Source organism: Rattus norvegicus, chromosome 2, assembly GCF_021556685.1.
Source record: "Rattus norvegicus strain SHRSP/BbbUtx chromosome 2, alternate assembly SHRSP_T2T, whole genome shotgun sequence".
Classification (NCBI taxonomy): Eukaryota; Metazoa; Chordata; class Mammalia; order Rodentia; family Muridae; genus Rattus; species Rattus norvegicus.
This window is the reverse complement of record NC_141535.1, coordinates 176,478,479-176,614,197: the sequence shown is the minus strand read 5'-3', so window position 1 is coordinate 176,614,197 and position 135,719 is coordinate 176,478,479. Positions and strand designations below refer to the sequence as shown.

Here is a 135,719-nt window from a genome sequence, read left to right as displayed (position 1 = left end):
GTGCCTGGATGTAATAGCAATCCATGTTTCTTGACGACAGAGTTCTTCTGCAGAAGCAGTCTCCTGGTTCCTAGAGGGGTACATGTGCAGGCTGCTGTTTCACTGACCACGAGGATCTACCTTCTTCCCTGTGTCATCCTGTCCCTCCTTGCCCTCAGTGAGCTCCCTCCATCAAGCCCTCCCTCCATCACTTGAGGTAGCGCCCTTCCTCGGCTTCCCTGTACCCGCGGACACCTGCTCTGCAGCCTCTCGGTCACGAAGTCCTTCCCGGATTTTCTCTTCCCGCTAAACAGCAACACCAGACGCGGGGAAGCTCCGAGCGGGGCCATGGGGCCACCAAGCTTCACCAGGCCTACAGCTGACACTTCGGACCCCTGAACTCCAGCCAGGCACGAAGTGGACTCGCCCCAGTAGGAGCAGAAGGGAGGAAGGATCCCGCCCCTTCTCCACACTATACAGCCCAGGTCGAAACCAGCGCGCAGAGAAAGGGCGCAGAAACCGGAAGGGAAAGAGCCTTGCAGCCTGGTATCTAAGAAGTCTCCCCCGCGGCACGCACTTAGAACAGTCTACGCCCGCCCAGGTGTGACGTCATGGCCCCGCCTTCTCGGCTGACACCCTGAACCGAGAGGGACACCGGGTGGAAAGACTAGCCTCTCTTTCTCTTCTACACAACCGTACAAACATAAAGAAAAATAGTAATGTTTAAGGCATTTTCAAATCTGCCTTTTAATTTGTGCGTCATAACACCAGTTTATGTTCTAAAGCAAGTATGTGTTTGCTCGCACTAAAAATAGCTCTTTCCAAAGAAGTAGCCAGACAATGACATGATAGGGTGTGTTTCCTGATGTCATAGCGAGGGAGGGGCTTATTGAACAGTATGCTATTTCACTGCGGAAAGGTTTTGTAACTGCTGAAGCCGCCAGCCAGAACTAAGTGATCTCTAGCCGTATCCTCCTCTCTAAAGCTTTTCAGAATCTAGGGAACATCGGTGACATTAGTAGCTTAGGTTAAGGAGCTTTGACGCCACTCTAATCAAGATTACCCAATTTCCTCCGGAGACTAACATCCAGCCAGAAGTTGAGAGACAGAATTAGGAGTGTTCTGACACACACGTGCTGTTATCTGTAGATAGAAATTACTGTCCTGCCTTTTTCTAAGCTTATCAAAATAAACCCTGCTACCTATGACATTTCCATTGTATGACCTCTGCAAAGTCTTGTGAAAACCAAAGTGAAAACCATGAAGAAACCTCTTAGGAAAATCATTTCCCTGCATATTCCAAAGAGGCTTGGAAGGGTTAGGGATTTAGCTCAGTGGTAGAGCGCTTGCCTAGCAAGCGCAAGGCCCTTGGTTTGGTCCCCAGCTCCGAAAAGAAAAAGAAAAAGAAAAAAAAAAGAAAAAAAGATTCTGTCCCAAAGAGGCTTGGAGCGGAAGAGATGGCTCGGCGGTTAAGGGCATTGGCTGCTCTTGCAAGAGCACCCGCCTGGCTGTCCATAGCCAACTGTAACTCCAGTTCCAGGAACCCTAAAGCCTCTGGGAATTGCATGCACAAGGTACACAGTCATACGGGCAAAACACATAAAATAAATCATTTTAAAATAAAGAGGAACAGGAGTGATCAGATCCAGAAGGAACAGACTCCGAGAATCACCAGAACTGCACTCATGGGCTGAGGCTGCCCCTCACTTGGTAGAGTACTTGCCTAAGCCTGAGGGAAGCCCTAGGTTTGATGGCCAGCACTAAATAAACTGGGCTTAGTGGCAAGTGCCAGCACTGGAGGTGGAAGCACATAAGTTCCAGGCCAGCCTGGGCCATAAAATAAAATAAAACAGAGAAGGAAGTGAGAGGCTGAGTAAACAGAGGGAAACATGACTGTACAACAAAATGCTTTATAAACTTTAAAGTGTCCACTCACAGCCGGCTGCTTACTTGGTTTAAGCACTGTGGTTTCACAGTCTGTAAGTCAGCACATTGTCCAGCCCATCTGCAATAAACATTTCTCTGGGTCCCACTGAAAGCTGGCCCTCACCAGGCCAGTAAAACCTATATAGGGTAAAATCACTCTGGCCTCCTACTCACTAATCCTCACTCAAAAGAAATCAGAACTTCCACCCAGAATTCTGAACTTGCCTGAATTGAATAGTTTACCCCTCCCTCGGCCACACCCTGGAATCAAGCTTTCTTGGAATTCTAGTCCCAATCACAAAGCTTCCTAATTTATTCGCCTAAGCCAGGCAGTGGTGGCGCACACTCTGGATTCCGGCACTTGGGAGCCAGAGGCAGGCAGATCTCTGAGTTCGAAGTCACATGGTGATTCACAGCCATCTGTTACTCCAGTTCCCGGAAATCTGACAGCCTCTTCTGGTCTCCACAGGCACTGCATGCATATGGTGCACAAACATATATGCAGGCAACATACACACACACACACACACACACACACACACACACACACACACAAAATGAAGTAAGAAGCTGAGAGACTTGTGTCAAGTTCTAGACCACTAAGTGATGAGACCAGCTCTTTCTGGTTCCAAAACCAGATGTTTTCCAGTCCAGGCATGGACATCTCCAGTCCTGGACATGCCTGTCCAGCCTTCAGGGGCAGGCCCAGCCCATTCCCTCTGCTTCTTCCCCCAAAACTGCATCCCATGCCTTCCTCGGATGCTTGAAACATATCAAGTACTATCAAAGGCAGGGCCAGGCACAATGTGGGTAGAGTCCCAAATGACTGGTCAAGAAATGAAGGAATGTTGGGGATTTAGCTCAGTGGTAGAGCACTTGCCTAGCAAGCGCCAGGCCCTGGGTTCGGTCCCCAGCTCCGAAAAAAAGAAAAAAAAAAAAAAAAGAAAGAAATGAATGAATGAATGAATGAATGGGTGCTCCACAGGGGAGACTAGGAGGACAGGACTGTCCCCCTAAGGTTAGAGGGGACCTCTATGGATGGATATACCCAAGACTAGGTCTGTGCAATCCCAAACCCAATTGCTCAAGGTCCTGGGGCAGCTCCTTGAGGCACCTCCTTCCCTGCCTCCCTCCCATTCCCATCCTGAGCAAGTCCCCACCCACCTTCAGCCTGACCTGCTGCTGCCACCCTGTGGTCACAACCACTCTTCTCTGCAAAGAGCTATCTGTAAGGAACAAGAACCAGGAGGAGCCTGACCTGTGATGCATACTCCTCTGGACTTCAATTCAGAGCCCAAACTCAAAGGCCATTGTGTATGTGTGCGTGTGTGCGCGTGTGCATGTGTGCATGCGTGTGTGTGTGTGTGTGTGTGTGTGTGTGTGTGAGAGAGAGAGAGAGAGAGAGAGAGAGAGTATGGTGTGCGTGTGCGTGTGTGTGTGTGGTGATGAGTGGGAGGTAGAGATTTGGAGAGGAGAAAGGAAGCACACTGCCCTGGGCTCTTGGCCTAACTCTCTCCTAGCAAACTTTGGGAGCCTGCACAAGTTGCTATTCTCTGGGCCTTTCTCTACCTCTGAAATGATGCTCAGAAGACTGTTCCAGAGCTGACCACCTACCCACAAGCCAGAGCCACTGAGATGGAAGCTGGTAGACAGGGAAAATGGCTTCCCTAACCAAGAGCCCAAGGAGCAGAGGTTGAAGCTTCTTTTGTTTCTTCTCCAAATGGCAAGTGACACAAATAGATCCAGGGAGTCAGAGAGAGCATAGTAGGACTGAATGAAGCTCAGGGGAATTTCTGGCCCTGAGCCAAGTAAGTCAAGGCTCTGGGTTCTTGCCCAGGCCCTTGCAAAATAACTACACAGTGTAAATTCAGATCTGACTGACTGCTCGACTCTGTGAGAGATGGAGAGGCCACGGTCCCCTGTGGTCTACACACTGCCTGGGTCATTGCTCACCTCTCTCTCTCTCTCTCTCTCTCTCTCTCTCTCTCTCTCTCTCTCTCTCTCTCTGTGTGTGTGTGTGTGTGTGTGTGTGTGTGTGTGTGTGCATGTACATGCACATGTGTATATGTGTTTCTTCCCCTGTTAAAATAGTCCTGAGTTCAATTCCCAGCCACCAACATTCTGTAACTCCAACATCTGACACTCTCACACAAACATCCATGCCGGGAAAACACCAGTACACATAAAATAAAAATAATTAAAAGAAAAGGAAAAAAAGGAAAGAGAGAGGGGAAGAATAAGGGAAGGAGAGAGGAAGAAAGGAGCCTAGTGTGCCACACATGCTTGGAATCCTGGCTCTTGGAGGCTGAGGCAGTCGGATCAGGTCAGCTTTATCTATACAGTGAGTTCAAAGCTAGGCTGATTCTAGGAGAGCCTGACTCAAAAACAGCAGGGCATGGTGGTGCATCCCTTTAATCCCAGCACTCACTTGAGGCAGAGGCAAGCAGGTCTCAAGCAGATTTTTGTGAGTCCAAGGCCAGCCTGATCTACATAGTGAGTTCCAGGACAGCCAAGATTACATAGTGAGACCTACATAGTCTCACCGTCCACCCATCCTAACCACACACACCCCCCCAAAAAAAGAAAAGAAAGAACTGATGCAAAAGAAAATGTTCTGAGCATGTGCAAGGGTTTTCCTTGTTATTCCCTAAACAATACAGTGTAACAAACACTTAGTGTTTAGATCGATCGATCACATTGGGTAGCACCATCAGTAATCAGGAGATGTTCCAGCTGCACAGGAGGTTCTGTGTGGGGCATATGCCAGCGCCATGCCCTTTTATATAGGGGACTAGAGCATCAACCATGGGTAAGCATCCACGAATGACCATACTCCACCACTTGAAGAGCCCTGTCATGGATCTCACAGTGGCTCACTAAAACGGGGCACTGCCACTTCTAACTTGCATGAGAGTCTGGCTGAGTCCTAAGGGAGTCTGGACATCTTACCCAGGGCCTGTAGGTGATCAAGTTGGAAACCTGACACACTAGGTTTTCCAACCCCAAACTTACTCAGCCAAAGTTCTAGTTAGGTCTCCTGGGCCGGACACTGATAGAAAAGGAAGCCATCCCAGGGTGCGGGGCCAGCAGACTCAGAAGTCTAAGTGGGATTCTGTGGCTCAGGCTGATCCGAGATGAAGCAGCAAAGCTGGGAGAGACCTGGTGTGTCTGGATTCAGGACATCACTGCACTGAAATGGAGAAGCACCAAGGCCCTTGGTGTAAGCATGTGAAGGGACCAGACACATCTGTGACCTAGAACAGGGATGAATATAAAGAGCTTCTGCACCTGGGTGCCTTTGAGAGGTTACCATGGCAACACCTAGCTAGTCCTGAGGTCTGTCCTTGGGCCCAGCAGAGGAGACTGGGAGCATGGAGGGGGTCGGGGGATGACAGGCATAGGCTGGTGGTAAAAGGCTGGGTTGAGGCCATGTGGAGCCATGTGGAAAAGTTGTGGCCCCTGGGAAAGCAGTTTTGGGGGCTGGCTAAATGAAAAAATGTTTTCCACTTAAAAGTAGAAGGCCCTGAAGAGGGTGTGGTGGTACAGGAATGTAGTTCCAGCCCCACAGGCCCCAGAGGAGGAGGATTCAAAGTCTGAGGCCAGCCAAGGATATACAGTAATATCCTGTCTCTAGATAAAAATGGCAAGAGGTGGGCTGGAGAGATGGCTCAGTGGTTAAGAGCACTGACTGCTCTTCCAGAGGTCCTGAGTTCAAATCCCAGCAACCACATGGTGGCTCACAACCATCTGTAATGGGATCTGATGCCCTCTGCTGGTGTGTCTGAAGACAGCTTCAGTGTACTTATAAATAATAAATAAATAAATCTAGAAACCTTAAAAAAAAAAATGGCAAGAGGTGCCACTGGGAAATAAAGCCTTTGCCTATCACACAAGGAGTCCCGGGTCTGATGCTAAAAAGAAGGGGAGGGGTAAGGAGGGGAGAAAGAGAAACAAGACAGGAGATGGGAGAGAGAAGTATAGGTGAGAGAAGAGAAGGGGTGGGGAGAGGTGGGGGAGGAGGAGGAGACATCGGAGAGGAGAGGCCCGACTACCCTCAACTCCAGTGACACTCTCACAAAGCTCCCAAGGACACTCTAAGAGCAGCAGCCCCCAGAGAGAGGATAGAAAGCCAAACCAAACACCAAGAACTTCAACTAGAAAAGCCCCAGCACAGACCCTAAGGAGCCAACGGGGACCAGCGGCAGCACCCAGTACCTCCGCTCTCAGGATCACTCTGCCCTGCAGTGCTGTCAAGGTTCTCAGGCACCGTGGGAAGGGAGCAGAGACATTGCCTCCAGCCCTTCTAAACACTTTGTCCCACACACTGGACCCATAGTCAGAGGAGCGCCTGTGGTCACTCTTCAGTGTTACTGTCGGTCATGAGGGTGACAGAGAGAGGGGCTTCAGAGCCATGATGGGGGTGAGGCCCTCCCCATGGGTCCCAATGTACCTGATTCCCTGGCCTTCCCCAGCAAGCCCCTTGGGTTAATGGCTCACCCATCTTTCCTAGCTTGGCAGTTGCAGACCCTGCAGTTCAGCCTATAAAGTCTTGAATGTGTAAGAAGGGGAAGGGGCGGGCTGGAGAGATGGCTCAGTGGTTAAGAGCACTGACTGCTCTTCCAGAGGTCCTGAGTTCAAATCCCAGCAACCACATGGTGGCTCACAGCTATCTGTGATCAGATGACCTATTCTGGTGTGTCTGAAGACAGCTACAGTGTAAAATAAATAAATAAATAAATAAATAAATAAATAAATAAATAAATATTTTAAAGGGGCTGGGGATTTAGCTCAGTGGTAGAGCGCTTACCTAGGAAGCGCAAGGCCCTGGGTTCGGTCCCCAGCTCCGAAAAAAAGAACAAAAAAAAAAAAAAAATAAGGGGAAGGGGCTAGAAGGACCCTGAGACTCCAAAACTTATTATCCACCAGAAATGAGCCCTTGACATGGAAACCAGAGGTCAGAGAGTCACATACCAACACCCTCTAGGAAACAAGGCAGGCCTGTGTTCTCCCCGTCTCCGGGCCCAGCACCCTGACAGACTGCCATCCTGCCTGCCTCTGGCTTTGAGCTCTCTCCCAACCACCAAGGTCACCACAGCTGTGTAAGCAGGACAATCTTTGAAGACCTTCTATGGAACAGCAAAAACAGGGTTAAACCTGCCTTACTTCTGAGGGTCACCGGTCCAGAGAGACATGAAATACAATTGTCTTTTTTTTTAATTGTCTTTTTTTAAAAGATTTATTTATTGATTTTATGTACATGAGTACACTGTAGCTGTCTTCAGACACACCACAAGAAGGCATCAGATCCCATTACAGATGGTTGTGAGCCACCATGTGGTCTCTGGGAATTGAACTGAGGACCTCTGGAAGAGCAGTCAGTGCTCTCAACCGCTGGGCCATTTCTCCAGACCACAACTGTCTTTCTAAAACAGAAGGCTTCTTCCTGAAGCCCCCAGCCTACAGCACTAACCTGTGTAAGGTAATGTTCCTTAAGTCTAACCAGAGCTCCTCCGGCTGCAGAGTCTGTGCATATTAAAGGATCTACAGTCCTAGGGCCTCACTGGCTCTGTCTGATACACAATAGACTTTTTTTTAAAAAAATGTAATGGGTGTTTTTGGTTTTTTTGTTTGTTTAGGGTTTTTTTTTTTGTTTTTTTTTTCTTTTTTTTTTTTTTTTTTTGGTTTTTTGGATGTATGTGTACTGTGCTCGCCTAATGCCCAGAAGGCCAGAAGAGGGCATTGGAACCTGGAGACTGAAGTTGCAGACAGTCCACGAGGGTGCAGGAAGTCAAGCCTGGGTCCTCTGAAGAGCAGCCTGTGCTCAGTGGCTGAACCATCCACCCATCCCACACAATAGATGTTTAAACATTTGTGGACATTTGTGGAATGAGCCACCCTTGTTCCATTTCCACCTGGCTTGTCTAGCACCGGAATTAAACAAGCCATTGCACCTAAAAGCCTCTGAACAGTGACACGGAAGTATTGCTAAATAATTCAGAAGTCGATCCCAGCACCTTTCTAGCGCCTACAGTCCCTAATCCCCTCCTTAATTGACCTGGCCTGAGTAGTCACTGACCCCACCCCCACACCCTGGGAGATTTCCAGGTCTAGAAGCCCAGTCAGTGTGCTACCAATGGTGTAGAGATTAGAATGGAGGGGGGGTTCCTAAATAACCAGGGGGGTTCTGGGAATTCTTAAGAGCTGGTCAGTGGGTAGGGGTCATCGGTGTGGGGTAGTGACCAGTCACAGGAGGGAGGCAAAGTCTAGGAAAAGGTGGGGCCAGAGCGCCACCTAGTGGCTCCCTCGCCTCTGTAGACCCAGGCACCAGGCTGCGCCTGTTCTCTGCCCTCCCCATCACGCTCCAAAAAAGGGACCAACTCTTGTGTGGCAGAAACAGGATGTTTGCTTCCTTGCTTTATTGACTCCATTCTCAGCCCTTCAGCCCTCTTTCAGAAGATAAGAATACCACACTGTGTATTGTGAGACAATTGGTGGCTGGACTCAAGGCTAGATTCCTTGGGAAAGAACATGGGGAACAGACGGGAAGGCTGAGGGCAGAAAGGCAAAAGGGTTGAGTGCAGTGTCTAGATTGTGCCCAAACACTGGAGTGGTGGCTGCAAGGTGTCCCCTTGCACTTAGAGACCACCTCAAGTGACAGAGCCCTATCATGGTGTACAGTTCAGGTGGGGAGGTGAAAGCCACAAGAGGCATGGTGTGGGCTCCTCAGGCTTAGCGACAGCTGTCTCCAAAGCTAACAAAAACCCCCAAGGCAAGTCCGGAGCTAAGTCTCCAACCAGTAGCTCCAGTGCAGGGTGGTGGTAAGCTGTGCTGTGGACCCAGGATAGCCACAAGAAAGGACAGCTCTCTGGCTTCAGAATAAGAGTCCTCCCCAGCAGGCTCCTACAGGATGCTTAGTACCCAGGGCCTTTATCATTTGCATACATTTGTTTAAACAGTTCAGTAGTGTCAACTACGGCCTTTTTTAAGCAAAAGTGGTACCAGTGCAGGGCCGAGTGCTTTGCTCTCTTCTGTGAAGGACGTCCAAGGGCACTAACGAGCCAGGAGGAACCCACTGGACAGTGTGAGCATGGGTCACATAATTCCAGGGATCTTTAGCTGGGTGCATGCCAAGGCCGGTGGTTGCAGCAGGAGCAGGGCTCAGCCTTGGTGGTAGTGGTGGGGATGGCGGCTGTGCTCTTCCCTGGGCCCCACAGCTCTGTGGTTCCAAGGCTGCTTCTCCTTCTTCTTTGACCTATGGGGAGACAGGGCAGACAAGGAATGGTCTTTAGGAAACAATACCAGGTACTGAGATAGGACACTAAGGAGAAGGAGCCCTGTTCCTCAGGTGGAAGCCAACTCAGGCGGCGGCCACCAAACCTGGGAGACACCTGGGCTTCAGGATGAATCCTTTGGGGCAGACAAGAAGGGGCCCTCTATGTACAGGCAAGGTGGGGAAAAGGGGGTCCTAGCTCAAAAGGATATCCCTGAGGACCACCGTAGCCCCTCATGGGAAGATAGGAAGTGTACCCAGAAGCCTTCTCTAAGGCCTGGGGATCAGAAATGAAGAGAGAGACTCAAGCTGCAGACCTCTGCAATCAGGGCCCAATGCCTTCAAACCCCTCAGCTACTCCCTCCCCCGCCGACCCCCAATTCCCACCTCCTCTTCAGTGCCTTGTCTCCAAAGAAGTGGCTGAAGATGAAGTCCTCAAAGTCATCCACTTCATCATCGTCACCCGTTTGTTTCAGTGCCACCTCCTCCAGGCTGTCCTCCAGGGCATCCACAAAATCCCTGAAGCGAAGGCGGTCATGCCTGAAGATGCCATCTTCTCCAAAGTAAGCAGGTGAGAGGGGCAGCTCTTTGGTTAGCTGTCCGGCCCAGGGCAGCCGAGCCAAGTATTCCCTCAGCACAGAGGCCAGCTCCTGCTGCCGCACAGGGGCCAGCTCCACACCAAAGAGGGCCAGGCCCTCCTGCCGGGCACAGTCGGCCACGCCTGAACAGCCCTGAGGGGGCCGGTACTTGCGCCTTAGCAGCTCCTCCCAGGACACAGAGTCAGGGCTGTTGTCTTTCCCCCAAGAATGCTTCTGCCTTTCCCCAGAGTGGGAGTTCCCACTTTTCCTAGGGTGTACCTTGGGGTCCTGTCGCTTGCTGTCCTTTCTGCTCCCCGATTCTTCCGCCCTCGGCCTGTTCTCCTTCCAGTGCCCCGTGAATTCCCTGCCCTCATCCCTCCAGCTCTTCTTCCTGTCCTGGCCAGATTCCTCCTTCTTCAGCTTCCAGTGCTCAGCCTTCTGATCCCTCTGCCCCCCACGCCACTTCTCCCTCCCACTCCACTCCCTGGGATGCTGGAAGCGAGGCTTCTTCTGGTGCCAGGCCTCGGAGTCATTGGAAGATCTGCCAGTGTTAATACCCTGACTCTCTAGGCCCTGCAGTGTCTGAGCCAGCATGTGACCAAGTTCAGCCAGGCCAGCGTGAGCTGGGGCTCCTTGGCCGGCATCCTGCAAGCCCCTCTGCAGGTTGCGGTGCACAGAGCCCAACAGCTGCCACTGTTTCTGCAGCTCCTGCCTTAGGGCCTTGGCCTCGGCCTCAAGCTGCTTATGCTGCTCCAATAAGCTGGTGTCTGGTTCCTGCCCCTTGTGGCCTTGTTCTGTAGTGGCCTTGCCACCCTGTGGACTTCCACCCCAGTTGAGACACACCCCATCCACACCCCGGACACAGTTAGCCTCAAGCCCTTGGAGTCGGGCCCTTAGCTGCTGCAGTTCTGACTCTAGGGCCTGGTGGGAGGTCTTGCCCTGCTGCAGGGCTTCCCGGAGCCGGGCATTCTCCTCTTCCAGCCCTTTGGGCTGGTGCAACAGGCTCTGAAGCTCTTCTTTCTGAGCCTAGAACGTAGTTAGGAACAGAAGAAAACAGAAGAAGTCCTTATCAGGACGGGCACAATGCCTTCTACCCCGATTCTATTCTATTAGAGTGGGCAAGGCCTAGAGATGGAGTTCTGTTGGGAGTGAGCCTGCTTGGTCTGTGCAAGGCCCTGGGTTTGAGCCCCAGTGCTGCCTTGGAGAGCCAGAAGGGTTCCTCCTCCTCCTCTCCACCCCTCATCTGAGGAACTGTCCTGAGATGGTCAAATTCTACCCAGAATGTATGTCCTTACACAGCAAACACTTACTCTTTAGACCCAGCATAGCCACTATCTAGCCCTCCTCGTCCCTCTCCCACCCGCCATACCCAGAGCAGACACTGTGCATTGATCCTAGCACTTAGTAAGAGTCGTGGTTTGTTCTTCAAATGGGAAGATCATACTCGTCGCTCAGAGGTGACCTGACATGTAAAACAGGTATACCAGTCCCAAAATAGCCCTTAGCATGAGGAAAGTCAGCCAGAACAAGAAGATGCCCTTACTACAGTGGCAAACAGGGAGGCTCCAGGATCAGATGAATAGGGAAAACTCCTTCTGGGGGAACCCACTAGGACATACATAGGGTAAAGGTGGCCAGATGAAGCCCTCCCTCTTGCTAGGGCCCACCTGCAGCTGAGCCTGCAACAGCCGGATATCCTGGTTCTCCTTGGCCAGCTTGTCCAGCAGAAGCCCCATGCTCTGCAGGCTGGGGACACTGTCAGGTGGTACTGAGGCCTGCAGCTGCTCTACCTCATCCTGATGACAGAAGAGCAGCTACTCCATGCTCCCTTCCAGGTAGAGCAGCCCAGCTCCTCCCCACCGGTGCTCCCTCGCCCACTATGGAAACCTATACGAACCTGCCTGTTCCCCACGGTCTGTACCAGCTCAGTCTCTGGAAAGACCTGCAATTCGGCTTCCTCCACGGGCTCTGTAGGTAAGTGAGCATCTGAATCTAAGCCCCCGATTCCACAGAGCCCATCACCCCTCTCCCAGTCATCTTCCTTTCCCAGAGCACACCCCACGGCTCCTAGTCCTGCGGACAAGTTCAACAGCTGAAGAGATAACAGGCAACTCTGGGCACCTTACCTGAGAGCCACTCCCCATACAACGCACATTACCGCCCAACCCAGAAAGAAAGCCAAGGCAGAGTCTCCTGCTCACCAGTCTCGGGCTCCAGCAGTGCGCCTGGAGATGAAGACAGTCTGGTAAGGCCTCAGGGAAGCAGCGAGAGGTAAGGGCAGACACGGCAGCAAGGCCCAACCAGTAGTACTCACCAGAGAACAGGAGGATCCCCAGGCCCAGAAGAACCAGGGCCCCCAGGAAACACATGTTGAGAGAGATGCCCAGCTCTCCTATACCCTCGCCCTTGGCCTGGTCCTCTCCATCCACAGCTGCCGTGGGCTGGGGTGGGCTAGGCTCTCGGCCCCTCCGTCTCCGAAGACCCTCCACATCTACATCAGTGTCATCATCACTGCTAGAGCAGCCATGCTCTTTCCAAACTGGAGGAAGGGAAGGGACAGGGCAGTGAGACAAGAAGAGATGAGCATAGGGAAACGGGGGAGGAGGGGGAAGAGGAAGGCACAGGGAGGCCCAGTCCTGGCCACCGAGAAGGCACAGAAGACTGCCCATCTAGGCCTGGGTACTAACTGACTGGCCCTGTCCAGTCATTGACAAACATCTACAAACACAAGAGCCATGTCTATCCTGAAACCCTCCCTCTCCCAGTGTGCCTCACATCAAGTTTCTACACAGGATGCCACCTTCCTGCATCCCCTTTAACCTCCTTGGCTACTGGGCCATTTTGGCTTTTCCAGTCCTAAGGCTAATAACTCCCCTCATAACTTCTTACCCACTCCACTGACCTCCCCTCTGTGGCCTTCCCAGTGTCCTAGGCTTGCCTCTCTGACTATATGTCCTCTAGCCATATTCTTCTGGGTACCGCCGCCCCCAGGAGGAAGGACATCACTGCCTTTCTGGTTAGCCTCAGTCTTCCCTCTCTATCCCACGTCAGATGGACGGCTCTCCACTTGATGGCCTCACAGTCAGTAGACTCTCTTTACAGGCCTCGCAGGTCTTCCGTCTGACTCCTGCAGCTGCCCCGTTAATGGCACCTGGCTCCGATCTCTTCCTCCCCATGGCCATTCGACAGAGATGGAGGGTGTGGGGAGGTGTGTCTCCTGTCACCTCTGCCACTGCCTTGAACAGACCATGGACTAGTCCCAGGCTTCTGTCGATGCCACGTTCTGGGATGTTTTCTCCTGACCTACTTGATGCTCAAGAATCTTCTCAAATGGCACCTCCAACTGTCCCTGCCTCTCCCTCACTCTTACCATCACCTGACCGAGCTGTCTCCCTCCCACTCCTTCAGGAACTGCTGAACTGCATGCCCTTTCTGCATCCCTTGTGGTTTGACTGGATCTTTGGCTCAGGCCACTCAGCTTCTTACAGAGTCCCTGAGCCTCTCACCATCCCTCATCGTGGGTCAGAGCCAGCTCAAGGAAATAAAGGGTATGTCCTAGGGCAGGTTCTCAACCTGTGGGCTGCAACCCTTTGGGAGTCAAATGACCCTTTCACAGAGGCCACCTAAGACCACTGGAAAACATAGATATTTACATTATGATTCTATTACACATATGCAGTAGAAATGAAAATAACTTTATGGTTGGAGGTCACCATGACATGAGGAACTGTATTAAAGTGTCACAACATTAGGAAGGTTGAGAACCACTGCTCTAGAAGCAAGAAAAGAGGACGCATTGAAGAAAAGAAAGAATCAGGCAGCATGGGCCCTCATTCGAGCTCCCTAACTTCTTTTGTCTGCAGTTACAGACAGTTTTGAGCTGACATGTGGGTGCTGGAATTGAACTCAGGTCCTCTGGAAGGGCAGCTAGTGCTCTCAACTGCTGAGCCACCCCTCCACCCCTCCAGAACAGAAGGCAAGATGGCCCCTGACCTGCTCTGGGACTTGAGGGCAGGTTCTGTGGGTGGATATTTCTCTCCAGGTCCTGTGTGTCTGGTCCAAGGCTTGTCACCATAGGAGTCTCCTGCAAATCTTCCTGGACCGCTGTGTCTCCTGGGCGCTTCGTCCCATGACCGTCATCACCACCCAGAGCACCCTGATGTGGATGGAACTATGAGCTGTGCCCTCTCCACCCTCCTCCCCACCCCAGGGAAGCTCCTCACCTTGGCCTCAGACTCTTCTGGCAGCGCAGCACCTTCGCCCTGGGAACTTTCCGTCTGGAAAAGCATCTCTGCAGTGCAAGATAAAGCCCAGAAAAACCCGCTGCCCTGAACTGAACTACAGGGCAGCCCTCTAGCACCCTCAGGCCCCAACCACTTCAGTGTGGCAGCTCATAAGGCAACACTAGCAAACAGTGATCACCCTTCCCCCAAGTAAGAAGACAAGAGGAGAGGCTACGCCCAGCCCTCCAGGAGCCCCATTACCTTCTCCATTCAAGGTCCCAGCTGATTCTTTGCCATCTGCCTTGGAGGAGTCCTGAAGGGCCTGGGGGGCTTCTTCTGATTCTGGGTCCACCCTGGACTCGGGGCCCAGAGTCTCTACAGGGAGAGTCTGGCCAGAGGGAGACGAGCACTAAGATACGTTATCAGGACAAAATCAGGGGTGGAAATTCCCTGACAGGATCTGAGGGGCTAACAGCACTCATACTACAGCCCACATCTCAGAAACTGCAGCCTGCTCTACACCGGTGCTGTCCAAAGTGTTTATTCTACTCCTCAACTCCCCACCCTTCCCCCACTGCCCCAGAGGCCAGGCTTCTATAAAATCATAGCCTCAAGCAAGGATCTGGGACCAGGGCATTCACTCAGCAGTCCCTGAGGGAGGCCAACAGCCCCCTATCATCAGTGTTGTGCTCCCCATAAACCAGCAACCCAAACCCAGACCCAGACCCAGACCCAGACCCAGGTCATGGTAGTTACGCTCTCAGCTGTTCTCTCTTCTGCCCACCCACACATCCATCTTGAGTTCTCTGGCCTTTCCCATTGGCCTATGTGACCCCAACGGCCATTTCCCAGCAGCTACTGGCAGAGGCCCAACAACTGCCCCCAGCCACAGCCAGCCTGGCCCTTGGTGTTGGCTCACAGCCTGGTCCCGTGGGTATGTGGCAAGTGCTTTACCACTAAGCCATCTCCCCAACTTAAAAATATATATATTATTAGTGTGTGTGTGTGTGTGTGTGAGAGAGAGAGAGAGAGAGAGAGAGAGAGAGAGAGAGAGAGAGAGAGAGAGACTCTCTACATAGTCCTGGCTATCCTAGAACTCACTATGTAGATGAGGTTGGCCTCAGGCTCACAGAGCTCCATCCGCCTCCTCTGTCTCCTGACAGCTGGGATTAGAGGTGTGCACTCCATACCTGGCTTAGACTGACTTTTGACCTCAGTATGCTGTTTGGCAATTTACAAATCACGTTTATTTTTCTCAGGTTACCCCTGCAAGGCAAGGATCACAAGGCTGGTTTATAGTAAAGGATGAGCAGGTGAAATATTGGCCCAGGTCCCCTGCTGTCAGCAAAGGCACCATGACAGGAGACCAGGCCCCACTGAGCACAGGGCCTATCTTACTCCCCACCATTGGGCACTGGTCCTTGTAGTCTACTCTAGGGTCACTGCTGAGGTCAATTCCTCACCTCCTTCCCCTGTTGGTCGGTCTCCTAAAGGGCACCTCAAACCCAGCAAGTCTAAATGGAGTTCTGTGGCTTCTTTAGCTACCGATTTTTATTTGTTCCTTTATGATACAAGGTCTCATGTATCCCAAAACTTGCTATGTAGCCAAGGATAACCCTGACCTGATCCTCCAGCCTCCATCTCCCAATTAGCATGATCGCAGCTTTTGCTCCACTCTGTCCAGCTCCTCCTAGTAGTTTTATTTTTTTCTTTTTTTTTCGGAGCTGGGGACCGAACCCAGGGCCTTGCGCTCCCTAGGCAAGCGCTCTACCGCTGAGCTAAATCCCCAGCCCCTTCCTCCTAGTAGTTCTAAGGAAGCCTGAGATCCTTCGACCCTTCCTGTCATCCCTCTCTAGCCAATCCCCGTACCAGCAGCCCTCCTGTCTCCTGCCCTAACCTGGGAGCTGTAGGAGCTCTGAAAGCACTGTCCCTGTCCTCACCCAGCCACACAGAGGCTTGGTCCCCTGCCAATGACACTGAATGTTAGGCTACTCTCCAACTCAGCAGCCCTGCACTGTCTACTCATCAGATGACACATGTGCTGGCTAATTTTGTGTCAACCTGACACAGGCTCAAGTCATCTGAGAGGCAAGAACCCCAGCTGGGAAAATGTCTTCATAAGATCAGGCTGGGGTTGGGGATTTAGCTCAGTGGTAGAGCGCTTGCCTAGGAAGCGCAAGGCCCTGGGTTTGGTCCCCAGCTCCGGAAAAAAAAGAACCAAAAAAAAAAAAAAAAATCAGGCTGTAGCCAGTCTATAGAGCATTTTCTTTCTTTTTTTTTTCCCCCTTTTTTCCTTTCTTTTTTTTTCAGTATTTTTTATTGCATTTTTAATTTACATTTTAAATGTTATCCCATTTCTCTGTTTCCCCTCCATAAACCTGCTATCCCCCCACCCCCCCACCCTGCTTCTATGAGGGTGCTCCCTCACCTACCTACCCGCTCCCTCCCACCTCCCTGCCCTGACATTCCCCTACACTGGGGCATCAGTCTTGACAGGGTCAGGGCCTCTCCTCCCACTGATGCCTGGCAAGGCCATCCTCTGCTACAGATGTGGATGGAGCCATAGGTCCATCCCTGTGTTCTCTTGGGACGGTGGGTTAGTCCCTGGGAGCTCTGGGGTGGAGGTCTGGTTGGTTGATAGTGTGTTCTTCTTATGGGGTTGCAAACCCCATCAGCTACTTCAGTCCTTTCTCTAACTCCTCCAATAGGGACCCTGTTCTCAGTTCAATGGTTGGCTGCGAGCATCCACCTCAGTTATTTGTCAGGCTCTGGCAGAGCCTCTCAGGAGACAGCTATATCAGGCTCCTGTCAGCAAGCACTACTTGGCATCTACCATACTGTCTGGGTTTGGTGGCTGTATATGGGATGCATCCCCATGTGGGGCAGTCCCTGGATGGCCTTTCAGTTTCTGCTCCACACTTTGTCTCCATATTTCCTCCTGTGAGTATTTCTGTTCCCCCTTCTAAGGACTGAAGCATCCACACTTCTGTCTTCCTTCTTGAGCTTCACGTGGTTTGTGAATTATATCTTGGATATTCCAATACAGAGCATTTTCTTAATTAATGATTGATGGGGGAGGACCCATCCCATTGTGGGTGGTGCCGTCCCTGGGCTAGTGGCTCTGGGTTCTAGGAGAAAGCAGGCTGAGAAGCCATGGAGAGCAAAGCAGTGAGCAGCATCCCTCCAGGGGTACATCAGCTCTGGCCTCCAAGGTCCTGCCCTGTCTGAGTTTCTGATCTGACTTCCTTCCCTCAGTGATGGATTGTTACCTGGGGTATAGGCTGAAATAAACCCTTTCATCCCAAGTTGCTTTGGTCATGGTGTTTCATCACCCTCGAAGAGGCCCTTCCAAAATGGTGTATAGCAGGTCTTCCCCTGATCCTAAGGCTCTTCAGTCTCAACACGGCTCCCCTTTGTCACCTCACGACCCTACTCTTGCTGGGGTTACACCAGAAGTCCCTCTCTGCTTCTCTCAGCCTACCTATCTGGTCCCTTCTTCCCAGATTAGCCCAAGCCCCACACCAGAGCTCTGTGCCAGATCTCCTCCCTCCTCTGGAGCCTCAGGAGAGCCAACAGGGACTCTGCCATGACCATCCGGACTAAGAAAACAGGACAGATCCAGAAAGCAGTGTGGGCAGCCAGGACAACCCAAGACTGATCAAAGGACAAAGGAAACTTTAGTTCTGTGTCCCTGTTCATGAACAGACTTGGCAATGCTTGTCTAGGACTAGAGCCAGTGTCTTGAAGGCGTCAAGGTTGCAGTTTCTGGTGATTTGACTCTTTCCCCTAGACTGTGGTTATCAATCCCAAGGCAGCGGTGTCTGAGGTACCCTGTGTTCTTTGCCAACACCGTCTGATTTAGCTTGCTGCTGACCTTGGCCATCTCCCTGTAAATTGTATGTACGACGCTGTACTTCTGAACAAGCTCATTTCGCGGCAGTCATCCACTGTGTGAGACCTCTTGGTCCCAGATACTGTGTCCATCTTCTTCAGTCCCTAATCCCTGGTGCTCTCACGCAACACCTTGCTCTTCTGGACACTCATTCCTGCAGGTTCCAGTCAAAGCAGTCCACCCCTGTAGGAATCCCCTCTCCCATGGAGTTCCCAGGCCCACTCTTCCTACCTCAGAGCCAGCAAGCACCCAGCTATTATCTGAGTCCGGGCAGGAGGCCATAGTTGTGGAGGTCCAGTGCAGCTAGAGTGGCCGCCTGCAGAGAAAAAAGCTCTCTTAAGAATGGAGTTCCTGGGCATGGAGGCCTACACTTTTCATCCCAGTGGCTCTTTGAGTGTGATGCCAGAGTAAGTTCCGGATAGTCAGGGTAATGCAGATGAATTTTGTTTCAAAGACGCAACCAAAAAAGAAGAAAGAGGAAGGAAGAAGGAAGAAAAAGAAGAAAGAAGAGGAGGAGGAAAAGGAGGAGGGGAGGATAAAGAGGAGGAAGAGGGAGAGGAGGAGGAAGGGGGAGGAGGAGGAAGAGGGGAAGGAGGAAAAAGAGGGAGGAGGGGGAGGAAGAGGAGCAAGAGGGGGGAGGAGGAAGAGGGGGATGAGGAAGAAGAGGAAGAGGGAGGAGGAGGAGGGGAGGGGGAGGAAGAGGAGCAAGAGGGGGGAGGAGGAAGAGGAGGAAGAGGGGGGAGGAGGAAGAGGAGGAAGAGGGAAAGGAGGAGGAGGGGAGGGGGAGAGGGAGGGGGAGGGGAGCTTCCTTCAGGAGAGGCAGACAGCGGCAGCAGGATTCCAGGCATCAAAAGATGTGCAATCTCCTCAGAAACCCAGGCTGGTCCCAGTCCTTCTGCCCTGCACCCCACAGCTTTCCTGGCCGTGTTCACCTTAACAAAAGTCACAGAGAAGCTACCTCATTCAAGGATCCATAGGGCCTTGGGAAACTGCACTGGCCTTAAAAATTCAAAGAAGACAAGGGTTGAAAAGTCCAGCCCCTGGTGTTCTGGCCAGGAAGGAGGAATCTCACAGGCTGACTGAATAAAGAGAGACCTGGGTCCTCCATAGTCCCCAGTGTCCTCCCACAGAGCCCAAAGAGAAGCCTACCAACCTCCTTAAGGCCTAAGTGTCCCAGTACCCATCCACCATCAGTCCTCCATGCACTTGGTTCAGTGCAGCACTTTCTCAATCTGTGAGTCGACACCCCACAGGGCTTACATGTCAGATGTCCTGCATATCAGACATTTACATTAGGATTCATGACAGTAGCAGTGTCACAGTTATGAAGTAGCAATGAAATAATTTTATAGTTGGTGGTCACCACAAGGGACTGTATTAAAGGGTCACAGTGTTAGGAAGGTTGGGAACCACTGGTTTTGGGGTTCTCAGCACTAGCTGTGCAGGGCTCGGCTAGGATCGCCACTGAAGTGAGCAGGATCAGGTCAGGCAGGAAGCCTTCTAACACTGCAGGGCCCAGTGGTCCACCTGGGTCTCTCTCAACCTTAAAGTCTAGAGAGTTTGATCTCAGGGATCTTAAAAGTAATTGGGGAGAAGGGGAGGGGTGGCAATTACCATCAATAAATCACATTAAAGTCTGCAAAATGGGAGGGGGCAAAACTGGGTCTCTGATCTTGTCCCTTGCTAATCATCTTGGAGGGCAGCTGGGGTTAAGGTATCGCCCCCCACTTCCAAAGACCAGCGTGAAGCAAGGCTGTGCTAGGGAAGTGCAACTGGGATCAAGCAAGAGGATGGAGTGACAGACAGCTGACCCACAGAGTCCTGGACTGTGATTCAGACACAGGTATGTGACTGCTTCCCCAGTGGCATAATGTAGAATTTGACTGTACCAGTCAAAGGCTCCCCATCTACTCCAGCTGGGTTTAAGTCCTGTTTGATTACCTTAAAAAATCCTGTGGCTCTTGTTGGTCAAGATTCAAGCCCAAGATAGGTAAAGGACATCTAGTGGCATCTTCCTCAATGCTCATGTCTCCTAGACACCGGCACCCATCCCACACAGGGACAGAACAATTGCAATGACTTCCCTATACCAAGTCCCAAAAAAAAAAAACGAGCTCCCCACACTCCTTCTTCTAGTGACACCCACACAGCCATCTTCCTTCAGCTTTCTGCTCTCACCCCTCCACTGTCCTGCTATCCCCAGTTGCTATGTGTGACTGTTAACAGGTGGCAGCAGGAAGGAAGTGGCCACAGCCGCTTGAGCAGAAGTCCCTGTTTATCCCTGGCTGTTTACAGCCTGCTCAGGTCCTCCAGAACTAAGCCCCATGGCAACCAGGGTGATGTCAGACCCACTGTCTCCATGGAAACCAGCAATGGTATGGTATTTGGGTCAACAAGACAAACCTAAAACCTAAGAAGACTTCCTAGAAGCACTGCTCTAGGGGTCCCAAACCTTGATACCAAAAAGCATCCCCGCTCTCCTAGGCCGCCACATCGATACCTTATTAGGAAGCTGGTCTAAGAAATCTAGCGGCTACTTAGCTGCCACCCTTCCCAGCTGTGATTTTAGGGCGCTTAGTCTTTGACCTCTATGAAGAAAACACACTCCCTCCTCTCCCCTCTTCACGCAGACAGGAATCCACAAAAACTTCTGCTGTTTTAAAAACACGGCTAAAAAGAGAGTGTTCCCAGTCTGCACAAAACTGGGAAGTCTGGTTTGATATGCCCTTGATTCTCTCTAACATCCTTCTCTGACCTTTAAAGGGAAGGACCTGGGACCACAAAAACTTGCCTGAGTTCCTGCTTCGGAATCATCTGTCTCCCTCCTTCCCCGCCCTTCGGTCCTGTGTTGGGCAGTATGTGGACGCCTGGGGTTTATACAACTTTGCCCTCCTTTGTTATCTGGGGATAAAAGTGGGAGTCTGTCGGCCCCTTCCCAGTAAGGGATTTACCTGAACCAGCTCTCGCTTCAATCTTCTGCTTTAACTTGTTGCAACCTCCCCTGCTTTCCAGCCCAGGAAGACAGGAGGGGAGTCACGTGGCTAGTGTTTGACCAGTGAAAAGTCGACTTCCCCGCGGGGGTGTGTGAGGGGGAACTTTTGACCAATAAAAAGCGGGACTCGAGCGCCTAGGGAGGGGAGAGGAGATCTACGCAGTACTTCTCTCTTGGTTTATCTTTTGGTGGGCAATTGTGGTCCCCAGCAAAAAAAATTTGGGGGGGAGCTCCCCTCTTTTCTCAATGTCTAGTGTCTAGTAGGAAGACCTAAAACCGAAGGTACTGTCTGATAAGGCAGCAAGGACCAGGGGCCATGTTGGTCCCAGGATAGACAGAGACAGCTGTAGGATGGGGGATGGGGTCCGATGTAAGTTGTGGGTTTAGAAATAGCCCTCCTGCCACTCCTATCCGCCCCAACCGAGTCTGAGCATGCCACTACTTTGGAAATGGAGGATGGCCAAGAGTGGTGGTGCACGCTTTTAATCCCAGCCCTTAGGAGGCAGAGGCAGGTGTGCAGGTGGGTCTCTTGTGTTTAAAATCAGTCAGATCTGAATTCCAGGCCAGCGAGGGCTACATAGTAAGATCCTGCTACAGCCGTTAAGAGCACTGACTGTTCTTCCAAAGGTCCTGAGTTCAATTCCCAGCAACCACGCAGTGACTCGCAACCATCTGTAACGGGATCCAATGCCCTCTTCTGGTGTGTCTGAAGCCAGTGACAGGATACTTAACATACATAAAATAAATCTTAAAAAAAAAAAAAGATTCTGCTACACACCCTATAGGATGGCTCAGGCCAGAGGAATGTCTCAGCTGGGTAAAACCTCCACATGTGTACATGCCTGCACCTCAACATGTCATACAAACACAAGGTAATACACTTTTAAGCAATCAATGGAAGGAGGTGCTATAATCCCAGCCCTTTGGAGAATGAAGAAGAGGATGTTAAAGTCCAGCCTGGGCTACAAAAGTAACACTGCACAAATTCCAAATCAAAAACCAAACTATAACAAAAGCAAGAAACTCAGACAAAAACAACAGGAGACTGAGGCAGAAAAGCATCCAGAAATTAAATGCAGGGCTGGATGTGACTTAGTGGTGAGCACTGTGGAGAACGAAGCACTTAAAAGCTTTCGAATTTTTATATATATGGTGTTTTGCTTGCATGGCTGCAGATTCAAATTACAGATGGCTGTGAGCTTTCATGTGGGTGCTGGGACTTGAACCTGAGTCCTCTGGAAGACTAGCAACTGCTCTTAACTGGTGAGCCATCCAGAGGACAAACTGCTAAGTCAGTTCTATCCTCCCACTCCGTGGGTTTGGGAGATCGAACTCAAATTCTCAGGTCAGCCCAAAGTATCTTCACCTTCCTGGGCACCCCAAATAAAATTTTGAAATAAAAATCTAGGCGCAGAGGAACTGAAAAGTTTAAATCCAGAGCTCAGGCAGATGCCAGAGGCCTTGGTTCCAACTCCTTCTGGCTTCCAGACTAGCCCAAAAATTGCTCCAAAAGCAGAGGTCCCCATATTGAGGACCTACAAAGTGGAACAGGGAAACCAGGGGCCTCCTCCGCTCAGCAGCTTAGAGCGGGGACAGCCTCACCCTCTATGCATCCTCCTAGCAGTGGCTTATCCCAACGTTCTTTGAACATTAACAAAGGAGTCCTTGTTTGGATTTTCATGTCATTTTATTAATCCAACCGTACAAAAAGATCCTGTAACAGCATCCCTGCCAACCCACTCTCTTCCAAAGAGCAGCAGAGAAGAACAAGGGGATGGGCCCTCCCCGGGAGCATTTTACAAACCATGGAGACAACACAAAAGTAGTGGCAGGTAACAGGTGCGAACAAAACCACAGCACAACACAGAGCTAAGCAGAGAGGCTTAGGAGCTGAGGGGCGCAGAGTAAGAAGCAGGTCCACCCTTGCCGCCTTCAGCTTCAAAGGCTGCCAACTCTGAGTGTCTTCTCTCTCCCCATGCAGGAAGCATGAGGACTGAGATGGGACGTCCCAGAGGGTAGCCTTTATCATCAAGATGGGCACCTCTGACTCTCTCAGGAGGGCCACACCCAAGCCTGCCTTCCCCACCCAGTTGAGGAATGGACATTGGGGTTAGCTGGAGAGAAGAGCAGCTGAGAGGGTCTCCTGATCAGGCCACAATCCCATTGCTGGCAGAGAGTGGTACAAAAATAAAAATACACCAAGCCTAGTTGCTGGATCACCAGGCCCAAGATGACATCGCAGGATAAAAAAGGGTGAGAGAAAACTTCGGGTTCTTTCAGCTCATAGTGTCATGGCTTTGAGGGTCCTACTGCCCAGCCTGTCCCCAAAGCCATAGCAGGGCCTCCCTTGGGTCCTTTCATCAGGGACGGAATGAGGTACAAGGTACATTTCCCCAAGAGAGACAGAGAAAATGAGTACCAGGAGCTGAAGAAAAGCACTGTCACACTGTGCACCAGACAAGCGGGGACAAAAGGGCTTAGACCTCCAGTCCAGATTTCCAGGGGAGCCCAAACTTCAAATACTCTGGTCACTCAGACCACATATCCCAATTTTTGGCAAAACATATGGTCACTGAGAGAAAACCACAAGAGAAGCTGAGAGAGGACCAGTGACTTTGGTATGAGGAAGGTGTCTTCTCAGCATCTTACCTACAGTCTTGAAGCCCCAGACAGACAATTGCTCTAGTCAGGAACGCTCCTGTTTCAAGGTATTTGGTGCTCCACAAGGAATGGAGTAAGTCAGGTCCAGGGGAAGCAAAGGGACAGAGAGAAGAGAGAAATCCCCACTTTTGTTTCCAGGACTGAAGAAAGGGGCTCTATCTCAGGGAGCGAAGAAACCTTGAACGCATGACTCCAAGAACTACAGCAGCAGCCATGGGGCTATGCAGGGATTGTAGGCACGGGTGTTGGGGTCATCTGCGCACAGGACATCCTTGCCCTCTGAAACTTCCTCCAGCCCCTTTTCTCTTGCAGCCTCGAGTTGGACTCTAGGAATGGCTCTGCTCAGCAAGACTTGTTTCCTGTGTCTTGGGAGGTACTCAGTGCACAAGTTCCCAGAAACAAACAAACAAGCAAGCAACCCAGGCTCTTCTGCCTGCCTGCCTGCCTGCCTCAGTTCCTTTTCTGCTCCCAGGAGCCATGCTTCTGCTCCATGGGGATGGGGAGCCAGTGGAAGACAGGAGCGAGAGTCACCCTGCAAGAGCATGGTGGAGATGTACACTTCCCCAAGCCATCGCACAGTCACCCATCGTTGGCAGCCACCAACTGGCCCATGCCCTCACGGATGTAGACGGATTGGATCTCCTTGGTCTTGAGGCAGAGATCACAGGCCCAGACGGCAGAGGCCTCGGTGGTCAGCAGGCCGTAGGCACTCTCGGTCATGCCGGTGCACTCACGGTGAAACCACTTCTGGCAGGAGGCCTCACACAAAATGGCATCCTGGTCATCATTCACCTCGCTCCGACAGGCACCGCAAGGGTACACCAGGCCCGGGGGAGGCTGGGGCCCTGAGCCTCCACCTGCCTTGCCTGGAGGTGCCAGACTGTTGGCATCTGGAGTGCCCCCACCTCGACCGCTGCTGCTAGGGGGGAAACTGGGCTGATTCCCATTAACAGCAGCAGCTGGGGAGCCTGAGTGGGGCTCCTGGGGAAAAGCAGTGGGGGCGGGTGGATTCAAGGGCTTTCCACCATCTTCACCACCAGGGCCAGGAAAACCAGGGTCTGGACCAGGGAAGGGACTTGTGTTGGGAGGCAGGCTGGGGAGTCCCTGACCAGGTCTCTGAAGAGAAGGACCAAAGGGTGCTCCTGGTTGGGTAAAGCGTTGGGGGAGAGGAGGAGGACCGAGCTCGCCTCTAGGGGGCTGCCCCATGGTGGGTGAGATCATGGGACCAAATCCCCCCACCGGGCCTGGTATCATTTGCCCACCAGGTGGACTAAAGTTTTGGCCCAGAGACTGGTTGAAGGGCTGACTGGGAAAGTTCATATTGCCTGGGGGCGGATAGCCAGGGCCCTGAGGAGGCATATTAAAAGCTGGACCCATAGGGTTGGGAGGAAAAGGAGGTGGCTGCCTACGAAGCGGCTGGGGACCCCCTCCTCCTCCAGTGCCATAGCCTGGGGGGACCTGGCCTGCCATGCCCCCCTGTACACGAAAGCCTCCAAAGGGTACAGGACTGCCAAGGAACGGAGGGCCCGCACCCCCCATCTTAGGGGCTCCGAAGTCATCCTCAAAAGGGTTAGAAGCGACCAGATGATCCACCATGGGGGTCGGGGGTGGAGCGAACTCCGTCAGATGTGAGTATGCAGGACCCTAGTGAAAACAGGAAGAAGATGAGAGACAGATGCAAACAAGGAGAGCACCTCAGACACAGCACACTCTCTGGAAGCTGACACAGCTCGGATCCAAAACTCTGACTGACATTAGACATGCTAGAGGGGGCAAGGCAGAGCCTGCGGTGCAACGACACTGTTTTTAAAAAACCAAAACACCGGGGTTGGGGATTTGGCTCAGTGGTAGAGCGCTTGCCTAGGAAGCGCAAGGCCCTGGATTCGGTCCCCAGCTCCAAAAAAAAGAACCAAAAAAAAAAAAAAAAAAAAAAAAAAAAACCAAAACAAAACACCAAAAGGCAGCTCCCTTCAGGAGTTGTATTCACATACACATATGGCTAAATACAACAATAATAATTTAAAAAACACCAAAAATCTCAAAAAATACAAAACCCAGGTCTGACCCCAAAGTAATTTTCTAAAATTTTTAATTTTGAGACAGTGTCTTATATAACCCAAGCTGACCCTGAACTTCTCACTCTCACCATCCTCCTACCTCTTTCTCTGGGGTGCATATATCTGATTTATGTGGTGCTGGGGTTTGAACTCAAGGCTTTGTTGCATGCTAGCTAGGCTAGCACTCACAATATTTAACTTTTTTCTTTTTATTCTTTTTTTTTTTTTTAAACAGTTTCTCTGTATAGCCCCCTGGCTGGCCTGAAACTCACAGAAATCTGCCTGCCTCTGCCTCCCAAGTCCTGAGATTAAAGATGTGCACCACCATGCACAGGGAAGTATTTAACTTTTTAAAAGCCTTGTATTTTCTAAACTTTTATAAGAGAACAACTGTCAAAGCACTGTAGCATTGTGACACTTAGAAAAGACTCAGTAAGCTGGGCCTGTGATACATGCCAGTCATGCCAGCAGAGATAAAAGCAAGGCTGGGCACCTTGTCTCAAAAAAAAGTAGAGTGCGGGCGGGAGAAATGGCTCGCAGGTTTTGGGCCCTTGCGGCTCTTGCAGAAGCTCTGGGTTCTATTCCCAGCACCCACGTGGTAGCTCCTAGGTGCCCTTCTCCTCCAGTTCTGGGGAATCTGACCCCTTCTTCTAGCCTCCTAGGGCACATGCACTCATCCAGGGGGTCCCCAGCACTGCAGAAACTGGTATGGTGTTGCACGTCTGAAATCCCATCACTTTGGAAAGCTGAAGCAGGAAGATCATGGAAACCCAAAGTCATTTGGCTACACAGCAAATATGAAGCCAGTCTGGGACACATGAGACCTTGTCTCCAAAAGGAAGGGAAAAAGGCTGGGCTAAACGTCATCAAGACAGAACTAGGACCCAAAAGGGAAAAGAGAGAAGAGTATTTCCACTTTTTCTTGATCCTGCACCTGATGGAAAGCACAGAAGAGCAACGGGGACACACTAGACAAAGCAGGAGGGGCTTCTAGGAAACACTCCCACCACAGACCCCCACTTACCTGAGTATTGGACTTTCTTCGCTTCTTTTCAGGGCTCTTCATTTGCAGACCTGGAAGAGCAGCAATGGGCAGACGGAGGCAAGTTTTCCTGAGGTTTCTACAGTCTCTTTCCTCCCAGCCACTCTCCAGACTCTAACTTCCACGCACACTTGCTTACTTATTTAAGAAACAGGGGTGAAATATGAAAAATGGCTAGTATGACTACACTCTCAGCTACATCTTCCTTCAAATCAAAGATGACCCAATCTCTTCAAAACTACCAAGTTTTCTCAATTCAGTGTCCTCCAAAACCTAAAGTGTTGTGTGACACCTGTCCCCAACCACTGACCCTTCTCCCCTGAGGCTACCTCCAAGCTTCTAGGCAACTTCCCCCATCCCCCAACCATTCCATCTGAGGTTCCAGGGTCCTAGGCCTCCATAGCCCCTGCCCTTCTCTGCGCTCTCACCGGCCTTGCCCTGCTTCCTCCCGGTGCTGGGCGGCGCGGGGGGTGGTGCGGGGCCGCTGCCTCCCTCCAGCTTGTCCGGTGGGGGCGGCGCCGAGGCGGCCATGGATTGGGGGACCCGAGTCAGCGTCGGCGGGGGATGGAGGCGTCCTCAGGCCGCACCATCGCCCAGACGGGAGTCAGGGGCAGCGCAGCCCCCCCGAGCAGCAGCAAGCCCTAGTCACGCCGAGGGGGAAAGCACAGAGCTGGAGCACCAACTGCGCGCCTGCTCCAGACTCACCGCCCGCCCGCAGCCACAGCAACCGGAACCGGAACTCCAATGGGTTACCACCACCAAGCACCGTGAGGAGGGAAAGCTGGGAAGGGACCAGACGCCGCACCCAGGAAGGCTGGGCCTCGTCACGCCACTCCTCCGAAGTGCCGCTTATCGCCACCCTAGCTGGCTGTAGTTGTGTGAGACGTACCACTCAACAGGGGCAGCGTAAGCTCCGGGTGGGCCTCGGGGCGGCCCGGACACGCCCCTTCCCGCTGTGAGCCAGTAGCCTTGCAGACACGTCCCCACCGCACAGCCTCACAGCTCCCCACTGTCCCCACTGGTGTTGAGCGCTGGCTTTGAGCCCACTCAACCTAGCCCCGACGGGGTCTGCCGCCATCTCCCACTGACAGCCCCCATCAATCAGACTTTTCAGAGGTGTTGAGAGGCCGAGGTAGAAGAAATACGGACTTTAATGAAGACTATTTCCCTTTGGTATAAGACATCCAAACCAAAAATAGGCGACAGCCAAGACTGAAATCCAGTCGACCACTCCTTGTCCAGAAAGCCTTCAGAGTAAGCTTGCAAGGTTTCTGTGCTGGCCTGGCCGCATCTGCCCTCAAGCAGAAGGGAGGATCTAAAGCTATCACATAATTCCACAACACTGTTCAGCCAAATTTCTGCTCAGGTGTCTTGAGGAAGAAGGAGGCGGGGGCGGGGGGTAGGGGGAGGTACGGGACCCTGTCCTAGTTAGGCCAGGGAGTAAAATTCCAACAAGATGTTTTTAAAAAAAAGTTTGGAAACGTCAACGAGGTGATGTATAAATGTAATTGATTATCATAATTCTGTGCTCAAAAGTCAGCAACGAAAAACAAAACTAGGAAAATAAATCTACAGCCCTAAAATGTATACTTTTTTTTTTCTATAAAAAAAGAGAGAGAGAGAGAGAGAGAGCAGTTCCAGACCTGCAAATGGTATTGGGGATTGTCTACTGCTTCAGTCTCCAGGCCTCCATAAAACCCACTTGGACTGCACACATACTGGAGGCCCAAGTGAGCCACACACACCTGTCCCAAAAGAGGGAGACTGATGGGGTTACAGTAACGGCTACACTTTGGCTGTAGACTATAACACACATGCAAACATGGGAGGGGTGGGCTTAAGAAATGTATACAGACCCCTTGGAAGGAAGGCATTGAGGTCAGGAGGCACTGAGCAAGATGAGTCCAATCCTGCCCCTCCCCAAGGCTCTGGGGGTAATTGTTCTTTTTGGTTTTTTGGAAACAGGTCCTCTCTCCATAGCCCTGGCTGTACTGGAACTCACTGTTGTAGGCCAGGGTAGCTTCACAAATCCTCCTGCCTCTGCCTCCTGAGTGCAGTGATTAAAGGCATGTGTCACCACATCCTGGCCTGGGGCAACCTTTAAAGGGCTGTACATCCAAAAGCAGAGGAGATGGTGGCCACTCCTGCCCTATTCTCCCCAGACACAGGAAGGGATGCTGAGCAGAACAGGGTTCCAGAAGTCAAGGTGTCAGTAACCCCTGTCCACATCTGAAGAGCCTGAGAACTCTGCATAAAGTATCTGCAGACCTATGATAGTCGAAGGCACAAAGTTTTAAGGAGATGCATAGGGAGTAGGATATGTTAAAAGGGGTCTGGGGTACCCTGAAGACCAGGAGTAAACCAGAGGTATGATTATTTCCCTTCCCCCAAAGGGCAATTACTCCACTGGGTCTAACACCACAGGGTATTTTCCATTATAAAACCCACCCTTTTGGGGGAAGGGCATCAGGTTGGCACAGGCAAGGCCCAGACAAGGGACCACTCTGCACATTAATACTTTGGTGAGGTTTGGGCAGAAGAAGGATGCTTTCCCAGGCTCCTAAAAATCCTCTCTCAAGTGGGCACTAAAGCCGTGTCCTTGCCGCTCAGTTCCCACCAAGCAGCGGCCCCACGAGTACACGGTAGAAGGGAGTGGAGAGCGTCCTCCAGGAGAGGCTAAGAAGGATCACACTTTTCGATCCACAGGTTGCTGTAGACACAGCTCACTGCCTGCAGAGATGATGGGTAAGTGATTGTCCATGTGGTAGCTGATCAGGTGACTGACACTCTCAAAGCGGTGATCCTTTGTCCGAACCTGGGAAGGGGCAAATAAGACGGTCAGTTCAGGAGAAGAGCTCAGTAAGACTTTAGCCTCCAAGACTGAGGAAGATGGGCCAGGTCAGCCATGATTATCTAGGTTTCTTTACAGAGAAGACAGTCACACAGGTGGGAAGGGTCGGTGAAGGAGACCAGAAGTCACAGAAGCCGACGGTGAAAATCCTGACTTGAAGGAAGCTGGAGTCTCAAAAGTGAATACACAATGCTGAAACAATGTGGAAAGAATGCTGAGAAAAGAAAAGCTGGGCAGTGGTGGCACAGCCTTTAATCGCAGCACTCAGGAGGCAGAGCTAGGGGAGCTCTTGAATTCGAGGTCAGCCTGGTCTACAGAGTGAGTTCCAGGGTTACATAGAGCACCCTGTCTTGAACCCACCACTACTCCCCGCCTAAGAAAAAGAAGAAGAGGAGGAGGAGGAGGAAGAGGGTGAGGAGGAGGAGGAGGAGGAGAAAGAAGAAGAAGAAGAAAAAGAAGAAGAAGAAGAAGAAGAAGAAGAAGAAGAAGAAGAAGAAGAAGAAGAAGAAGAAGAAGAAGAAGAAGAAGAAGAAACAACCAAGGTTGTATGAAGTAGTACAACAGGTTAGATTTGTTAAAAAGAACACTGAGTGTGAGGCTAAGGGGCTCCATCCAGAGATTCCGGACTCCTCTTACGAGAGGAAATTTGGAGTCTCTACCCCCTAACCATCTGACACGGGGCATCACTACCTTTCCAGTGTCATTTCCTCACTTAGTAAAGAGGGTTCAGATCAAGTAAACACTCTGTAGGTCAGGTAGGTTTCACTGGGATTTTTTTTTTTTCCCGGAGCTGAGGACCGAACCCAGGGCCTTGAGCTTGCTAGGCAAGCGCTCTACCACTGAGCTAAATCCCCAACCCCTTCACTGGGATTTGAGGTCTGGTCAGAACTGAAAAAAATACAGCTCAGACTCAAGGACAGCAGGGAAGGAACTTTGAGCCACTGCAGGCTGATGCAAGTAGCTAGCAGAGCAAAGGAGGCCCCCAGAAAGTCTCTATCGAAGAAAGCCTAGAAAGCAATAAGGAGAGGGCAAGGTACCTTTCCTTACCACCCCCTCCCACACCTGTCACACTTACCACACCTTCAGGGTCCACCAGAAGCAAGTGCTTGGGCTGCCCACTCTGCAGACCAGTGAGCACGTACTGGCCAGGTGTGGTTGTACTCTCTCGCACCAAGAAGTCACCGTTGAGCTGCAGCAGCGCCTCAGCCTCCCGCCGGCTGAGTTTCCCATGAAACCAGGACTCCCCTTGGAGCTGCTCAGCCATGGACATGGACTGGGGAGCTGGCGGCACCCGGAGTGCATCTTCGAAGGGCTCTAGGGGTGTAGAGATGGCTAGAAGAGCGAGCTTGCCCAGTATACACCCAAGACCCAGGCTCAGTGGGGAAGCCAGACAGGAGACAACAGGCAGAAAAGAAGAAACAACAGAAGGTGGGGCTACAAGAGACTCACTCACTCATGTCAAAGAGGTCTCGGGGTGCACTGCCATTAACAGAAGGATTTGGGGGTCCAGCCCCACCACCAGCTTGCCGGGCCTTGTCTAGATTCTGGATGTTGACATAGGAAGGATCATCGAAGAGTTCTCTGCCTGTTAAGGATAAAAAAAGACAGCATCAATCCCAGCCCTGCCTTCTGTACTCCTCTCTGTTCTATCAGCAGTGTTCACACCTGGGCACGGTGGTGGAGGCAGCATCTGTTTACGGACTTCATGGTCTCCTGTAACATGCTGCCCTATTGGCTGTAAAAAAAAGAAAACTGGGTGAGAGCAAGGCCCTAGCCAGCCATTCCCACCCTGGCCTTAAGTATCTCCACCCTGGCCCCTTACCAGTGTAGCTCCCAAGTGGCTGGGCATCTGGGTACTGGGCAGAGTGGGTCGAGCAGCCCCTTCCCGAAGCCTCATATCTACCACTCCACCAAGAGGGGGTTCCTTCCCTGGGAAGTCATTGTAGTACTGATGGTCAGGGGGCTCTTCTTCCTCCTCATCCCAAGCTGAGCCATCAAAGCCAGCCATCCTGAAAAAAGAAGGAGCGAGAGAAGAGGTAGGTGTAAATACGGAGCTAGGAGACCCAGGGAGGGAGGAAACCAGTGACCACATACCAGCATATACTGTGGTCAGCTCTAAGGCTTGGTGCTGTAAGACTGGTATTCCTTCCACAATTTAAGAAATTGCAATAAAGATTGGGGTTGGAGAGATACATACAAGGTCTCTCAACTGAAAGGAGATAGATTTGAGATTTAATTTGGTTTTGAATTGAAAACTCTCACTTTTGACAGCTATGCTACCTCCAAAGAGGGATGGGAGCTCCATCAAACAGAGAGGGATGGGAGCTCCATCAAACAGAGAGGGATGGGAGTCCATCAAACAGAGAGGGATGGGAGCATTATCAAACAAAGGGAACATCCAGAATGATTTCACATACAAAGCCCCTGGTGGCCACATTGTTTATCTCTTGTGACTTTAAGAAAGCAGCCTGGGGATCTCAGGTCAGAGGTGCTGGGGCTGGGGCATAGCTCAGTTGATAAAGTCTGAGGGTCAGAATTCAGATCCCCAGGTTCCATGTGCAAGCCAGACCACTTTTCCAATGGTGGCCACCTATAACCCCAACACTCTTGAGGCAGACAGGATCCAGACCAATCTGGTTGCTGCTAGCTAGATCTAGCGAGCTCCAGATCAGAAAGAGATCCTGCCTCAATAAAGTGTGAAACACCAGAGGAAGACACCTGACATCAACTTCAGACCTCTACACATACACATACAACATATGCCCCACACAGACATGCACACTCGCACACACGCACACACACACACACGTACATACAAAAAAAAGAAAAAGATAGTCTCTTAAACCAGATTCTTTTTTCTTCCTTTCTCTTTCATTCTTTCTTCCTCCCTACCCCCTTTCTTTTTTCCTTACCTTCTTTTTAGTTTTTTTTTTCTTTTTTTTTTGTTTTTGTTTGTTTTTTGAGACAGTGTTTCTCTGTGTAGCTCTGGCTGTCCTGAAACTCCCTGTGTAGACCAGGCTGGCTTCAAACTCAGAGATCCACTGTCTCTGCTTCCTGAGTGCTAGGATTAAAGGCCTGATTACGATCCAGACTCATTTGAGTGTCAGAGGCAGGAAAACACAGAACAATGAACGGGGGAGTACGGTGCTCTGGGGTTAAGAACACTGCTGACGTTGCAGAGGACCCAGGTTTGGCTCCCAGCACTCACATGGCAGCTCACAAACACCTGTAATTCCACTTCTAAGGGATCCAATGCCCTTTTTTGGCTTCCATAGGCAATGCATACACTTGTATATGCAATAAATTACACATATGCATAAAATAAAAATAAATCTTTAAGAAAAGTGAAAGTGTACAAGAACACAGGGCTAGGCCAAAAATGAGGAACTTAAAAATTAAATGTTGGGGGGCTGGGGATTTAGCTCAGTGGTAGAGCGCTTGCCTAGGAAGCACAAGGCCCTGGGTTCAGTCCCCAGCTCCAAAAAAAAAGAACCAAAAAAATAAATAAATAAATAAAAATTAAATGTTTATCCAGTAAAAAAAAAGCAGTCTGCTGAGAGGTGCTGGACTAGAACTCCACCTCAGGCAAACAAAAGATAGAAAGTGTCCCTGCAGCAGGCCTTCAAGTCTTTCCCGATGAGCCACTGGAGAGCTAACACAGCAGGAACAGGGTCATATAGGTCACATCTTTTCTGAACCCCTTGTAGCTCAAGCAGGAGAAGAAATCCACTTCTCAACCCCAGTCTGAGGCTCAAGAGCTGCCTCATCCTCTTCCACAGCTCACCTGTCATGGGGGGTGACCAGCTTGGGTGGATTCCTGAGATACTGTTTGAAGCGCAACTCAAAGGCCTGCCCGATGGTGCTGATGACGTCCTGAGCAAGTCCTTCAGGACACTCCAGGATATGGCAGGCTGGGCACAGTGGAGACGCCAGTGAACTGAGGCAGGGTGCTAGCAGAACATGAGGGCAGGAGCCCCACCCCAGCCCTTCCCAGCAGGATAGCCCTATCGAGTGTAACTGATCACTTGCTTCTCAGAGAATTGGTCCCACCCAGTGCTGTCCCCCACGCCTCACCTCTCTGATTCACAGGGTCTTTGGCAACATAGGCAACGTACTCAGCTGTGTCCTGGGGAGGGCAGATCCAGGAGGCCAGTTAGCTAGAGTTTACCTCCTGACCCACTAACTCTGTCCTTTTTACATATTTCACAATCCTTGTGCACCACTTCTTTAGCCAGTATTTTCTCCCTCCCTCTTTTGGTTTTTCAAGAAGGATTACTCTGCATGGCCCTGGCTATCCTGCCTCTTGAGTGCTGGGATTCTTGTGTGGCCACCACTCCCAGCCTCTAGCCAGCATCATTTCAGCCCCTAGTTTCTTCTTCCCCACCCGTCTTTTCTCTGTTCCCCAACTCACCGGATCCCCACCAGATGCGAATGAGATAGATTGCATGTGATGGTTGGCAATGATCTGATGAGGGCAGGGTGGAGAAGGAAGGAATGGTAAAGGTCAGGCAGCCTCAGGGCTCCACGTGAACCCACCCCAGCATAGAACCTTGGAGCCCCGGGATCATTCTCTTGGCCTTTTACCCTGCATTCTCCTAATTTCTTTCTTCTTTTGGTGGGGTGAGGCACAAGGTCTCACTATGTAGCCCTGACTAGAACTCAGATTCCTCTGCCTTGGCCTCCTGGGTGCTAGGATAAAAGGTATCACTATACTCAACCTTCCTAACTTCTTCCTCTTCTACTCTCCAGTTCTTCCTGAAGACTGCAAGTTTTTGGCCTCCAATCCCCACTTGATGCTCCCATAACTAACTATCCCTGGTTCCTTCGAGCAGCCTACCCACCTGTTTGCAGTCTGCTGCCATGAGGTTAAGGCTGCTGGTAGACACAGTGAGAGTGATCGGCATTCCAGCAAACTTCAGGTTACTCCTTCCCAGGATAGAGCTGAGTGGGCGGCTGCAGGGCTAGGAAGGGCCCAGAGTCTCAGAATCTGAGTTTTCCCAGCATAAGGAAATACTCACCTTCTCCCGACACGCCCTGCACATGCCTTCCCCTGCCTCCAATCACCCAGCCCCAACACCAACCACACATACCTTTCTCCTCCTCGTTGCCCCTTTGGCACCAGGCACAGCTTCACACACCAAACTGATAGCCTCCCTGGAGAAACAGGAGTACTCAGACCCACCATGGGCCTCCCCCTGGCTAGGGCTGCCACAGAGCTGGGGGAAGGGAAGACCAGGCCAGATTCCCAGAGCACTCCAGGCTCTTTGTCGTGGTGGATTGAATTAAGGGCCTTTAATATTTGATGACACTGAGGGGCCGCTTCCTGGCTGATTGGGTTAGGGCCTCAATGGCTGCAGCTCCACCTCTTCCCAGCTCCCGAATGTTCCATCCCCTTCCCTAAAGCATCAGCAACCTCCTACCCCTGCTGCCTTTTCTAGTCCATCTTCCCACAGTCTCCAAGGCTGGATAGTTAGGTGAGGTGGTGCTCCACACCAGAGCTGGCTCCTTCCAGTCAGAACTACTTCTGTAACTTTCAGTTCTCTGACCACCCACGAGAAATCGCCATCAGCACCACCACCAAATGCCCAACTTCCTCCTCTCCCTGGCTGAGATTTCTGTAACTTCAATCCCCACTAACCTGGTGACCTGAGTCCGGGTATTGAAGTCAAGGGCTCGCATTGACTGTAAGACCTCCACGCAACCCATGTACTGTAGGGGAAGGAGGGAAGAATGGATCAGCTGTCCCCATCCCCCACCCCACACTTGCCAGCCCTTTGCAGAAGGTTCTAGGGCTTTGCCTTATCCCTAAGGAAAGTAAAGGTGAAGTAGCTTTCCTACTGCCTGGGGCTACCACCCCATAGGTGTACTGTGAAGGGGAAAGGGGAAAGAGGAAAGAAAGACCACAAAGAGGAACTTCATGCACCACAGAGACATTATGAGAGGAGTAGCAGGTATTGGGTAGGATGGAGTGACATCTCTGGAAAAAGGAGGAGTCTAAAGGGAAGAATCAAGAAGTCATTTTCATTCAACTTTTACCAAAAGCCTCTGATGTGCTTGAGCATTGTGTAAACTGGGGAGTGGGGACCAAAGGAGGAAAGGCAGAAGATTCGCAGGCTAAATTAAGGGCAGAGAACTGGAGAAGGAATGCACCAGGTTTAAGAACTAAGAGAATGGCACAGATGTTCCAGGGGGAAGAGCAGGAAGTCCCGACAAATCTGGAGGAACTGGAAGGGGTATGGGGAGAGTAGAAAAGGGGATATGCACTCACCCGAACCAAGTAGGAAACCCCAGGTCCCATGACTTTGTCGTTGGGATGCAGCCAGCCTCGTGTGGGCTTATTGACAAAGCTCCCGTGTCTGGTCCACTCCTCGCCCCCCAGCTGGCCCCCTTCTACCCGAGTCCTGCGCCCGCCGCCTCCACTCAGCTTGTTCATGTCCTGGAGGAGGGGCAAGAGGCCTGAGTCCCGAAGGGCTGCTCCTGCACTCCCTTCCCCATCTTCTGCAGCTTTTCCTGGCTCCCCTTTAGGTCCCAGGCGCCCCCCAGCAGGATTGGCCAGCTTCAAGTTGCTCATCCGGGGAAAGAAGGAACACAGGGTAGTCGGGCTATCGTCCCCGGGCAGAGGAGGCAGAATGGGTCCCAGGGATGAGGCTGATGGGGAAGGCAGCTCCTCCGGTGGAGTAGACCCTGAAGCCCCCTCCTCCAGCGATGACAGAGACTCATTCCGAAGTGGGTTGTACTTCGGCTTGGGGGGTAGAAGATCCATGGCTGGGGTGAGAAGGGGGGCTGCTGCCCGGCCCGGCCCCCCTGCCAATTCAGGCAAGGGGGCCAGGCAGGGGGCATCCCCAGACCCTTAGCCTAGTCTGACCTCGGCAGCCGGGTGATAACAGAGGACCTGGGGAGGCGAAGGACAAGTGACCTCTGCTCTCCCAACTCAGACCTAGACAGTTTCAAACCACATCCTGGCCCAGCCCAGCTAGGAAACCTCGTCTGGCTGAGGAGTACAGGCTGGACCCAGAGCTGACTGGCTCCTCCCCAGGGGCGGGGAACTAAGGAGAGAAACCAATCCCCAGGACAGTGCTGACTCACAGGCTCAGAGGGGTTGAGACACCTCCCCACATAATTTGTGTTAGCCAGGCCACTCTCCCCAGCCCAATACAAACAACTAGTGATCTGTCTGGGAAGGAGGAGGTGCCGGGCAAGAAAGAAAGGAAGAATAAGCAAAAGAGAAAAAAGAAAGGAAGGAGTTAAGGAAAACTCTGGACCAATCCAAACAGACCTGGGCAAGCCAAAGAGAGCAGGAAGACCGGGAAGACTGGGAGGGATAGGAAGGAAACAGAAGCTGCTGGGCGGGGAGTGGGGGGAGGGAAGTTGTCCCTCAGAGTTTAGCATTTCCTTTCCAGACCCGGCTGAAGACGTGAATCCCTCACCCCCTAGCCCAGACCACCCCCACCCCCACCATACAGTGAGTGAGGTGGTAGCTCCAGGGAACCTGGGCCATTAGCATCCACCCCAACAGCTGAGGACCAGAGTTGAGAACCAGGAAGGGAAGTAGTCCCAGTGGATGTACTGCGAGGCCCAGAGGAAAGACAAAGCTGAAATAGGAATAAAGGCTAATTCGGGTGGTGCATCTGGGAGCTACCAGACAAGAGCTAGAGCAAGGCTGTTTCTACAAGTCACCAAGGACCAACAGACTTGGGGGTGAGGGTGCTCTTCCAGAGGCCTAGTGAGGAAAGCCCCCAGAGGATATAGAGATCTGGCCACCCCTTAGACCTACAGATATACTTTTACGCCTTATAGGCTACACACCCCACCAGACAGTGTACTTCACACTAGTAGAGGAGTTGGCCTTGGAGGTAGGAGAAAGAAACACACAGAACTGGTGCCTACAAGCCACAAAGGGATAATAGGGCCATAAACAAATCTGTGTTAATAAAGACAGGAAGGAGAAAGGGATATCAGAAGCTGGAATCTGGCCATAAGTGCATAATAATACCAAACCCCTATTTCTTTGCCCACAGTTTCCTGCCACAGCTCTGCTGAAGGCCATTCAGGAAGTTAAAGAAAGTGACCAATCAAAATAGCTCCGGATTAAACTATAGCTTTATTCACTTTTTAAAAAGTAACCAAACACAAGAAGTAAAAGGTACTTTTTTGTTTGTCTGGTTTTTCAAGACAGGGTTCGTTTGTGTAACTACATTGACTGCCCTAGAACTTGCTTTGTAGCTCAGGCTGGCCTCAAACTTACAGAGAATCACCTGCCTCTGTCTCCTAAGTAGTAGCACTTAAAGCAGGTTAAATATCATGCTTCATTCGTTCACCTGTCCTTAGTCCCCATCCCAGAAAAGCTGTTACTGAACACCACGCCTCTTCCTTAAAAGAAATTCTGTCATTCCGTTTGCTAAGACCTCAGCTCTTAGGCACAAGAGGAAAAAAAAATCTGCCATAGCCTTACACTCCCAATCACACAAACACACATCATGCTGTTATCTTGGGAGATGGCTTTCTGTGGTAGCTTTCATATCCAAAGGTCAGGGATGATCAACAGATGCGCACATGTGGAAGAAAGAGTAAGCACAAGCCTTTAAATTTACTTAGAGATTGCCTACTGAACCAAAGGCTAGGTAGTGGGGGCAGGGGAAGAGCCGGGTCAAACACCTCAGCACAGCAGGGAGGAAGCTGGAGTGGCAGGAAATTGCAGGAAATGGCGAAAGCCTCAGGAATGTTTCCAGCAGGGAAGGTTAGGCAAGTGGGGCCAGGATGAATGCCAAACTCGAGTATCTGGTTAGGGGGAGGGGTCTTGTAAAGGACACTAACCCCTACTCCTGTCTCCAAAACAGTTTTTCTTTTGACAGCAGAAAAACTTCCACTGCTTTTAGGCTCACACAAACCATGCTAAGTCCAATCCAAGGAAGGCGCCACCTATGGCTGTCTTTAGGATGGGGTCTGCCCAAGAAAGGAGCAGAATCAAGAGTCTCTAGAAAAGCCACTCCTTCATCCACGCTCCAGCCGTAAACGAAACTCAGCCCCTTCAACTTAATTCACTCTCGTACGTTATAGGAGGGAGAAACGACGCTGCCTATATGCTCACTCCTTACAACCACAATTTTCAACCTCCCACCTTATAGAGCACCAGAGCTCAGGAAAATTAAGCCCAAGGCTTAAAACAAGGAGAGAGATATAGAAAGCGGATGAAACGTCCGGAATTTAAGACCTGGGTTTTGCGGTACTGACCCAAGCCCACCAGGAAGGAGAGTTCTGAGGGGACCAGGTCCCTAACAAGGAGTACGGCACATTTCCCAGGGTCAGACGTGGACAGTGGAAGAGGCGGGTACCAAAGGGGCGGGGTTCCAGAGAGGCGTCACTTTTACAAAGTCAATTCGTTCTTTCTAAAGCAAGGTTTTCCCCCTTTTGGAAGCCAGGCTTTTAATAGACTAGGTTTAGCCGAGAATTCTGAAGAAGCAGTTTCAGAGAACCAGAAAGACTAATCTTGTGGTGCTGGGAAGCATGTCTGGGGTTAGATTCCCAGGGAAGTAAGACCACAGGGTGTGGTCACGATAATAAGAGACAAGTCGGGGTTCAGGGAGCCCCTTGAAGTTGGAAGGTGGGACTTCCGGAGAGGGGTCTCGGGGGCGGGACTTAGACAACAAGACCGGAAGTAGGGTCCTGGGAGAGGGGTTCCGGGGTGGAAGAGGAGTGGGTTGCCCCAGAGAGAAGTCTAGACTTACCAGGGTCTCATGGAGTCTCCGCACCGCACCGCGGGCCGATCTGGTTCCGGACCACGCAACTGTCTGCTTAAGTCACCGCCCCAACTTTCACCCCGGCCTGGGCCTCCCCAGACAAACTTTATTACACTCACTTCCGGCCTCACTAACCCCTGACCCCCTACCTCGCCGTCCCTCCTTTACCCGTCTACTTTCCAAAGCTGGCCAATGACTGCGCGAGCAGGCTCAAGGGGCGCAGTGAGAACCAATAAGAATCCTAGTTTGACCCAGCTCATTCTTCAGAAACCTGAGCACTGCACTCCATTTACGACTTGAAGAGACGCCAGTGCAAGCCAATCGAGGACTTCAAAATGGAGCTGTCCCGCCTTCGGCCGAAGAGACCAATAGGAAGTGCGGGCGGTGTGTTTGAAAGCGAGGCCAAAGAGGGTGGGAGCGCGTGCTGCTGGGAGTTGTCTGGAGGCCAGCAGCACAGGGCTGAGCGCCTTCGGGCAGAGCAGTCATGTCTCACAAACAAATCTACTATTCGGACAAATACGACGACGAGGAATTCGAGTACCGGTTAGTGCTGGCGCGGGGACTACATCCAGGTCGTGCGCCTTGACCAAAGAGAGCACACGAGGAGTTAGATACCTAGGCCGGAGGGGGCGGCGGGGGATGGGGGGGGGGGGCGAAAAACAGTGTAGAACCGGCGCGTGCGCAAGAGATTAGCGAGGAGTGGGGTGGGGGTGGGGGTGGGATTGGGTGCAGCAGCGAAGCGCATGCGCAAAAGGTGGCCGGAGGTTGTAAAACAATGAAAGGGAATTTGGAGTTGGCTGGCTGTTAAGTAGAAGCACGTTGTAGTTCTGATCAGGGAATTCACATCACTCGCACAACCTTGTTGTGGCAGGTTAATTTCCCTAATAGCAAACTGCTCGCGTTGCTGAAATCTCAAAGTCTTCTAAGAGACAGAAGGTAGCCAGTGCAGAGCTGAAAGTTTCGTGCTCTTGATGAAAGGACGGTTCTAAGAGAGCCTCAGTGTTGGTTATTAGCTTACGAAAAAGAAGAGTGGTTGTCAGCCTTGTTTTAGATAAGAGTTTACAGGACTTGAAGTGGCATGAAGACTGTGGACGTAGGGTAGATACCTTTCAAATAACCTGAGCATTCGTGGCGTGCATAGAGGTTTCAAGTGTTCCCTTAAGGTGCAGGGTAAGCTGGTATGATAGCTCACACCTTTAATATTTTCTGGAAATGTGAAGTAATGCCAAGGACAAATTTCAAAATCCGTGGAGTAAACGAACTCTAGAAAGAACCTGACTGGTGAGTATAGGGGTGTAAATCTAGGGGAATTGTGCTAGAGGAGACTCCTGAGATGAGACCCTGAGAGAACTCGTGTGTGTGTGGTCGTTGGAGAGTCTAAATGCTGGCTATTGGCCAAGAACTGTAAGAAATTCTTGCACCAAATGTGCAAGCATTTGTGAAAATACCATGTCCATGAATTTGAATTGAAGGCGAGGGAAGACAAGCTTCTACAAAGGTTCCTTACTCTGGTGTGTATCGCTTGTAATACTTAACTTCCTAATTTGTATTATCTCTCCTGAGAGAACATAAAAACTACCATTTCAGTGTCTCTAGACATGTTCTACTTCAGACACCCCGGAGAAGTGGGGTGTGTACTGACAGATACAACCATCCTTTATTGGCAAGAAACACCCCCCACACACACAGGGTTGTACTGACAGTCACCTGGGTCAGACACTAAGCCTGTTAGGCTGCTTTGTTATAGGGTGGGATAAACAACCACATGCTTTTTGGACCCAGTTAACTTTTGTACTGTTTTCCTTGTGTGTAACAATGTTACACTTAAGAGTATTTGCCTGGAGGAGAAATGAGCGCTTCATCCCCGAGAAAGCTGAACTCTAGCCTTGCCTCGGGCATTTTGTTTTTAAAGGAGGGGTTTGTTTGGGTTTCCTTTTTGCGGGGGGGGGGGGGGGGGGGGTCTTGTTTTGTTTCTGTACATCAAAGTCACAATTGTGTGCTTGGGACATGTTAGAATGGAAGTTCTTTTCTGACATTTGGATGACATTATGGGGAAGGCTCTTGTTATTACTACAGATGGAGCATTTAGTACATCTTCATTGAGCGTGATAAAGTAAGTCTATTTGAGGGAGTCTGAGTCAAGTCAGGTAATTTTTCGCCATAAACTTTTGGTTGGGGAAGCTTGGGATTTCCCAAGGATAGTAGCACATCCTTAGAGGTGTGAACATTTGCATGGTTCTCTTCATACTTGTTCTGTATCCCCACTCCATTATAGACCTTTCCTCTCCACACAGTCCTCCAGTAGAGTGGGTAGAATGGGGAATCAGCTAGAGGACAGTAAGACCTGTGAAATCAAAGGCTATACAAATACCATCAGTGTCTTATACCCAGTCATCCATTCCAGTTGTTCATTTGTGTTTTTAATAACTTTTATGAAAAATGTACAAAATCCTTGGGTGTTTTTATTTTGGTTTTGGTTTTATTGTTTTTGTTTGTTTGTTGTTTGATTTTATTTATTTATTTATTTTTTGGTTCTTTTTTTTCCGAGCTGGGGACCGAACCCAGGGCCTTGCGCTTCCTAGGCAAGCGCTCTACCACTGAGCTAAATCCCCAACCCCTTGATTTTATATTTTTGAGACAGGGTTTATCTGTGTACCTGTGGCTGTCCTGAAACTTGCCCTGTCAACGAGCCTGGCCTCTGAGATCCACCTGCCTCTGCTTCCCGAGTGCTGGGGTTAAAGGAGTGCACCACCACACTGGGCTTATTTTCACAGATTCTCTGTAGCCCAGGGTAGCCTCAAACTCCTGGTAATCCTCCTGCCATATCCCTGAGTGCCAGGATCGTGGCACATTTGCACTCTTCCTTTCTCTGCCTCTCTGTGTATGTAGGTCAGTGTCTGACAGACTGCCAACTCTGATACAACGCTGACATCCCCATGTTTCTGTTACAGGCATGTCATGTTGCCCAAGGACATAGCCAAGCTGGTCCCTAAAACCCATTTGATGTCTGAATCTGAATGGAGAAATCTCGGTGTTCAGCAGAGTCAGGGATGGGTTCACTATATGATCCATGAACCAGGTCAGTGAAATGTAAGGCGGCATCTCTGGCTGAAGGAAGAAGATTACAGAGCAGAGCAATAGAGGGAGGAGGGTGTCATTCACTGCTGGGTCTTTCCCACACTCAGTATGCAAAGGGACCACAGTAACAAAAATGAGTAAGACATGTAGGAAGATGGGGGATGAGCCTTCTTAGAAAGAAACAAAAGCAATTGCAGCCTTTCATTGAGCCAAAGGGGACACTTTAAGGCCACTTACACCCCAGTTATGGCCCCTGGATAAGCAAAAATAAGCAAAAGTGATCCTATTTCTTGGTAAGACAGTTCCAAATAAGCAAAAGTGATCCTATTTCTTGGTAAGACAGCAGACACCCAGCTGCCAGGTCTGATCAAAGGATACACGAGGCTATGTAAACCAGAGGAGAGACCTAATACTTCTGTACGTGCAGGAAGGCCAGGCTTGTGGGGCTGCATTCACCTGCATGCGGTGGTGAAGCGTGAGTGGCACTGCACTGCACAGTAGCATGCACTGCTGACTGCTCAGAATGCTGGGAGTTTCTTTCTTAGATTTCACTGCTTTTTTTCAGAACCTCACATCTTACTGTTCCGGCGGCCACTGCCCAAGAAGCCAAAGAAATGAAGCCAGCAACCAACTGACTTTGGGCCTCGAGCTTTACACAGCTGTCCTTACTCCCCACCATCTTTCTGATAGCGTGACCGTGTTGCTTTCTTACTTCTCACTTTGATATGTAAAGGATACACTGTTTGAATGTGCTGGTACCTGCTTTGCTTCTGGAGTTGAGCCACCAATGCCACAGCCCTGTCAGATGAGTGTGACCTCAAAGCCCCAGTGTGCTCGGTATCCAGCAGGCCATTTTGCCATCCGTCAGAAGCATGTGAAATCAGATCATGGCTATTACAGGGATGGTGTGAATTTGCTATTGTGGTTTTTACTATTGGGTATTGTATTTATGATGACTTGTGGATTTATGTTTCAATGTATTGGAAACTTTCCATTTTAACTGACAAATCTCTTCCATGTTACAAGCCTTGATTAAAGGAAGTTTTTTTTAAATAACCTTAAGGCTGTGGTTATAAAACCGTCCTATCCCTGTGCTATTGTGTGCCCCTCACCCCTTCATTCCCTCTGAGTCATCTCCCTCCTGCAACCAAGGTGATTGACTGGAATCATTCTGATTCTTACACCCTTCAGGTGGATAATGGAAACCTGACTCTTCACAGTAATGAGGTTTAGTTGAATATTGCAATAACAAATTTATACTGTTTTAATTGGACTTGATGTAAAAACATTCACTGAAATGTATTTCACTGACTACTAGCCTATGATAATTATTTTATTGGAACTGTCTTACCTCATCAAAGCAGATGAACTGTTGTACAGAGTCTGGTCAGTGTTGTCATTTACACAGCCCCAGTGTTTGAAGCGTATCCAAAGACATGAGAGTGGGATTAAGTACCACACAAGACTCTAGCCTCTGAATAGTGGCTGGAGCTGGATTTCAAATGGAGTTGATATTAGAACTGTCATGGACAGTTTCAAGTACTGAGACCACCAAAGTCATTCCTGGAGTAATCCTTTGGCGTGGGCTAAAGACAAGGCTGAGCAGTTAAGAACACTAGTGCTCCTTGAGAGGACCTGAATTCAATTCCCAGCAACCATGTAGGAGTGCTCACAACCACTTGTAACTCCAGTTCCAGGAGATTGAACACCCTCCTCTGGTCTCTACAGAGACCAAACACACCTGGCATATCTATAAGCTTAAAAGGGGGCGGGGAGGGGGGAGTGGATAGAGAGAGGGGTCAGTGGTTAAGAGCACTGACTACTCTTCCAGAGGTCCTGAGTTCAATTCCCAGTAACCACATGGTGGGTCATGATCATCTGTAATGGTATTTGTTGTTCTCTTCTGGTATGTCAGTGACGGTATACTTATATAAATAAAATAATTTTAAAAAATGATTTTAGAAAAAAATCGTGGCATGTAGACTGAGTGTAAGAATGTCTAGCCGGTAGTTATTTACTAAGCTTTGAGAAAAAAGATGTCAACTAGCTGTTTAAAGAAGTGGCTGGAGGGGCTGGGGATTTAGCTCAGTGGTAGAGCGCTTACCTAGGAAGCACAAAGCCCTGGGTTCGGTCCCCAGCTCAAAAAAAAAAAAAAAAAAAACCTCACTTTGGGGTTGGGGATTTAGCTCAGTGGTAGAGCGCTTACCTAGGAAGCGCAAGGCCCTGGGTTCGGTCCCCAGCTCCGGAAAAAAAGAACCAAAAAAAAAAAAAGAAGTGGCTGGAAAGATGGCTCACCGGTTAAGAGCACTGATTGCTCTTCCAGAGGTCCTGAGTTCAAATCCCAGCAACCACATGGTGGCTCACAACCATCTGTAATGAGATCTGATGCCCTCTTCTGGTGTGTCTGAAGACAGCTCCAGTCTACTCATATAAATAAAAATAAATCTTTAAAAAAAAAAAAAAAGACCAGTGTTTGAGGGGAGACGAGATGGCTCAGTGACTTGAGAGCACTGGTTGCTCTTGCAAAAGACCCACCTTCGGTCCTGTGCTCACAGCCATGCACAACTCCAACGTTGTATTTATGGTACAATGCCTACATGGAGGCAAAGCATTTATACACATTCAAATATAAGAACTTTTAAAAGATGGCTTAGCAAGAGGGCGTTCCTGCCACCACTTCGACCCACTGGTGCAAGGAGAACTCTTAGACTGTTCTCTGACCTCCACAGGTGTGCTGTAGCACATGGACACATGCACAAACACACTCAATGTTTGAATTCTTTTCTCTCCAAGTAAATTATTTTTCATTTCCTTACATAAGAGAGATTGTCATCATTGTTCTTTTATTCCTAGGTAAACTGTCACTATTTTAAAACTTTTTTAAAGATATATTTGGTTTTGAGACAGGCTCTCACTCTGTAGACCAAACTGGCCTTGCCTTTGCCTCCCAAGCACTGAGATTGAAGCTTTATACAACTATACCTAGCTTCAGGTTCATATTGTATGTGTCAGTATTTTGTCCTCACATGTATGTGTTCACCATGTGGTCCCTGGGCATCGGATCTGGGCCTCAGCTGGCCTGGAACCTGGTCCTCTAACAAGCAACAAGTGCTCTTAACTGCGGAAACATCTCTCCAGCCCAACTCACAAACCTCAAGGCATCCACATCTCCTGGAAATGCTCAAAGTGCAGACTCTGGGCACAGTGTTCATGAAATCCTGAGAAATGGCCTAAGCAATGTGTTAAAAGTTCAGTGGTTCTAGCAAGCACTTAAAAACTTGGAACACGGGCTGGAGAGATGGCTCAGCGGTTAAGAGCACCCGACTACTCTTCCAGAGGTCCTGAGTTCAATTCCCAGCAACCACATGGTGGCTCACAACCATCTGTAAAGAGATTTGATGCCCTCTTCTGGTGTATCTGAAGACAGCTACAGTGTACTCATATATAATAAATGAACATTTGTTTAGGAAGAAGTCAGCATTTTTTTTTTAGTAATTTGTTTAAAGATTTATTTACTTAATGTATATGAGCACACTGTCACTGTCTTCAGACCCATCAGAACGGGTACCAGATTCCATCACAGACAGTTGTGAGCCACCATGTGGTTGCTGGGATTTGAACTCAGGACATCTGGAAAAGCAGCCAGTGCTCTTAACCCCTGAGCCATCTCTCCAGCCCAGCATTTTTAATACAATAAAAAATACCATGTATTAGGCAGTCATTAGGCAAGTGGATGTTTGGTGTGTTTTTAGTGGTATTTTTTGTTTATTATATTCTTTTTAGAATTATTGTTGTTTGCTTATTTTGTGACAGGGTCTTACTATATGGTTTTGGCTAGCCTTGAACTCATTCTGTAGACCAGGTTGGCCTCAAACTTAGATCCACCTTCCTCTGCCACCTGAGTGCTAAGATTAAAGGTGTGTACCACCACTCCCAGTTTAAGAATTTCAAACAAGGGCTGGAGAGTTGGCTCAGTGGTTAAGAGCACTAGCTGCTCTTCCAGAGGTCCTGAGTTCAAATCCCAGCAACCACATGGTGGTTCACAACCATCTGTAATAGAATCTGATGCCTTCTTCTGGTGCGTATGAAGACAGCTACAGTGTAGTTATACATAATGAATAAATACATCTTTTTAAAAAGATTTTTTCAGGGGTTGGGGATTTAGCTCAGCGGTAGAGCGCTTGCCTAGGAAGCACAAGGCCCTGGGTTCGGTCCCCAGCTCCGAAAAAAAAAAAGATTTTTTTTCAAACAAGTCTATAATTCTGGTTGCACTCTTCCTCCACCCACCCATCCCCCTTTTAGCTGCTTATTTTTTTTCTTTTATTAAACTAAGGAAATCCCACAGGACTTACTACTTAAAGCTGATCTTTCATTCACTGTAGCATTTTTAAGGTTGTGTGGCACCCCTTGACCTTTCTGAACTTATATCCAACAATATATAATTCTTTCTCAGTCCTGAGATATGAACTCAGATCCTCCCAATGTTAGACCAGTGCTCACCACTAAGCCACGTTGCTAACATTGTTCCTCACGTGTAACAGAGCATATTTATCTGAAAAGATTTTGTGGAATAAAATATGGCCATTTGTGGTTTAGCACACCTTCAAGTCACAACAGAAAATCCCGGGGGAAATGTAGATCTCAGACCCATCCAAATCTACTGCATCACAGTTTACATAACCATAATATCCAGGGATAGTGAGGTGGTTCAGCAGGTAAAAGAGTAAGGTTTGGCCACCCAAATTGGACCACCTGGGTTAGATCCCAGCACCCACATAAAGGTGAAAGAGAAGGGACACCAGAAAGTTGTCCTCTGGCTTCCATATGCCTGCTGTGGCATTGCTGCCCTCCCATCATACAATAATGGTAAAAACGTTTTTGGTTTTTAAAAATCGCAGATGATTAAGCTATTTTCCCCCAGCAAAGCAAAGGGTGGAGGGGCACCGAAATAGGAATTCGATAGGATGTTATGGGTACCCAAAGTGAATACAAGTTACTTCTACTTACTCCTTCTCTGCAGGGGCCCATCACTGAAAAGTGATGTTCTTCTGGAGGGGGTCGGGGCAGGAAAGGGTTTTTAATTTTTAGTGTCAGAGGCTTAAGTAGTTTTTACGTTTATATTAGAAAGAAACGAAGATATCACACTCTGCAACTCACACTCCATTGTGAGATGGATAAACACCGTCTTCATCTTTCTGCTACAAAACAGAACCCCAGGTTGGCGCACTATCTTGGGCTGCCCATCCCAGGGACTCTGAAAGGAAGATCTCCCTCAAATATAAGAGGCAAAACCGGGGGTTGGGGATTTAGCTCAGTGGTAGAGCGCTTGCCTAGGAAGCGCAAGGCCCTGGGTTCGATCCCCAGCTCCGAAAAAAAAGAACAAAAAAAAAAAAAAAAAAAAAAGGCAAAACCGGGCGGGAGTGGCATACGCCTTTTAAGTCCCAGAACTTTGGAGGCAGAGTCTGGAGGAGTTAATAGGCCTGGTCCACAGAGCGAATTCCAGTTAAGCCAAGCTACACAGAGAAACCATATCTCGAAAGAGGAGAGAGACAGAAAAAGAAATGTGGATGCGACAAACTGTAGTAACACGCGCCATGAATCCCACCACTTCCCAACCAATTCGAGACCAGTCTGATCTGTATAAACAAGTTATTTCCAGGGCTATATACTGGGGCTCTGTCTTAACTGTTTTTTAATAGTTGAATGAAACAGAATCAGATCACAAAGCCGCACCCGACAGTCCTTAAAGCACTTCCCAACATTCTCCTTTCCCGTACCAAACTCTTTAAGTCCCGCCTTCCATGGGCTAAGGGCAGGCCCCTATTTTTATTTCCGGGCAGTGATGACTACGTGGTGTTGCCAATAACAACTTAGCATTTCCTTAGCGCCTAGGATGAAGCGCATGAGCGATTGCCAAATAGACCAATAGAACTATTGTTAAGAGTAAGCGACAGCCAGAGTAACCAATCAACATGAAGCATTGTTAGGTGGGACTTTGAGTTACGGAAGCTGTCCTAGGACATGCGGGAAGGAAAGAGCGAATGACCCTGTGAAGGGGGCAAAATAGAGGTGGAATGATACAAGATCAGCGATCTGAAGCCTGGTGAGAAAAACAGATTTCGGGATAGAAAGGGTGCAAAAGTAGGTTAAGTCCTGGTGAGTGGTGGAGGGAGGAAAGAAATGCATTTAAAGGGACCCTAAGGCCCAGAATAAGGTAGACATTTAAAGGGGCAGGTGATCCGAAGAGAAGAGAGACATTTAAAGGTGCAGATACCCAAGACAGAGCAAATTTCAGACCTGCTCAGCAAACGGAAATAGCTAAAGTGGTAGGTCTTGGGAGAACATGGCACTTTTAAATAAATAGGAATCGAGACGCTTTTAGGAACCTGGGCCTTAAGAATACGTTAAAGAGACCAGAGTAAAGGTGACTAAAGAAAATTGAGCCTTCCTCCAAGAAGGAAAAAGTTACACTCCTGCCATCTTCATTGTCCTTTCCGGCTCTTCCAGGCTCCCTCAACCCCGGACTGAGTACTCAGGGTATGGCCTCCAGTATCCTGTAGACCTGTAGACCTGGCGGCCTCTCAGTACTTACGACCCCAATTTGGGGTTCTGAGTGGCTACTTGAAAGCCTTGCAAAAAAGCAGAGAGAGCAGGACCATGGCATCTAGGGCCTCTGAACTGCCCCCAGGACGCAGCGTGACAGCGGGCATCATCATTGTTGGAGATGAGATCCTTAAGGTGTGTCTGGAATGGAAGAGGGAAAGAGTGTGGCATTCTACTGCTGTGGGCTCTCTTTCCGGTGAAAGGAGGGAAACCAGAATGGGAATCCCCTTTCTTGTCAAAGTAGGGCCCTGGAGTGAGTTCTAACATATTGGAGGAAAATGACCCTATTGGAAGAAAATTAGTTTTTTTGTTGAAAGATGGATAGTAACTTTCCTACAACTTGCCACGGAGAAGCAAAGGGGAGCAAAGTAGCCACATAATTACAGGAGGCAGGGCAAGGAGAGGAAGCACAGGTGTATGTGATGTGTATCCCACGTGTTTTTAAGTTATTCAAGGAGCTCAGCAGACTGGATAGGTGAGCTAGAAGGAAGGTACTGGAAGAAAGGACTCTATTCTGAATGGCCCCAGTGTGGGGAGGTGGCAAGCATAGGTTTCTAACAGTAATAGTTACCCTGATCTTTTTTATTGTCTACCAGAGGCTGGTCTGCACTCACTACATCACATGAAGCCTTACAAACCGCAACAATTCCGTGCAGTTAGGTTTTTTATTACAGATCTCTATAGATTATGAAACAGCCTCAAAGAAATTAAGAAACTTATCCAAGGTCACAAGACTACAAGGTCCTAGGAGCAAGGTGGCACATGCCTTTACAGCACTTGGGAGGCAGAAGCAAGTGAATCTTCATGAGTTTGAGGCCAGCCTGGTCTGCAGAGCCAGTTCCAGAATAGCTAAAGCTACACAAAGAAACCTTATCTCAGAATAAATAAAAATGAAAATAGTGGGGGCTGGAGAGATGGCTCAGTGGTTAAGAGCACTGACTGCTCTTCCAGAGGTCCTGAGTTCAAATCCCAGCAACCACACAGTGGCTCACAACCATCTGTAATGGATCTGATGCCCTCTTCTGGTGTGTCTGAAGACAGCAACAGTGTGCTTATATATAATAAGTAAATCTTTTTTAAAAAGAAGGAAAGAAAGAAAGAAAAAATAAATAGTGGTAGAGATAGAATTCTAGCCCAATTCTTTCTTTCTTTTTTTTTTTTTTTTTTTTTTTTGGAGCTGGGGACCAAACCAATTCTTTCTTACTCCAGAGCACAAACTTTTTTTCAGAGATTGGGTATCCCAGGCTGGCTTAGACCTCTCTCTCTCTCTCTCTCTTTTTTTTTTTTTTTTTTTTTTTAATGTTAACCAGGCTGGCCTTGACCTCACAGAGATTCACCTGCTGTTGTCTCTGCCTCTGGAGTGCTGGGATTAAAGACATAGGCCACCATATGCCTAGGCCACCATATGCCGGGCTTAAAGATGTTAATTTTATGTTTATATGTCTGTGGGGGAGGGGGAGTACTCACAGAGGCAGAAGTTATAGATTCCCTGGAGTGGGGCTTAAGACTCTTATGAGCTGCCCAACCATTCTGAGAGCCAAGCTTGGGTTCTCTGGAAAAGCACTCTTAGTTACTAAGCCATCTCTTCAGCTCCAGAAGATGAACAAACTTTTCATTTATTTTATTTTGAGATAGGGTGCAACACAAACTCTTTAACTACTCATCCCTCTGTAGAGAGAGAAGTAGAAGCTAAGGTTAGGAAAGAAGACAGGGCACACAATATAGCCAGCCAGCTTTAATGATTGCAAAAAAATTTGAACTTTATTCTGTATGCAATTGGAGACAACATGTTTCTGAGCACAGAAGTGATTCGGCGAACACAGTGACGCATTAAAAAGGTCACTTAGAAGGCAGGGAGCAGAGTTTGATGGATCGAGATTGAGGTCTGGGGGTGGGACGCTGGGGGCTGGAGGTGGGGGTGGGGAGTTGGCCAGGAGGCTGTCAGCATCACCCAGGAAGTGAGAGTGTGGAGTAGAGAAGATGGGGAGGGCTTTTAGAAGTGGAGATGACAAAAATGAAAGGCCTGACCATGACTGTGTCCGGGATGCCACTGAGCAAAATAACCAGGGATGTGGTGAGGCTGTCTAACAGGATCCTGAAACTGGGGACCAAAACTGAAACTGTTGGGGTTGGTGACCAAGTCCAAATATCCACACAGAATTAATGACTGAGTGTACATCAAGTCAAGATCAAAGTGTGCAGAACTGACTATGAAATCTTTAAATCCAAGTAAGGCCAAGACGAATGGACAGCCCCAAGGAGAATGCCCTCTTCTCTACATTCAAATGGGTTTTCTCATTCTCACTCCGGTTCCAGAAACAATCCCCCCTTCACTTGACAGACGTAGCTACCTCCCCATCTGCCCTCATTCTCCAGCACTGACAGTCTCATCCTTCCTCCAATTCCTAGGGACACACGCAAGATACCAACACTTACTTTCTTTGCCGGACGCTGCGCTCCCTGGGGGTCCAGGTGTGCCGAGTCTCTGTTGTACCTGATGAAGTAGCCACCATTGCATCCGAGGTCACCTCATTCTCCAGGCGCTTCACTCACGTCCTCACCGCGGGGGGCATTGGTCCCACTCATGACGATGTGACCTTTGAGGCAGTGGCACTGGCTTTTGGGGAGGAGCTCAAACCACACCCTGAGCTCCAAGCAGCCATCAAAACCCTAGGAGGGGAGGGTTGGGAGAAGCTGTCGATGGTGCCCTCCTCTGCCCGCCTTCATTACGGTACAGATCCCGGAACTGGCCACCCCTTCAGATTCCCGCTGGTCTCTGTCCGAAATGTCTACCTCTTCCCAGGAATTCCGGAGCTGCTGCGACGAGTGTTGGAGGGACTGAAAGGGCTGTTCCAAAACACAGCCGTGCAATTCCACCTGAAGGAGTTGTATGTGGCTGCATCAGAGGGCTCTATCGCCCCCATCCTGTCTGAGGCGCAGGCCCACTTTGGGCGTAGGCTTAACCTGGGTTCCTATCCTGACTGGAGCAGCAACTACTACCAGGTGAAGCTGATTCTAGACTCCGAGGAAAAGGAGCCCTTGGAGGAATGCCTGGCCTATCTGACTGCACGTCTGCCCCAAGGATCACTCATCCCCTACCTACCCGATGCTGTTGAGAAGGCCAGTGAGGCTGTTTACAAACTCGCTGAGTCAGGTAGGAGCCTCCTTGGGAAAGGAGTCTGAGTTCTCTAGGTTTAACAATGCTTTCAGAGGGCTTCCCACAGATGCAGGAAAAGGTCGAAGAGAGTTGCTGTTGATCTATTTGTTCTCCCAGTAACTATTGATACCTCCTTTCACCAGCGCTTTGCTGGGTGTCGGGGTTGGTATAGCTTGTCAGAACTGCTGTGCTCTACCACACGGGTTAGCTGGTAAACCAGTGCTTGTAGCTGAGATGTGATTCTGCAGTGGATTCCAGAATTCCACCAGCTTTGATCTGGGGGAGGAGAAGGGTTCTCTGGACAAATAAGCACCGAGGGATGAGGATTTGGTGGCACATGGAGGGAGGCAAGCGCAAACAATATGAAAAGAGGCTGGCAGGAAGCAGGTGGGGCTGCAGAGGGTGAAAGGAAGCCATAATACCCCATACTCCCAGCCCTCAGTCCCTACCCGAGAGGAAAGACTTAAGCCATGGTCATGGGAGGTAGGGTTGAAGAGCAGGCAGGGAGACAGACGATGCCAGACAGCATGGAAGAGTTTGGTCCCAGGACATGGGGACAATAGTGACTCTTTAAGCAAAGGTCACATAACTTCTCTGACAGCCGTGTATACCTAGCTGACATTCTCTTCCCTGCCTGCATGGCAGGGTCTTGTCTGGGGAAAAAGGTAGCAGGTGCCCTACAGACCATTGAGACTGCCCTGGCTCAATACCACCTCTCCCAGATCTGTGTGGGCTTCAATGGGGGCAAGGACTGCACCGCCCTCCTGCACCTCTTCCATGCAGCTGTGCAGAGGTAAGCCTACCCCTGGGAGGCAGGGCCTCAGAAAGACCTACTTGAAACCTCTCCAGCTCCCGATCCCAGAAAGCAGAGCGACAGGGTGTACAGGTGGCGCTCAGGAGGAAGGTAGCTAGGTGATCAGTCAGTGCCGGTCCCCCATATTTATTGAACATCTGGCATATGTCTGACCCCAGGTCTAAGTGTGGAGTCAACCACAGGGAAGTCACCGGCAGTCATAGAACCTGGCTTGGTCGCAGTCCCAGAAGTCAGGGAGTGAGCTTGCTTCACGTGGGTTCTGGGATTGGAACCCAGATTTTCTGCAAGAGCAACAAGTGCTTTTAACTGCTGAACTAACTCTTCAGCCCATGAGGGTTCTTTTTTAAAGCCCTATCTTTAAAAAATAATAATAATAATAATTCTCAGCTGGCTGTGGTGGTGCGTGCCTTCAACCCCAGCAGAAGCAGCAGAGGCTACTGCTATGACTTGAGGCTAGCCTGGGCAACCTAAAAGCCTGTGGAACCCAGTTTTCTCCTCGGGACAGGAGATGTTTTTTAATCTTATTAACAACAGAACTGACCCTTAGGTTTAAAATGAGAATAAATTAGGCAAATTGGCACACGCCTGTCATCCCAGCTCTCGGGTGGTGCAGCAGTAAACACTATAAGTTTGAGGCTGGCTCCTACATAAGGAATTACAGGCCAGCCTGGGCTACACAGCAAGACCCTGTCTCCAAACAAAAGGAAAAGAAACCTGAGCGGGTGTCTCAGGAAGTGGGTGTGAGTTGGCTGGATGGAAAGAAGGGAAAGGGAGAGGTATGGGTATTGGTCCCACGTCCCAAGAGAATATTGAGCTCTCTGGAGAACAATATTCTTCTCCATACTGGCAAGTCTATGGATCCTTACTCTCCCCAGAAAATTTCCTGATGTTCCAAAACCTCTCCAGATCCTGTACATTCGCAGCATCTCGCCCTTCCCTGAGTTGGAACAGTTTCTGCAGGACACCATCAAGAGGTATGGGGACCTAGAGGACTGGGCTCCCAGAGGGGCTCGGTAGAATCCCCTCTGGTCCTCATCCTGTCTGCTTCCTCCCCGAGGTATAACCTACAGATGTTAGAAGCTGAGGGTAACATGAAGCAGGCCCTGGGTGAGCTCCAGGGAAAGCACCCCCAGCTGGAGGCTGTCCTGATGGGCACTCGACGGACTGACCCCTACTCCTGTAGCCTCCACCATTTCAGCCCCACCGACCCTGGCTGGCCTTCATTCATGCGCATCAACCCGCTGCTGGTAAGGAGACAGGACTGACTGCTTCCGGTCCCTGGACCTTCCCAGTGCCTGACCAGTCTCCCAGGGCAGGCAGGTGCTGTCCATTCATCCTCAGTTTGACCAGTTAAACTGAGCACTAATTCAGTGGCAGGCAGTGTGCTTTTCACTGTGGGCAAAACAGTGACCTGGGCCTGTGCTATCCAGTATGACAGCAGTCATTTGTCCATACTTGCAATTGAACTGAAATACAGATTTTGGGGCTGAGGATGAGTTCCTTTGGTGTAGTGCTTGCCTGGCACACCTGAACATCATGTGCTTATGCCTATAATGTCAGTCTTTGGGAGAATCAGGAGTTTAAGGCCAGGGCCTGCTGCCAGGCCTGATGACCTCACTTTATCTCCAGGACCAAGGTGGCAGGAGAAGGGAACTGACTCCCACAACTTGCCCTTTGACCTCACACAGACCTTGCCTCCCCCCAAAACACAAATAAATGAATACAATTTATTTTTTAAGGGTCAAAGAAGGCCTTGGTAACATAGTGAGCCAGTCTAGCCACGTGACCCTATTTCAAAAATAGAAGAAAGAAGAAAATACAAATGATTAAAACCACTGAGAGGGGGGTTGGGGATTTAGCTCAGTGGTAGAGCGCTTGCCTAGCAAACGAAAGGCCCCGGTTCAGTCCCCAGCTCCGGAAAAAAAAGAAAAAGAAGAAGAAAAAAAAAAAAAAAAAACCACTGAGAGGCTGAGGTAGGATTGTATGAGACAGCCCAGCCCTATCTCAGGAAAACAAATGCCCTGATTTATTTACTTTCAGAAGATGAAATTTATGGCATGTGATTCATAATGTCATTTTTTTTTTTTTTTTTTTTTTTGGAACTGGGGACCGAACCCAGGGCCTTGTGCTTGCTAGGCAAGCGCTCTACCACTGAGCTAAATCCCCAACCCCGTCATTTTTTTTTTTAATTAGATAAAATGCAAAGATCAGTTCCAAGGGCTGGGATGGGCTTGGTTGAATCCTTGCCTAGCATGGACAAAGCTGTAGCTTCAATTCTCAGCACCACATAACACAGGGAAGTAGCCGAGCTGGGGCCGAGCCTCCCTAGATGCACAAAGCCTTGGGTTCAGTGTCTCCCACCATGCCTGCCCGAGCCTGCCCAGCACCACTCTAAGTACAGATCACTGGGGACTTGGGAGGACAGAAGTTCAAGGTCATTCCCAGCTCTACAGGAGTGCAAGGCCAGCCTAAGATGTGTAAGACATGCCTAGTACACACCTTAACTCTCAGCAGGTGTGAAGATTAAGGCAGGAGGATGGCCATCTTGAGAACTGTATGAGGTACACAGTAAGACCTCACTACAAAGATTTATTTTATGTTTGTGAATACACTGTAGCTGTCTTCAGACACACCAGAAGAGGGCATCAGATCCCTTTACAGATGGTTGTGAGCCACCCTGTGGTTGCTGGGAATTGAACGCAGGACCTCTGGAAGAGCAGTCAGTGCTCTTAACCGCTGAGCCATCTCTCCAGCACCCCTGCTAGAAAGAAGGGGAGAGGGGCTGGGGATTTAGCTCAGTGGTAGAGCGCTTACCTAGGAAGCGCAAGGCCCTGGGTTCGGTCCCCAGCTCCGAAAAAAAAAGAACCAAAAAAAAAAAAAAAAAGAAAGAAGGGGAGAGAGAAAAGCAGGAAGGAAAGGGGAGAAAAAAATTAAGCCAATATTTTATGTATATGGGTGTGTCCTTACATGTATGTCTGGCTACCATGAGCACACGGGGTGCTTGACAAGGCCAGAAGAGGTGTCAGTACCCTGGAACCAGAATTACAGATGATTGGAGCCACCATGTGGTTGCTGGGATTTGAACTCAGGACCTCTGCAAGAGCAGTCAGTGCTCTTATCCGCTGAGCCATCTCTCCAGCCCACAACTCACATCTTAAGTTATCCTAGCCACATTTCAAATCCTACAGTGTGAGACAGCATGTGGCTAGACACTTCTACCATGGCAGAAAGCTCTATCCTTAAACACAGCCCTCGCCATGGTGTGGGGTTTATACCGCAGGGTCCTGGGATAGAATCAGTCTGGGTAAGGACTTTCTCTGGCTCTCTACTTAGCCCACACAGAGATCCAGACAGCAGGCCTTCCTCACAGCTAGGGGAACAGAAGTACCTGGATGGCCCATTGCTGGGGATGGTAGTGGTAGGTGTGACTGGGGCCAGTTCTAGTGACTGTCATTTTCCAGGACTGGACCTACAGAAACATCTGGGAATTTCTGCGGCAGCTGTTTGTCCCATACTGCATCCTGTATGACAGAGGGTAAGGTTATTGAAGGGCTGGGGTGAGAGGATGCTGAGATAGAAAGAACCCACACATCACCCACGTGCTCCTGTTTCAACACTCCAGGTACACATCACTGGGGAGTCGGGAAAACACAAAGCAGAATCCGGCCCTGAAGTGCCTGAGCCCAGGAGGGCACCCTGTCTACCGCCCAGCATACCTCCTGGAGAATGAGGATGAGGAAAGGAACTCCCGAATGTGATCTCACACAAGCTTGGGACAAGACAGAGGGAAGGGGGCTGGCCTGGGGTAACCTGTCATGTCAGTAAATTGTACCTCATGTACCACTGTTGGTGCCTGTTGCTCTGACTGTGCCTTCCTGCTCTGAGGTCAAGGAAGGCTGCCAGCTCCCGAACTGGCAGTACTCACTCAGGAGGGGGGAGGGGGCTGGAGGAAAGGTAGAACATACTAGAAAGGAGCTTCTAGGAATGAGCCTCAATGTCAACCAAAGGAGAGGAGGCAACCAGGAAGAGCACTGCCTGCTCGCAAGGGAAGCTGGGCTTTCCTGGCTGTGGAGGATAAAGGATGGGGTGGCCAAGCCCTCCCTTCTAACCACCGTCCCCATCTGAAAGGCTGACTCAGCCTGCTCCGAGGCCCCAGAACCTTCTTTTGCTAGACCCTAGAGCCTTTGTTTTTAGTCATGAGGCCTGAGGGGGTGGGGACAGTGGATAAAAGGTCCCAAAGGCAGCGTCCACACCCCTCTGCCGAGCTGCTGTCCACATGAAGCCACCGATGCAGCCCCTGACCCAGGCCCTGCCCTTCTCTCTGAGAGATGCCCTTCAAGGCACTGGTCTCCGCGTGCCTGTCATTAAGATGGGCACAGGGTGGGAGGGCATGTATCGAACCCTGAAGGAAGTCGCCTACATCCTTCTTTGTTGCTGGTGTATCAAGGAACTGCTGGATTAATGGTGGCGGGGAACACCTCCTGTCATCCCTGACACCAAGACCTGCATCACTCAGGTGGGGAGGGGAGGGGAGAGTGTCAGGAGGTGTGGCTGCAGCTTCTGGGCTGGAACCTGCAGCTCAGCTCTCCCCTCTTTTCTATAGCCCTAAGACTCCTGGAGCCTGCCGGCCTTCACCAAGGATGGAGCGCAAACAACTGAGAGGGAACCATGAACCTTGCTTTGAGCCGTTTATGCGTCTGACCTGCCTCATCCTGGGGCATGTATCCTGGGCTCCTGTCTCTGGTGTGGTTCTGGTACTCATGAGCTTGGCTTGCCGCCTAAGACTCCAGTGAGACTACAGCAGGATCTAATATTCTCCAAAATTGGTACAGTGACCCCACCAACCCACACACTTGAAGAACCAGGAATGGACTGCCCCTAAGATACCTGGTAATCACTCAACTATATAATAAATAGGCCTTGAGGCCAAAAGCTCTCTACGTGTAAAGGGGAATTGGGGGCATGTGTGCTTGGAAAGGGCTCAGAGACAGAGAGCAAGAAGGAAGAGTGAGACTGAAAACCAGCTTTGCTGACTCTCTCTCTGGTGCTAGGATAGAAGGGCAAACCACAGGTTCCTCCCAACCTTTGTGTAGAGAGGAGGGCAGAAGGGGTAGAGCCCTGTCCATTCTGTGAGGCCCAGGATGCTAGGGTGAGGGACCGAAGACTCGGCCTTCTCCCAAAAGGAGATGTGACCTAGGCAGCTCCCTGTCCCTAAGGGACCTGGGAAGTGTACTCACTGGTCCCCAGCTGTGAAAGGAGTCTCAGTTCAGACACAGCTATAAGAGAAAACACCTGTGTGGCCACACCACCCGTCAAGCCTATCAGCACACGTGTGACAGGACACAGTCCGAGTGAGTAGACCACCTCCTGACTTCCCCTTGGCAGCCACCAGCTCACTTGTTCTTTGAACCATTCATTAGCAGTCTGTGCGCATGTACAGCAACTCGCTCATGCCCACTTTCTCTCAGAGTGGCACTCTTTGGCCTACCCGTTGCCCACCTCCTTCTTCCCTGCAGCACTGTCCTGGAGGTAGTACATCATCCTGTCCCAGCCCCCGGAGCCAGCACTTCTTTGGCCTTTCTCTTAGTTAACTCCTTTCTCTCTGGGTCTCTTTGTTTTTACTGTTGGTTTTCTGGTTGGATGGATGGATGGTTTTAGTGTTGGGAACTGGTCCCAAGGCTTTGTACCTACCTATACCACAGCCTGATTTTTGTTGTCGTACAGATGTTATATGTACTAGTTGTGGCACCCCACACCTTTAATCCCAGCATTTGGGAGGCAGAGGCAGGAAGATTTTGAGACCATCCCGATCTACACAGCACATTCTTCAGTGAATATGAACTGGATAATCAAACCTTAAAATTAGTGAAAGGAGCAGGAAAAACAAAAAGGAAAAGGAATAAAAGATTTTGTCACGGTTCCTCAGCTCCCTTATCGGAGCCAGGGCTACATCATGAGACCCTGTGGAAAAAAGAAATAAATAAATACCTTTTAAAGAAACACTATATGCCTGGCACTCAGGAAGCTGAGACAGGAGTGTCCCCAGTACAACACCAGCCTGGGCTGTACACTTCCAAGCTATCTCCATCTCAAATAAGACAAAAATGTTGGGATACAGTTCAGCAGTGGAGTGCTGTGCAAGGCCCTGAGATCTCAGCATTGTGCATTGTGTGTGTGTGTATCACATGACAATGTACGACTAAAGTAAAGAATTCCAACCATGCTGGGTAGTGGCTCTTATCTATAATCCAAGCATCTGGAAGGCCGAGACAAGAAGATTGCCTCAAGTTCTAGGTCAGTCTGGGCTAGAGTGAAACCCTGACTCAACAAACAGAAAACAACAACAAGAAATTCTAATAGCAACAGTTTCTCCAAGCCCCCATTATGTACATAATGTACATAAAGATGACATCTCTATCATTCCAAAAATATAACTTTACTGTATACTGGTCTGGGTGTGTTGGATAAACAGGAGCCAAGCCATGAAGGATAAGTTAGAACTGGAGCCTTTGCGGACTTGTTTTTAATTATGTGTATCGTGTGTGGGTGCTAGAAGCACTGGCTCCTCCTGGAACTGGACTTGCAGGCAGAGCTGCCCGAAGTGCAGAGAATCAAGCTCAGATCCTCTTGAGGAGCTGTATGCGCTCTTGACCACTGAGCCATCTCTACAGACTCTGTAACTTGAGCTTTTGTACAGGGCAGAATGGAGAGGTAAAGCAAGGTGCTGAACATGAGCTCATTTGAGGATGCACTTTAGGGAGTAAGCACAAGATATAAGGCCCATTAGGAAGTAGTAGAGGGATGCAGGCTATAGGCTAGTGGCTCTCCTAGAACAGAGAATGGACTGGATTCTCTGTGTGGTTTATGGTTAGTTTGGTTCTTTTGAGACAAGGTCTTACTATGTAGCCCAGGCTAATCTTGAAATGCTAACTCCATACCACCATGACTGGCTTTGGACTGGACATGTTTACTGGTTGGCCCCTTGCATTTTCTGTGAGCTTTGCATAGGATATCTTAACAGTACATTTAGTGCTTAATGCTTCCTTCCTTTTTCCCTTTGAGACTTTCCAAGTTGCCTGCTTTTTTTTTTTTTTTTTTTTTTTTAAACTAGTACACCCTTTTCTTTCTTCGGTTTGACTTTTGGTTTGTTTTGGTTTTTTGAGACACAGTTTCTCTGTGTAGCCCTGGCTATCCTAGAACTCACTGTATAGACAAGGCTGTCCTGGAACTCACAGATCTACTTGCTTCTACCTCCTAAGTGCTGGGATTAAACATGTGTGTCACCATGCCCAGCTCATTGGTTTGATTTTAGAATCAGGAGTCATAGCTGCCCTTGAATTTGTGGCAATCCTCCTGCCTCAGCTTCCCCAGTCCTGGGATTATAAGGATGAGCCACCACCATATCTGCTCCTCTAAACACCTGCATATTACAGGTCAGAACTGCTGCCTGGCTGCTTCTGACCCCCACCCTACCCCCCTTTGCCCCAGAACACCGCAGAAAGGTCTGGCACAGGTAGGGAGAAGCTGGAGTTCGGGCAGAGATCCTACCTTCTCTTTGAACCTGGGCTCTCCTTTTTCCTGAGTCTGCACTCTGCCTGGCCAGCACTTGCTGCTCCCTAATTCAGCCCATGCTTGCTACCTTCTTTTACTCAAAGTCTTACTCGCACTAAGCTGAGCAGTAGAAGTTGATCCCAGAGTCTGAGGTCTGGCACAAAGGCTTTTGCCAGAGGAGAGGATGTCTGGAAAGGGAAGTGAGTGGTACACAGAGGATGCAGAGCCGAGAGCTGCATGCTGTGGTGGGGACAGGTAGTGGGGAGCTGGTGGACGGAAAGAGGCTCAAGGGGAGCTGCAGCTGGAAGAAGCTGTCACAGGGGAAGACATGTCACACAGCCTGGAAACTTCCTAGCCGAGATCATGCTGTGATCCTTCTCCCTACCGATACTTCAGGCAGGGGGTAGTGCTCATGTTTAGAATCCAGTACCTGGGAGGTGAAGACAAGAGGTTACCTCCAGTTTGGGGCTAGCCTGAGCTATATAGTAAGTTCAAAATTAGCCTGGGCTAAAGAGTGGCCCAGTTTCAAAAAAGCAAAGTAATATTTTATTTATGTATGTGCGTATGCTTTCTTCAGACACACCAGAAGAGGGTATCAGACCCCAATTACAGATGGTTGTGAGCTACCATGTGGTTGTTATGGATTTGAACTCAGGACCTCTGGAAGGACAGCCAGTACTCTTAACTGCTGAGCCCCAAACTAACCAAAAAAAAAAAAAAAAAAAAAAAAAAAAGAGTCTCACTGTGTAGCTTTGTCCCACTCATCATGTCTATGAGGCCAGCCTCCAGCTCATAAAGGTTGCCTGTTTCTGCCTGAGTACCTGGCTTAAGGATTTTTTTAAAAATTACACTTCAGGGTTGGCAAGATGACTCAGTAGATAAAGGTGCGTGCGGTCAAGCCTGATCACTCCAATCCCCAGGGCACACGACGGAAAGAGAGAACCAAGTCCTGCAAGCCGTCCTCTGACCTCCACACCTGAGTGTCTGTGTGCTCAGGGGGAAAAGTAAACTTCAAAAGTAGGCGGGCTTGAGTAAATGGTGAAACCTTATCTCAGAACCAAACAACAAACAAAACCCACACACACATACACACAGAGAACAAAAGTAGGCAAGATAACATTAAAGGGAATTATATCACATTAATTTGAATAAACAGGTCCCAAAAAGGTGAAGTGATTCATCACAAGGTCAGAAGGACAACACTCTAGTAGAACAGACACTCAGTGAGAGCTTTTCAGATCTCGACTTTAGGGCCTTTAGGGCCTGCCAGGCTGGTAGCACACACCTATTTCCTCTTCTATTCTGGGAGGGTTGAACCCAGGAGCTGGAGAACAGCATGGGCAATAAAGTAAGACTCCTGTCCAGAAAAGAAAAGAAAAATCAAAACCAGGTTCCTCATTAACCTTCCTTCCTCTTCTGATAGGAATGGTTTAATTGAGCCAGGCGGTAGCGGGATAGCCTTTAATCCCAATATTCTTTAATCCCAGCATTCAGGGGGCAGAGAGACAGGCAGATCTCTGTGAGTTGGAGACCAATCTAGTCTACAAAGTGAGTTCCAGGACAGCTAGAGCTACACAGAGAAATCCTGTCTTGACAAACCAAAAAAGAGAGTTTAATGGCCCAGGAGGCAGAGGCATCCCTCCTAAGCTGCACCTGATTCCTGTCAGAGCTCCAAGATCACTGTGTCCTTTGCTCTTCGGATCAACTTAAAGTCTCATCTAAACACCTTTTGACTAGAATATAGTTTTCCTTACCAACGACTCTCCCATTTTCCTAGAAGAGAAAAGGAAATGCAGCAGTGTCTCTCAATGCTTTCTCCCAAAAAGAGCTACTCAGGTCTTAAACACTCAAACTGTTGCTTCAGGAACTCATGTGTGGGATAGTGTGGGTAGAGAAGCAAGATAAGACAGAAAGGGGAGTTACTGCCTACCCCTGGCTCCTTGAAGCCCTCTAGCAGGCATAATCGGTAGGAGACTAGTTGGAGTTGAAAGGAGCTGACTAGACCAACAGGTGACCTTCAAGTATCACAGCAAAAGAAAAACCTATCCAAAATTTCTGTAGATTACATTCCAAGTAGAATCTGGGTACAATGTGAGAAAAGAGTTGGGGGTGGAGCACAAAGAGGTAAGAAATCACAGTAAAATGAGTCTGAGAGCCAAGGGGGACAGTCCCACACTTTCACAGTTGACAGAGGCGATCAGACACCAGGGGACAGACACCCCTAGGCACAAGGAACAACACCCTCATTTGCATTTCATTTACGTACGAGTTATTTTCCCATCCCTAAGGAGAAGCCTTGCCCCTTTTCCCCGTGGCTCTCAGACTTGAGCGTCTTTTCCCAGCCTCCTAAAATATATCCATTTGAATCAGTAGCTATCCACAGCTCCTTACCTATCTCTGAAGAACCGCTACCCTAAAACCCTTAACTGGGTTTAGGAGCCTTGCGCCACCTAGTGGCGAGTAGGAAGCAGGCTACGCGCAGAGGGTTTCTGTTTTGCCTGTCTGGGACCTGGAGTTTTGGAAAATGTTCCCCGGAGCTTCCTGAAGCTAAATTTACCTCCCCCGGCCCTGGGGGGCGCAGAGATCCCAGCGGCGATTAGCCCTGCGCATAGCGGGCTCCAGTCGAGAGGCCCAGAATAGGCGCGCAGTTATAAATAGTGCTACCCGCAGGTGTGGGGGGAGTCGGCGGGAGGGAGTACCCCTGGCAGCCACCGCCTCTTCAGGTGGGTTGGGCGGTCGCGGTAGGGGTTCTGGGGGGCGGCGGGAGGGAGGGGGCTGCGGTCTGAGCGCCCCCAGCGGTTTCCTGGGCGGCGGGTTTTTCGAGGGAAGCGGAGGCAGCCGCGGGAAAGGGGCGGGGGAGCAGACCGAGGCTCTGCTTTCAGCTCAGCGCCCCACCAGAAGCAGGCCCCCAGACTCAGTTTAGGACCCGGACATGGAAAGCCTCGCCTCCAGCCGCACACTTCCTCCAGGACTCTGCAAACTTGAAGCGGCTCCACAGCCACTCTCTGTGTACTTGGACCAGCCAGCCTGTCCCCAGCTTTAGGTATAAAGTCCTTGCTGGGGCTTTTATCCTTCTCAGGGCAAACACCTCATTCTCGGGGAATTTATTCACCTACTTTCCTTGTACATTAAAGTCTAGAATCTAGAAAGTTGCCTGAAGATTTAAGTCTGAATGTGAGGATAAGGGACGCTCACCAGGAAGCCCCTGTAAACCCACACTTGCCTTCCAGTTCCAGCTCAGGTATATAGGGGGGATTGATATGGGGGTGAGGGGCGATGCCAGATTCCCCATAAGGGGACAGGGTCCCACCAGCACTTCTTGGCCTCTGTCTCTGGTTTGGTAGTTACGACCTAAAATTGGGGGGAGGGCAGTAGACAGAAATTTCAAGTCGGTGTTTCCCCAATATGAAAGGAAACTATTTGTACCACAAGAAAAAGAAAAACATGGAATGGAAAAGAGCCACTGAAGAACTAACAGTAGATTTCCAGGAGTACTGGAGAATGATAATCCAGCCGCAGAAAGATCCGGGTTGTGTCTAGCCAGACTCAATTCCAGAGGCAGGGGTGACACAGCAGAGCAGTTCGTGTCTACGTCCCTAAACAGCTAGTGACAAGACCCTCGCTCTTCTGGGCCCCTTTCCTACCTTCCCCCAAATCCTTTTCCTAGGTCTTGTACCCTTCTCGTGGAAACAGTCTCCCCTCTACTTAGGTGTCTAGCACTGCTGCCTTGCTTCGGTACGGCTTATTCCCTCCCTGGTGAGCGAAACCCTGACAGCAGAAGGAAGGGAAAAACCCTAGTCCAGACACTTCAAGCTCGGAATCCTTCCGACAAGAAACAGTCCTGCGGGGCCGCTAAGAAAACCTGGAGCAAAGATCAGTCTTGACCTAGAGCGTGCTGGTGTGGGGGGCGGGGGAAAGCGGGACAGAAACGATAGGAAAACCCGGACCGGATTGCTTGAGCCAGAGTTCTTCGTGCTAGCCACTGGTCCCTATTGCCCCCCTAATTCTCCAGTGAGATAATGTCTGGGGTGGGGGGCTGTTTGGTTTGGCTTGAGCCCTCCGGGGCGTCTCACACTTTCCGCCCCTGGCTGAGGGGCAGAGCAGCGGCCTCGAGGCTGAGTCACGTCAGGGGGAGAAGGAGAAGGAGGGAGGACCGACTCCACCCCTCCCCCTGCTTGGGGATCCCGGGTCAGCCCGGGTGAGGGCCAGGGCCCCCCTGGCACCGCCCATTGTGGTCCAACAGGTTGAGCTGGTGTCCTGCGGAGCCACCTGCTGGAAAGGGAGGGAGGCCCCCTGCGGAGGGGGCTGGGGAAAGAGAACAAGTCCGACCCGGTTCGGCCTAGCCAGCAGCAGAGAGCAGAACCTGGCCCTAGAGAGCGAGATCTGATTCCGTTTGAAACCAGTGGGAGGGACCCTTTTGGGGTACATAGCATGGTCAGCCCAGTTGTAAGAGTCCCTCAGAGGCTACCATTCTCTGTTGGACGGGCACTTAAATACCGGTTCTTCCCAAATCCACTTAAGCAAACACCCTAAAACACCCAGGACTCTATCGTCACCTGGGGGTCTGAGTGAATCTGCGCCAAGACCCCTCCACTGTAGAGTCTCAGTTTCTCCAAAGTACCGGCGGGTTGAAGGCAGAGCGCCTGAGCCCGAGAGAGAGCGCACCTCCCCCTTCCCAGTCTCAGTCCCTCCCCTTTGAAAATGCCAAGGCAGCAACGGGCACTGGCTAGAGCGCAGAGGCTCCTTGCCCGGGGCACTGTTCCCTCCCCGCGGGGCGCCGTCACGCGTGGGGAGGGACACTGAGTGCCCGCAGCCTTAACTCCCCCGCTCCTTCTGAGGGGGAGGGATGGGTCAAGAAGTTGCAGCTCAATGTCTAGAGGCTTTCTCCCTTCCCTCCTGGGGCTCTGACCTGGTTAAAACCCCTCGGCGGGACCCCACTTTTTAAATTCTAGGTTTTCATCCCCAGCAGCGTATCCGTAACCTCTCCTACCCTTCCCTCCCCAGGTGGTGACCCCACAGAAGCCCCTCTTGAAGGAGAGGAAGTCCCTGAGGGGGCTGCTCCATTCCCTGGCCACTGCGGACACTGTCTTCGGCCTCCCTCCCCTTCTGGTTTCTGGCCAGCCCCAGGCTCCACCCCTCCCTGGATGAACCTTAGGCGCGTCCCACTTGGGATAGGCGGGTGTTCAGGCCAATGGGTGGGCAGGGCGGTGGCGTGCAGTGGGTGGAGCTGGGCAGCAGCAGAGGGCTGGACGGGGGTCGGAGGCGGAGCTCCAGTTAAGGTGGACTGGAGGAGATAGTGGTAGAAAGCAGAGAGGGAGAGGGATCGCGGCAGGTGAAGGGAGATTGAAGGGAAGAAGGGAAAGGAAAAGGGTGGGAAAGGCGTAGGGAGCGAAGCAAAAGCTCGGAGAAAGGGGGCGAAAAGAAGGGAGAGACCCACATGCTCCTTGCTGGAACTAGCTGTTGGAAGAGGTGGAAGTTTATGTCCTTATTGGGCGGAGGGAGGGGGTGCCTGGGGGGGGCGGATGAAAAACCAGGAAGTGACAGAGGGTGTTGCTAAGGGTGGGGGGGGGAGTTTGGGGGTGGCAGGGGCGGGGGGAGGGAGGGGAGGGATGGGGGGAAAGCAAGAGAGAGGACAGGTGAGACAGCAGGACAGGTGAGGCGGGCCCTGGGGGGGGCGAGTGGGAGCCAGGTGAATGTACGGCTCTCCGCGGCCAAGGGGGGGCGGGCAGCAGGAGGAGGCAAAGGGTGGCGGAGGAGGAGCCCCCCAGCAACGAGCAGCGAGCCACTGACCGCGGCCTTCTGACCAGGACCGGAGCAGGGCCCCAAGCCCCCCAGCCTGGCGGGGAACGCGGTTCTTCCTACACTCAGTGCCTCTGCAACACCAGCGAGCGGACCCGACGGCTGAGAGGTAAGTGAACCCCACTTTTGTCCCTTGGCACGGGGTCCACTAGACTCGAGCCTACTGCAGTGTCCTTCGTGCGTCCTGTGAGACCCCTGTACACACACACACACACACACACACACACACACACACACACACACCAGATTTCAACCAGTCGCATTCCCTGTAGCTTTTTTGGGTCTTTGGAATTGGTTTTAACTTGGAGGAAAGGTAGAGAACTATGGCCTCCCCCCAACTCTGAGCGGAGGGTCTCCAGAAACTTTCTTTGCACTTCTAATATCAGACAGACTGTGAGCTACGGGATGGAAAGAGGGTAAGCTGCACTGAACTTCCCCCCAGTCGCCTTTGTGACTTTAGGGAGAGACCCCAGACTCGACCGAATGGGGGAATAAAAACCCTGACGGACTTTAACTAGGACAACGCGTGTCCCCACCCACCCACCCAGCTCCGCGCCCCCCTGGCACGGTAGGCTGGACACAGGCCAGTGGCATGGCGGGTTGGGGGCGGCGGGAGGAACCGCGGCTTGGGGGAAAGTCACCGGCTGGACTATTCGGTTTCTTGCGCTTCCAGAGCCGCGTCGTCTCTCCAGTGGTAGTACGGCTCAGCAGAACGACCCTCCTCTGCCCCTCCCGCCCCGCAATCACATTCCCTTCTCTCAAGCCGCAGGCCCACCGCCACCTTTTCAAAGTCAGCTTTTGCTCTTACAACTCCTGTGCGCGGCTGGGTGATAAGAACTCGACCTACCAGCGGTCTTGCCGCCGGCGCCGGCGCACCTGCCCTAAGCAGAGTGGGGGTCGCTGTGTGGTCGAAACCTAGTGCGCACCGCGGGCTGAGGTTGGCCATTCAAAGGGGCGGGGGGCGCTCTTTCCATTCCCAGCTTTCTCTCCCCTCCTCCCACCCCACCCAAGTAAGAGAGCGACGTGTCCTGGCCAGAGCGGGGGGGGTGCGGGGGGGGGCAGCGTGGGCAGCGGGTTGTGCCCGGACACGTGCCTGCCCAGGCGCCCCGGCCCTGCTAGTGTTTGGAGAGAGGGCGGGTCCCCTGCCCCCCGCCCCGCACAACCCCCATGTATCAAAGGGCGGCTGAGACGTGGTGAGACCTCGGGGCGCCCTGGGGGGGCGGGGGGTAAGGCGGGGAGCCTGGGTCCGGAGCAGGGGAGGGGCAGAGGCGCCGGTGCTAGCTGACCCACAGGAAACGAGCACTGCTGACCTAGTTTGGGACACCGGAAGTGGGTGCTGGGGAGAGGGGGAGACCGGCAAGCTGTCCTGGCTTCCGGGCCAGGTGGAGGGCGTTCTTGAATTGACCCCCGCCCGAATGCCTTGGAGACCCCTAGCTGCAGCTGAGAATGGGAATGAGTCAGCGCAGCTATTTCTCCTTCCCCCAACTTATTCCTAGAGGAGGGGACCGTTTATCAAGGGTTAGGGGGAGACAGATTGGGAAGTGAGGAGTTAAATAAACCAAGATAGGAACTCTCTGTTCCCTGGGGCAGTGTGTGTTTTGGTGGGGGGGCGCTAAGGCCTGGAGGATTATGGGTTGCGTTTTTGCTACCCCACACACACCAACTGGTTTGGTCACCCCTGTACCCTCCTGGCACTGTTTATGGAGCTGGCATAGAGTGGACATTAGATTGGGAGGAGATACTGGGCATAAGAAGTATTGTGCTGGGCAGCAGAAGGGTATATTTCTGACTTGGTTTGGATGGTAGTTAGTGTTCCTCCTTCGTGGTAACTGGGGAGAAGGACAGGGGGCTCCCCCTGGAGCAGCTGATGAAACAAGAAGAAATCTCTGCCAGTGCCTCCTGTCCCTGGCCCCCGGGACCCCAGCTCCCCCAGCGTGCCTATTACATGGTTGCTGTAGGCACGCTGTTGCCTGCTGACACCCCCAGACACTGTCCCCCTCCCTTGGGTACCACCATCCCCAGCTTGGGGTCAGGAAGGGGTTAATACCATCCGAAAGGGGCTCTTGGGAAGAAAGCAAGCAGTGCCCACTAGGCTCAGGTGTCAAGGAGACAGGCCTGCTCTAATGGGGCCCTCTCACTACTACTCAGTCCAGGTGCTACAACCCCGGTGTCTGGGAGACAGGTGCTGTCCTCTTACCCCTTCGCCATGGTGCCCCCTGGCACCCACCGCCCCCAGCTCCTCCTTGGCCTAGTGCCTGCCCCAGGAGGGCGCGGCGGGCAGCGGGGGCTGGGCTAACAATGCACCATCGGGCCCTTTGTGTGCTTGCACTTGGCACCCTGGGGAAGAGTGGGGGAGGGGACCCAGCAGGCATGGGGGGGTGGAGCACCTCTGGGGTGGGGACAGTGAAGGCTTGGGGAGAGAAGCTGAGAGTGAAAACAGGTGGGGAGGAAAGGGAAGTAGGTCAGATAGAGTGTTAGCCCCCCATTCCCAGCCAAGGCTAAGATGAATGGGATCCTGAATGGCATGGTGTTGGTACCTGAGGCCCAGCCCAAGAGTGGACATTTGGTGATCAGAACTTACTAGGCCAGCAGACTGCCCAGGTGGAGGAGGAAAGGCCCTCCTCTTGATGGCTGAGAGAGACCCAGTTCCTTTGGCCCAAGGCCAAAGACCTAAACTGGGGAGTAAATGGGCTTCAGGCAGGGCACTGCCCTCTGATAGAAGCCTCTGGGCCTGCTTCAGGGCTTCCTGCCTCCAGCCTGCTTGGCTCTCTGACCTTCCTGAGAGTTAAGACAGCCTTGCCACCAGGCCTTGGGGCTTGTGCCTGTTTTGGCCTAGGGCTAAAAAGGAGGGTGGGGGAGGAAGGTGGAGACAGGCAGATGGATAGGACCCTGGCATGGGGTGTGCCTGCTCTGTCTGTCCTCTTCCCCCTCCTGCTGCTGAGTAAACTCGTGAGTAAACTTGACGTTTTGCCCGGACAGTTTGAAGTTGCCTTGCTGCCCCCCCACCCCCTCCAGTCCTGCCAACCCACAAGTGGCCAGGTGCCAATGCGGGCCTGGGGGAATGAGGAGAAGGGATAGAATGACTGATCCACCATCAAGAACCAAAGGGTCAAGAAAGACCCCATTCCCACCACCACTAGCCAAGCTAAGGCCTGGACAATAACCTTGTGGCCTGTCAGCATTTGTCCCAGAACTTAAGGAACCCCAGAAAAAGTGTTCTCAAAGTAGGTCTGTTACCCATTTCTGACCTCCATCCCCACCAGGGAAAGACACCCAGCCACCTTATGGCTTCCTGAGGTGCCATATCTTTTATGTTCACAGGCTGCTAGTCCAGGTACCTTTAGTAAATGCCTCAGTGAGGCCAAAGAAGGTTTCCTTCTTTCTGGCCCACCGCCTGGGATGGGTAGGAAGCAGGGTGAGACAGGGACCCTTTAGCTGTTTCTGGCCTGCTCTTGCTTGGCCTCACACCTGGACCTAACCCTAATACCTGCCTCCCTCTGCTGTGCTCACCATCAGCCTGAGCCCTTCCTTGCCCCAAACTCTTCCTCTGTCTTTTAGCCTTCCTAGTACCTCAGAGGTTCCTGACCTGCAAACACCTATACCACATCCAGACTTTGAGGGGACCCTTGGCAAAAGAGGTTTGATGGCAAACAAATGGAGCTAGTCTCACACACACACACACACACACACACACACACACACACACACACACACATTGGTTAGCACTTAGCATCACTAATTCTTCCTAAACCTTTGCAGGTCACCAGAATGGTAGGAGAAATGCCTTCCCAGTCTCTGCCACACCTCAGAGTGGGGCTCCCCCAAGACCTTGCTTTCGACTTCATGTCTCTGGCTTTAGTTTCCTTCCTGTTTCCACTCCCCCCCCCCCCCAGCTCCTCCCCAACCATATACCCCTTTCAACAGACATCCTCTCCTCCTTCCTTCCTCCTTTCTTTCCTCTTTGCCTGGAGTAAGGGGGTCTTCTCTCTCCATCATGGACCTACTAACCTGTCTTACTTTTCTTAGTGTTCAACTTAAAGAGGTCTGTGACCATTCTTTCTCTAACCTACCAGCTAAGCTCTTGGAAAGAGAACCCAGAGCTTCTTAAGGGAACTACAACTCCCAGAGCACATGCAAAGCAGTTGTGGTGCACACTGGGAGTTGTAGTCCTTGAGCTCTCGGTTTGACGGAGTCTAAGAGTGTTCTGGGTAAGGGTAAAAGTCAGTACTGGAGTGGGTTGCAACATAGAGACCCTCTATTCTCCTTACTGTGTTCTTGTTACTGCATTCCCACATGACACCATGTATTGATATCCATCTCTCATTGCTGAGACATACTACCCATCCTCACCTTAGGATGAGCCCCACCCAAGAGATGCCCACACCCTGCCCTGATGCCCCTGGCAGGGGAAATGAGGGGCCCCATGAACTCCTTCCCTGCCCCCTGCCCTCCAGGCTAGTTCCCTCCCTTTATGGGGATCAAAGGGCAAGGAGCAGCCCCACCCTGCTCCCTCACAGGCTATAGGCATTAGACTAGAGATCTTAGGAATCGCAGGGACTTTGGTGCCCAAGCATTTGTAAGGGGATTGCTGGGAGCTTGGCACCTGGTGACAGGAGAGACTGGTCCCCACCTTGGGGTGTGGATCCTTCAGTAACTGCTCATAGGCCTAGCCATTCTCTGTATCAGTCCTAGGCAATATGCTTCCTCTTAAGGAGGTGGCTTAAGGACAGGGGCTTGGGGCTTATCTATAGGACCTCAGGGGCCCGGGCCCGCCTGCCTGGCACCAGGGCACAGAAATGACCCTCCCCCACCCCAGGCCCACAGTTGGCATAGGGCACTGCGAGCAGGGGGTAGGAGGGAGAGGCGGGCAGGACTGCCAGCATCCTGGTGGGTAGCTGCCAGCCAGGCCGGGAGCCGGTGAGGAGCAGCAGGCCAGCGGCACCGAGCCAGCAGCTGTTGGGGGTAGCAGGGAGGGGGTATCTTCAGGGACATTTCTGCCATTCTCTCTGAGCCCAGCAGGATGGCCTACTGCTTAGAGGATATTGGGGTACCTTTCATTCCAAGAATAAGAAATCCCAGGAGTTTCATGACATTTGGTGGCCCACCCAGTTCATCTCAGAGCTTTCCTGAGTTGCCCCCTGAGGCCCAGGCGGGTCCCACCCAACCAGCCAGGGTAGCAGTAGCTTGCGCAAGGGGTGGGGCAAGGAGCTTCCCAGCAGATGCCCCCTCCCAGCTCCTTCCTCTTTCGGTGCCTACAGCTCCCCCAATATGTCTACCCCTCCTTGGCCAGCTCTGTCCCCCTGGTCACTGGGGTCTGGCATGAGTGCTGCCCCCTGGCCTGGTTGGCAGGGCTGGCGCCCTGGCGAGGAACTGTGGTATGTGAGTGGGTTTGGGGTGAGGCTATGAGGAGGGCGGGTGCCGCCTTGCCCAGCCCCTGAGGGCCCCAGCCTGGTACAAGGTGAAGAGAATCCGGACAGCTCCCAGAACGGGGCCAGAGCTTACTTGGGTCTGAGGGGTCTCTAAAGTTCCCCTAATCCCACATACCTTGAGGGGCTGGGACCTAGGCACCTGTCACCCCTGGCACTGACTGTCCAGAGTTCCCCTCCTCCCAATTTGGCCAAGGCTATCTTCTGTCCCCTCCCCTCCCTTCTTCCTTCTCCTGGTCCCACCTCCAACAACCTCTCCCATCGCTCCTCCTCACCTCTGTCCTCCTGGACTGGGCCGCCTACCTTTCCTACCCTCACCTTTTTCCCCTTTTAGGACTGAGTAAGGACAGGCGGGGGTGGGGACAGCTGGGGCTTTGGGCACTGCAGGCAGAGACTCTGGGGCCCTCTCCCACGCTGCCAGTCCTTTTGTAACCCCTCCCTCCAAGCAGGGGGGAGGGGGGCAGCACCAAGAGGGTTAAGGCTGTAGGGGGAGGGGCTGGGCCAGGTCGTGGGCGGCCCCTTTGAAGGAGGGAGCTGGAGTGGGGAACAGTTACCCTACCCCCCCCCCAGTTATCCCTCCTCCACCCCTCCCAACGTGCTGCCCCCAGGGGCCAGGAGGAGTTGCCGGCAAGGCCCCTCAGCGTTCAGGTGAGTAGGCCCAGCTCTGGCTCAGGAGGTCAGGCCCCAGGGGAGGCTCGGAGGCCTTGAATTGGCCAAGGGTTAGAGAAGTACTGAAAAAATAGGCTAGGAAGAGGGTGCCCAGATTTCACTGGAGGCTTTAGGGAACAGAGGAGCTGAGGTGCTGGAGTGTGGGGCGGCCTTCAGAGTCTAAGGGATCCAAGAGGACAGAAGGCAGAAGGGTCCTACGGAAGCTGTGCTTGCTGGGCCCGGCCAGGAGGTTGGACAGGCTGGCAGGGAGCTGGGCTCCGGGGACCCAGATGGGGTGTCTTCTGGGGCTTGGGGGGGCTCAGGTTTCTGCCTGCGGCTAAGCGGGTGTGGGGTTACCAGCCAGCTTGGCTACCCAGCCAAAGACATGGCTGGGGGGAGGGGGATACAAGGTAGACCCTGGCACTTTGTGCAGTCTCCTTAGCCCTAAGGAGAGCTGGTACTGCCCAGTCAGACTGCTGGGAACCCTGCTGACCAGGGCCTGTCCAAGCAAATAGTTACCTGGCTCCGGGTGGGCACTCTAGGGAAAGTCCAGCAGCTTCAGGGCTGGAAACTCTGACAGGCAGAGAGGCACTCACTATCCCCCTTACCCCACATCCGCTCTCTCTGCACACCCCATTTCTGCCCCCTCTTTTCTCCAAGCGGCTCCCAAGTTTTAGTCCTCTGCTTCCTCCAAAAAAGCAGGTATGGGTCCCCGAAACCCAGCCATCTCTTCATAAGACCAGGCCTTGCAGAACAAGCCCTGGTCTTGATTCAGTTCCTCTGACCTCTCTTCTCCATGGCAGCGTGGAGGGATGCTTGGAGCATGGTAAATGTTGAGGCTTAGGAGATGTTTCGGTGAGGGAAGTAATGGGAAGAGGGAGAGAAACCCTGTGTGGTGGCAATGCTTCCTAGTAGAAGTCCCAGGGACGGGCACGGTGGAGCGGTCATATGGTGGAGAGCTGGAAGGGCTCAGGAAGGGAACCAAGGTTCAATCTTGTGCTGGGAAGACAAGGCCCACAGAAGGTAGGAAAGAGTTAGAAAGAAGAAGAGAAGTCCAAGCAAAAGCCTAAAAGTAAGGGGCAGCCGATGAGCTAGGGTTCCCAGAGGTGGTGAGATGAGGCTGGAAAAGCGGTGCCCCGTTCCTTTCTCCGCCATCTTTATCTTGCTCCATTCTCCTTGATGGGCTATAAAGAGCTGTGTGCTAGAGTTGATGTTACAGAAAGAAAATACAGAGGAGCAGCTGTGGTGTCCCTCAGTCTAGAGCCCCTACACCAGGATGGGGGACTTGGTGGGAGCTTAACCCCCACGGCACCGGGAAGCAGCCGGCTCCCCTCGCCTCCTTCCCCCTTCGTGGCTTGCGGTCTCTCTTCCCCGCCTCGGCCCCCAGGAAGTGTGAGTGCTGGGGGTGGTGAGGTTAGGAGGGGGGAAGCGTCACATGGGGGATGGGGAAGGCTTGTAGTTTAGAGGGGCTGGAGGGGAAGGCTCCGAAGTGTCTTAGGCATCCCTGCACCCAGGACCTGTCTTTTGGCCCCCTCTGTGGAGACTCTCCCAATCCTCTAGTGACATGTGGCTTGGCCACCTCACCTGCCTGAGACTGGACAGTTCAGATAACTGTGGTTCTCTGGCCCCAGAAGTCTTGAGAGAGGATGGAGGGAACCATGGGCTAAGGATTCCTGGGTCCCTGAGGACTTTGGATTGGCTGTCCAATTTCCCTAGCCTTCTGGTCCAGCCACAGGCCAGAGCCCCAGCTTCGTGCAAACTGGGTTCCAAAAAAACAGGAAGAGAACCTGAGGCTGGAGCTGGGGTGGGGGGTGGGGGCAGAAAGGAGAAAGGAGGGGGAGGGGTGACCAGCCCAGGCACCAGGAGCACTGGGCATTGCCTTGGGTCTCAGTCATCCCTAGCAGGAAGGTGTTTCAACCTGGCACTTGCCCTCTCGGCCTCCAAGCTACTGCTCCAGAAAAAGCTGGGCCAGGCACCACTCTGGCTCCCTGGCAGAGCTGGGAGAAGGGGCCTTGGAATGGGCGGAGGGGGTGCTCTGTGCACCCACATCTATTTTCTACGCCACTAATCCTGCTTCTACTGGCTGCCCCCCACACTAAGCCTCAGTCCCTAATCCCCAAGGTGGGGAGAAGGGGGGCCAGCTTTACTCAGCTGCCCCATTCAGGGCCTCCTATGCCTGCCCTTCAGCTGGCTCAGGCCAGCAGGGTTGGCTCTCGAGCCCCTCAGCCCTAGTGTGGAAGCTGCCTAAGGTCAGCACCTGGAAGGTTCTTGTTGCCTTTGTCTAAGTCAGCCTGTGCTTCCACCTCTTGGTGGTTTGATGGTGGACACCGTCTGGCAGGTGCCTTTAGGTACTGGGGTAGGTGATCATGATCGGGACTCTCATCCATAGTCAACCCGAGTTTTCCCCAACCAAAGATGGTGCAGGCTTGACACAGGGCCCGGTTTCAAGAAAGCTGCCCACTGGCTTGGCCGGTCTAGCCGGCCTGACAATGAGGGGAGCCTGGGGGGTGGTGTCGAGAAAGAGGGGAGTGATGGGGCGGGGCCCCCAGTTCTTTCCCCTACCAGGCAAACAGACCAAACAGACCTTGCCTGGTTCCCTGGCATAGCTGCCCCCCCAACTACCACACACACCCATGCCCACAAGGTCTTAGCAAGAGGGGGCATGCCAGGCTGGGTGGGGATGGGCGGCCTACATGGGGCGTCAGGAGACTGGGCCCTCTGGGATACAGATGTGGGAAGGGTGCCCAAGGTGGGGTGGGCATACTGGCACCAGTGCCCCACCCTGGCAGAAAGAAGGGGAGGCCTCCACCCCACCAACTCCTCCCATATGATAGGGCTAGGAGTGCCCCCTTGGCCTGGTTGGCACTATCGTAGTTCCAGGTGGCACCTCAGTCGTATAGGTGCCAGGACTAGGGGATTTCCCAGAACACCCTCTCCTGTCCTGTCTGCCATCTGCGTCTCTAGTCCTTCCTCGATACCTTGTGGCCATGGGCATTGGATTTGGGCCGAAGGAGTTAAAACACCCACCCTTGCCCAAGCCCTGTGTGAGCTGGTAGTGAACTACTCTGAGCCTGTGGCCTGACAGCAAGATCAGCCAATTGGTACAGTACACCTGCCGAACCAAGTTGCCACAGAGATCAGCCCTGGGCTGGGAGAAAGGAGGCAGGTTTACCAACGGGAATGGGTGGGGTAGGTAGGAAAGGAGGGTGAGGCACGTGCCTCCGGGTACCCAGCTCCCAGCCAATGGGTAACAAGGATAGCTACCCTTTAAGATGAACACTTGGACCCTGGAGGGTGCCCACTGCTGCCCACCTGATTTTTACTTGTTCTTAAGTTCTGGGGCCATTTGCCTCTTGTACCATATGTAAAGTACTGGGAGAGGAGCGGACTCCCAGACTGCTCTCCCCCCCACACCCCCTTCCCCGGGGGAGGGAAGTGGTTTGGGAAGTTAAAGTGGGAACAGGTGAACTATGTGAGGATTCCCAGGTGTAGCTTCCAGACAAGTGGATAGCATTCACTCAGTGTTCCTCCCATGCAGGCGCTCTGGCTTTGTAGGGAAGGTGGCCAGCAGGTAGGCCACTGTGACAGTGTTGTGTCCTACAGAGGAAATATGTGCTCCTGACTTACACCCCTGTCCCCCACAACGCTTTCCCATAGATGGCCAGGGTTAGTCAGCCGGACTTACCCTAAGGATCGTCTGACTAGCCTTTCTTATTGCAGTTGAGGAGGAATAGGCCTCTGAAAGGAAATGACTTGTCCAAGGTCAAGCAGGTCCCTAGTAACCTGGCCCCCTCAGGGTACATTCAGGGAGGGAAGAAGCAGCCTTGTCTCCTAGTAGTTTTCTCAGCTGAGGCCATGTGTGGTGTGCACTGGAATCTGCCCTGCGGCCAGAATACTGACTGAGCCCCTACTGTGTGTGTGTGTTAGGTATCATACCACACCTGGCCTGATTTACCCCTCGCCACAACCCCTGCAGTCAGCTGGAATTACCCAGTATTACAGATGAGGAAAGAGGCTCAGAGATAAAATCACTTGCTTAAGATCATGAAGCTAAGAATTCAAACTCAAGCCTGGCTGACTCCAGAGCCCAGAGCTATTCCAGTCTCTTAGTAGCTCTAGACAGAGCCACAGGACTGACGGCCGGGACTGACGGCTCCGGCGGAGCCTTTGCAGCTCCACTTCCCAGCCCCGGGTTTGTTTCTGTGGTTTGTTTTTGGTTTGGGTTTGGGGGCTGGTTGGTTAGTTTGTTGGCTGTTTTTGGTTTTTGTTTGTTTGACATGGCCCTGGTTGTCCTGGGACTTAACTATGTAGACCAAACTGACCTTGAACTCAGAGATCCGCGTGCCTCTGCCTCTGCCTCACAAGTGCTGGGCCCTGCAGGGAAACAATCTAAGGTAGACTATCTGTGGCCTCTGGAGAGGAGAGGCATGCTCCCCTGGAATGGAGAGGGGAGGAGAAGAGGGGGGGGGGGAGGAGGATAGTTTAAGTGGGGAGGGGAGGGGTGGGACTTAGTTTTTTTGACAGTGATGCTTATCTGTGGGGGTGCAGGAAGTACCTGCCCAATGACACCCCAGCATAGGGTAGCTGTTCCTTGGCCCACGAGGGAGGGAGGATGTGGGGAGCGGGGATCTCGAAGGAAAGGTTAACTTTTGGTAGCAGGGGGAATGTAGCTTAGGGAGGGGCACGAAGGGGAAGAGGATGGCTCCTTTTGTTTGTTGGGTGTACTATACTTGCAACAAAACCCAACCTGGCCTGACCTCTCCCGGAGCTACGGGGAGGCTCCAGCACACTCCATTGTTCATTTTTTCAGACGCCAAGCATGGGTCCTTTAGTCAGTTTTTCTTGAAGCCTAAACCAGGACTCCAGGATCTTGCGTCCTGGTCCAGTGCTTCTTCTAAAGGGATGAGGGAATGGGGACGGGGAGACGGAAACCTGTCCAGAGAGTCACAGGAAGGCAGGACTGCAGAAGCAGGCTAGAGCAGTGTGAGACTCAGGAAGGTGGTCTGGGTCTGCTGACTCGGAGTGACCCTGCTCACCGGGCACTTCACCTGGACAGCCAGCTGCTTCATCTGTCCGGACCGCAGTTTCCTTGTGCATGACATAGAAGGTAGTCACATTGGGGAGGGTACGGGATGCTGACAAGCATTTAGAAAAGTATCCAGAAGCATGTGGCCCTCCTTCAATGTGTTAGCCAACCCTAGAAGGGGTTCCCAGCCCCTACCCCCCATACCAGGATAAGTACTCTTAACCTCACCCTCTATTTGAATCCTGCAGGAGAAGATGGGGAGCCCTGAGGATGACCTGATTGGAATTCCATTCCCAGACCACAGCAGTGAGCTCCTGAGCTGCCTGAATGAGCAGCGCCAGCTGGGCCATCTGTGTGACCTCACCATCAGGACGCAGGGTCTTGAGTACCGAACCCACAGGGCTGTGCTGGCTGCCTGTAGCCACTACTTCAAGAAGCTCTTTACGGAGGGGGGAGGGGGGACTGTTATGGGAACAGGGGGTGGTGGGACAGCTGCTGGAGGAGCAGGGGCCGGTGTGTGTGAGCTGGACTTTGTAGGGCCAGAGGCCCTTGGTGCCCTGCTCGAGTTTGCCTATACAGCCACACTGACCACCAGCAGCGCCAATATGCCGGCTGTACTCCAAGCTGCTCGGCTACTGGAAATTCCATGTGTCATCGCTGCTTGCATGGAGATTCTACAAGGCAGTGGGCTAGAAGCCCCTAGCCCAGATGAGGATGACTGTGAGCGAGCCCGACAGTACCTGGAGGCTTTTGCCACTGCCACTACCACAGCCTCAACCTCAGGAATGCCCAATGGTGAAGACAGCCCTCCACAGGTGCCCCTCCTACCACCGCCGCCGCCGCCACCTCGACCTGTTGCCCGCCGCAGCCGCAAACCCCGAAAAGCTTTTCTTCAAACCAAAGGGGCCCGAGCGAACCATCTGGTCCCCGAGGCCCCCACAGTACTCACCCACCCCTTGGCCTATGAAGAAGAAGAGATGGTTGGTAGAGTGGGCAACAGTGGGGGCAGTGGGCTTGGAGACAACTATAGTCCTCCCGCAGGCGCCACCTCACCTGCCGAGGGGCCCCTGAACTATGAAGTCTTTGAAGGTGAGGAAGAGGAGGAGGAGCTGGTATACCCCCCAGCCTATGGGCTAGCACAGAGCAATGAGCCCTCGCTATCACCAGAGGAGCTGGGCTCAGATGAGGACCCCATCGATCCTGACCTGATGGCTTATCTAAGTTCGCTGCACCAGGACGCCCTGGCACCGGGCCTGGATGGCCAAGACAAGCTGGTGCGTAAACGCCGTTCACAGATGCCCCAAGAGTGCCCGGTCTGTCACAAGATAATCCATGGGGCAGGCAAACTGCCTCGACATATGAGGACCCATACTGGTGAGAAGCCCTTTGCCTGTGAGGTCTGCGGCGTCCGCTTCACCAGGTGAGCACCCGGTGGGTGGCCCAGAATGGGCTGAGGGTGGCTATGAGACCTGAGTGAAGGTAGACGATTCTAGTGGGGGCCAGCTCTCTGGTGGCTTCCTAGAACGAGGTGGGAGGCCAAAAGAGACAAGCAAGGCAAGCAAGGGCACGATTGGAGGTGGACTAGTGCCCAAGAAGATTGAACTGGAAGCAGAGGAGCTCATGGTGCCGGGGCCCATTGAGCTAAGGGCCAATCAAAAAGGGTCTCCTGGGGCAGATGGGGGAAACAACCTCGAGGAACCAGTGGGTCAAGGCCTGGGGGTGTGGCTAGGATGGGCTGGGGATCCTGTCCCGCATTCTGAATGTCTACCCTTTGCCCTGCTTGTACTAGGAATGACAAGCTGAAGATCCACATGCGGAAGCACACAGGAGAACGTCCTTACTCATGCCCACACTGCCCAGCCCGCTTCCTGCATAGCTACGACCTCAAGAACCACATGCATCTGCACACTGGGGACCGGCCCTATGAGTGCCACCTGTGCCACAAGGCTTTCGCCAAGGAGGACCACCTGCAGCGCCATCTCAAGGGTCAGAACTGCCTGGAGGTGCGTACCCGAAGGCGCCGCAAGGATGATGCACCGCCTCACTACCCACCGCCCTCCACCACCACCTCATCCCCTGCCGGCCTTGACCTCTCCAACGGCCACCTGGACACCTTCCGCCTCTCTTTGGCTCGATTCTGGGAGCAGTCGGCCACCACGGGACCCCCAGTCACTACACAAGGGCCCCCCGAGGAAGAGGAGGAGGAAGGGACACCTACCACACCACAGGCCGAAAGTGCCATGGAGTCCTCTTAAAAAGAGAGATGAATGGCCAGGCTGGGACAGCACAAGGCCTGGGACACCATGACAAGCAGTGGGGAACACATAAAACAAGTGGTATTGGGGTCAGGGATGCTGAACCTTGTTGGCATCAAAATCAAGGCCCTTCCCCCAGAGCTTTCATTCCAGTTCCAAGCTGAGGTTTTTGGGGCACAAGCTCTCTTGATTGGGGTAATCACCCAAGGAGTTAAACATGAAATATATGTGTGTGTGTGTGTGTGTGTGTGTGTGTATATGTATGTGTGTGCGTCACACACACACTCTGCACATATATATATATACACACACACACACAGTAAAGGTGGAGTCCCTGCCCCCAGCCACTACTGGGGAATTGAAGCAATAATCTATCTCTGATTTGTGGGGTCCCACTTCGGCTATGCGGGTTTCTAGGAGGCTGGGGCTTGGGACCAAAGCCTTGCCCTACTCCCATGCCCCCTGGGATTTGGCTGTGTGAGGGGGTGGACTGCCCCTCCCTTCCGAGACCCCTCCTTCCTGGTTTCTGTTCCTTTTTCCTGGCCGTAAATTATGCAAAGGGGGGTGGCAAAGGAAGGGTATGAGGGGGAAACAAGGTGGAGGCTTGAAAGACTAGGGTGGCGGGGGACTGGGCCTGTAAGGACGGAGCCATCCCAGTCCCCCTCCACCCAGTTCCAACGCTGAGTCATGGGGTCCTGGAGAAGAAGAGGGCAGGGTGGCCTGATTGGCTCGCCCGCCCCTGGGGGTAGCAGAAGGGCTCCGCCCAGCTAAGGGAGATCTCCACCTCTCCCCTCCCGCGTCCTGGGGCAGGGAATGTCTTGTTCCTGGCGCTCCCTCCCTGGGGCCAGAGGGCAGGGCGGGCCGGGCGTCTTACCCTCTTCTCCTCCCTACCTCCCCGCCCAGGTGCAAGCCGGAGCCGCCTCTGCTGCTTGCTGCCCCTGACTCACGCCGCCCCTGGGCTGGCGGGCGCTGGGTGTGGGATGGGGTGAGGGGTTGAGGTAGCCTTGTGGGGAGCGGGCACGCTAGCGCCATCTGGTGGCCATGCCCTGTAAGGGCGAGCGCCCCCCCCCAGCGATCACTTTCAGTGAGCTGGCGTCACACTTAGCCATCCTGGCCTGTGAGCGGGTGCCCCCTTGCCAACACAGTGGCTAGGCAACTCACTTGCCCCTGGGAGAAGTGCGCTGCGGAGCAGACCTAGGGGAAAGGGAACCTTTCCTCAGACCTTGCCTAGCACTCTTAGGATTGAGTCCACCCCCGTTCTGTACATAGCCTCTTCTGATGGTCTTATTGAAATTCAATTTCACATTTTTAACTATCAATTTTCCCCGGGGTGGGGAAGAATCTTCACCTCACCCCTTCCTCGCTGGGTGCTGGACCCCCATTGCGGCCTGGGCTCTGCCTTGCACTATTTAACCCTTTGGCCTAGTGGCCCTTCCCCCTCCTGGAAAGGGGCAGGTTCAGGGGCCCGGTGCTCTCCTCTCCCCACGCACCTCCATGCCCATTTGCACAGCTGCCCAGGTACCCCCAACAGTGGGGAGGGGTCACACAGGGAGGGGTGGCGGGACCAGTCCCTGTATCTATTTAAAAAGTGATGTAATATATTAGGAGGGAGGTCAGGTGCCCTGGGCCTCATCTTAGCATTTCAGGTGATAGGGGAGCCCGCGGCTGGAGAAACCTGGGGCTAAGTCCCAGAGAGTGGGGACAGTGGCCTCCACTCTCTCTCCTTGTGGCTTTCCCACTCAGTGCCTTAGTGGGGGAAAGCATTCCCCCTCCCATTCCCTTCATCTACCCTTGCCCCCTCCCCCTGCCTCGGGTGTAAGTGACAGGAAGAAATAATAATAATTTAAGATTCATGTGTGTCCACTTTTGCTTCCTTTATTTGGGGGTAAGTGGGAGGGATCCGGAGGTTCTGGGGCTGGAGAGGGGCTTCTTTGGGGATAATGGATTTCTGAAGTGGTTTCTGGGGGATAGGGGGGACCTCAAAAAACCTGATGATCTTCCGGGAGATGCTGTGGATGCTTCCTTTGAGTTTATGTCTTTGTCCTGGTCACTGGGAGGAGAGGAAGGACCAGTGAGCTCAAAACCTAACCTTACCATTGTTCCGCTCAGGCCCTAGCAGCTGCCCTCCTGGCATCTACCCCTGTTCTTCCTTTCCTTTCTGCCTCCGTTTTTGTTTGTTTCTGTTTTTTTGAGACAGGGTTTTTCTGTGTAGCCCTGTCCCTGTAGACCAGACTGGTCTCGAATTCTGAGATCCGCCTGCCTCTGCCCACCAAGTGCTGCGATGAAATCTCAGCCATCCCTCCTTGGCCAATGCTTTTAATGAGAACACAGCAGATGGAATATCCACCCTCCAACCAGCCAGACTTCAACTCTCAAACTTGTGGCTACCATATTTGCAAGGGAAAACAATGGAATCAGCCTTCAGAAAGCCAAGATAGGACAGTCTCTACATATTTCAAACCAACCTGGCCTACAATACTGAGACCCGGTCACCAAAGGAAAACAAACAAAAAAAACCCTGACCAAGAACAAAGGCTTCACTTATCATCTGCCCTTCACTCCACCTGGAAATCCCTCAGCCTCCCAGGGCCAGCTTCTTTGCACACTCTTCCCCACGGCAGTCATTTCGTCCTCTACCACCCACTCTGAAAACCGTCCGCCACTCCCAGCCACCTCTCTGGTTTCAGCAGGTGTCCTTGCCGCCTACTCCCTAGAGAAATTGAGGCTGGAGCAGGCTCACATCTGTTTAGAAGGGTCTCTGTTCTTCAGTCTCAGAGCAGCCTCTCTGACACTACCTTATCCTTAGTCACCTGGCCAATCTCTTCCTCTGGTACAGTAGTCCAGGGCTGGAGATTGAGCTTGCATTCTAACTACCTGCATTCATAGACCTCAATCTCTCTCTCCCATCTCCTAAATGCACTGGGATGTGGAAACATCTTTTGGTGCTGTGCATCTTGTAGGCAAAGCCAATTCTTTATCATCAGGCTTCCTTTTTTAGAGCCAAGCATGGTAGCGCATAAGTTCCATTCTATGGAGACTGGGGGAGAAGGGTTATAAGTTCAAGGCCAGCCTGGACCACATAGTAAGACTAGGAAGGCAAAGGCAGGCAGTTCTCTATGAATTCAAGGCCAGCCCCAATGTTGGGGCAACCAGGAGCTACATAGTAAAGCCCTGCCTCATTAAGTAATTAAGCCCTTTTTTTAATTGCAAAAATTGTATTAAAGGGAGCCTAAACATCTCCCTCTTTAGAAGCCAGTCTCCATTTCTGAGTCTTCTTTGTCCGTTGCTTTGTGATCTAGTTTTAGCTATCCTGAGACCATAAGAAAGGTTCCCACAAACCATCCAGTTGTCTGGTCCCTCGCCTATGGAGTGATCATCGGTCCCAGCCTGCTGGCTCACAGTTTGCCTTTCATGGGCCAGGCTCTCCTGTTCTCTTGAGCCTCTTCCCTCAGGTCTGCAGTTGAGTTCTTTAGGGTTCTGCCCCTGCCCCCCTCTTTCTTCCCACAGAAGGGGACTGCAGAGGCCATTTCTCTTAAGTTGGCAGCGCCTTAAAGAGACACCTCCAGGGCAGAGCCCTGCTAAGCTCCTTTGCACCCGCCCCCTGGGTGGCTAGAGCTGGAAGCCTCTGCAGACATCTCCTTGGCTAAGTGTAGACCCAACATTCTCAGACACTACAGCTTCACGCCCAGCTCTTCTGCCTCCTTAGCCTGTATGGTAGCTCCCAGTAATAGATTCAATGTCTCTGTCCCCTTACTTTATTGTTTGTTTTTTGTTTTGTTTTTTTTCTGTGGCTGGGGACCGAACCCAGGACCTTGCGCTTCCTAGGCAAGCGCTCTACCACTGAGCCAAATCCCCAACCTGTCCCCTTACTTTAAAGCTTCTTATTGTACGTGTCTGTCTGTCTATATCAGTATCTGCCAAGTGGGTGGGTGCTTGTTCACCGATTCCCCCGGAGCCAGGGTTACGATTGCTTATGAGTTCCCACCCCTTAACATGGGTGCTAGGAATTGAACTCAGGTCCTTTGGAAAAATAGAAAGTACTAACTACAATGCCATCCCTGCCCCTGAATCTTCATTACATATATAAATGTTTTGCTTGTTTACGCGTGTGAGCACTGTATGTATGTCCAGTGGCCACAAAGCCCAGAGGATGGTGTTGGATCCCCCTGGAATTACAGATACTTGCTAGTTGCAATGTGGGTGGGTGCTGGGAACTGAACCTGGGCCCTGTGAAAGTAGGGCAAGTGGTTTGGTTTGGTTTGGTTGTTTGTTTTTTGAGACAGGGTTTCTCTGTGTATACTTGGCTGCCCCAGAACTCACTGTAAACCAGGCTGGTCTTTGATATCTATCCATCTGCCTCTGCCTCCCCAGCTGAATGCTGGGATTAAAGGTCAGTGTCACCACTGGCTACCAACTGCTCTCAACCTCAAAGCTGCCTCTTCATAGCCTCATTCCTTCTTGTTGTCTCTCTGGTCTTGCCAAAATGATCTGGTTAGCCTGGAACTCATTTAATAACTTCAGACTTCTTTGATTGTTAAGCCAGGGTCTCACTATGTAGACCTTACTGGTCTGGAACTCACTATATAGACCAAACTGCCCTCTCTCCCTCCCCCCAACAGACACCCACTTATCTTTGAAGACCACAAGCTTGAGCAGGGTGTGAAATATCCAGCTAATCCTAGCCTTAGGGAAGGGAAGGTTTTGGGCCATTCTTGGCTACATAGAAAAATCCTATTTCAATGTCAGCAAACAATAAATAAACAAAAAGAACTTAGGCTATGGTGTGTGTGTGTGTGTGTGTGTGTGTGTGTGTGTGTGTGAGAGAGAGAGAGAGAGAGAGAGAGAGAGAGAGAGATAATGGCTTGATGATAAGAGTAAACCTTTAATCCCAGCATTCCACTGAAGCAGATGCATATCAAAGTTCAAGGCCAGCCTGATCTACATAGAATGGAATTCCAGGCAAATCAGGGCTACATAGTGAGACCCTGTCTCAAAAAAAAAAAAAAAAAAAAGTCGCCACATACCTTGCACGTGCAAGGAAGGCTCTGGGTTAGACCCCCTAGCACCACAAAGGAGGAAGAAGAGGAAAAAGGAAGAGGGCTACAGAAAACAGAAGTAGACACAGCAGTGTGTGTAATGCCAGCATTCAAACAGCAAGGACTGCTAAACATTTGAGGCCAAGGCCAGGGATGATCCTACACCTTTAATCCCAGCACTGAGGCAGTAAAAGCAGGTAGATCTCTCTTAAGTTCTAGGCCAGCTGGTCTACACAGAGTTCCAGGACAGCCTGGTCTACCCATCCAGACTACATCCCAAAACAAAAACAGACAATGTAAACTTATCCCTCAGCCACCTGAGATCCTCCAGAGACCAGTGCTTTCCCAGGTCCTTCACACCCTGCCCCTAACACGGAGGTCCCACACCCAGCACAAAGCACACACATGCCTTTAGGCTTTATTTACCCTCCCAAATACTTTGCATTCTCCAAACTCAAAGAAGGTCACTACTTCCTTGCCTCCCTTAGCATGTGCTTGACTAACCACCAGGTTCCCCAAACCCTAGCTCATTTCTCTCCTTTTCTGTGAAGTCTTTTTGGTTGGTTGGTTGGTTGGTTGGTTGGTTGGTTGGTTGGTTGGTTGGTTGGTTGGTCGGTTGGTTGGTTGGTTGGTCAGTGTTATGTTTGCTTGTTTTGTTTTGGGTTTTTGTTTTGTGCCCCACCCCAACCCCAGACAAGCCTTCTCTGTATAGCCTGGCTGTCCTGGAACTCTGTGTACACCAGGCTGGCCTTGAACTCACAGAGATTTGCCTGTCAGTGCCTTCCTAGACCTGGAACTAATCATGTGTCACTCTACCCCCTGCTCTGAGAAGTTTCTATTTTCTTTTTTGAAGAGGAATGGGGGGTTTGAAACACCACTCCCCACTATACACACTGTAAGCTTAAACTGCTGGGCAAGGGGACAAACTCTCAGGAAATTCAGTCTCCTCTGCCTCCCATCCCTGTCCCGGAATCGAGGCAGCCTATGTAGATGTGACAGAACAGGTACTGTTCCCACCTGCTTCCTGCTCTCAGGCTGGGAGCCAGGCTCCTCTGAAAGGTTTGTGCCTAGTGCTTCCTGAAGCTGCTGTCGAAGTTCCAGCTCCTGCTCAGGGGCCCTTCTTCGAGCTGCAGCCAGCCATAGCTGAGGACCCTCCTCATCACTGGAGTCTCTGGAAATGCCTACGTCAGTGATATCCTGGAAGAAGGGCACTATTCTCTCTACCCCCACACACTACAGCCTCCCCATCCCTGACTCACAGCTCCAGGTCTAGGCGCCCCTGGTTGGAGAGGGGAGACGCACATACAGAACAGGTGTTGTCCAGGAGACGAAAACAGGTAGGGCAGTAGAGACCTAGAGGAGACCAGGAGGGAAGGAGGCTTGAGCTAACCCCTCACACCTTGTGCTCCCTAGTATTTGGCCTTACCTCCCCTTCCCAGCCTGGAAGGGCCATCCTTGTCAAGTATACCCACTAGGGAGCTGCTGCAGTACCCCTTGCATCCAGGGGAATCGAGGACATTATAGGGGAAAGGAGCTAAATGAAGGCTGTATGTAAACGAGAAGGTGCATAGTAATAGAGCTATGTAAATGAAAAGGTTCTTAGTAATAGAGCTATGTAAATGAGACAGTGCATAGTAATAGAGCTATGTAAACGAGAAGATGCATAGCAATAGAGCTATGTAAATGTGAATGTGCATAGTAATAGAGCTATGTAAATGAGACAGTGCATAGTAATAGAGCTATGTAAACGAGAAGATGCATAGCAATAGAGCTATGTAAACGGAAGGTGCATAGTAATAGAGCTATGTAAATGAGAAGGTGCATAGTAATAGAGCTATGTAAATGAGAAGGTGCATAGTAATAGAGCTATGTAAATGAGACGATAGTAATTGAGGGGTACAGACATATAACGGTACAGGAAAATTCCCTAAAGGAAGGACTGTGGTTGATCATCATGTTCAAGTACCAAGAATCCTTCAGGAATAGGGGTACTCACCTCTGCAGCCTGGGGTACTGCAGGACACAAAGTTCTCCATGCCCCCCTTTTCTTCTGGCTGCCCACAACCCAGGCAATAAGTCTGATGCAACAAAAACCGGCCGAGCAATGGACTTAGGGAAGGGTACCTTAAAAGAAAGGTCACAGACGCCAAGCTCAGCTATCGTTGTCTTTCCCACACCCACACCAGCCACCAGAAGAGAGGGAGGCCTTCCAGTGCCCTAACCACCATCTTTTTGACTCTAGCCTGTTTCTCCATTGTCTGGCCCCTCCTCATTTCCTTCACTCCTCCCTCTCAAGAACCCTTAGCTCTTTGGAGCCAGAGAGATGGCTTGGTGCCCATCACAAGCACAATCACTTGTTGTTCTTGCAGAGGGCCTGGGTTTGGTTCCCAGCACCTGCATGATGGCTCACAATCATCCGTAACTCGTTTTAGGGAATCCAATATCTTCTGGTTTCTATGGGCACCAGACATGTGCTTAGTACACATAGTACGTACATGCAGGCAAAACACTCAGACACATAAGAAAATCTTTAAAAAAAAAAAAATCTTATCCTTGGGTCTGGAAAGGTGGCCTACGTGCAGTTAAGAGCACCAGCTGCTCTTTCAGAGGACCTAACTTCAGTCCCCAGGATATGGGTACGCAACATCTGTAACTCCAGTCCAAAGGGATCTGATGCCTTCTTATGGCCTCTGCCAGCGCTGCGTACATAAGGCGCACCCACATGCCTGCAGGCCAAACACTCATACACATATAATAAAAACAAATATCTTTTAAAAATAAAACTCCCATCATTAATTCTCCCTCCAGGACATGAAAGTTATGGGTTAGATACCTTCTTTGACCAAACTTCTTCTTCTTCTTTTTTTAAGATTTATGTATATGGGGCTAAAGAGATGGCTCAGCAGTTAAGAGCACTGACTGCTCTTCCAGAGGTCCTGAGTTCAATTCCCAGCAACCACATGGTGGCTCACAACCATCTGTAATGGGATCTGATGCCCTCTTCTGATGCATCTAAAGATCGCTACAGTGTACTCATATAAATAAAGTAAATAAATCTTTAAAATAAAATAAAATAAAGTAAAGATTTATGCCTATGAGTACACTGTGCCTGTCTTCAGACATACAAGTAGAGGGCATCAGATCCCATTAGAGATGGTTGTGAGCCACTATGTGGTTGCTGAGAATTGAACTCAGGACCTGTGGAAGAGCAGCCAGTGCTCTTAACCATTGAGCCATCTCTACAGCCCCCTCAACCAGACTTTGTATCACTTGGGAAGCACAAGGACCCATTCTGACCTCTGGCTCTTTATCTGTCTATTGCCACCCTATACCTGTAGGGAAACACAATAGACTCACCGGGTGGCTAGCACCTGGAGGATACTCATGTGACCCTGGTCAGCTGCCCGTCGCCTCACTGCTCGCTGCACTGCAGCGGGTATGTTGGTCCGACGACTCAGAAGCATGTTATAGAGGTAGGTGATCCTTTCCTGGGGGGAGGCGGATCAGGGATGGGAATAAGTGACCCCAGTTCCCCCAGAACCCACATCAGGCAGCTCACAACAGGTTGTGACTTCAGTTCTAGGGGATCTAACACCTCTGGCCTCTGTGGGCACCCACAAACACGTGGAATACACTCACACAGGAAAAATATATACACATAATGAAAACTTTAAAAAGTAAAAGAATACTTTAAGTGCTCTAGAGGGACTAGAGCAATGGTTCCGTAGCTAAGAACACTGGCTGCTCTTCCAGAGGAGCTGGGTTCCATTCCCAGCACCCACACGGCAGCTCACCACTGTCTACAACTCCAGCTCCAGGAATTCTGACAACCTCACACAGATATACATGCAGGCGAAACACCAATGCACATAAAACAAAAAGCAGTGATAATAATTTAAATGCCTGTCTGGCAGCCTGACAGACTCTCTACGTCATCTTGTAGTCCCTGCACAGCAACCGTCATACAGTACACCCGAGTATGTCACACTGCCCTGCCACCAAGGGTTTAGCAAAGCCTTGAAGGCATGATGTACTTCAGGAAGCCCCGATTCAAAGGATATGGTTCCTCCTGGCTCCACCCAAGGGCTTGGTCTTTGCTCTGGGCTCTGGCAGAGGACTAAAGGCTGGGCTGCCAAGGACTTCATTATCCTCAAAGCCAAGAGACAGCCACCGACTTAGCAGCATCCAAAGCACTGATGGAGATGGCTCCCTCACCTGCTCCCTGGAGGGGTAATAGGAGGCACAGATGACACGCCGCAGCCTGCTGACATAGCTGCCAAACAGAGTGACGAAGAAGCACAGACCATACATGGTACCTGGGGGCACAGCACACGGTGAGCACTACCCGCTGCCCAAGGCACTAGCCACACTTCCACACTTCGGTCCACGCGCTCCCCTCATCCCCTCACTCTTAGTGAGGTAACTACCGATAACGATGTAACCGTTAGCATCTGGTTCTGAGGGACGAAGCGCGCAGCGCCGGGACAATATACTGACGTTGCCTTGTTGTAGAACGTCAAAAGCTGACACCAGGTCACGGTAAATATTCCCCGAATAACCGGTCCCTTCCACCTTTATAGACACTAACACAGGGCCTGCAGGGCACAAAGGTACTGTGAGAGACACTCAAGGCAATGGCCCAACCTCTGCCACCTTCTGCAGGGTGGAAAGTAGACAGAACCCTCCATAGGTACCTCTCAAGGTACCCTAAGGTCCGGCCTCTGTCCTAACACCATGATCCGGCTAGCTGGCACTGCTACGATCATCATGACCATCCCAGAACCACTGAAATGTTGGTTGAGAGCTGACAAATTTTCCTTTGTTTTTAAAGACTGGGTTTCACTATGTCACCTCATCACTCAACCCTACAGTACTGTCTCAGCCTCCCAAACACTGGGATTACAGGTACAGAGCACCACTCTCAGGTTTGTTGTGCTTTACTTTTGGGCTGAGTTTCGTTTTTCCTTTTTTTGGTGTTTACTCATTTGTTATTAGTACATGAGCATCCATGTGTGCATGCATGCGTGAGTATGCATGTGCACACCTGTGTACACCTATGCGTGTATGTGTGTGCATGTGTGCATGCATGAATATGTGTGTGGATGCCTGTGTGCATGCATGAGTGTATGTGTGTGCATGCATGAGTGTATGTGTGTGCATGTATGTGCATGCCTGAGTGTATGTGTGTGCATGTCTGTGTGTGTGTGTGTGTGTGTGTGTGTGTGTGTGTGTGTGTGTAGCTAAGGTGGTATATATACCATAGCATGTGTTTGGAGGTTAGAGGATGATTGGGTGGGGTCAGTTCTCTCTTCCCACATTTCCAAAGGTTTTGAGGATTGAACTCAGATTGAGCCTCTGTGAGAAGTGCGTTACTCACTGAGACACCTTATCTTTGGGTTTATTTTTTTCTTCTGTTCTTTATGTCCTGATGTACAAATTCAGGTTAATTATATTCCTTAGCTTGTGACTTGGTCTCAACCATGGATTAAGGAGGTGCTAAACAAAAAGTCTGACTCTTTTTTTTTTTTTTTTTTTTTTGGAGCTGAGGACCGAACCCAGGGCCTTGAGCTTGCTTGCTAGGCAAGCGATCTACCACTGAGCTAAATCCCCAACCCCAAAAAGTCTGACTCTTTTACAGTAACCCAGTCAGCAGCCATTGCTCCATTGTTCAGGTGAGCAGACTGAAGCTCTCAGAAGTTAAGCAATTTGTCCTTTGTATGTGGATGTGTGTACTGGGGGTTGAACCTGGGGTATTAACTGTGCTGGGGCTCTGTCTCCCACTCCCAAGCAAATTACTTAAAATCACATCCTGATAAAGGGCAGGGCTGGGATTTGAACCCAGGCCAGTTTGACTTAGAGCTTGTGCCTTTAGCTATTCTGTTATGCTCTATCCTTGACCCAGATAGGAGGTGGAGGCTGGAAAAGTGACATGAGGATTCCAGAGATACCCCCAGGAGGAGCAGCCAGGGACGAGAAGGATGCATGGGGTGAGTGGACGGACACAGGACAGGTGGGCACTCACTGCGGGCTACAATCTCGCCCTGGAGGTGGTACCGGGCCAGATCAAGTATCCAGAAGACGCCATAGTCCAGAAAGACCAGGAGGAGCACAAGGAGGAGATGGCGGGCGAGGTTAAAGGTCTCCACAATATATAAAATCTGTTCCCATCGGGTCAGGAAGAAGGAACCTGAAGGAGTAGGTGTTCAGAAGTTCCCCAATGCTCCTGCCCATATATCCCAGCCCTTGGAAGGGGCCTGCTCCTACAAGCTCAGCCTAGTTTAACTGTTCGCCCAGAAGACAAGGAAAGAGACTGGAGGACCATGTAAGGGGGAGCACTCGTCAGGGGTAGGGAAGCACTCTTCATGGTAGGGGAGCACTCTTCAGGGGTAGGGAAGCACTCTTCAGGGGTAGGGGAGCACTCGTCAGGGGTAGGGAAGCACTCTTCAGGGGTAGGGAAGCACTCTTCAGGGGTAGGGAAGCACTCTTCAGGGGTAGGGGAGCACTCTTCAGGGGTAGGGGAGCACTCGTCAGGGGTAGGGGAGCACTCTTCAGGGGTAGGGAAGCACTCTTCAGGGATAGGGAAGCACTCTTCAGGGGTAGGGAAGCACTCTTCAGGGGTAGGGGAGCACTCTTCAGGGATAGGGAAGCACTCTTCAGGGGTAGGGGAGCACTCTTCAGGGGTAGGGAAGCACTCTTCAGGGGTAGGGGAGCACTCTTCAGGGATAGGGAAGCACTCTTCAGGGGTAGGGGAGCACTCTTCAGGGGTAGGGGAAGCACTCTTCAGGGGTAGGGGAGCACTCTTCATGGTAGGGGAGCATTCTTCAGGGGTAGGGGAGCACTCTTCAGGGATAGGGAAGCACTCTTCAGGGATAGGGGAGCACTCTTCAGGGGTAGGGGAGCACTCTTCAGGGGTAGGGAAGCACTCTTCAGGGGTAGGGGAGCACTCTTCAGGGATAGGGAAGCACTCTTCAGGGGTAGGGGAGCACTCTTCAGGGGTAGGGGAAGCACTCTTCAGGGATAGGGAAGCACTCTTCAGGGGTAGGGAAGCACTCTTCAGGGGTAGGGAAGCACTCTTCAGGGGTAGGGGAGCACTCGTCAGGGGTAGGGAAGCACTCTTCAGGGGTAGGGGAGCACTCTTCAGGGGTAGGGGAAGCACTCTTCAGGGATAGGGAAGCACTCTTCAGGGGTAGGGGAGCACTCTTCATGGTAGGGGAGCACTCTTCATGGTAGGGGAGCATTCTTCAGGGGTAGGGAAGTACTCTTCAGGGATAGGGAAGCACTCTTCAGGGGTAGGGGAGCACTCTTCAGGGATAGGGAAGCACTCTTCAGGGGTAGGGAAGCACTCTTCAGGGGTAGGGGAGCACTCTTCAGGGGTAGGGAAGCACTCTTCAGGGGTAGGGGAGCACTCTTCAGGGGTAGGGGAGCACTCTTCAGGGGTAGGGGAGCACTCTTCAGGGGTAGGGAAGCACTCTTCAGGGGTAGGGGAGCACTCGTCAGGGGTAGGGAAGCACTCTTCATGGTAGGGGAGCACTCTTCAGGGGTAGGGAAGCACTCTTCAGGGGTAGGGGAGCACTCGTCAGGGGTAGGGGAGCACTCTTCATGATAGGGGAGCACTCTTCAGGGGTAGGGGAGCACTCTTCAGGGGTAGGGGAGCACTCGTCAGGGGTAGGGAAGCACTCTTTAGGGGTAGGGGAGCACTCTTCAGGGGTAGGGAGCACTCGTCAGGGGTAGGGAAGCACTCTTCATGGTAAGGGAGCACTCTTCAGGGATAGGGAAGCACTCTTCAGGGGTAGGGGAGCACTCTTCAGGGGTAGGGAAGCAGTCTTCAGGGGTAGGGGAGCACTCTTCAGGGGTAGGGGAGCACTCTTCAGGGGTAGGGAAGCACTCTTCAGGGGTAGGGAAGCACTCTTCAGGGGTAGGGGAGCACTCTTCAGGGGAGGGAAGCACTCTTCAGGGATAGGGAAGCACTCTTCAGGGGTAGGAGAGCACTCTTCAGGGGTAGGGGTTTGATGGTTTATGGACAAGCCTTGCAGCTTTACCTGGGATCATCAGTATCTCATCCCTGGACCCCCTCTGTGCTTGCTTGGCTCCTGCTCCTAGTCAGTCTTCCTTTCCCTATTAGGTTGTCCACCCCTCCTGCCTTCACCTCAGAAATCCTTCCCAACCTCATATCACTGCTCCATGTCATTCCATGTGTCTTCATCTCAGCCCGAAGCCATCCCTCCTCTCTCTAGCCCCTTATGCTCCAAAATACTCAGAGACATACGGGGCTGTGGAAGGCCCAGGCTGCTCCAGAGCCCTTCCTTTCTATCCTCAGCATCCTCACCTGGCTGCACGTAGTGCCTTGCCTCGTGAGAACTGAGTGGCAGCACCGTACGCAGCCCTGCCAAGGAGCGCACTGCCTCCATGTCCAGAAAGCGCCTGGTGATATAGACGTTGTCAAAATTGTCCCAGTTCAGGTAACCATACCGATAATAGAGGGCTCTGAGGAGAAGAGCATATAAGATTCCTTGCCTCTCTTTTTTTGAATTTTTTAATTAATTTTTATTTATATGAGTCTTCAGACACACCAGAAGAGGTCATTGGATCCCATTACAAATGGTTGTGAGCCACCATTTGTAGCTGCTGGGAATTGAACTCAGGACCTCTGGAAGAGCAGTCAGTGCTCTTAACCACTGAGCCATCTCTCCAGTTCTCCTTGGCTCTCTTTACAGACCTCCAGGTACCCCGGGCTATGCTCTCCTGCCAGTTCCCCTCCCCTCACCCCCAGGATGCCACGGATGGCCAGCCCTACAGCCCATCTCTCCCACAGGCCCTTAGTAGACCCTCACTGGATGTAGAGAAGTCCAAAGAGCAGAGGCATGGTGTATCCCATCATAGACAGGACCTCCCTAGCAGTGTACAACTTCATGCTGACAGCCTCATGAAGATCCAAAGCCACCTGGGACAGGCTCCGAGAGGCATTGAGGTCCACAGAGAAGTAGTGGGTGGCTGTCATGTTGAACTCAAACTCACGACGTACCCGATCGAGCAGTTTCATCACGGCTGAGACCAGTGGGGTCAGAGGGGACATGAGCCGGGATAGTTAAGAGGACATAGGGCATGGGGTGGGGGTGTCCAGGCCCAGGAGTTACAAAACTCACAAACCAGCTAGAACTCCCAGGGCCCAGACCTAAACTAGGAAACAGTGACACCTTCCAGACACACAGCACTAGACTTGGCCTAAGGCTGCTGCTTCATCGAGAGTGAGCCATGACCTAAGCTCTGGTGGGAGGCCCTGTTCCTCCCGGATTCTGCTCTGAAGTCTGACTTTGATGGGACACCTCCCCCACGTGCCGGGCCTCAGTTTCCCAATCAGCTCAACTGCAACATTAGTCTGGGTGACCCTGCAAAGTCCTTCCCTGCTCTTGGATTCTCACGTGTGGACAGACCAGGAGACATCAGCTGCCAGTGGCCACGGTAAGACAAGAGCACTGGTAGTGGGGGCAGAAGGGGTCACTTACGGGTCTTGATGGTCTTTCGCAGAAACTGTTGGAGGTACATGGGGATGACACAGAACAACTGGACCACTGAGAGGCAGGGGAGCTCAGGGTCAGGAGGCTCAGCCCCTGCCTGCCCACCTCTGGAAACTTCCTCTCACGGGGCTCTCTCAACCTTTTGCCTTTCCCATCAATCTCTTCATTTGCTAATGGTTTTTGACCTTTCTCTACTGTGCATCTATCTTTCTTAGCATCCATAAGTCCTTCTTTCCTGCTCACCTTTCTCTCTCTGACCCCAGAATCCTCATGGGCTCAACACTCAATGCCCCTTATATGATCCCCTGTGCCCACCCTTCTGACTGATCCTGGGTTCTCACACACCCCACAGTGCTTCACTCCCCACGTCCATGCCTCCCTGCAGGGAACCCCTGGCTTTCTCACAGTTGGCAAGTCCACAGAACACCAGTTTGAATGGCAAGAGCACATAACACAGCTGATGGAATCGCGGCACGACCTTCATACAGTTGTCCTTGGCATCATCAAACACCCGAGCACATTTTGTGTAAGGGTTGCCCAGCTCTGAGTTGCACACATCGCCAATATGAAGGAGCCAATACCACATGTTCTGCAGGCACCTGGCTGGGGACAGCTGTGCCATCAGTACCGGCCTTTTTCAGTGACTTGGGTAACACCAACTAACTCCCCAGAACTGGTCAGTGGTCAGATGTGTTGTGTATGATGAGACCCAAGCAGGCCTGGAGAGGCACTAGGATAAGGAGATTGGGGGCATTTTGACCTCCCAAACCAAACATGTAACACACCTACCTACATGTTTCACGCCATCCATGACAGACCGGAAGAACTTGCGTACCCGGTCAGCCACCACTTTGGCCTTCTGGGCAATAGCTTTAATCTTGGTCAGAGCACCTGAGGACAAAGGGCAACATTGCTTTAGGCCTCTTCCAACAGGAGCTGATTCTCACCATTTCCTGGGGGGAGGGAATAAAAGGGGGCAGCTATCAGAGCAGTTAGGGAGGCAGGGTGCTGGGCTGTGAAAATAACCAGGTAGAGGAAGAGGCTGGAGGGCAAGGGGAAGAGGATTTAGCCGGACTAGAAAGTGACTTTCCAGGTCCAGCCCCTCTTAGGGTGGGACACAGTTCTAGCAGAAAGCTATTAAGCTGAAGGAGAGAAGACCTGCAGGGTGGGAACCCCTGGTAGGCAGAGGTGGGCCTTACTGACGAGGGGCTGCTTGACCCGCTCTAGCACTTCAGCTGTCTGGTTCAGTGCCAGCTCTGCCCCACAGGCCACAGCTTCGCTTGCCCGGGTGAAGTTGCGCAGGGTGTTGGCACAAGGCCCTTGGAGCACCAGCCCAAAGGCAGCCACCAACAGCAGCAAACGGCTCTGCTCTACGGAGACAACTCAGTTACAGAGCAGGACCCCCAGCCGCAAGGCAGCTATTAATCCTTAACGTGAGTTTTTACAGTACTTCCCTCCCTACCCCAGCCCAGCCCTGCCCTGCTCCCAGGCTCACTGGAGAAGACCTGAGGAAGCAACAAGAAGACAGAGACCCGGACCTGGCGAGAGAACCCCATGCCCAAGCCAAGGAAGGCAGCCAAAGTCACAGTGGTCACCAGGCAGCCAAAGGGGCTGTGTCCTTCCGCTAGAAGCTCCAAGAGCCCATAGGCTGTGGCCAAGGACAACCCCAAGGTAAAGCCACAGGTACTTCGGACCACAGCCCGTGCCATGCTGGACTTCTCCTCCCCAGAGGGCCATTCTATGTCAGTTTTGACCATGGCTGCTGGGACCAAATGCCAGTGTGTCTCCTCCTGGAGATTCTTCAGGTTCTGTGGGGCCTGGAATTCTTCGTCCTGTTCTAAGTTCTGCAGGCTTGTACGATGGGTGTGTCTCAGAACCTGCTGCTCCCCAGTTCTGAGGGCTCAAGGAGCTGAGGAATTGAAGGACACAGGCCAGTCGTGGGCTGTGTGTGAAGCAAAGCACACGGGCGACATGTCCTTCCTCTCATCAACATTTCACAGCCTGGGAATCTTTGAAAAGATTTCTGGGATAAAAGAGGCTCTCAAGAATAGGCTACTGGACATTACACAGCGTCAGTACCGAGCAGGAGGGCAACAAAGGAAACGGCCCCACACCAGTGAGACAGCCCTGAGATGCCTGCCTCTTTCCATCATCCCCCAGACTCCTCTTGTCCTTTCTCCTCTGCGATGGGGCCTGGCAACCTCTATCCCTCCTGTCCTCCCTCAGTCCCGCCCTCTTCTCTTCTACCCCACTCAGACCTTATTCCTCAACATCCCTCCTCCTAGTGTGCTCCACACCTTAACCCCCACCCCCCACCACCAGGATTCCCCAGTATCTGATCCTCTCAAAATCTCAAAGCTTGGGGCTGGAGAGATGGCCCAGCAGTTAAGAGCGTAGGCTACATTTCCAAAGGTCTTGAGTTTAGCTCCCAGCACCCACATGGCAGCTCACAACCCTATATAATGAAATCGTATGCCCTTCCGAGCATACGCGCAGACAGAGCACTCATATACATAAACTAAATAAATAATTTGGGTGGGGAAGGTTTCAAGACCCTCAAACTTTGAGGGCTAGAGAGATAGCTCAATGGTAAGAGCATTGACTGCTCTCCCAGAGGACCTGATCCAACACCCACATCCAACAGCTCACAACTGCCTGTAACTGCAGCTCCAGGGGATCCAACATCCTTTGACCCCCTGCATCAACACGATGCAAATAAACTCAGGCACACATGCACTCATAAATAAAAATAAAGTGTTAAGCTTAATGAGCCTCATTCAGCTAGAAGAGGAGGCTCTGAGCTGAACTGTCTCCCCTCCAGTCATACAGGGGCTCCTACGCTGGGGTCTTCCAGTTTCCTGGAGCCGGTTCCTGTGGCGCCAGCCAGGAGAGTTCCCAGTCACTGCTTTCCTGCTAGGAACAGGCACGGGTGGGCTCCTGGCCATAGGCAAGTATGGGAGCAGAAGGGCAGATTTGGGGCAGGGCTGGAACTGTCCGTTGACTTTGGCTTCACCTTGTTCCTTCAGGTCTCTTTCAGCTCTTGGTGAACCCCATGAACATTTACGAGGAGCAGAAGGTGGTGGCGTTGTATGGCTTGACAAGTTAGTAGTGGGTAAAGCCGGGTGTTAGGGGCCTGGAGAAAACTGGAGCTTGCTCCTTCTGTGCCCCAAAGTCCACAGCTTTAGCCTCCTCTTACACATCAGAAAAGGAAGACAGGAAGCTCAGAGGAGAGAGGCTCCCAACCGCTGCCTTCAATAAGTCCTGGAGTCCTACTGCCCACACAGCATAGACCAAAGCCTAACCTATAACCTCTGTTGACCACTGCAGCACACTTATTATTTTTTTTAATATTTATTTATTATGTATACAACATACAGCTTTCTGCCTGCATGTATGCCTGCGGGCCAGAAGTGGGCATCAGATCTTAATACAGATGGTTGTGGTTGCTGGGATTTGAACTCAGGACCTCTGGAAGAGCAGACAGTGCTCTTAACCTCTGAGCCATCTCTCCAGCCCCACACTTCTTATTTTTAAGTAACTCAGTTCGTTTGTTCATTTCTTCATTCATTCATTCCTTACTTACTGAGGATTCAGAAGTGAACAAAATTGACAAGCACCAGCCATTTTTGGAGTTTACATTTAGAGAGAAAAAAAAAATCCCAAACCAAAATGCCTTGCGAGTTATGGGCCAGCCTGGTCTACAGAGCTAGTTCCAATTCAGCCAGCCATGACTACACAAAGAAACCCTGTCTGGAAAAACCAACCTACAACCCCAAAACTTATAAGGCCAAGGCAGGAGGATTGCCATGAATTCAAGATTACCTACTCACTATGTTCCAGGCCAGTCTGGATTGTCAAGTAATGACCCTGGCTAGAGGTTTCTAGGTTACAACACATCTGCCACAGCTCCAGGTATCACATCTCCATGCATTAGCTTCAAAATCCAGAGAGGAAGCATGTCTCTCCTGCCCCGGTCAGGAACCAGGAAAACTTGCCAGCAGCCATTTCACATCTCTCTCTACAGCAGCGGATGCCCTTCCTAAGCCTGTCCCAAAGCCAGGGGGATGGAATTAAAGCTTAATTAAAGCTTATTGAACACATGAAGTCTTTGGCCATAAGACCAAGACTACAAGAGACCGTTTTCTTGTCTGACCTCCGAGTTCCTGTTCTGTGGGTGACCTTTCGCTCACACATGCACAAGTCCCAGGTATGCTGACTAGTTAGGGCTTATTTTAAGGGGTTACAGGACTTCAGACTCCCATACTTCTAAAATGTCACCACCTTTCCTTGCTGCTCCAATCTGCCTCACCTCCATCTGCCCCTCAGTCCTGGGTCCTGCAGTGAAAGGGCCCTACACAGCTCCCCTTCTACTCAGTTCTCTCCTTCTTTCTCTTTCTAGTGTAGCTTTGCTCCGTGCCTCATTTCGAAGCACTCACTGATAGTTTCATATATGCATATAATGAATTTAGTCCCCTCCCCCCCTTTTTTTTGCTTTTCCAAGCAGGGTTTCTCTGTGTAGCACTGACTGTCCTGGAACTCACTCTATAGACCAGGCTGGCCTCGAACTCAGAGATCGGCCTGCCTCTGCCCTCTGAGGGCTGGGAGTAAGGCATGCACTAACACACTGGAGTGAATGTTAGTCTTTTTAACCCCACCTTCCCTTCCCTCACCCTGCCCTACCTGTGAAACCTTTCTTCCTAGTAAGTCCTTCCAGGGCTCCTACAGTGTGTGACCTACTGTGTTTAATTAGAATTCCTCCAGCAAACATGCGGAAGTTAATTACTGGAGCAAGGGCAGTTTATCAATAGCTACACCACTCCCTCTGGCCGCTCCTCCCAACCCCCACTCATCCCACTACATTACCCTGCACCCTTTCCCCACCTAGACAAGGTCTCAGGTAGCCTAGGCTGGGCTTGAACTCCTAATCCTCCTTGTCCTCACCTCGAAAGTGCTAGAGTTACAGGCTTCCTTACTGTTTCTTCTGATGTCAGAAAGGGAAGAGGAAGGATTGGAGGGAAAAGGACAAAAATCTTTATTTTTTTACGATGGGGAGGGGCCAAGTCTTAAGCCGCCAATGCTGTTATAATCCTTCACCAGTGCCCTTGGCATGCCAGGTTCTTTTGGGGGTACTCAGATGGACCCCCGTAGCTTCTGTGAGCCATCCGTAGGCTCCTCCTTTGAGATGTGCATCCCAACCCCCAGCAGGTTGTCTTTGCGGATGGAGAGCCTCAGGCCTGCTGCCTTCAGGAACTGCTAGGGACTTTGTAGTTGCCCTCTTCCCTAGAGAGAAGTTGCACACTCTAGGATCTACACAGGACAGGGCCTGGAGCAACCCAGCCAGCTGCTACAGTTCTGCTGGAATCTAGTCCACAAGGAATGAGGCAGGGTCCCTCCCTGAGATAGTCCCTAGAGGGTCTGGACTTGACCTGTGATATCCCATCCTCAGAATGTCCTCCTGTGCCTGCCGACACTAAAAGTTACCCTTCACTTCCAGAACATTCACATTTCTGGTTTATTTTTATTAATTAAACTTTTGCTCTTGTAGCTTTGACTATCCTGGAACTAGCTATGTAAACCACATATGGGTGGCCTTGAACTCACAGATCTTATCTGCCTGCCTCTCAAATTCTGCCATATCCAGCCCTCCTCCTCTTCCTCCTCTTCTCTTCCTCTTCTCCCTCTCCCTCTCCTCCCCCCTCTTCCTCTCCCTGTCTCTCTCTTTCTCTCTACCCCCTCCTCTTTTTTGGGCAGGGTCTCATATATCACAGACTGAGGATGGCCTTGAACCTTTGTTTCTTCTGCCTCTACCTCTTAGGCTAATATTAAAAGCATAGACCACCATGACACCTAGGTTTGGGGTTGGTTTGGTTTGGTTTTGGTGCTGTCCCCAGCACATCAAACTCAGGGCATCACGAATGTCAGGCAAGCGCTCCATCAACTGGGCCACATCCCAGTCCTTTTTACTTTTTGAGAGAGTCTCATGGAGTTGATCAGGCTGATGGTAAACGTGCTCTACAGATCAGGTAGGCCTTAAACTTTTCTATCCTCCTGTCTCAGCCCCTTGAGTAATTGAGGTGCTAGGCATGTGACACCAGGCCCAGATCTCTCTATTTAAAATTATTACCTACTTAGTATTGTGGAGTATAATGACCCAGCCCTCTGCTCCTTCTATAAACTGGCTGGGTTAAGTAAAAGACTAGTTTTTTTCCCTTTGTATGAAGCTGAGGGAGCTCTTGGGACATAAAACAGCGATCAGCCTGTCTGTCAGCCATTGTCTCAGCTCCAGTCTTTGGCCAGAAGGCCAAGACTACAGAACAAGTTTCTTTCGCTGCCCTGTAATGCATAGATTGGTTTAGGCAAACCCAGACTCAACCCCCAGGGGCCAGGGCAGAACCAGGCTATTGTCCTTGAACAAAATCCAGTTGTGTTAACAAGTGAGAAGGCAGAAGGGAAAAAAAAAAACTGCTGGGTGGCATCCAGGGTCTGCCACAAACCTGTATGTCTAGGTGGAGCCACGGGGGAGGAGTGCAGCTGACAGGGCACAGGGTAACAACACCCTGAAGACCTGGTGAGAAATGGGCATTGGCCAGGACCCCATGAACTTATAGGCAAAGACTCCGTGGCCTGGGATCCTGGGAGAGAGTGGGAGGGGCCGATCTCCAGGGTCTATCAAGCACGTCTAATGGTTTGGAGTCTATCCACCAAGTGTGATAGAAAGACAGAATTGAAAAATGGATGGGCCATGATCAGAGTTATAAGCTCATCTTGGCCACTGAAGTGGAAGGTGGTGAGGGAGGAAGTAAGAAGACGAGTTAGGAAGTTCCAGGCAGCGGCGATGCAAACATAGCTCAGTGGTTAAGAGCACTGACTCTTCTTCCAGAGGACCTGGGTTTTATTCCCAGCACTCACATGGTGACTCACAACTATAACTCTAGTTCTAGGGATCCGACACCCTGTTCTGGCCCCCATGGGTTAGGAGTGTGCACGGTGTGCATAAAGGAAAAACCAGTTATCCACATAAAGTAAAATAAGAAATAGGGGTTGGGGATTTAGCTCAGTGGTAGAGCGCTTGTCTAGCAAGCACAAGGCCCTGGGTTCGGTCCCCAGCTCCGGAAAAAAGAAAAAAGAAATAAACAAAAGAAGTCTCAGTCTAGGAATTGGGGGCAGAGCTCACTGGTAGACACTTACTTCGCATGTGCAGGGTTGGAGCAGTAGGCTCTAGTCCCAGTGAGAGAGCACGAGGACTGTGGGAGGACAGTGGAAATGGTGGGAGTCTAAGTATTTGGGGTTTGCTCTGGCCACCATTAGGCAAAGACTCCCTCTACACGGGGGATCGTCTTGTACCCTGACTAGCTCATGCTGTTCCTTTGTCCTGGACTGCCATCTGTGTCTCCTAACAACAGTTACTCATCTCCCAGGCCCAGCTGACACATCATCTCCTTTGTCCAGCCTTCCCAGCCGCACCCCTCCCTGCAGAAATACCCACACCCTCCTTGGCTCCACAGCTCCCTCCATAAGCCCCTCCCTGGTGCACTGAGCACGTCTGTCCCGCAGTAGTCACTTGTTTACATGTCTGTCTTTCTCTCTGGATTATGAGCCTCACAGAGCTCACTGTCTCCATGCAGAGACCGCATGTGCCTCTGCTGTCACCGACCAACCACCACGCGTGATTAAGGGCGACCACATGGCAAGGGTGGGGACTTGAGTGCTGTAGGTGTCAGAACACGGGGAATGGCCAGGTAGGACACTGACTGCTCCTCTCACCACCTTGCCCACCAATGCTCACTTCCTCAATGTCTCCTTTGCCTGCTCTGCTCCCTCATCGCCTAACGTAAATATTCATCCAGCCTGGCACCCACAGGCACACTCACAGGCACACGCACGTGCGACTGTGCCTTTTCCATCCCTCCTCGTCTCCGCAGGACCTTAGAGAGACACACACACAGCTGTGCTCTATAAATGGCTGGTAAATGAATGAGTGAATGAATAAACGAATGAATGGGGCCTGAGGAGTCTATCAGAGCCAGTGTAAATGGAGATGAGGGCAGTATAGACTCAGGAGAAGGCTGGAGTGGGTGGCGGCCTGATAAATGGAATTTGAGGCTGTCTCCTTACTTCATCTCCCATGTCCTGGATCTCTCAATAGGCTTGGGGGCCATAGGCTGGGGCATCTCCCCTCACATCCGCTGTGCCAGTCTCCTGTTGGTACCCAAGATGCTGGGCAAAGAAGGCAGACTCTTTATCATGGGATATGCTCTGGCTTCCATCTACAAAGGTGAGAAGGGGCTGTCCCAAAGTGCCAGCTGGTGATAGCAAAGCAGTGATGCTGGGCAGGCCAGGGTCCAGTGGGGGTCATGTTGCTGAAAGAGGAGAAATTGTGTGTGTGTGTGTGTGTGTGTGTGTGTGTCTGTGTGTGTCTGTGTGTGTGTCTCTCTGTGTGTCTGTGTGTGTGTCTCTCTGTGTCTGTGTGTGTGTCTCTCTGTGTCTGTGTGTGTGTGTGTGTGTGTCTGTGTCTGTGTGTGTCTGTATGTGTGTCTGTGTGTGTGTCTCTCTGTGTCTGTGTGTGTGTCTCTCTGTGTCTGTGTGTGTGTGTGTGTGCGCGTGTGTGTGTGTATCTTCCACCTTGCTGCATTCCTCAGAGAGTGTCTCTCCACATTTTAGCCTCCTAAATGGGGATAAAATGACAAGGATTGAACAAGGTCTCTCACAGACTTGCTCAAGGCTATCATTGCACAGCCCTAGAAGGTGACCTGTGGTCTAGTGGGTGGTCTGCATTCAGAGAAGTTGCTAGGGGAGGCTTTAAGAGGGCACTGACTCTGCAGGAAGGTGATCTATTGGGCCTCTTTTGCTAGGGCCGGTGGCCAATCTACAGTACAACATCAATGAGGTGATAGCATCCCTGGGCTGCACCGTGGAGCTGCAAATCAACAACACCCGATCTGCCTGGCGCGTCTCCACGGCCCCTCTGCGGGCAGTGTTCAAGGATATGCTGGTCAGGACCCTGTACAGTCTTCATCCCCAGGACTGAGTTGGTTCAGTCTGGGAGCATGGCCCTGGATGTATGGTCATCTAGTAGGGATGCTCCTAGTATATTTTGATACTGGGGCTGGACTATCCTCAAACACTGCAGAGTGCTTCCTGATCCTGGGGCCACTGTACCATAGGGACATACAGACCTACATTATTTCAGATACCCACATGGGCAGGACTCAGTTCTGCAGCTGGACTAGAATGTTGGGAAGTTGGGAATATTGACTTTCGAAGCCCAGAGGATCTGAGAATGGGATGTTTAGGGGCTATCGGCTGGAGCGGGGGGTTGGGAATATTGGAAAGATGAGGATTCGGGGAGGGGAGGCCATGGGGCTATGGGAGATTAGCATTGAAGGGCAACGTTCACAGTTGTGGGAACCACTAAGCAGTAAGGATGGAGGAAGAGAGTGGTCCAAGGAAAAGCTGAGTGTCTGAGGAGTGTGGAAAGGCTACCAAGCACGAGCACGTGAACTGTGGGGAACCGGCGGGTGGCTTTGCCTCAGGACTCACCCCTGTAGATGTTGGCAAGAGCATTGCCAGGAGACAAATTGGGAAGCAGACTCTGTAATTCCCTCTCTCCCACTCCCTCCCCGCTTCCTAACCCCAGAGCAGCAAAGACTCACTGAAAACAGAGATTGCAAACGTCTCGACCTCCTTTGAGGACCTGGATGCCCAGGTGGAGAGTAACATTGGCTACTCACCTGAGGACAAGGACATGGACACAGCCCCAGGCACGAAGGCCCTCGGAACCGGAACCTCCAGAGCCAGACTCCACCTGTCCACACAGATGGTGTATGAGCTGAAGACCAAGCTGCGCTGTTCCCGTGAGGAGTGTCCCTGAGCAGGGCAGGGGCGGGGCAGACTTTGGGGCCAGGCTCTAGGCCAAAGCCTGGGAAGCCCAGACACCTCTGTCTCTTTTGCTATAGATGTAGTGAACAAGGCCATACTGAGCTGCTACCGCTGGTTTGACAAAAAGCATCAACGGTGCATGCAACGCATCCAGGTCCCACTCCTGAACAGCCTGCTCTGCCTGCCAATGAAGTTCAAGTTCTTCTGTAACATTGCCAAGGGTTGGTGGCAGGATGGGGGGAAGGGTTACCCTGGATTGGAAGATTGAATCCTGGGGACCCCGATAGGTTTAAGGCAGGAGCGGAGGCAGGTGAAGAGTGTGGGTGCTGTGGGTACAGGAGTTCACTCCCTACTTGCTCTGTAGTAAAGATGACTGCATCCCGCCTCTCCACTGGAAAGACGGAGATAATAATAGTTCTCATTCCCCGTAAGGGTTTCGAAACGTAATGGGCTGATGCATGCCAAGTCCTAACAGCAGTGGTACCCAGAGGAACTGCTCTAGAAACGCTGACCATGATTAGTATTCAGTATGGTTAAAGACAGATGCAAAGATAGGAGTGAGGCGTCAGGCCACGGTGCTGGGTGGGAGAACCCAGGACTGCTAGAAGAGGGAGGAGTGGGTGCCAAGGAAAGCCAAGGGCAGAAACTCCTAGACGAAGAGGCTCAAGGGAGGGCAGCCAGGCCTGGGATGCAGCCTCGATGAAGAGGCCCTGACTTGGCCCCGCTGTCGACCAGTGATGGAGATCTGGTGTCACAAACGCATCCCCGTGGAAGGCAACTTTGGGCAAACCTATGACTCGGTCAACCAGTCTATTCATGGTCTGTCTGGAGAATTTTCAGCCAATATTGACATTAAGGTAGGAGGCCAAGGTGTGGAGGAGGGAGAGGTGCAGACAGGAAACAGGGGGGTGGGGGAGGAAGGTATCCCAGCCAGGAGCAAGGCAGGAAGAAGGACAAGAGAGAGGGAAGAGGTGTCTGAGTGGTGGAACAGGCCAGCCTGCGGAACATACTTGTCTGGCTTGGGGATGGATGGACAGTGTCATGAGATGGTGTCAACTGATGTGGGTGCAGGGAAGCAAGACTGTCACAGAAACTAGTGAGCAAGTGAAGGAGCAAGTCCTGGAGGTCCTGGGAGAATCAGGGGCTTACGCAGGGTGCCAGCGGAAATGTGTCATCAAGAGGCTGGTGGGGTGTGGCGAGACTGTAGCAGGCTGTTTGCACATGTTCCCTTCCCAGGAGCAGAAGCAGTCTGCAGTGGTGGGTCTCAGCACGAACTGGGAACACGTGAGCGTCGAGGTGCGGGACTATGCTCGCCAGCAGGAGGCCCGTCTGCAGTGGGCTGTGGGGCTGATGCACGTGCTCCTGTCCTGCACCTTCCTGCTTGTCTTCCATGCGTGAGTCACCAGCTCCACCTGTTGCCCCTTCCTCCACCCCGGACGGGAGCCCTGGTATGCGAGATGCAGAACCAACACCCCCAATTTGGATTCTGACTCTGATCTGCCTGTTTTTAGGGCCAATGGGCATGTGGACATTTTGTAAGAAGAGATATTACCCATGTCCCCACTGTCTTAAAAAAGCAACCCTCTTCATTCATCTGCCTCCTTCCGGCACCCATCCTGACACTGGCTTTCCCACACACACATTTAGCTTTGACTGTAGACTTTTTTCCTTTGCCCTTCATATTCCCCTTGGCTCTGACTTTGTGCCGTTTTTATCGCCTAGTCTTGCTTTCATTCTCTCCCGCCCGCTGTGTTGGCAGCTGCTTTCCTTCCATTTAGAACAAAGTCCACAACCCTACCCAGCCTGGTGTCCACCTGGGGCTGCCCTGGCCCTCACTGTGCTGGGGTTCTCCCACTGACTTTGGACCTTCTCCTCTTTTCCTCCACCCTCCATTGGGCTGGGCAGGAGATGGACAAGGGCAGACATAGAGACCCTTGCTGTCTGTCCCTGTTCTTCAGGCTAGAGTGGCTCCAAGTGAATGATTAGGTAGCCCGGGCCCCATGGAAGGACAAAGGTGAACAAGCCATGTTGCTACCCTGGAGACACTCCTTGTCTAGTTGAGATGGTGAAAAAGACACAAAACACAGATGGCTCGAGGGCCACAGGATGGACCGGCAGTGGGAACAGGTGTGGGAGATGAGGGGGTTCCACCGGGGTGGCCATAGCTAAGCTCCAGAAAGCTTCGGGTAGGATCTGTGGTCAACAGAAGGAAGGTTGGTTCTCGGAGCAAGGACCTCCACATCGCTGCATCTGCAGGTTACAGGGCAGTGGCTGGGTGGAGGGCTGAACTGAGGCTGGCTTGGCTAGAACAGTCTGGAAAGCTCTGCAGGAAGACCCTGAACAGGAAGGTAGCCACAAGATGGATGTGGATCGGGCGTAAAGGGGGTGGGGCCACAGGGGCAGAGGCCAGGCTAGGTCAGAGGTTAGGGAATGAGGACAGAGTGAGGTGGGGCAGGAAGATGGCCCAAAATGGAAGGAAGTGGAAAGACGCGGCTGTTCTGAAAGCCAAGCTTGGAGAGGGAAGGGAGAGTCTAAAGTCGTTGCCAGGCTTTCAACCTGGGTGAGATCACTCAGAAACAGGACAGAGTTGGGGCGGGGAGGGGGCGGGGAGGGGGCGGGGAGGGGGCGGGGAGGGGGGGATTTCGCCAAGCAAAGAAAACCCAGTACTGCAGTGGCCGGTCTCTCCACAAGGGGGTGCCCCGGTCTATCTTTGCATTTTCTGAAGACTCCAGTGGCATTGTTCTTTATTATTATTTTTTTTTTGTGGTTTTTTTTTTCGGAGCTGGGGACCGAACCCAGGGCCTTGCGCTTCCTAGGCAAGCGCTCTACCACTGAGCTAAATCCCCAACCCCGGGATTGTTCTTTAAAAGTGGGATTTATGTTTCACATTTTGCAGTTTAATATATTTCTGCAATTTTTAAAAATATTTATTTATTTTTACTCATATGAGTACACTGTAGCTGTCTTCAGGCACACCAGAAGAGGGCATCAGATCCATGGTGGTTGTGAGTCACCATGTGGTTGCTGGAAATTGAACTCTGGACCTCTGGAAGAACAGTCAGTGCTCTTAACCTCTGAGCCATCTCTCCATCCCTATTTCTGCAATTTTAATATGTTTCTAAAATTATAATTCTTTTCTTAGAAGCAAGTATTATATGGGACTTTGGGAGCTACACAGAGAACACTCACATATGTCCACATATGTCTACACACACACACAGCTCAGGGGAAGTCAGGAAGGGCAGGCATGGTGTGCTGGAAAGACAGGAGGTGTCTGGATATGAGTTTTGTTTGAGGTGTACAGCAGGTAAAGCTGGAGGGCACGGTGGAGATCTCCTTTAGTCCCAGCACTCAAGAGACAGAGATAGGCAGATGTCTATAAGTTCAAGGCAAGCCAGGGCAACCTTGTGAGACCTAATCTCAAAAATAATCAAATAAATAAAACAACTATGGGGCTGGAGAGATGGCTCAGCGGTTAAGAGCACCAGACTACTCTTCCAGAGGTCCTGGGTTCAATTCCCAGCAACCACATGGTGGCTCACAACCATCTGTAAGAGATCCGATGCCGGGGTTGGGGATTTAGCTCAGTGGTAGAGCGCTTGCCTAGGAAGCGCAAGGCCCTGGGTTCGGTCCCCAGCTCCGAAAAAAAAAAGAAAAAAAAAAAAAAAAGAGATCCGATGCCCTCTTCTGATGTATCTGAAGACAGCTACAGTGTACTTATATATAATAAATGAATAAGTCCTTAAAAAAATAAAATAAAACAACTATGGGAGCCATAGCACTGAGTGATTCCTGCAATCTGGAGAGTTTTCTGATTCTGTTCATCTATTTCCTTCTTCCTGCAAGACAAACGTTTGTCTGCCCCTAACTCACAGACTGTCCATGCCTTCCTCTGTCGGGTCTCTACAATCTCATAGGTGGACATCCGCTGTACAACCAGAAGGCAGGGTGGAGCCTGCCTGCTTCCTTCATCACCAGGTCACCTGGCCTAGGCTTCAGACACAGGGATGCTCAGTGAATCCCCGTTGATCTGATGACCGTGTCTAAAAGAAGCCCATGGTTGGGTGTGGATGGGGAGACACTGATACAGAAAGATGGAGACAGCCCTTCCTCTCCCTCCCCAGAGCCTTCTCCTACATGGATAACTACAACTGGGACATCCGCTTTGACAACATCTACATCAGCACCTACTTCTATCAGATCGATGCCCGCAGGAAGAAGCTGGTAAGGGAACTTAACCCTGCCAGAGGATGTCTTGTTGTGCCCTGTATGGCTCCATAATCCAGGAGAAGGAGGGCCCTTAGTTCTTTTATCTGTGAAGATATTTAAAACTTTTGTGTATGGGTATATGCCTGCTTGTCTGTCTGTGTGCCATGTGCACATGTACAGTGCCCTCGGAGACCAGCAGTGGGTGTTGGGTCCCCTGTAACTGGAGTTACAGGCAGTTTCAAGCCACCCGATGTGGGTGTTGGGAACTGAGCCTGGGACCTTTGAAAGAGCAGCAAGGCCTCTTAACTTTTGTCAGGGCAAACAGAGTCTGTTGCCACTCCGCAAGGCAGAAAAGACATCCGTCATCTTCCCTCTCAAGGCCACTATCCAGGCCACGGAGATGCGCAATGTGGTGAGACTGGAGTGGGAAGTGGGTCTCGGGATGGGGCGGTGCAACTTGCTGTTGAGACTCTGAGGGTGGAGGGCAAAGGGCAGAGAACACTCCAAGCTCCAAACCAGGGCAAAGGGTACCCAACTGTAGGGTACCTGGGCTCCCTACAGATAAGGGAGCTCCTAGAGACACTGCCCATCCTCCTCCTGCTGCTGGTGCTGTTTGCAATCGACTGGGTGCTCTACTCCATCTTTGACACCATTGGTCACCACTCCTTCGTGCAGTACTCCTTCCGCAGTGAGCCTGGGCCCCGGCCGGAGCCCACGTGGCAACCCCCTCCCTCCTGTCTCCCATACCTCTTCCTTCCTTTTCTGCATCCCAAGAAAAACCTCAGCCCCATAATTCCAGTTCTTACCGGACACCCTCTCTCCATTCCGCCAGGCAGTCACAAGCTGGAGATAAATGTTGAGGGAGACTCCATACTTGCCAGGCTCCTTCGGAAAACCATCGGAGCTCTGAACACCACCTCGGATACAGAAATGGAGACAAACAACATGCGTGAGCGATGCCAGAGGCTGGGCTCGTGTGCAGTCTAGGGCTAGCATTCAATCAGAATAGGGTAGGACTGAAGACTGGACTTTACAAGTGGAGAGAAGAGGTCTGGCAGGCTTGAACTGGGAAGATTTGACCCAGGCAAGCTTGGATCAGAGAAAAATGGTTGCCAGAGCTTTCAGGTCTTGCCTCCTCGTCCAATAGACCTTTCTGTCACAGCGAAAAACTGAAATCAAGCAACCTCCAGAGGTGGTGATGGTGGGGTGGGAGAAAATGGTCAGTAGCTGTGTTATTTACAGAGCTTTGCAAGATGGACGAGAAGAGGCAGGGGAGTCAAACTGGAAGTCCACCCTGTACCTGGGGTGCGGAGATCAACTTAGCACTGCCCTCAGCTGGCACCGACTAGACTGTTGATTGTCTGCCCTCTCCCCCAGCCTGCCTGCCCCGAGCCGTGGGCCTGTCTGCCGGCGGCTACTTTAGAGCCTCACTGCCAACCTGCCTGCTTATGTGTGTCTGCCTAGCTCAGGCCTTTGGCTACCGACTCCGGAGGGTCATCGCAGCCTTCTACTTCCCCAAGGTGAACCGGCAGATAACTCCACCCCCTAAACATACACACGCAAACCCCCTACCAGCCCCATGTCCTCCCTGCTATGATGAATCACTATTATGGTTCCTCTTGCTTCCCACCCAACCCTTCAGAGAGAGAAGAAGCGGGTTCTCTTCCTCTACAATGAGTTACTGAGGAAGAGATCAGCTTTCACAAAGCTGAGGAGGGCGGCCATTGTCCGGCGGGCACGGCAGCAGACCACTCCAGTAAGTACAGTTCCAAGCAAGCCTGCCAGCTCTCCACAGGGTCTGAGGACTCTCGGAGAAGGAACATCCTTTTTAGTACACCCAGCACCCCCAGTGTCCTGGGCCCGTTGGAGCTCAGTGGGTCTGGCAGGTGCAGGGTAGGTCAGGGCTGCGTCTGTCTCTGTCTCTGAAACTCAATCCTCAGCACAGCTTGAAACACACATGGGGCTTTCAGAAGTGGCAAAAAGGAGAAGTGAGATCTGATGGTCTGTTTGTAGGGCAGCAATGACACCATCAGAAAGAGACCGCAGACGAGCCCAAGGTGATTCCGGAAAACGGAGAGGAGGCAGGTAGTCAGGGGTCAGTAGGGCTTCAGGAGGAAACATGCAGTCTGTGGAAGAACTGGAACGAGGTTTGAGTCCACACTTTCTGAAGCTGTAGGAGCCTATGGGCCTCACTGAGTCTGGTTTTCCGTCGGAAGAACAGAGAGCGTAGACGGGTCTGTGAGGCCATTCTTCAGAGTTGTAGGAGTGGTATGGTGGTTGGCTGCTAGAGAAGCTCCATCTCTACCATTGTATGTCAGCTGTGTGTCCCTGTCAACTGCTGGGCCTGGTGTTGTCTTTCTGTAAGACGACTTCATTCCTTCAGTTGTCACAATAGCTGAGCTGTACTTCATTGATGCTGGTATGAGAATAACATTCTACGGGCAAGTTAGTTGCTGCTGTGTGCCCTAAGCAAACAACATCAGCTCTCTCCCTGGAAAGAGATGGTAACACCACCACACACGCACGCGCACACACGCACGCACGCACACGCACACACGCGCGCGCACACACGCACGCACACGCATGCACACACACACACGCGCGCGCGCACACACACACGCACACGAGCGCGCACGCATGCACACACACGCATGCACACACACGAGCACGCACACGCACGCACGCACACACAGAGCACGCGCACGCACACACACGCGCGCACACACACCTGAGCAAGTGCACACTGAGCCACCAAGCCTGATGACCTGAGTTCAATTCCATCCACCTGGCAGAAGGAGAGGACTGCCAAGCTGTCCTCTGACTGTCACACATACCCCATGGCACACATGAACATGGCATGCGGGCTGGGGTTCCTTGACCTGGTCCTGAAGTAAACTGAACTTGAATGGCCAGATGAAGCAGGGGGAGACGTGCTCTAAGCTGAAGGAGCAGGGTGTGAAAAATGGACTCAGAGACCAGAGGGGATGCCCAGACCGAAGGCTAAGGGAAAAGCAAAGCGCACTCAGTGTGGCGGGAACTGGGGAGCAAGGCTGGAAAGAAACAGAGCTCGGAGCGCTCTGAAGGGCAAGTCCAGATCTGCTCTTATCTGGCAGGATTTCTCCAGCAATGGCCAGGGAAGGATTCCTGCAACTGTATGAAGAGGGTATTTGGGAAGTGACACACTGAGTGGATTGATAGCAAAGTTTGGGGCTTGCTTCCTGCCAGGTTTGACTCAGATCTGACTTAGGAAACTTACAGCATCTTTCTGAGATTTTTTTTTTTCGGAGCTGAGGACCAAACCCAGGGCCTTGCATTTGCTAGGCAAGCGCTCTACCACTGAGCTAAATCCCCAACCCCTCTGAGATTTTTTTTTTAAGACTTAATTAAAACTTATACGTATTTAATGTGTTGGTGTCCAGGGAGGCCAGAAGATCATCCGATTCCCTGGAACTCAAGTTACAGACAGTTGTTAGCTCTATGTGGGTGGGTGCTGGGATTCAATCCTCTGGAAGAGCAGTCAGGGTTCTTAACCACTAAGCCATCTCTCCAGCCCATCTGTAAGGTGTAAATTACCATAATCTGTCTGCCCTACTCCTTTCTAAGCCTCATTGTAAGAACCAAACTCTGTATATGATTGTTGTGGGTCATCCTTGGGGAGTGAGTTTGGGCATGACAGGCTCCGCATTCCATCATGGAGAAGACTCTTTAGACTTACTTCCATATCACCCTCACACTCCAGGGCTCTTTTTGTCCACCTCAGCTTCCTCCAATACAGCACTGTCAGGCCTCGGGACTTCCTACACAAAGAGCTGCCCTGTGCCCCTGACAACCCTTTCTGCTCAGCCCACCTGGCATTAACCAATCCACTTCGCCTCCCAACAGCGCCCCCCCGTGGTGGACGCGCTGTACCGCCGGTGCCCGCTCCTGCGCCGCTTGACGCGTCGGCGCTGCGTGGTGTGCCAGGCACTAGAGACGCCCGAGTCCTACGTGTGTCCCACGCCGGACTGCAAGGCCCTGTATTGCCGGTCGTGCTGGGACGACATGCAACGGCAGTGCCCGGTGTGCACGCCCCGCGAGGAGCTCTCTTCATCCGCCCACAGCGACAGCAACGACGACACTGTATACGGCGAATGAAGGGATGCTGCCCATCTTCTTGTTTAATAAAGTGTGATGCACGCTCCTGTGGCTGGTGCTTCTCAGGGATCGGGGACTGGGTGATCCGGAAGAATGGGCCCGCACAACCCGCACGAAGTCGGGCCACAGACCGGACGCAGGATGGAGAGAAGGCGCGAGCGAGCCTTGTAGGGTTCAAGTCGATCCCTGTAGTTGCCGGAAAGTGGCTGCGCTGGGCGGCAGGGGCGGAGCCTCACCCGGGGTTGGGCGGAGCCTTAGCCGGGGCGGGGCGGGGCCTAGTGGCTGTGCTGCGCGGAGCTGGTGTCCGACGCGGCCCCGGCTGCTCCTCCACGCTTAGCCCCGCACCTGCTGCCCTCGTCCGGCCCGGAGCTCCGCGGCCATGCGGCTGGCGCTGCTCTGGGCCCTGGGACTCCTGGGCGCGGGCAGCCCTCGGCCCTCCCCGCCGCTGCCAAATATAGGTGAGTTCCCAGCCGATAGTGGGTCGAGGGGATAACTGGAAAGCGGTACAAGGAAACCCGGAGGCATAGGGGTACTGGGGTCTGACGGAGCCTAGCCAGAGAGCAGCCTGCCCGGTCTACTGACCAAAGCCTAGGGCCAGGATATTTGGCGGGGAGGAGGAGGATGAGGAGGAGAATGAGGAGGAGGAGGAGAAGGAGCAGCAGCAGCAGCAGCAGCAGCAGCAGCAGCAGCAGCAGCAGCAGCAGCAGCAGCAGCATAGGGAGGATGGTGTCTTCTCCCCAGAAGTCCAGAGTTATCCCCGCAGACACTTTGAGTCTCCAGCACTGAAGAGCGTGCCCGGGACCCCCTCTGATCATGGAAAGTCACTCCGTAGGACTGACGTCTCTAGGGCCTAGCTGTCAGTTCTACTCTATGAAATGGCAGGACTAGACACGGCTAGTGGGGTTTTAGTGAAAAGGATTATTTTCAGCCGTTCATTCCAGACCTGGGCGGCCAGCACCGCTCACTCGGGTGCGGTTGCCACCAGAAGCCTGGTGAAGCGGGAGGGGCCCGGAGGAGCCAAGGGAGGGAGCATTCGCCAGGAAAGAGACTGGGACACCAACTCCTCCTTGGAACTTTCACTTCCCGCTGCTGTCTTGGGCTGGGGGCCGAGAGGGTAGGCGGGGGGGTGGAGTGTCCGGAGAGGAGCGGGCCATTGTTGGGGGGTGCTGGCGGAGGAAGCGGAGGCTGTTGGGAACGGGTGCGCCTGACTGGGCATCAAGGCTGTTTAGAGAGGTCGGAGTGTTTGCACTGCTCACCCAGAGATGGGCGTTCCCGGTAGGCATCTCTACTGTGAGGGAAAAGGAAGGGCAAGTGGGCACCAAGCCATAAGGCTTCTCCTAGTCCTAAGAAAGAGCATTCCTGATTGGGTGGGGAGTGTGACTGAGAAGGGATGGGAACAAGGGAGCCACCCCCGTCCCTCCCCACCCCACCTCCGTGAAAACCTTGGGATTGGCCAGAGGGAAGACAAGGAGGGGCTGCAAGTGGATAAGCTGAACTTGCTTTGGAGACTTATGGGTGAAATCCGTAAGTTGGGAAAGAACCCCTTCCTTCCCGTACCCTCCTTTAAATCCCAGCAGGCAGTGCAGGAGCCCTTAAGTCACTGATAGCCTCATGTTCTGGGAGTCAGTAGGTCTGAGGACACAAGTGACTTCAGCCTTGCTAGGGATTCCCTTAGCAATCTCTTAGGATGTTCTGGGACCCTGCAGGAGGTACTGAGGAAGAGCAGCAAGCCAGCCCAGAGAGGACCCAGAGTAGATCCTTGGAGAACCAGGTTGTTCAGGACAGCCCCCCAATTAACCTAACAGAAGTGCTTCAGGTAAGTCCCAGCCTGCTAATAATATTTTCTCCATTCTCACCCTCCACATCATTAATCATCTTGAGGGCAAAGTTTGGCTATATGGCCAGTAACAGGTCCATCCAGGTCCCGGTACTTTCCCTCAGCACCTGGCTTCACTCAGCTCTTTTCCCTCTACACATACATGTGTCTGCCCCAACTGGTCCATCCATGTACACTGGGAGAGTTCTGACACTAAGCCTCCTTCTTTCAACTCCTGCTGTTCTCTTTTTCAGTGGGGGAGAGGTCTGGAAAGGGACAGGGACAGACAGACAGATGCACACTTTCTGAAGCTGAGTCAGAGGAAGGGCTGGGGCCTGTGCTGGGTCCTTCATGGTGCTTCCTCTCTGGGCAGGAAGCCGAGAAGGGGTGGCTCAGATACCTTCCTTGACCTCCCCACATAAGCCCCTAGAACAATGCCCCAGTCCAGGCAGGGTTTCCTGGACCCTCCCATGGGATCCCCCAACCAGTGACCTAATCATTGGTTCTCTCCTGAGAGCCTGAGGTTTTCTAGTTATAAAGGATAGAAGTCGTGGGCAGGGCTAGGGAGGTGACATGCCTCTGGTGTCCACAGACTGGTTTACCTGAGACCCTGAGGATTGGATTGGAGCTGGACGGTGAGAATCATATCCTGGAGCTTCAACAGAATAGGTAAGGTGGCAGGCATGAGTACTTACTGGGAGGTGATTTACATAACCTTTCCCATGCACTGAGTACTAAGCACCTACACTCAGGGACTCCTTCACCCCAATCCTATAAGGTAGATGCTATTATGTAGTTATCCTGCTTTAACATCTGACGACGTTACAGCCCAGAGAAATTAAATAACTTGTCTGAGTTCATACAGTTATAGATGTCAAAAGTCATATTGGAACTCAGGCAAGAGGAGATAACAGCTCATCCTTCAGACTCTGTGGCCTCAGGGGAACTGAGTGGTTAGATTGGTGGCATTGCCTGGTCCTTAACATATCCTTGTCCACCTCAGGCCCTTGCTTTCACTGCAACACCCTGTGAGGTGGCTCAAATCCTGCTCTCTTTTCCTCACAGAGATCTGGTCCCTGGCCGCCCGACTCTGGTGTGGTATCAGCCTGACGGCACCCGAATGGTCAGCGAGGGGCACAGTCTGGTGAGTCAGGCTTTCGTGCTGTTGCAGGCCTGGGCAAAAGAGGGAAGGAAGAAGAGAGGATGGCAGCCCTGGAGGAAATGGGAGGGTTCTGCCTGTCTGCCTGTCTTTTTTTTTTTTTTTTTTAAAGATCTATTTATTTTATGTATATGAGTTCTATAGCTGTCTTCAGACACACCAACAGACAGCATCTGATCCCATTACAGATGGTTGTGAGCCACCAAGTGGGTGCTGGGAATTGAACTCAGGACCTCTGGAAGAACAGCCAGTGCTCTTAACCACTGAGCCATCTCACCAACTCCAGGTTCTGCCTGTCTTTGCTGGCTTTGTCTCTAGGGTTGTCTGGTCTTCCCTGTGAGCTGGTGCTTACTAATGTGGTTTCCCTGCTGTAGGAAAACTGCTGCTATCGAGGACGAGTTCAGGGCCGCCCCAGCTCTTGGGTCTCCCTCTGTGCCTGCTCTGGGATCAGGTACTGTGAGTGGGTTATATATCAGGGGAGAGGATAACACAGTCAGGCAGGGTGTCAAAACACTCTGACTCTCCATCTTTTTCGTTAGGGGGCTGGTAGTCCTGTCCCCTGAGAGAAGCTATACACTGGAGCTGGGACCTGGAGACCTTCAGCGTCCTCTCATTGTTTCTCGGATCCAAGACCTCCTCTTGCCAGGCCACACCTGTGCCCCAAGCTGGCATGCATTTGTGCCCACCGAGGCAGCACCAGACCTCCTTTTGGAACAGCACCGCCTTCGCAGGGTGAGGAGACAGACTCAGAGCCCAGACCCCAGGGTGGGTAGCTGCTGCTGCTGACTGAACCACCTCCATGTTCCCAGCACGTGTGAACACTGCCTCCTTTGCTCTTCCTAGCAACCTGGGAAGCCAGTGCTGCCCAAAGCTCTATTATGAAGAAATTGTAATTCACAAAGATGGAGGCTACACTATAGTGTGAAAATGAAAGCAGGTTGCTATGTCAAGTGCTCAGAACTGTGCCAGAATACTACTGTTATGTGATGTCAGCTGTTATTCGGTTGTTTTGGTGTTTGTCTGTCTGCCTCCTGAGTACCGGGGTTAAAGGTCTGCACCGTCAAACCCACCCATAATAGGTTTTGGTTTGCTTTTGTTTGTTTGTGTTTGTTTAAAGATAGGGTCTCTCTATGTAGCCTTGGCTGTCCTGGAACTTAACCAGGCTGGCCTTGAACTCACAGAGATCCACCGGCCTCTGCCTGTGCTGGGATTAAGGACGTGTGCCAGTATGCCTGGCTTTAGTTCGTATTTTTAAAAATAGAAGGAAGACAGGTTTGACGGTACCCAAGTGTATCCTAGCAGTTGTTTGGGAATCAGAGGCAGGAGGGGATCGAGGTCACTACCGACCTGAGCTGCACCTCAAGACGCTATCTGATAAAAACCCAAAGTTTGGTTTTGTTTTCAGTGAGAAGCAGAGTTTGGAGTGGGAAAACACAGTCCCATTATCAGCTTCTTAATCTGTTCTTGGTCCACTATGGGCAGGTCTCTGACCTCTCACGCTCCCCACAAGGTCTTCATCCTCTTAACTACTCAAAGTAGGCATAGACTCACCATGCCTAGCCTGAGGCCATGGCCCTGGGGAGAATCTGCCTGACGCATCCCATTTCTTGTCCACAGCTTAAGCGGGATGTAGTAACAGAGACGAAAATTGTCGAACTGGTGATTGTGGCTGATAATTCAGAGGTGAGTGTGTTGACACAATAGCCCTCTCCCGCTCCCTGCCCCATCCCCACTTTCCTATCACATTTCAAGGTAACCCCACTTGGCCCCCAGGTCAGGAAGTACCCTGACTTCCAACAACTGCTGAACCGAACACTAGAAGTGGCCCTTCTGCTAGACACAGTGAGTCTGGGGCTGGGTAGGAAGCCCATTGCTCTCTTACTGCAGCCCCGCCCCTTTTCTGAGCCTCCGCCCATTCAGTTCTTCCAGCCCCTGAATGTCCGGGTAGCACTTGTGGGCCTAGAGGCATGGACCCAGCGCGACCTGATAGAGATGAGCTCCAACCCAGCTGTCCTGCTAGACAACTTCCTCCGCTGGCGCCGGACAGACTTGCTGCCTCGACTGCCCCATGATAGTGCCCAGCTTGTGACGTAAGGATCCCAGTCTCCGCTCGGAGCCTGATGCTATCCTGTCAGGGCCGAGTGCGCCTCCCTTCTGTTCCCGAGGCTCCGACGATGGCTTTAGACTGATCTCTCACCTCTGTCCCACAGTGTTACTTCCTTCTCTGGGCCCATGGTGGGCATGGCCATTCAGAATTCCATCTGTTCTCCTGACTTCTCGGGAGGTGTGAATATGGTAAGCGATCTGCAGGTCTCCTCATTTCCGGTTACGCCTTTCCACTGTCTGGGGGCCTTTATTCACCGAACACTCTCTTCAAACTTGTCCAAGCTCAGAGCTGTGGGGAAAGAAGGCAGAGGGCCACAAAGTGGCCTTTACTTGTCCCAGAATTCGTGTGTGACCAGTTCATCATGGAATACAGAGTTGTCACTTACGACACCTTTGCGTTTCTAGGGGGAACAGGAGGCCCAAAGGCAGAGGTGATATCTAGGGGATATATGGGGTAGGGAAGTTGAGCTAGAACTTAGATTCCATGCAGACAGGCTTGGGCTCTCCCACTTTAGTAACAATTAAGGAGGGAGCAGTATCCAGGGGAACAGATGTGGAGGGAATGGAAATAGTTGGGGTTGGCTGTCCATTGTGTTGAGTCCAGGCTGGGGTCAGACCTGGGGTGTTTCCCTCCCTGATGACAGGACCACTCGACAAGCATCTTAGGAGTTGCCTCCTCCATTGCCCACGAGTTGGGTCACAGCCTGGGCCTAGACCACGATTCACCTGGGAACAGTTGTCCCTGTCCAGGTCCAGCCCCAGCCAAGAGCTGCATCATGGAGGCCTCCACAGAGTGAGTAACAGTGGGGGTGGGGGTGGGGGGATGGGATGTTAGGATGCATGAGAGTAAGGCAAGGTCGGAAGAGCCTCTAGCCCAGCTCCCCTTGCTACTCTCCTCAGTTTCCTACCAGGTCTGAACTTCAGCAACTGCAGCCGATGGGCCCTGGAAAAAGCCCTCCTAGATGGGATGGGCAGCTGCCTCTTTGAATGGCCACCCAGCCGGGCCCCTATGTCCTCTTTGTGTGGAAATATGTTTGTGGACCCTGGAGAGCAGTGTGACTGTGGCTTCCCAGATGTGAGCTCCTGACCCCAAAGCCTTGCCCACTCCCATCTGTGCCCTCACCCTGATTATTCAGTCCTAAGTTTCCTGGGTAGCTTTCTGGCTCTGACCTGGGTTTGCTCCCTGGGTGGACTGACCGGATGGCCTGTGTGCTGGAGCTGCTCTGAGGCTCAGCTCCCTCTGTCCCTTGCCTGCAGGAGTGCACTGATCCTTGCTGTGACTATTTTACCTGCCAGCTGAGGCCGGGAGCACAGTGTGCATCTGACGGACCCTGTTGTCAAAACTGCAAGGTGGGCACAGACTAGGCCTCCTGCAGAGCTCACCCTCCAGGTGCCAGGGTCAAAGACTCACCCTGAGTTCTGACCCTGAGCTCTGACTCTGAGCTCTGACTCTGAGCTCCTGGCTGACTCTGCCCAGTGCCTACTTTGATGTTCTCCACCCTCCACAGTTACAGCCAGCTGGCTGGCAGTGCCGCCTTCCCACAGACGATTGCGATTTGCCTGAGTTCTGCCTAGGAGATAGCTCTCAGTGCCCCCCTGACATCAGGCTTGGGGACGGTGAGCCTTGTGCTAGTGGAGAGGCTGTGTGTATGCATGGGCGCTGTGCCTCCTACACCCGGCAGTGCCAGTCGCTTTGGGGACCTGGGGCCCAGCCTGCTGCACCACTTTGCCTCCAAACAGCCAACACTCGGGGTAATGCCTTTGGGAGCTGTGGGCGCAGCCCCAGTGGTAGCTACATGCCTTGCAACCTTAGGTAAGTGGAGAGAACTGGCTTTTCCTGAGTCTGTGGGAACCTTGGTGCTTCTTCTACCAACCCTGCTTGCCTTTCTCCCTACCCCCAGAGATGCCATTTGTGGGCAACTACAGTGCCAGTGGGGTAGGAACCAGCCTCTGCTGGGCTCAGTCCAAGATCAGCTCTCGGAGGTCCTGGAAGCCAATGGGACACAATTAAACTGCAGCTGGGTAGATCTGGACTTGGGCAATGATGTGGCCCAGCCTCTCCTGGCTCTACCTGGCACTGCCTGTGGCCCTGGCCTGGTGAGTAGTGACTGAAGCCAGGTGGGAAGACATCTGACACACGGCAAGCTGTGCCCGGGAAGCCAGATTCTTCAGCTTAAAGTCTTGTTTTCTCAGCCAGCTTCAGTTTCATGTCTGTGAAAGGGAGCCTCACAGCCTCACAGGCCCCTGTCCCTCTAAAGCTTTGAGATGTGATCTCTGCTTTTCTCTCTATGGAGCAGGTATGCATTGGCCATCGATGCCAGCCTGTGGATCTCCTGGGAGCACAGGAATGCCGCAGCAAATGCCATGGCCATGGGGTGAGCTGGTGTGGAAGGGATGAAAGGGGAAGGGAGCCTGGTGAAGGGAAATGTACGGACTTAGAGGCAGACATGCCTTGGTTCCAGTCTTTGCCACTTCCTGGGGCATGATGTTAGCCTCCTGGGGGTGTTCCCTCTTCCAAGTGGGCATTAAGAGTGCTGCCCGTATCCTGAGAGCGGCTAACTAGTGACCAGGCTATTAAAGGTAGTGTTAGCTTGCTGACATTTCCCCTGGCATGGATGAAGATGCCCCCTCTCCACGACTGTCTGTCTATCCACTATCCACAGTGCTCCTGTCAATCTGAGAAGCCTTGGGGTAGGGGTGGGGTGGGGGTGAGGGTGGGAAGAATTCTTGAAAAGCTGGCAGTGGTGGTGCATGCCTTAGTCCCAGCACTTGGCAGGTAGAGGCAGGTGGATTTCCGAAGTCGAGGGCAGCCTGGGCTATAGAGTGGATTCTAGCAAAGTCAGGGATACACAGATAAATCCTGTCTTGGAGAGCAAGAACAAAACAAAACAGAAGGAAAAGGAAAGTCACTCACAGGGAAGCGGTCCTGTCTTACAAATGCCTTCATCGCTCGCTTTTTGTACCTCCAGGTCTGCGACAGCAGCAGGCACTGCCACTGTGACGAGGGCTGGGCACCTCCTGATTGCATGACCCAGCTCAGAGGTAGCTAGAGGATGGGCCCATGGCATGGGGAAGGGTGGGAGAGCTTTGACCATCTCCTTTCTCCTTGGTCCCCTTCCTGACCCCTTTACTCTGTGTCCCTTGACTCTATGACTCATGAAGCTGTCTTTGGTTCCTGAGGACTTGGCCTCCTCCCTACCTCTGTTCCTCTTTCAGTAGAGAGTTCTTAGCCATACCTACCCTCAGTTTGGACCTCTCTCCATAGCAACCAGCTCCCTGACCACAGGCCTGCTCCTCAGCCTCCTGTTGTTATTGGTCCTCGTACTACTTGGTGCCAGCTACTGGTACCGTGCCCGCCTGCATCAGCGGCTCTGCCAGCTCAAGGGATCCAGCTGCCAATATAGGTATAAACATCCTGTCCCTGCTCCTATTTCCTTCGATTAGGGACAGTTCTGGAACCCTGATTCTAAAGGCTCCAAGCCATGCAGTCCTTATCCCTTGTTTCTAAGTCCCAACTCTCAGACCGTGAGTTTTCTGACTACCATTCCTACCTACCCACCTATCATCTCTGCCCATTTCCCTTAACTTCACCCCCAGAGACTAGGGCCACTTCTCCCAGGACTCCAAGGTAGGGGAAAGGGAGCCTTCTTCTTCTTAACCACACCCCTAAGCCACACACAGCTACCCTCCAAGGGCCATGGGGTTAATTTTTCCCAGATCAGCAGGTAGGTGGCTAATTCCACTTTCCCTTTGCCTTTCTTCATATTCAGGGCAGCCCAATCCGGTCCTCCTGAGCGACCAGGACCTCCACAGAGGGCACAGCAGATGCCAGGCACTAAGGTAAGCCCTGGATGCCAGAGGAAAGAGAGTCCACGTTACTTGCTACCTACCTCAGGGCCTCAGAGGTAGCACTAAAGGTTCAGGACTCAGAAAAGACATGAGTGCTCAGTCAATTCAAGGAGTCAGGACCAGTAAGTAACCAGGCAGAGAAACAAGTACAGCAAGAGTGGATGAGCCAGTCACCCCCAGGAGGCTCTGCTGAGCTTTGAGCTGTCCAAATCAGTGGCTTTGAGAGGTGGTTCTAGCCGTACCCTTCACCATGACCAGAGCTATGGGATCATGGGGCCTTGTGCAAAAGGATCTTCCGAGTTCTAAGATCTGATAAGGCCCAGGACATCATGTGTGAAAGGATGCCAAGTGCCCAGGGCCTAAGCCCCTCTACCTTTAATGGCAAGAGGGTGTATATGGAGTCAGCCTTCGTGTCCCACCATCACATGCCACTCCCCGCATGCAGCTCATTGACCTCCCACTGCCTCTGGGGCCCCGCTGCCCTGTCTGAACACTAACCCCTTTCTGCCCACATCTGTCTGTTTCCTCCTGCCCATTCTGCCTGTCTGCTCCTCCTGCCCTCTCAGCAAGCTAATGTCAGCTTTCCAGTACCCCCCTCCAGGCCGCTGCCACCTAACCCCGTGCCCAAGAAACTCCAGGTAAATCTGGGCTGGGCCTTGCCCTGGCTCAGGACAGGTGGGAGGTGTGGTGCCCAATCGCAGTTCTCATCCCTGCTTCCCCCCAGTGGTGTTCTTCATTAGGGGACCAGGGTGCCCCCTCAGCCTTCAAAGTCCCAGAAGCAGCAAAGGGTGAGCCTCCCGCTATGGTCTCTACTACCACCTGGTGGTCAATAGTAGGACTACAGCCATCAGGGACTCCACGATTGATCCGCACCTTCCTTCCCCGAGCCTCCTGTCAATTGGCAAGCACCCAAAGCCCTCTGCGCATGCTCCCATTTTCCCTCGAGCCCCCTGGCTGACTTTGCATGTTGACCCCTGGGTAGCGTCTGCATGCTCACTTCCTTTGACCGCGCTTTCGATCCACCGCTCCTCTCTTTGTTCAGGCTGAGCTGGCTGACCGATCCAATCCCCCCACTCGCCCTCTGCCCGCTGACCCTGTGGTGTGGCGCCCAAAGGTAACAGTAAGGGGGAGCAGGACATTGCCTCTCCTACCTAGAGCCATGGTGGCAATGGGCCATGGGAGACAGGATACCTCCCTCTATGTCTGAAGGCATCTATCCCAGTGGCACCTCTGGTAGTGACAGGTTTGTTTGGAGACAAAGGTGACCTCTAGCACTGCTCCTAGACCCCTGCATTGTGGGTGAGAAACATGACATCCTTCCAAACTGGCCTTCTCTCTCAGCCTCAGGGGCCTACCAAACCCCCACCCCCAAGAAAGCCACTGCCCGCCAACCCACAGGGCCGGCCCCCGCTGGGTGACCTGCCTGGCCCAGGAGATGGAAGCTTGCAGCTGGTAGTGCCTTCCAGGTAGGTGAAGAGGGTGTTGCTGAGGATAGGTGCCTTGCTGCCCGTGAGGCATCTAGGTAAAGAGTAATGACCCTTTTTTCTTCTTGGCTTTTCTAAACTCCAGGCCTGCCCCACCACCCCCAGCAGCATCTTCGCTCTACCTCTGACCCCTCGAGATTCGGCTGTCTCCTGCTCAGTTCTAGGACTTAAAGTGGAACCTCTGTCTGAATCTCCCACAAAACACTAGAGAAGCAGAAGCTTAGACAATATGGCATCCAGCCCTAAAGAACCACCAGGCGCTGTTCAGTAGTACCTGGGACCCACTGAATTACCTGCAGCTGAGTGTTGGGAAGGGGCTGGGGCTGGAGTAGGTGGTGGAAGGACGGGAATGTGGTCTGTCTCTGCTCTGTTGTAATAAATGTGAGGTCTTGGAATATGTCTGCTCCTGGAAGCTGGGTAGTTCCTGCTGTGTTTGCAGGCCTGGCCACTAGGAGACGCTGCTGGGTCAGACCAGGGCCTGTCGGAGAGGACGACTTCCCTGAAAGGGTCAATAAGAATGTGTCATTTGGGATGCCTGTAGCATGTTTCTGCCCAGTCTGGGACGGATGGCCTCTGGTCTCCCAAGTTCTCCCCGACAATGCTACTCAGCCCCCACCACAGCTATAGACCAATGACCTAAGTCGTCAGACCTGCATCCCCACCCTCTGACCAGTGGCTGGGAAAATGGATCTAACTGGTGTTCTCAGAGACCTGAGCCTGGGCGGAGCAGGGCAGCGGCTGCTTGGATTCCAAGGCTTCACACCTGCCTCCTCCACCTCCCTGCCCCCACCTGAAGTTTCCAGAACAAAGGTGCTTTGTACTGATTGCTACCACCTCATCATTTAGACCTCAGGACTGAAGCCTCCTGGGAGAGAGAAGGTGTGTGTGGATAAGGGGCAGGCCCCCCACAATGGTCACCCGGCACGATGCCTAAGGCTCTAGAGGAATGTCTGGGGGTGTCCCCAGAGCCACTTCAGTCCTTCCTCTGCCAGTGCAAAGCAAAAGAACAATGCATGGAAGGGAATTCTGCTTCAGCCTCCAAAAGTATCTGGAGTTTCAGATGCTAGCCAGTGTGTGTGTGTGTGTGTGTGTGTGTGTGTGTGTGCGCGCGCGCGCGCGCGCGCCTGTGTGCACACACTCCCTGCCCCCAGTAGGATCTTCCTGTGTAGTTCAAGCTGACTAGAATGCTGGATTGAGACTCTGGGTGTAATTCATGTGCCATCCAGCTCCAGCCTCCCAGACTTCAGTAGGGCTTTCTACCTTGAACCAATGCAGACACAAAGGACAAGATCTAAACAAAACCAAACCAGCCTTCTTAGCTGGTGGTGCATAAGCGCGTGGGTGTAATTCCAGCACTGGGGAGGATGGGGTAGGAGGATCATTGCCAGTCTGAAGCCAGCCTGGGTTACAATATAAGTTCCAGGCCAGCCAGACTTTAGTGTTAAGACCCCGTTTTAAACAAAATAAAGCACAACATAGGATTTGAAAGAAGACAGCCTTGGTAAAGTGGTTACCTGAATTTGGATAACCAGCACCAGTGTAAAAAGCCCTAAGTTTAGTGGTTTACTTCGGTTAACCCCACCGTGGGTGGGAGGGGTGAGGTGGGGCTAGGAAACAGGAGGCTCCCTACCCCCCTCAACCCCAAGCTTACAGGACTGCAAGCTGAACCAATCAGCGAGCTCCGGGTTCAATGAGAGACCCTGTCTCAAAAAATAAGGTGGAGAAGGAATAAGGCAAGACCTCCGCCTCATGACAACTCGCGCCGACACGTACACACACACAGAAAACCAAAGCGGTCAGATACTAATTCCTTAGTGGAATATCCCCTATGCCACCCTCTCCCAGCACAGTGAGATAACAAAGGGAAGCTTTGGCTAACCTGGAGCGCACAGGAAGCGCAAAGGGTTAACAAGAGTTGGCTCTGGGTGGAGAGGCGGAGACGAGTTTTCATTGGTGGAAAGTTACCCAGGGGTGTGGTCTAAGAGTCTCCACACCCCCTCCTCCTTTCCGTACCCCCCACCCCCCTCCACTTTTGTACCTTTCTCGCCGGGACAGAGAAGTGGGCCGGGACCAGCCGGGCCAGACCAGACTGGACCCCAGGGGCGATGCGGCTGTTGCCCCTGCTGCGGACTGTGCTCTGGGCCGCGCTGCTCGGCTCGCGCCTGCGGGGGTGCTCCAGCCTCCGCCACTCTATCTACTGGAACTCCACTAACCCCAGGTAGCACGGCCGAAGGAGGCGAGCGCCAAGCTGGGCCCGCGCGCTCCCAGGCTGTGCGCGTGCCCGCTGCTCGCCTTTTTGCAAGGCGCTGTCTGAGCCCTGCCCAGCCGCGCGATGGGGCTCCTTTGTTTGAGCCGGCGGGGGAGGGGCGAGGCGTGCCCGGGGTCCCCCCCGCCCGCACGTGTTGGGGGGGCGGGCGGAGGACCCTAGTCCTGAGGGTGGTAGGTTGGAGTCTGAAAGCAGGGAGCGGAGGGGGCCTGGGCCCGTATTCTGGGTCCCGCCCCCCTTTTCTAGGGAGCCCTAACCTCCGGCGGGCAGAAGCTGGGGTGGACCGCTGAGAACCAGGGAGGGATCTTTACCCTAGTGAAAGAACGTGAGTTCCTCTCTGGTTCTGAGAGCCTCTCGGGCCCCTGATATCTCTGCTTCCATCTTGGTCTTATTTCTGTCCAATCTTGGCCCTGCCCTTCCAGCTGATTCACCTGTGGGCCAGTCATTTGACCTTGCTAACCTCAGTTATGTCACCTACAAAATGGGCTAATAATACCCAGTACCCTGGGAAGCAAGCGGACGGTGCTGAGGTCAGGCTTGTGAAAAGGTGCGCGGTTGTACAGATTTAAATGCTTACTTCTTCCTCTCTGCTGAGCTGGCTGCCTTTGAACCTCGGAATTTTTTGTTGTTTGCATCCTGCTTCCCATTTCTCCCTGCCTCTCTGCCTTCCCCATCTGTTTTCCTTTCTGATTTTCTACTCAGACAATCTGTAGCTCTGTTCATTTATTCACTAACATTTGATAAGCACATACTGTGTGTCAAGACCAGCGCTGAGCCGCTGGGCATTACTAATGAAACCTGCCCTGTGGGAGGCCACAGCCCCCAGGAGGGCAGGCCTAAAGGCTGTCATTCCAATAACAGTCCTGAGTGATAAGAACTATTGTCCTGGACTCTGACTTCTAGAAGCTCGGTTCCAGACCCGTGCCTCAGCCCCCAGCCCTTGAGTTTCCAGTTCATTCACCAAATCCACAAGTATTTCCTGAGTTCTAGCTTCACAGGGGGTCCTTTTCCACACCCAGCGTAATGAAACATACAAAGACCCTATCTTTCCTATCTTGCTTTCTAGTGGTCTGAGCTAAGCCGGAGAATCCTTCTAATCAGGAGTTCCTGGCCACCCATTGAAGGATGTTTAGAGGCCTTTTCTAAACCACGCTTTGTTGTGTGTGTGCTTGGGTTGGAGGCAGGGCTCATTCAGTATTTGGTGCTGTGGGGGTGGCTATCCCGGCCCTTCTCACCTGTACTGAGTCCCTCGGGCTGCTTCTGAGAAGTGAGGAAGAGGATCTTGATAGTGTGCAAGGCCTGTCTTTGTAATCCGAATTTACTGGGCTGGTCAAGAAAGGAAGCTGGGCTGTGTCTGGTGTCACATACCTGTGATCCCAGTCTTTGGAGGACTGAGGTCACACATGGGGCTCTGGGAACTCCACCTCCAGAGAAGCCTCCATCACATGTACATACCCACGTATACATCCATACATAGCTAAAAAAAAAAAAAAAAAAAAAAAAAAAAAAGGATAAAATGAATGAAGACTTAGGTAAAGCAGGAGGATCATGAGTTCAAGGCCAGCCTGGGATCTCTAAAGAGAGAAAAAGAGCCCACCTGCCCGTTTTCTTTGTACCATTTTTTTTCACTGTGGGAGGGGGGCAAGAGTCTGCTTGATGTGTCTGATACTGAAAACCCTCAGAACTCCCACTTCATCTTGGTAACTATGCTGTGAGCATATAGCTGCTCCCTGCCTTAGCCTCCTGGTAACTTTTACCCTCTTAGCACTTCCCAAGCACAGATGGTAAGCCAGGCACCAAAGGGGGCCCCAGGGAGGATGGGCTGCAGGGAAGGTGTCCCCTCAGCAATAAGCAAGCCTCATGGGCTGGACACTGCAGCTCTGGCCTCTCCAACACTGACTTAATGATCTTATTTCTTGCTTCTCCAGTCTCCCGAGGTATTCAGTCTGGGCATTGGCACAGGCGTGTAAGCTCAGCTACTTGGAAGGCTAGGACAGGAGGATCGTAGGTTCAAAGCCTGCCTGAACTATAGAGTGAGTTCATGGACAGCCTGGGCAATTTAGCAACACCCTGTTCCAAAAGAAAAAGTAAAAAAGCTAGTTATAACTCAGTAACAGAACATTTAGTTCAATCCTAGCTGCCAAAAAAAAGGGGAGACATTTTCTTTTTGAAAAGGGGTGGATCGTTCTTAGAAAATCATGCCTTCCTGAGCTATCCCATCTCTAGTGGTTGTGACAGAGGTGGGCCCAGACCCACATGTGCCCCAGTTGTCCCGTGCTACAACCCGTCAGCCTACACTCCCTCGTGCCCACAGGTTGCTTCGAGGAGATGCCGTGGTGGAGCTGGGCCTCAACGATTACCTAGACATCTTCTGCCCACATTATGAGAGCCCAGGGCCCCCAGAGGGCCCGGAAACGTTTGCATTATACATAGTGGACTGGTCAGGCTACGAGGCCTGCAAGGCAGAGGGGGCAAATGCCTTCCAGCGCTGGAATTGCACGCTACCTTTTGCGCCTTTTGTCCCTGTTCGATTCTCCGAAAAGATTCAGCGCTTCACACCGTTCCCGCTGGGCTTCGAGTTCTTGCCTGGAGAGACTTACTACTACATCTGTGAGTGAGCGGCTCACGCTGCCTCCTGGGGAAAGTGGGGAGAAGAATGGGGCTCTTTGCCTTTGTGTCAGAGCCTAAAGTAAGGAGGAAGGCAAGGCTGTGGGGAAGGGAGCTGTGGCTCCTAATGCTTAAGAGAGTTGGGTTTTGCTTGGGACGAGAGAGGTCAGTGAGCAGTTCAACTGAGTCTGGGCAGAGAAGAGAGTGTGAAAGCCAGGAAGGACTAGGGAGATGCCGAGAGCTGTGGATGGGCCACTACGTGGTGTGCCTCCCACAGGAAGAGGGCCTGATACAGCCTAACACCAGGGAATGGTTTTCTGCACTAACTTTTTCCTCCCAATTTCCTACAGCGGTGCCAACTCCGGAGAGTCCTGGCCAGTGCCTGAGACTCCAGGTGTCTGTCTGCTGCAAGGAGGACAGTAAGTGAGCCAGGGTCTCCTAGGCAACCCTTCTAGCCAGGTTGGGAAGGAGAAAAGGGTTGGGGAGGAAACAGGAACATCAGGCCTAAGGGGTCGAGACAGAGCTTCAAGCTTCAGACCCTTCTCCCATAAGTCCTCCCTGTAGGAGCGCTGGGCACAGACAATGGGGTCTCCAAGGGCAAGGCCCTTCAAAGTCTTAATTGGACATGAAGACTGCTGACTAGGAAGACTTGGGAATTGGGGTTTGGGAAGGCAGTCTTTGGAAGACTCTAGGAAGTGGGAGCGGCTGGGAGGAACCCGCTGAGGAAGCAGGCAGACCCAGCAGCTCCATCTCCCTTACAGGATCCGAGTCAGCTCATCCTGTCGGGAGCCCTGGAGAAAGTGGCACATCTGGGTGGCGGGGAGGACACGCCCCCAGCCCTCTGTCTCTCCTGCTGTTGCTGCTGCTCCCAATACTCCGTCTTCTGCGAGTTCTGTGAGCCAAGTACACCTTCCCAGTCACCCCAAGGAGCCAGAGCCCTTCCCAGGATCCTCTGTTGAAGGGGTTCCTGCCACCGTACAGGCGATGCCAAGCCAGGCAGACATGATGAAGCTTTGATGTGCAAAGTCGGAGGATCTGAGGTGACCCTTGTAGGTGACTGCTCCCTCACTACAGGCTGAAGAGGAACTGCAAGGAAGCTGCAGACAGTCGGGCACCCAGAAGCATAGCTGCTTTGATGGTCTTGTCTCCTCCCCCTGGAAGACTGGGATTTCAGGGGATCAAATCCTTGAGACACTGGGGGCCAAAGCCAAAGACCTGGGAACCGGTGGGTTCCTGGCCAAGAGCAGAGAAGCCACGGTCTCTGTGGCCTCCAGGCCTCTTCCCAGGAGCAATTGTTGCCCCTTCCAGGGAGCCACTCTCTTGTCTTCTGTGAAGACGGACTTGCCATGAGGTTGAATTTCATGCTGGTTTGTATTTTTTATAAAGTGTTTGGACCAAACCTTCAATAAATCACCCGTTCTAGTGGGGGCATGGTGGCTCACACCTGTAATCCCAGCACTGGGGGTGGGGGGTGGGGGTGGGGACAGTGAGCGGGAAGTCAGTCTTGTATGGGAGGCCCTGTCTCAAAAAGACAATTTAAAAACCAAACAAAACAACCTTGAAGACCAGTGAGAAGGCTCGGCAGGTAAAAGTGCTTGCTGAAGAAGCCTTGATCACCTGAGGTCAATCCCTGGAACCCCCATGGTGAAAAGAGAGAACACACTCCTAAAAGTTGTTCCTTGAACATGCTACATGACACGTCAATGAATATACCACACACGCACACACAAATAATAAACTTAGGTTAAAACCCACCCATCTTTGTGCGGCCCTCCCTTGTGGCTTCTTCCCTGACACCTGAACTCCCTGGGGTCTCAGCTTGGCTTGGCCTGACCTCCATGCCAGCTGTGCCCAGGCCATCCATTCCAGACATCAGTGGGCACCCTTCTGGGCAGTTTGGGATAGGTGCCAGCAGCAGCTGTGGTGCTTGGCACCCTCTCCCACCTCCCCAGCCATCTTCCTGTGCTAGGTGGCAGATGCTGTCGACAATCCATTCTGGCAGTGCCTACTCGCGGGTACTAGGATAAAACCTACGGGAAACAGAAAAGCACCTGGGTTTCAGAATGCGGGAGTCTTAGCTTCGCGCCCTCCAGCCCCCCACCTCCCCAAGGGCACTCTAGGCGGTGCCTGGCCTAGAACTGGGAAGGTGGGGTCAGATCAAAGCCTTCTTCCCCAGCGGCCTCTTTGTTCTGAGCTTTTATAAGGAGAAGGGGGTGGGGCTCAGGAGGGAGGGCTCTTTCACTCTTAGTCCGATACTGTCTCTCTTCTCTCAGATAAGACTGACACCCCTTAATCCGACCAGGTCCATTTTTCTTAACCATGGCCTAGATGGAAGCAGGGGAGCGGGCACCCCTTCCCCTGTAGCTGAGCTTCGTCCTCCCCGGTGCCCCACAGGCTCCTTTGGCTTGGTGCCGGCCTGCCTGGCATGGGGCCAGCGATCGATAGGTGGATGTTGTGCTGATTAGTCCGACCCGGCTGCGGCAGCAAGAGGCAGCGTGTGAACATTATGGGGTGGGGGGTTGAGGAGCAGGCACCAGGATGCTGGGGATTGCGAAGTCTTCCCCCATCTTGCACACCTAGGTTAGACCGGTTCCTCTCTCTAAGGGAATGGAACCTGTCTGTCACACGACTTTGGCTCTCACAGTTCGTGATAATTCTGTGGCTCTAGCTAAGGCTCAGGGTTAAGGACTGTTGCTGCAGGCAGAATAGATTTTGAGTTAATAATCCCTTTATTTGAGGCCACTTTCAGAAGATGCCGCGTTATCAAGTGTATGAGGACCCTAAACTTTGATCTTTAGCAATTAAAAGATGTTTGTGTGAGGAAGAGAAGGCAGACTAAGAACCGTGGGAGGAGCTGTGGGCTGAGTCTTTTGGTCCAGCGTTGGAGTTCCCGTCGCTACCATCTTCCTGGAGGGCGTCTCTGTTGCCATGGAAACCGAAGATACAGTTACCTCGGTCCCTCAAAAGAGAAACCACAAGCAGGGCAAGTCCAGGGCAACCGTTTAGCAGCCCCTGTTCTGGATTCAGAAAAACGGGGTCTCCCCCAGCTTCCCGTGGCCTCATACACCTCTTCGTGGACCCAGCAGGAGCACTGGCAAGCAGCATCAATCCCATAAGCAAAACTTATGGAACTGGGAACCTAGTTGAAGTTCAGACGTATGGCCTCAGTTTCAGACTGCACTTAACACAGATTCGCGCATTTGCAGACATACAGCCCAGGCCTTTGCAGATGCAAGGGCGGATACTGGGGTGGGCACAGGTACCAGGCTTAGGTAGTTGCAAACTAATGCCCTCAGACTGTAGGCCTTCAGGCCAAGCCAGCCCTCTCTTTTTCTGTTTCCTTCCTCATAGTCGTGGGCCCAGATACTTCCAATACAGGCTGAAAGCTCTGGGCGGCCCTACCACACCTGGCTCTACTCATGAGAAGTCTTCGCGATGTGTTCAGAGGCACAGTTCCAAGAGGTTAGGCAGGCATGCAAGTTTTGGGGCGTCGCCGGTCTCCCCTAAATTCAGCTGCGCTAGACGGCTGAGGGTGGGGCCCTCAATTTACTAAGCCAACCCTAGTCTCAGCGGTACAGATGCGAAAACTTCATCTCTCCCTGCCTCACTGATTTGAGAGTCCTTTGCCCAGATTCTGCTCCACACCACGTCGCAAATTGCCCTTCACATTCTGAAGCTGTTTTTACTGTGACGCCCTCCCACCCCGCCTCCTTTTCTTCTTGCTTTTCTATATTCTCTTCCTCCATTCATTCATCCAGTGCTCTGTGAGCTCGTCTGCTATTCTTTTAGCCACACTAACTGGGGCCGTCGGGGGATCCCCAACAGTGACGCAGTTGAAATCTATGGACTCTGGCTTCCAAACAGCCAATAGAATTCCGGAACCTGGGGCATGAGGTCATCAGTGGCAATCTGCATTGGTTCAGGCCTGGGAAAGAAGGTCCCAATAGCAACCAACGGTGCGTCCAAGCATAACCTTGAGAGTGGTCATTGATCCAGCTGCTGGACTCTGTCTACTGTAGCTGCTTTAAGAAAGTAATGGGATGAGGAAGTTGAAGTGGAGTTCAACGTCCTAGGTTCTGTAGCCTTCACCCAACCAAGTTCTTGTCTTACTTAAGATTCTTTTTCTCACTCAGAGCAAAGGTCAGAGTCACTTACCTCAGAAAGTTGAGGTAGGGGTTATTTGCAACAGCCGTAGTGCCTTGGGTGCAGAGCTACTGACGAGGGGAATGTCAATTCTGAGATCTGTGTGTTCATCTGCATATCGTCTGCATCTCATTTGCATTCTGTTCATTTAAGGTCAAATTGGGCAGACATCTCCACCTCCCTATCTCTGTCACTTGTCTGTATCTGCTACCTATCCCCTGGTGGCTCTGTATTCCTGCACTATCCAACTCCACGAGACCCATCCCTCCTCCTGCTCTCCAAAAATCTCCCGGGGGTAGGAAGTGGCAGAGACTAGCTAAAGGAGAAAGAATAAGGAGTCTGCCTCGCCTCTAGATGTTGGTGACAGATGGGGAGTGCTGGTCTATACTGCCTGGAGACTAAATTGGCAAAGCTAGTGGTGGGGGGAGGTGCCCCGGCTGGGTTGAAGGTCTCCAGGGCCAAATCACCCACATGCCTGGTGGGATGCTGGGACTAGGGATGCTGGGTTCCAGCAAGGAGCAGGCTTGTCCACCTGTCTGGTGCCAGGGCAGCTTCCTTCCCCCCAATTAAACACTAATGAGGTGTCATTTAACCCTTACCTTGCCTACTGGCTATCATATATATGGAACTCAAATTCATGGTCTCACACTGATGAAAAAGAGGAAAAGAAAGCCTCTGAGGAAACCCAACCTGTGAGGTTAGGGCACCTGGACACAAGAAGGGAGGCACAGATACATGAGTGCCATGGACAGAATATTCTTTGTGGACTCTCAGGAGATTTTTCTAGGAATGAGTGGCATGGTCCAAATGCATCCCCCCCACACACACCCATGGATTTACAATTATCTATTAAACACCTCTGCTAAGTAAATACCAGACTGCTGGATGCTGAGGATGCACACTGGCACAAGACAACACCCTTCCCTGAAGTAATCCTCAGAGACAAGTCGGCTGAGTTTGAGGCCAGCCTGGTCTACAGGGTAACTTCCAGGATATCCAGGGGTACGCAAAGAAACTGTGTCTCAAAAAAAGAAAGAAAGAAAGAAAAGAAAAAGAAAAAGAGAGAAATCTTCAGAGCCAGACCAGCCAGACCAGCCATTAAGTAAGTATAATCCAAGAGCATGCATTAATACAGAACTACATACAAATGATTGGGACACAAGGGAGAATGTGCTCTAAGAAAAGGTTTTGGTCAAGAAGATCGCAATTTATGCCAGGGAGATGAGATGTGTACATTACAATTAATGATGTTTCTGTGTTTCGACATAATAAAGGTCTGCCTCTCTCTCTCTCTCTCTCTCGTTCTCTCTCGCTCCCCCCCTCCCCGTACATTCATGCAGAGGTAAACACACTGTGAAGGCATGTACCAACAGTCCTTAAAGTGCATCTCAACATGGACCTCTGTACCTCAGTCTCTTCTTGTGAACACATACTGTGGTTTTATTACAGATCAATGTTTTGCCGTGAAGCTCTTGTGCAGATTGGCCTGAACCTGCCCAGCCCAGGGAGAGAAGTGGAGAACTGATGGGAAAGGTGGGCCGACCTTATCTTCACATGAGAGGGCAGAAACCTAACTCCTAAAGCAGCAGCAGTCTGGCCAAGGGAGACAAAGGACCGGGCTCCAGGCTGTAGGGTACTCCTAGGCATGGTGGACCATTCTGCCTCTGATTCCCCAAATGACATGGGTGTTACATCTATCACTCTCCACCGGGAGCCCAAGTCCCCTCCCCTGCCACTCTGTGTAAAAGAACAGACCAGCTCAGACCTGTCTGCTGGCTCTCTCCCTGGGGAGCTGATCCTTTCCAGGGGACAGGAGAGGGCTGGGGAAGGGCTTGCTGAGAGCTTGCCAGATACTCCACCCTGACTCTACCGCCTGGATTTCTCCCCACCCACTCCGGTCTTTGCCCAGGCATAAACTCCATTGCCAGGGATACCCTGATTGTTGGACAGAGGGTGGGGGCCAGAGCTCTGACAATGAAGATGAGGTCTGGGTGGTGATACCCGACTCAAAGACCTCTGCACCAGGTCTTCCTGTCTCTTCATAACCACTTTCTAGAACTCAAAACTTTGGTGAGCATCAGATCTAGGAACAGTTTGAGGAGATTAAGAAGTGGCTGTGGGGTCTGAGAAGGTAGAGAGGGCCTTCTCCCACAGTATGAAGAAGGGTTATTTCGTATGTATGTAGGTATGTATGTATGTATGTATGTATTTATTTATTTATTTATTTATTTATTTAGACATAATGTAGCCCTCACTACCCTTGAACTCACAGAGATCTACCTGCCTCTGCCTCCTGAATGCTGGGGTCAAGGCTGTGTACCACCACACAGGCTAAGACTTTTTTTAAAAATATGACACCCCTTTCCTTTGATTTATTCAATCTTTTCCTACTCTCTAAGCCCTAGGTCACATTTCTCTGTCAAGAAAGCTTTAAAATTAAGGAAAACAGTGGAAACGGATTCTGGGTTGGTCTAGGTGGGCAGAGCAAGGAGGTAACCTCTTAACAGTTCTGACGAAGCCCCCATTAATCAAGCATCTCATGAGCCTTAAGCACTGGACTAAGTGCTTCCCAGAGAGTATGGATCTTGATCTTGGCGACAGCAACTTCTCGAGTCAGGGAAGGTATGATTGACCCCACTGGAGAGAGGAGAAAAGCAGACTCGGAGAAGCTAAATGACAAGGCAAGCCACTGAGTACTGCCTACTAGGTTCACGATAACATTGCACATGTTTCCTCCTTCTCAGTCTTTCTTCAGGTACCACCAAAGGTACCTACATCCCTAATTTAATACCCCAGAGATGTCACCTCCTACAGCCCCCTGGCTTTCTAGGCCCAGTAGAGGAATCAGGGCCTGGGTAGGAGTTGAGGTTATTACACTCTGACCTCACCACCTAAGTCCTGCATCCGAATTTCCTGTATCCTAGACAAGGGGCCCTGTGTCCTCCACTGTCAGTCAAATTGTCATCCCATGTATGTCTCCATGTCACCTCAGGTAGTTGAGCATACCACAGGGCCCCGTGGACACACAGCCTCAGAAGTCAGAAGAATGGAGCACCTGGCCCCGCCCCATCGTGCCCAGGTGACTGTGGTACTCACACAGCAGAACACCCGTGACCCTGCGAAAGGTGCAGAGCCGTGAATTTTTCATGTCAGGAGCTGGCGGCTGCCGCTCCTGCTCACACCATGCCTAAGCTTCCCTCTCACAGGCTCCTTGTTTATTTGTTTAATGAATTATTTATCCAGCCCCCTCCTCTTGTAGTCGTCCCCTCCCCCAGGCCCTAGCCGCCATGATTTATTGAACTAAGCTCAGCTCTGTGGTTGCTACTCCATGTCCTGGGAGCTGCCTTGGGCTACACAGCCTGTGCCCTAGACCTGCTCAGCTTCCTGATTCCTTGGCTCCCAGGGGTGGAGAGAATGCAGTAGCACCATGTCAGAATTTTTGAGGAGTCTGGGGAGGTCATGGCACCCAGCCCTGGGGCCAGCGGGGCCTGAGGCGCTGAGGAGCAGCCCCATGGAGAAAACTCCAGCTTCACAGACAGCAGATCAGAGTCTGGCCTAATGTTTCAGAGTTTCACACTTAAGTCTGTGACCTACATGACCTACTGTGGGAGATGAAACCAGGAACTGATTTTATTAGTAGCAGGCAGCTTGATCAAATTATCACTTTGAAACAGAGTCTCATTTAGCCTGGGCTGGCCCCAAACTCATTTTGTAGCTGAAGATGAGCTGGAACTTTTTTTTTTTTTTTTTTTTTCGGAGCTGGGGACCGAACCCAGGGCCTTGCGCTTGCTAGGCAAGCTCTCTACCACTGAGCTAAATCCCCAACCCTGATCTGGAACTTTTGATCCTCCTTTCCTCTCCCTCCAAAGCTCTGGGATTATAGTTACCACTCTACCTGATTTATTTTAAAAAAATGTAATTGGGTGGCGGTGCTCACCTTTAATCCCAGCA

The 135,719-nt window shown here is 51.9% G+C and overlaps 12 protein-coding genes and 2 long non-coding RNA genes across 51 annotated transcripts in view; 7 read left to right on the top strand and 7 right to left on the bottom strand.

Moving 5' to 3' along the window:
* Pmvk (phosphomevalonate kinase) overlaps positions 1-404 on the bottom strand; it is a 9,501-nt gene extending 9,097 nt beyond the window's left edge. For 5 of the 6 annotated variants that reach the window (XM_087623956.1, XM_087623960.1, XM_087623967.1 and 2 more), the window contains exon 1: positions 235-404. In XM_087623956.1, coding sequence (XP_087480082.1) covers positions 235-329 — 95 coding nt within the window. In that variant the 5' untranslated portion in view covers positions 330-404. 6 annotated transcript variants of the gene reach the window in all.
* Positions 405-8,285: 7,881 nt separating this feature from the next.
* Pbxip1 (PBX homeobox interacting protein 1) lies at positions 8,286-20,859 on the bottom strand. Of its 7 annotated transcripts, none has more exons than XM_087623923.1 (11): positions 19,810-20,859; positions 18,100-18,184; positions 14,238-14,385; positions 13,977-14,044; positions 13,747-13,909; positions 12,068-12,292; positions 11,955-11,978; positions 11,651-11,721; positions 11,421-11,549; positions 9,563-10,779; positions 8,286-9,157 (listed from the first exon to the last, which is right to left on the bottom strand). In XM_087623923.1, exons 2-11 carry the CDS (start codon positions 18,148-18,150, stop codon positions 9,064-9,066), a joined length of 2,190 nt encoding a protein of 729 aa, XP_087480049.1. In that variant the 5' UTR covers positions 18,151-18,184; positions 19,810-20,859; the 3' UTR covers positions 8,286-9,063.
* A 1,669-nt stretch (positions 20,860-22,528) lies between these two features.
* Pygo2 (pygopus family PHD finger 2) lies at positions 22,529-27,355 on the bottom strand. Of its 3 annotated transcripts, none has more exons than XM_087619709.1 (3): positions 27,049-27,355; positions 26,603-26,758; positions 22,529-25,165 (listed from the first exon to the last, which is right to left on the bottom strand). In XM_087619709.1, exons 2-3 carry the CDS (start codon positions 26,642-26,644, stop codon positions 24,101-24,103), a joined length of 1,107 nt encoding a protein of 368 aa, XP_087475835.1. In that variant the 5' UTR covers positions 26,645-26,758; positions 27,049-27,355; the 3' UTR covers positions 22,529-24,100.
* Positions 27,356-27,753: 398 nt separating this feature from the next.
* Shc1 (SHC adaptor protein 1) lies at positions 27,754-39,298 on the bottom strand. Of its 2 annotated transcripts, NM_053517.3 has the most exon segments (13): positions 27,754-29,435; positions 30,547-30,785; positions 30,925-31,056; positions 31,137-31,206; positions 31,294-31,480; positions 33,256-33,382; positions 33,546-33,597; positions 33,883-33,936; positions 34,313-34,432; positions 34,562-34,625; positions 35,110-35,180; positions 35,740-35,907; positions 39,197-39,298. In NM_053517.3, coding segments are annotated over 12 exon segments (1,410 nt in total). In that variant the 5' UTR covers positions 35,905-35,907; positions 39,197-39,298; the 3' UTR covers positions 27,754-29,306.
* Positions 39,299-39,656: 358 nt separating this feature from the next.
* Cks1b (CDC28 protein kinase regulatory subunit 1B) lies at positions 39,657-44,242 on the top strand. Its single transcript, NM_001135749.2, has 3 exons — positions 39,657-39,751; positions 42,160-42,287; positions 42,852-44,242. Exons 1-3 carry the CDS (start codon positions 39,693-39,695, stop codon positions 42,902-42,904), a joined length of 240 nt encoding a protein of 79 aa, NP_001129221.1. The 5' UTR covers positions 39,657-39,692; the 3' UTR covers positions 42,905-44,242.
* A 4,089-nt stretch (positions 44,243-48,331) lies between these two features.
* Flad1 (flavin adenine dinucleotide synthetase 1) lies at positions 48,332-57,796 on the top strand. The gene is given in 8 exon segments (NM_001110138.1): positions 48,332-48,389; positions 48,794-49,024; positions 51,299-52,043; positions 52,692-52,839; positions 53,736-53,834; positions 53,918-54,107; positions 56,322-56,395; positions 56,483-57,796. Coding segments are annotated over 7 exon segments (1,473 nt in total). The 5' UTR covers positions 48,332-48,389; positions 48,794-48,943; the 3' UTR covers positions 56,619-57,796.
* On the bottom strand, positions 51,304-55,713 carry LOC147996356 (uncharacterized). The gene is made up of 2 exons (XR_015676438.1): positions 55,030-55,713; positions 51,304-54,695 (listed from the first exon to the last, which is right to left on the bottom strand). It is a non-coding gene; the product is annotated as an uncharacterized LOC147996356 (long non-coding RNA).
* Lenep (lens epithelial protein) lies at positions 57,120-57,808 on the top strand. The gene is made up of 2 exons (NM_053614.2): positions 57,120-57,376; positions 57,464-57,808. Exon 1 carries the CDS (start codon positions 57,137-57,139, stop codon positions 57,320-57,322), a length of 186 nt encoding a protein of 61 aa, NP_446066.2. The 5' UTR covers positions 57,120-57,136; the 3' UTR covers positions 57,323-57,376; positions 57,464-57,808.
* A 7,879-nt stretch (positions 57,809-65,687) lies between these two features.
* Positions 65,688-81,418, top strand: Zbtb7b (zinc finger and BTB domain containing 7B). 5 transcript variants are annotated; one of them, XM_087619698.1, is made up of 4 exons: positions 65,688-65,880; positions 66,219-66,319; positions 77,559-78,730; positions 79,100-81,418. In XM_087619698.1, the coding sequence occupies exons 3-4, from the start codon at positions 77,565-77,567 to the stop codon at positions 79,563-79,565; spliced, it is 1,632 nt and encodes a 543-aa protein (XP_087475824.1). In that variant the 5' UTR covers positions 65,688-65,880; positions 66,219-66,319; positions 77,559-77,564; the 3' UTR covers positions 79,566-81,418.
* On the bottom strand, positions 81,415-95,939 carry Dcst2 (DC-STAMP domain containing 2). 8 transcript variants are annotated; one of them, NR_197327.1, is given in 15 exon segments: positions 81,415-81,615; positions 85,619-85,772; positions 85,861-85,954; positions 86,598-86,725; positions 87,959-88,089; positions 88,817-88,917; positions 89,029-89,196; positions 90,624-90,788; positions 92,928-93,085; positions 93,433-93,646; positions 94,105-94,170; positions 94,522-94,715; positions 94,906-95,007; positions 95,316-95,486; positions 95,612-95,928. NR_197327.1 is itself a non-coding variant. In NM_001433070.1 (15 exon segments), coding segments are annotated over 15 exon segments (2,115 nt in total). In that variant the 5' UTR covers positions 95,874-95,928; the 3' UTR covers positions 81,415-81,612.
* Positions 93,776-112,384, top strand: Dcst1 (DC-STAMP domain containing 1). Of its 6 annotated transcripts, XM_087619660.1 has the most exons (17): positions 93,776-94,060; positions 95,584-95,787; positions 96,938-97,063; positions 97,143-97,217; positions 102,263-102,391; positions 102,969-103,108; positions 103,754-103,970; positions 104,073-104,216; positions 104,731-104,852; positions 105,232-105,389; positions 108,120-108,219; positions 108,521-108,616; positions 108,766-108,892; positions 109,037-109,153; positions 109,582-109,724; positions 109,847-109,960; positions 112,087-112,382. In XM_087619660.1, exons 4-17 carry the CDS (start codon positions 97,169-97,171, stop codon positions 112,336-112,338), a joined length of 1,908 nt encoding a protein of 635 aa, XP_087475786.1. In that variant the 5' UTR covers positions 93,776-94,060; positions 95,584-95,787; positions 96,938-97,063; positions 97,143-97,168; the 3' UTR covers positions 112,339-112,382.
* Positions 112,385-112,608: 224 nt separating this feature from the next.
* Adam15 (ADAM metallopeptidase domain 15) lies at positions 112,609-123,151 on the top strand. 8 transcript variants are annotated; one of them, XM_087631721.1, is made up of 23 exons: positions 112,609-112,796; positions 114,045-114,154; positions 114,747-114,823; positions 115,220-115,298; positions 115,688-115,764; positions 115,853-116,078; positions 116,931-116,996; positions 117,087-117,155; positions 117,234-117,403; positions 117,524-117,608; positions 118,064-118,212; positions 118,320-118,494; positions 118,677-118,769; positions 118,928-119,232; positions 119,321-119,516; positions 119,717-119,794; positions 120,389-120,461; positions 120,685-120,823; positions 121,190-121,259; positions 121,835-121,906; positions 122,311-122,382; positions 122,610-122,734; positions 122,838-123,149. In XM_087631721.1, exons 1-23 carry the CDS (start codon positions 112,718-112,720, stop codon positions 122,878-122,880), a joined length of 2,628 nt encoding a protein of 875 aa, XP_087487847.1. In that variant the 5' UTR covers positions 112,609-112,717; the 3' UTR covers positions 122,881-123,149.
* On the bottom strand, positions 116,965-125,101 carry LOC147996355 (uncharacterized). The gene is made up of 2 exons (XR_015676437.1): positions 124,791-125,101; positions 116,965-117,708 (listed from the first exon to the last, which is right to left on the bottom strand). It is a non-coding gene; the product is annotated as an uncharacterized LOC147996355 (long non-coding RNA).
* Positions 124,797-129,046, top strand: Efna4 (ephrin A4). Its single transcript, NM_001107692.1, has 4 exons — positions 124,797-124,970; positions 127,333-127,628; positions 127,976-128,044; positions 128,387-129,046. Exons 1-4 carry the CDS (start codon positions 124,858-124,860, stop codon positions 128,521-128,523), a joined length of 615 nt encoding a protein of 204 aa, NP_001101162.1. The 5' UTR covers positions 124,797-124,857; the 3' UTR covers positions 128,524-129,046.
* The last annotated feature ends 6,673 nt before the right edge of the window (positions 129,047-135,719 follow it).

Excerpts from the sequence above, each read along its gene's own strand:
- Dcst2 (XM_087619687.1), bottom strand. The coding sequence starts at position 95,873 with ATGGTCAAAACTGACATAGAATGGCCCTCTGGGGAGGAGAAGTCCAGC. Across the intron at positions 93,647-94,521 it reads GTTCTGTGGACTTGCCAACT|CCGTGATGAAACTGCTCGAT; the intron begins GTGAGAAAGCCA and ends CACTGGTCTCAG. Across the intron at positions 81,616-85,860 it reads GGGCGCCTAGACCTGGAGCT|TGACCAGGACAAAGACATAA; the intron begins GTGAGTCAGGGA and ends CTCTCCTCCCAG.
- Efna4 (NM_001107692.1), top strand. The coding sequence starts at position 124,858 with ATGCGGCTGTTGCCCCTGCTGCGGACTGTGCTCTGGGCCGCGCTGCTC. Across the intron at positions 124,971-127,332 it reads TGGAACTCCACTAACCCCAG|GTTGCTTCGAGGAGATGCCG; the intron begins GTAGCACGGCCG and ends TCGTGCCCACAG. Across the intron at positions 127,629-127,975 it reads AGAGACTTACTACTACATCT|CGGTGCCAACTCCGGAGAGT; the intron begins GTGAGTGAGCGG and ends AATTTCCTACAG.
- Pbxip1 (XM_087623923.1), bottom strand. The coding sequence starts at position 18,150 with ATGGCCTCCTGCCCGGACTCAGATAATAGCTGGGTGCTTGCTGGCTCT. Across the intron at positions 13,910-13,976 it reads CAGAAGAGTCTGAGGCCAAG|GGTGCTCTGGGTGGTGATGA; the intron begins GTGAGGAGCTTC and ends CATCCACATCAG. Across the intron at positions 11,979-12,067 it reads GGGGATCCTCCTGTTCTCTG|GCGCACTGCTGGAGCCCGAG; the intron begins GTGAGTACTACT and ends CTTCATCTCCAG.
- Lenep (NM_053614.2), top strand. The coding sequence starts at position 57,137 with ATGAAGCCACCGATGCAGCCCCTGACCCAGGCCCTGCCCTTCTCTCTG.
- Cks1b (NM_001135749.2), top strand. The coding sequence starts at position 39,693 with ATGTCTCACAAACAAATCTACTATTCGGACAAATACGACGACGAGGAA. Across the intron at positions 39,752-42,159 it reads GACGAGGAATTCGAGTACCG|GCATGTCATGTTGCCCAAGG; the intron begins GTTAGTGCTGGC and ends TTTCTGTTACAG. Across the intron at positions 42,288-42,851 it reads CTATATGATCCATGAACCAG|AACCTCACATCTTACTGTTC; the intron begins GTCAGTGAAATG and ends GCTTTTTTTCAG.
- Dcst1 (XM_087619660.1), top strand. The coding sequence starts at position 97,169 with ATGAACATTTACGAGGAGCAGAAGGTGGTGGCGTTGTATGGCTTGACA. Across the intron at positions 102,392-102,968 it reads TCTGGCTTCCATCTACAAAG|GGCCGGTGGCCAATCTACAG; the intron begins GTGAGAAGGGGC and ends CTCTTTTGCTAG. Across the intron at positions 104,217-104,730 it reads CTTCTGTAACATTGCCAAGG|TGATGGAGATCTGGTGTCAC; the intron begins GTTGGTGGCAGG and ends GCTGTCGACCAG.
- Zbtb7b (XM_087619698.1), top strand. The coding sequence starts at position 77,565 with ATGGGGAGCCCTGAGGATGACCTGATTGGAATTCCATTCCCAGACCAC. Across the intron at positions 78,731-79,099 it reads TGCGGCGTCCGCTTCACCAG|GAATGACAAGCTGAAGATCC; the intron begins GTGAGCACCCGG and ends TGCTTGTACTAG.
- Pygo2 (XM_087619709.1), bottom strand. The coding sequence starts at position 26,644 with ATGAAGAGCCCTGAAAAGAAGCGAAGAAAGTCCAATACTCAG. Across the intron at positions 25,166-26,602 it reads GAAGAAAGTCCAATACTCAG|GGTCCTGCATACTCACATCT; the intron begins GTAAGTGGGGGT and ends TGTTTTCACTAG.
- Adam15 (XM_087631721.1), top strand. The coding sequence starts at position 112,718 with ATGCGGCTGGCGCTGCTCTGGGCCCTGGGACTCCTGGGCGCGGGCAGC. Across the intron at positions 120,462-120,684 it reads TTGCATGACCCAGCTCAGAG|CAACCAGCTCCCTGACCACA; the intron begins GTAGCTAGAGGA and ends CTCTCTCCATAG. Across the intron at positions 121,907-122,310 it reads CCGTGCCCAAGAAACTCCAG|GCTGAGCTGGCTGACCGATC; the intron begins GTAAATCTGGGC and ends CTCTTTGTTCAG.